The sequence below is a fragment of the Arachis stenosperma genome, chromosome 8 (assembly GCF_014773155.1).
Source record: "Arachis stenosperma cultivar V10309 chromosome 8, arast.V10309.gnm1.PFL2, whole genome shotgun sequence".
NCBI classification, from domain to species: Eukaryota; Viridiplantae; Streptophyta; class Magnoliopsida; order Fabales; family Fabaceae; genus Arachis; species Arachis stenosperma.
The window spans coordinates 17036691-17180869 of NC_080384.1; the positions used below are offsets into that span (position 1 = coordinate 17036691).

General features: G+C 33.0%; 11 protein-coding genes and 1 long non-coding RNA gene across 18 annotated transcripts; 4 read left to right on the plus strand and 8 right to left on the minus strand.

Moving 5' to 3' along the window:
• Positions 1 to 3534: 3534 nt before the first annotated feature.
• Positions 3535 to 6578, minus strand: LOC130943811 (cyclin-D4-2-like). Its single transcript, XM_057871837.1, has 6 exons — positions 5832 to 6578; positions 5314 to 5400; positions 5130 to 5228; positions 4817 to 5024; positions 4556 to 4680; positions 3535 to 4392 (listed from the first exon to the last, which is right to left on the minus strand). The coding sequence occupies exons 1-6, from the start codon at positions 6159 to 6161 to the stop codon at positions 4138 to 4140; spliced, it is 1104 nt and encodes a 367-aa protein (XP_057727820.1). The 5' UTR covers positions 6162 to 6578; the 3' UTR covers positions 3535 to 4137.
• A 17539-nt stretch (positions 6579 to 24117) lies between these two features.
• On the minus strand, positions 24118 to 24579 carry LOC130945481 (uncharacterized). Its single transcript, XM_057874190.1, has one exon. It carries the CDS (start codon positions 24577 to 24579, stop codon positions 24118 to 24120), a length of 462 nt encoding a protein of 153 aa, XP_057730173.1.
• Positions 24580 to 34004: 9425 nt separating this feature from the next.
• Positions 34005 to 34957, minus strand: LOC130945483 (protein MAIN-LIKE 1-like). Its single transcript, XM_057874193.1, has 3 exons — positions 34629 to 34957; positions 34440 to 34527; positions 34005 to 34361 (listed from the first exon to the last, which is right to left on the minus strand). Exons 1-3 carry the CDS (start codon positions 34955 to 34957, stop codon positions 34005 to 34007), a joined length of 774 nt encoding a protein of 257 aa, XP_057730176.1.
• A 24543-nt stretch (positions 34958 to 59500) lies between these two features.
• On the minus strand, positions 59501 to 61422 carry LOC130945484 (uncharacterized). The gene is made up of 4 exons (XM_057874194.1): positions 61297 to 61422; positions 60920 to 61041; positions 60355 to 60491; positions 59501 to 60246 (listed from the first exon to the last, which is right to left on the minus strand). Exons 1-4 carry the CDS (start codon positions 61420 to 61422, stop codon positions 59501 to 59503), a joined length of 1131 nt encoding a protein of 376 aa, XP_057730177.1.
• A 990-nt stretch (positions 61423 to 62412) lies between these two features.
• Positions 62413 to 62925, minus strand: LOC130945485 (uncharacterized). Its single transcript, XM_057874195.1, has 2 exons — positions 62556 to 62925; positions 62413 to 62435 (listed from the first exon to the last, which is right to left on the minus strand). The coding sequence occupies exons 1-2, from the start codon at positions 62923 to 62925 to the stop codon at positions 62413 to 62415; spliced, it is 393 nt and encodes a 130-aa protein (XP_057730178.1).
• Positions 62926 to 67332: 4407 nt separating this feature from the next.
• LOC130943618 (protein CutA, chloroplastic) lies at positions 67333 to 69910 on the plus strand. 2 transcript variants are annotated; one of them, XM_057871570.1, is made up of 6 exons: positions 67333 to 67560; positions 67659 to 67762; positions 67863 to 67937; positions 68471 to 68502; positions 68714 to 68808; positions 69505 to 69910. In XM_057871570.1, the coding sequence occupies exons 1-6, from the start codon at positions 67412 to 67414 to the stop codon at positions 69584 to 69586; spliced, it is 537 nt and encodes a 178-aa protein (XP_057727553.1). In that variant the 5' UTR covers positions 67333 to 67411; the 3' UTR covers positions 69587 to 69910. The 2 variants fall into 2 exon arrangements, with proteins under 2 accessions (XP_057727553.1, XP_057727554.1); XM_057871571.1 differs by having other exon boundaries at positions 67366 to 67560; positions 67875 to 67937.
• A 5535-nt stretch (positions 69911 to 75445) lies between these two features.
• LOC130944390 (14-3-3-like protein B) lies at positions 75446 to 79135 on the minus strand. Of its 2 annotated transcripts, XM_057872701.1 has the most exons (5): positions 78479 to 79135; positions 78168 to 78290; positions 76211 to 76327; positions 75995 to 76055; positions 75446 to 75693 (listed from the first exon to the last, which is right to left on the minus strand). In XM_057872701.1, the coding sequence occupies exons 1-4, from the start codon at positions 78974 to 78976 to the stop codon at positions 76035 to 76037; spliced, it is 759 nt and encodes a 252-aa protein (XP_057728684.1). In that variant the 5' UTR covers positions 78977 to 79135; the 3' UTR covers positions 75446 to 75693; positions 75995 to 76034. The 2 variants fall into 2 exon arrangements, with proteins under 2 accessions (XP_057728684.1, XP_057728683.1); XM_057872700.1 differs by lacking the exon at positions 75446 to 75693 and having other exon boundaries at positions 75785 to 76055.
• A 4634-nt stretch (positions 79136 to 83769) lies between these two features.
• LOC130944530 (uncharacterized) lies at positions 83770 to 86523 on the minus strand. Of its 3 annotated transcripts, XR_009072058.1 has the most exons (4): positions 85980 to 86523; positions 85778 to 85900; positions 85553 to 85698; positions 83770 to 84064 (listed from the first exon to the last, which is right to left on the minus strand). It is a non-coding gene; the product is annotated as an uncharacterized LOC130944530 (long non-coding RNA). The 3 variants fall into 3 exon arrangements; XR_009072057.1 differs by lacking the exon at positions 85553 to 85698 and having other exon boundaries at positions 85980 to 86498; XR_009072056.1 differs by lacking the exon at positions 83770 to 84064 and having other exon boundaries at positions 84071 to 85698; positions 85980 to 86499.
• Positions 86524 to 87292: 769 nt separating this feature from the next.
• Positions 87293 to 92721, plus strand: LOC130944529 (pentatricopeptide repeat-containing protein At5g18475). Of its 3 annotated transcripts, XM_057872880.1 has the most exons (6): positions 87293 to 87309; positions 88476 to 88549; positions 88703 to 88837; positions 89983 to 90061; positions 90608 to 90711; positions 90946 to 92721. In XM_057872880.1, exon 6 carries the CDS (start codon positions 91043 to 91045, stop codon positions 92594 to 92596), a length of 1554 nt encoding a protein of 517 aa, XP_057728863.1. In that variant the 5' UTR covers positions 87293 to 87309; positions 88476 to 88549; positions 88703 to 88837; positions 89983 to 90061; positions 90608 to 90711; positions 90946 to 91042; the 3' UTR covers positions 92597 to 92721. The 3 variants fall into 3 exon arrangements, with proteins under 3 accessions (XP_057728863.1, XP_057728862.1, XP_057728861.1); XM_057872879.1 differs by lacking the exon at positions 87293 to 87309 and having other exon boundaries at positions 88453 to 88549; XM_057872878.1 differs by lacking the exons at positions 87293 to 87309; positions 88476 to 88549 and having other exon boundaries at positions 88596 to 88837.
• Positions 92722 to 95422: 2701 nt separating this feature from the next.
• Positions 95423 to 101180, plus strand: LOC130944659 (glucose-6-phosphate isomerase 1, chloroplastic). The gene is made up of 14 exons (XM_057873085.1): positions 95423 to 96140; positions 96661 to 96783; positions 97767 to 97865; positions 97961 to 98044; positions 98594 to 98737; positions 98813 to 98878; positions 99290 to 99358; positions 99447 to 99554; positions 99783 to 99835; positions 99929 to 100067; positions 100175 to 100331; positions 100500 to 100578; positions 100734 to 100800; positions 100901 to 101180. Exons 1-14 carry the CDS (start codon positions 95574 to 95576, stop codon positions 101033 to 101035), a joined length of 1890 nt encoding a protein of 629 aa, XP_057729068.1. The 5' UTR covers positions 95423 to 95573; the 3' UTR covers positions 101036 to 101180.
• Positions 101181 to 109056: 7876 nt separating this feature from the next.
• Positions 109057 to 112360, minus strand: LOC130943469 (uncharacterized). The gene is made up of 6 exons (XM_057871360.1): positions 111956 to 112360; positions 111032 to 111122; positions 110751 to 110908; positions 110165 to 110192; positions 109856 to 109964; positions 109057 to 109420 (listed from the first exon to the last, which is right to left on the minus strand). Exons 1-6 carry the CDS (start codon positions 112163 to 112165, stop codon positions 109339 to 109341), a joined length of 678 nt encoding a protein of 225 aa, XP_057727343.1. The 5' UTR covers positions 112166 to 112360; the 3' UTR covers positions 109057 to 109338.
• Positions 112361 to 132487: 20127 nt separating this feature from the next.
• On the plus strand, positions 132488 to 133237 carry LOC130945486 (secreted RxLR effector protein 161-like). Its single transcript, XM_057874196.1, has one exon. The coding sequence runs from the start codon at positions 132488 to 132490 to the stop codon at positions 133235 to 133237; it is 750 nt and encodes a 249-aa protein (XP_057730179.1).
• Positions 133238 to 144179: the final 10942 nt, after the last annotated feature.

A 144179-nucleotide genomic window follows, 5' to 3' on the forward strand; every position in this document is an offset into this window, starting at 1 on the left:
TAAAATTTTAATTATAATATTTTATAAATGGTTGAAAATGGAACAAATCTTGGTGTATCCGACACAAAATCTAGAGCACAGACACGTTGGAAGGAGCAGAGGCAGAGAGATTAGTCATAAACAACACGCGAATGCACGAACCAACCTGCTTTAATCTATAATTATTAACACGCGCTGCTCCACGCACGTGACGAGCGTGAAAACTGCACACAAAAAGGAAAAGCTGTGATTCAGATGCTAATCGTAATGGAGAATCACCCTCGTCATAGATTATCACCCTCGTCTATATTTATTTTTCTAAAAAAAAACAATATTTACATATTTTTTATTATCTATACTTTTTTATATAATTTTAGTAGTATAAAACCAAGTTTTTATTTTTTATTTCTAATCGTAATGTATGAGTAGAGTAGGAGAGTAGTTTGGCAGTGATGGCACGCCAAAGGCATATCACCATCAATTCCGGAGATTCTCTGCTGCTCCTTTTCCACATCCATCATTTCCCTTTCTTTACTATATTTAGCATTTTTATAAACTTTACAAATTGGAAACCTTAATTATTTCAATGTATCTTGGTAAGTGTCTTTACCATAAGAATTTAGGCTTAATGCATTCATAGTATAAATTTTGGATAAACTGTCAAATTTGTCTCCAATTTTTGAATCTGCAGTTAAAAATATTTTTTATTTTTTATAGCAACAAAAATATTTTTAAAATATTATAAAAAATGATGAAAAATAATTATTTTTTTTATAAATGACAAATAAATTTTGTATTTAACAAGTTACTTATATATATATATATGATTTTAAATTTTACAGAAATATCTAAATAAATATTTAGAAAGTACATAAAAAAATCTACATAAAAAATCAATCTCTAGATTTTTTCATTTTTTTTGTCATAAACAAAAATAAATCGCAAAAAAAATTACCAAATTCTAGAGATAAAATATCTCATTTTTTAATCATTTTTGTAAAAATTTACATCAAAATTTAATTTTTAAAATAATTTTTGAGAATATATATTTGACATTGGACATTTTTGTCACCTTTTAATATATTTTGAAGACATTGTTGTCAATAAAAATAGAAAATATTTTACTCATTAAATTTTAGTATACTATTGCGCAACTAAATTCATCCTTTTGAAATATTTTGAAGGATTATATATATGGTACTAGTTTAAGAAAGGGTAGAGATTCGCTAACAAAAAACAAAAGAAAGGGTAGAGATTTGGCTAGTTATTTAGTAACTAATTGAGTTTTGGCAAAAGGTTAAAGTGTGGTTGAAGGAGTTAACAAGCCTTAATGGTAGTACAACTAACAACTATACAAAATTAAAAGTAGGTGTTCAATGTGGCGTCAAAGCACAAGGAAGTGCCAAAGGGAATCTTAAGAATCGAAGGTTGTGATGGAATAGGAAATATACAAAGATGGATAAGAAATGAAATGATATATTTGGTATGCGTTTTTATTAGAATTTATGGAGAAAAAATAAAAATAGAAAGTAAAAATAAAAAGATTTAAGATTTATTATTTTTTATTATTTTTCTTTTTCTTAACAAAAAATAAAAAGAATATTAAAATAAAAATACAAACCAAATATCTACTAAACAATAACATCTCATTATCCTTTTCTTTAGAATGCTTGGGTCACACAATTACTTTTTTGGGCCCAATCTTTGTTCAAACTACAAAGGGTTTTTTGCGAGTTTAAACTTAAAAATAAAAACATCTTTCTAGAATAAATAAATAAACGGGCCTGGACTGACAAAAACGGGCCTGGATAGTGGATTCCAATAAAAATAAGGAACCTGGATGCATGGTTTGTCCATTGACCATTGTAAGAAGCATATTATTTTGTGCTATAAATCTCTCACCCTTGTTCATGATGAAACTAATCATATCCCAAGCCCAAAGTTGGAGGATCTACTATGAAACCTAACGAGAAAAAAAAAAAAAAACAAAGGAACAGACTCATTTCTTGTTTCCATTTTCCTCCTAGTATGAGGGATTTATTTCCTATAATATGCTTGGTGGTTATTTTCAATAATTTCTTGCACATCCATGGAGTTTGATTTTCATTATATTATGATTTCATAAATAAAACCAACAAGAAGTTTAATCTAATTTCATTTATGAAACTTATTTGATCAGTTCATACCAACAAAAATTGGAAAAAAAATATAATAATAAATAAGTTTAAAACCTCAAAGATGGTCATTATTATAAAAAAAACATCGCATTAAAAAAACCTCAAAATGTTCTGAGGTTGATTTCATAGAATTATTCTCTTAAAGTTTCTTGATAAAAACTATTTAATTAATTAAATTTTAAAAGATTATTTGGTATTAGGTGATAATGAAAAATTTACTTTAGCATAAACAAAATTCATTTCATTTTTTATTTACCAATACAATAATATTTTAATGTGTGGGGGGTTTTCCAAATAGTAATGCAAGAGATACTCAAAAAGTTATTTTTAAAGAGGAAAAATGTAATACAAGAGAAAAACACAAAATCTTGAAATTATTGTGTGTGATAGTGTAGTTTTAATCAGTTCAGGGAATAATTGAATTCAATTATTAAAATTTGTGTGTAGTAGTAGATATTTCTCTATATGTGTCATGATCATTGGTGATTCTTGTTGTAATCATGATTAAAGTTTGTCCCTTCACATGACAAAAACAGTGTTCTCTTTTTGTGCATTTCTTTCTGGGCTTACCCTTTAATTGCATGTGTTATTTCATTTCAAACACACCAATCATCTTTGCCACACATCTAAGCAATGCTCTAATATTCACACACATTCATTTCATCCCATTACTAATAAAGTTTTCCTACTTTTTTTTTATATCTTGTCAATTACATCATTAAGAATAATAGTTTTCTTCTAAATAAATTAATACAAGACTAAAGTGACAAATAAACCCTTAAAAATGTATACTTCGAACAGATTATTCACTAAAGTTTTAATAAAGTCTTTTAAAATAACAAATGTAGATACACTACTTTCAAATTAATCCCGATTAAGGTAGAAAGTTTTAATTTGAACTACTTGACTACGAGACTGAGATCGAGAGATAGAGATTAAAATAAGTATTATATTATATTTGGTGTAAAATAAGAGACAGACACTAAAATAAGAATGAAACTCTAATTAATTTGCATAAAAAATAAAGTTGTAATTAATTAATTGAAATAAAAACATTTCTAAGTATAAAATGTTTTTAAAATTTCAATTTTCGTTCCAAAAAATTTTAATCTCCTATATCCCCACTTTTTGAAGGCACTAAAATACTAAATTTTAGGGACAAAGACCGAAATTTTAATACCAGTCTCTGAACCAACAAACATAATACTGAATCTCAATCTCTCAGTCTCCGACCCAATACCTCAAAACAAACACAACCTAAAGGTTTATCTCTCACTTTAATCTTTATACAAAGATAAACAGAAAAATATAGAAGAAATATAACAGAAGAGTATAAAATCCTTTTCATGAGAACAATGATAATACTTTTATTTTCCATGTAACTTAAAATGACACAATACTTATAACTTAACAAAATATGTCCCTCAAAAATATAACTTAGTGCTAGTAACTCAACCTCTTTTTTTGGTCTATTTTTCTCACTACATAAGTAGAACAATTTAACAAATGAAATTATGAAAACAACTAGGATTGTACTTACACAAAAAAATTTCTTTTTAAAAAAAAAACACACAATAATGATCATTGTTCCCCCACTCTCTTCCATCACTTCCTCTATTGTGTAGCTGTTAAGATATCTAAAAATTATTTTTAACAGCTCTTGATTACTTAAACCTTCTTCATTCATGCCAATTGCATGCAATGTGTGGATTCTATTCTCTATTCATTTTCATGTCCCCATCTTCCACTCATGACTTACCTTATACTTTCATTAACTATTCCTTATGCTCTTTTTTTTTCTTCTTTTCTGATTTTCCCTTTTGGTATTCTTGTGAGAGAGGGGGAACCTTCCACAAAATGAACATGGTGTCCTTTTCTTGGGGGTGAAAAAAAAAAGAAAAATAAATAAAAATAAAGAAGCATCCCATGGATGATGGTGAAACTTTTGATAAATAAATAAAATTCCCAAGTCCACAAGACTCTACAATAGTGCCTCTGATCCACAAGTTTTGTTTAGCTTCCTCCTTTTAGGATCTGGAGTTGTGTGTGAAGAACTTGCACATGAACCTGCATTTGAGTCATCACTTTTGTAGCTGAAGCACAATGCATCTAACACTCCTATTGGACTTTGAGGCACACCACAAGGGATTGTAGAAGAAGAAACATTTGGATCATTGACATTCACAATGTTTAATGCAAGTTCCTTGATCAATTCAAGACACTTGAGCACTCTCCCCTAAAAATCACACAAAAGTAAGAAGATCAATTAAACAACAACCATCACAAATTCATTGTATTCAAAGTTATCATCAAACAAAACTCTAAACTCTCGAGTTGGATAAATCAGAAATGGTGACTAACTTGGAAAAAGTTAAATCATCATTTATATGATCAATCACCTTATCTATGTATTGAATCAGAACAGAAGTAGTTTTCTCAGTGTCAACCGGTTCGGTTTCCCCGACAACTGATATTGCCACTGCCGCCGCAATCTCTGATGGCTTGAACTCCAAGAACTCAATCCCTGCATTCCACAATTACAAATCATTCATTCTCTAATTCGGACTCTTTTCATAATTATTAATCATTTCAAGAGAATGAACATAGAAGCAAAGAGAACTCATCATTTCATAATTATCCTAATAGATTACATTACTCACCTCTTGTGGTACTCAAGATAAGCTGGATGGATCGCAAGATCGACGATCTTAATGATGGACTCTCATTACCATCATTGATCTTGGAAAGGAAATAATCAATGAAGGAGAATGGAGTAATTGCATTCATTCTCCACCTCAATGTGCTTAGTACTAGAAGCTCCATTCTCTGTATGGTTTTAGCTTCGAATACAAACTTGGATTCACCAACCTGCATTAAAAGACAGTGATCAACATCATGCAAAAATTAGTGCATTGAACTTCAAAAGTTACCAAGCATGGTAAAGAAACAAAATTGAAATTTTTTCTATTCTACCTGCAAATCAAGGGTGAAAGGAACTTCAGTCTCATCAATTTTCGCTGCAATTGATAAACAGGCCACTGCCAGCAATTGCATTGTCCATGTTCTTCCCTTCTACAAGTGGAAACGCTGGATCAAAACCAGCACATTATAACAAAATGCAGATGAAACCTTTTTTTTATCAGATTCCTTGACTTACTGGTAATTCATACGATGAAAGGAATCGATCCAAGTAATTTATAGATAGATATTCACATAGAGGTCCAAAACCAAAATGTGCTCGAACCTATAAAACAAACATATGTGTTCATCCATTAGTCAATAACACGTCAGATAAGTCTAAAATGCTAATCATACCATTGATCTTATTTTGATTCCATCTAAATCCTTATTATAAAAACAAATAATGAAAATCTAGTCCAAATTTACTTAAGAAACTGTTTCAAACTCTTTCCTGATTGAACTCTCAACATCCGAATCCAAATCCTATTGCCAAAAACCGATTAACCCTGCTTAGAAGTTCTGGTTCAGATTTCATTTTTAGGCCATCAATGTAATCATGATTCAGAGTCAGAAAAAGCCAAACTACTCTCACAAGTAAACATCGAAGAAGAAAAGATCAGATGATTGGACTAGACTCTATTAAGAAAGAGCAAAAACAAAAGAAAAAGAAAACAACCAAAGTCTCTCTTTCTCTTTCTGTATTTGAACACACACCTTTTCAATCCAATGAATGGCCTCATTTCTGGCCCCAAAATCCAAATCCCCAGATTGTAACCTGTTCAAGTAAGCGGCACCACCATGCCAGTGTTCACACTCCTTTTCCACCATCACTGCCACACACTCATCACTCTGCAATGGATACCCATCTGCCTCATCACCATCAAAGTTGCAACCTTTTTTATTATTATAACACCTAGGACGCCATGAATCCTCATCAAACACTTCATCCATGGCACCACCACTACCCCCATAAGGATTATCATCGAAGAAGCTTGTGTCCTCTGCACAGAGCAGGCTTGAAACGCAATCAAAGCTTGGTGCCATTGCAGAAGCCTCAAATAAATAAATAAAGATATATCTTTTTGAACAAAAAATCCAACCCCAGAAATAAAAAGCGATAAAGAATGAAACTTTGTGATAATATAAGAGATGGGGTGTGTGTTGAGAAGTGAGTGAAAGAAAATAAGAAGAAAAAAGAAGAGTGTATAGTGAAGCCAACCAAGCAGTGCGTGTTTGTTGTCTTCTCTTCTCTTCTCTCTCTATCCGTGTCTGAAAGGTTTTTGGGGCTGAAAAGAGTGCCGCATGAGAGGCGCTTATGAAGAGAAACGAACACTCCTTTTAGGGTAAAAGGCAGAGAGAGAGAGAGAGAGAGAGAGAGAGAGAGAGAGAGAGAGATAGTGGGGTTAAGGGGGGGACACAGAAGAGAAGAGAAGAGAAGAGGGGCCCTGTGGAGTGAAGAGTTGTGAGTGTTTGTGAAAAAATGAAAATGAAAATGAAAATATTGAATGAAAGGCAATTACTACTCTTCGCAAATAAGGAAGGAGGAGAGTGAGAAGGCGTGTGTTTTGTTAATAATGAAACATTTTTATCGGAGAAACATTAGGAAAACATATATCAACGTCAACATTTTTTTTTCTTTAATTAAGGTGGAAATTTACGTAACTTAATTTTATGTGTAGTTGATAATTAAAATTAATTAAATAATTTAATTAATTTGATAGTAAAAACAAAATAATTTTTAAATTTTTTTTTATTTTTTTTATGTGTGATATTATTGGTTAATATTTTCTCTTTAAAATACTTTCAATTTATAGTTTTAGTTATGAAAAAAGATTTTTTTATGTTTACTTAATAGTAAAAATTTAGATGCAGTCAACTTTATGTAAAGTTGATAGTTAAAAACTGTTAGATAAAAATTTAGTCAAATCAATCAAATTATCTAACCGCTCTCAATTATCAACTTCACGTAAAGTCGATTACACCTGAATTTCTACCTTAATTAAAATTATTGTAATAAGGGCAAACGCTAAGAAGAAAAACAAAAATTAGGATACCACGTAATTATTGAATGACATGATGGTTTTTTTTTTTAAGGAGCGTTTTAAACATATTTAAAAAATAAATATTTATTTTGTATTTTTATTAATATTTTTAAAATATTTATTAATAATTTTTTTAATTTTAATTTTTTATTAAATATAAATATAAAATTATTTTACTTCGATAATATATGAAAATTGTTCGTACTTAATGATTAATGAAAATTTTATTTATTTGCTTCTTAATTTGAAGTCAAATCCTTTCGAGTGATTTTGAATTTTAATTATATATAGCAATAATGTAAATAAAAATAGTTACTATTTATAATTATTATTTTAAAATTTAATCAATTTTTCTTTCTTGAGTAGTAACAGCTTCTACAAATTTTCCTTTTTTTTTTCCTGGAGGTTTTATTGATTATGGAAACACGGAGAGTTATATTCTCAAGGATTACTCTCAAATCATCATTTACCAAAAATCACGTCAAAAAAAGAATTACTGCAACGCAATTTCCAAATACACGGAGCGTTGCGACTGTTAGTTAATACTTAAAAGTTAATACAAATATTTTCACTCTCATTCATTAATTTTCTTTCTAATAATGCGCACTCAAATATTTCTATTTCTAAAACTTTTAGTAGCACACTGTATAATAGAGTTGTAGATTCGTTGAATTAAATATTTTTATTGGTAACTAATTTTGGTTGGTCGGTCAATTAAATAAATGTTGGTAACATACCTTTAAATAAAATTTAAATTTGTAACAGATTAATCATTAATCTGTTAAATTAAAAAATACTATGAACAAAAAAAAATTATTAATAATGTGTATTTTGTATAAATAAAGATAAATAGGTTGTTAACATTTTAATAAGACTATTTCTTCATCTAATAAATGAATATCTAATATCTTTAAAAAAATATATAAACTATAAAAATATATTATATATTATATATAATTAACAATAAAGAGTAGGCATGTAGATAGGTCTTTAAAAAATTTTGTATTAATCCTTTTTATTTCTAAAAAAATTTTATTATGTTGAGGTTTTGAAATTTTACAAAATTAAAACATATAAGTTTTTTCAATTTTCCGTCCCACTTTTAGACACTTGTCCAAATAAAAATAATAAATTTGACTAAAATAATGACTTATATATTTTATTTTTATAAAATTTATAATTTCAATATAATAAATATTTTTTAGAGACAAAAACGTCTAACACAACAAAATTTAAAGACCTATTTAAATATATATATATTTAAAAATAACATATTTTAAAAAGTTAATTAAGTGATAATAATTTATAACTGAAATATAATTTTACAATAAAGTTATGGGATTAAGCAATTTTACCGACCATTTCTTTAAACGTGGTTGTTGTCGCCTTCTTTTTCAAAAATGTCGTCATCTTCAACAATTTTTTTTCTTCTTTTTGAAATTTTATTTATTTAAGTAAAAATAATAGATTAAAATATAGATTTATATAAATAAAATTAAAAAATCTCATAATATGAGAGAGATAGAGAGCATGGGTAAAAATGAGAAAGGACTGAAGGAGATTGTTGTGTAAAAGGTTAAAACTTAAAAGGAAGGAAGAGGGAAGAGGATGTGTTGTCCCGTATGGACACGTGTGCATAGCTGACATCAGCGGATACTGAAGGCCACGTCACACTCACTCTCCACTCTCCAAATGCAAATGCCTCTCACATTTCCCTCCACCCTTCCCCGCCAAATCATTAACAATTTTCCAAACGTTATTTCTCCTAATAATATATTAAAATTAATATCTAGATTAAATTTATTTATGCAAATATTAGTTTATGATTTATTTTTATACACAAATAATGATATAATGAGTAAAAATATAAAATTCCGTAACCAATTAAATCACAAAAATATATTCTTTTTATTTTTCTTTCAAACCATAGTATTTATTTGGACGATATTATTTTGATAAAAAAATATTTTTTTAATAAATTTTTTTAGCATATTTAATAAATTTCTAGAAGTAAAAATAAAAATACTAGAAAAATAAAAAACATCTTTTTTAAAAAGTTATAATTCATATTCTTTTTTTAAAAGATCTTTTTTTTCTTAAAAAAAATATTTTTCATGTAATAAATAAACAAAAATATTTTTGTATCGTTATACCCAAATATAATTAATTGATAAAAAAATTTTTTTACATAAAATATCCAAATATAAAATTATTTTTACTTTTTTATAAAATCTTTTTAAAAAAAGATAACTCAAAAAAATATTTTTTTAAAAACTCTCTCAAACAAACTCATATTATCAAATGTAATTAGTAATTACTCAACATAGAATTTGTTAATGAGACTAAAAAAAATTGCATTTAGCCATATTATTTGACAAAAAAAATTAAAAAGATACATTTTTGGAATTACTATTCTTTGTGCCTTTGAAAAAAACTTTTGTCTCTTATGGTTATTATTCCATTATTCCATGCAATTCAGAAAAAGAGATGTACTTTTTTTCCCGCTTTCTCATCACTTTTAGGCGCGTTTTCCTTTTTATTACCCCTAAGTACAAAATTGTTATTAGCCATTGACCACTACCTTCACCTTCAGTAGGACCAAATCTTCTTCCTAATTAGTATTTTTATATTTTATTTAATAATAAATTAAAATAAATTTTAAAAAATTTATTTATTTTTTTATAAAAAAATATAATAATAAAAAATATATTTATAAAAATTTAATAAAAAAATAAATTATACTTTTTGTTAGTATTTTTATATTTTTTTATAAAAAAATATAAAATATACTAATTTAATATTTCTAAATACAATACTTTTGTTTATATTTTATCTATTAAATATAATTTTATATTTTTGTATTTTTTTTTTAATGTTCTATATTTGTGAACAAACAGAGTAGTATTTAACTCACAAATACAAAATTAGTGAGTGACATTTTGTAATAATTATTGGTCACATTCTGAAGTAAACTAATTAACCCCTTTAGCTTAGTGCTTTTAATTACAACATCACTAATTATACAACTTATTAGAGATGATGAATTTTCCATTTCAAGCAGTGTCATTGCAATTATCAAAACTTCAATGAATGGTTTCTTACTAACACATATTGTGTATGTTTCTTTCCTTTCTAACAATAGTAATGCCTTTTTTTTTTCATCTTCTTTCATACACTTTTAATTTTGCAACTTTTTTAACTTCTCTATGGAGATCGAGAAGTGATGATGGCTTGTATTTTGAAAGAATAATACTGTATTTTTTTTAATTTTTTGGACAGAATAATACTATGTGTTAATGAGTACAACTGTGCATATGATATGCTAGATACAGTGAGATTAGAGAGCTCTCAAAATTGTAATAATTGGAAAAATAATAATATAAATAATAAAATTTACAATTTTTCTTACATATAATAATCATATTTGTTTACAGTATTTTTTAGACTAGTAAATCATTAACCAATAAATTACTACATACAAAATATAAAATTTAAATTTTTGGCACTTACTTAAATAAACAAGTGACTTAACTATTTCACAATTCAACTTGGTTTTATATTTTGTCATATTAATAATAGAAATAGACATAATATTTTTACATTACCAAAAAAAATACCACAATGTTATTAGCAAGCATAATATTGGAGATTCACCATAAAATATAACTTTCACATCCAATATGCATATATCTCATCTAATCATGAATAGTATATAAAATATAAATTACTTTAGTGTTTTACATACTAATGCAGGTTTAAATCATATGCAGTGGTATCGGTGTAAAAGAGTTTCATACAAATAATTAATTATGTATTATTAATTAATAAAAATAATTAATTTTTAAATTCATTACTTCAAAAACGGTTTAAATGAATAAATTTATTGGTATAAAAAAATTAACACACATAATCAATTATATATAGTCAAATCAGCAAATTTTTTTCAAATTTAGTACTTAAAAAGTAATTTAAACACATAAATCTAATTAAATAATCATAAAAAATATTTTATACTATTAATGTGTTAAAATTAACCAATTAAATAAATAATGTAATTTATTTTTTATTTTTTACGATATTTTTAATGAGTTATTGCATGTATAATACAAGATTTAAAATTCTGATACTTATTTAAGCAAACTAATAAACTAACTATTAGATCAATTCAAGTTGATTAATGCAACTCATTTTTGGCCGTTGAGATGAAATAGATTTTGTAGAGAAAGTTAGAGCAATAATCCAACGTGTTTTTGGTTTTGTTTGTATAATTAAGACTCTGAGATGCGCCTCGACTAGGCAATGCTATATATTTAGTTATAAAATTTTGATGCAATGCTCTTTGAATCTTTCGTTGTGGTTTGTGGCCATAAAAATATTATATTTTTCTCTTTCGTTGCTGGCAAAGCAATATTTTCCGTTGGGTTTTTCTACGACAAACTTCCACAAAGAAAGATTTGAAGAACAATATATAAATAAATGTCACACTATTTATATGAAAAAGGTGAATTATTATTATTATTATACTCTTGTCAACTTGTTATTTTTGAATACTCATGAATCAAAGCATTTAATGAGGTTACTAAAAAATTACATTGTGTTATAAACCATTAAATTAAACTTAATCAAAGAAAATTACCTTGGGCTAAACAATTAAAATGTTAAACTAAGCAAAGCACGTGACAAAAAAGTTAAACTTAAGTAAGCCTAATCTAAATTTAAATTTTAGAATCTTAACAAAACAATGACATTTTTGTACAAATACATGATTAGCGTTGTGAGAATATCACGCCTTAATTCCTTCAAATCACATTTTAAGTTTTGTTTTATAGTCAAAATAAACCTTTATTCAAAAACTGAGGGGAAAAAACTATCGTAATTTAATGTTTATGAATCGAATAAATTACCATTTATACTCATAAAAGATATAGACGCTGACAAATGACCCATATAAGAATAAAACGATAATTATAACTACGGAAGATAGTCTTCGTGTGCCAAAAGTACTCGGATGTTAGTTATATAATTGGTTTGTTAAGGTACATTTGGCACATATAAATCATCTTCTGTAGTTACAATTGTCGTTTTACTCTTATATGAATACATTTATCAGTGTCGGTATCTTTTATAAGTACAAATGGTAATTTATTATTTATGAATCATGGTGTAAACTATTACATTGTATGTATTGTTGCTAAGTTAATACATTTTCAACAATAAAGTGTAAATTTATATCGTATATTATCATAATCATAATCAATAATCATAATTACATGCATTTTTTAAGCTTTTAAAAATAAATAATAAAAATAATTTAGTGATTAATTAACAGGTATATACAATAATTTTGTGTAGCAAAATTGACTCTTAAAAAATTCTGGTGATTTGGATTCATGCATCATCACCAATAATAATGAATGGTCAATGAAAAATTCAAAAACGCAACAAGCTTTGAAGAAAAAACATCGACCAATAGTTACTTGAGATCCCTTTGGTCCAATGCAATTAAGCATTGTAATTTTACTTAACATAAGATCCCATAGCTTAATTTTGTAGCCGTTTGACCACATATCATCATTTTGCATGACCAATTATTAACCAAAATCAAACGTAATTTTTAATTTTTTGAGTTTTGGACCACATAAAAGATGTAGCATGGCATAGCAAACGTAGTTAATAATAAGTGATGAAATCTTTGATTCCTACTTAGGATGCCTGTTTTTCTTGGATTCAATAAGAGACGTGCCATATAACATGTGTTTCTAAAAAGAGACTTTAGGGAACAAAAACATACACAAATTTCGAACCCTTTTACTACTAATATTTGAAATTCAACTTTTTTGTTTTAAATTTATAATTCTTCAATTCCATCTTATGCAGAACACAACACACTTATCGCATATGCTTCATGTCAGGTTTTGTAGCAAATATCAAAGTCTTGTATTGAATTCCACACACACAAACACTATTATAATATGATTGGTAATTTTTATTTTGAACCAATAAGATTGTGACACGTGGGAATTAATTAGGGTGAGGACCCTCTCCCTAAGACTTTTATGGTCCAAAAGAGAGTCTTCTTCAATCTTCAGTGTTTGAGATCCGAGCTTCACAGAGTGTCATTCTCACCCACCCTTATTATTTTAACTCGTCATTTCAGTTTTAGTACTTTTCTTTCTTTAATTTCTCTTAGTTTTCCGTTATCTACATCCCCAAAGTCCAGTCAAATGTTACTTTCTACCATATCACATATACTAATAGTTATTAATTCTATGGTTTTAAATTGCAAAATTGGATTAGTGTATAATGATTTTAAAATGGAATGAAAGCCATGAGAAGGAGAGAGAGTAATCAGATTTGGAGGAGAAGAAATTTTATTTTGTTCAATATCAAAGAAGATTATGGTAGGGGCAATGATCTATATTAAAATATCGACCAATCAGAAATTGATACGTCATAGAAGATAAGTTATATATTATTTTAAAGAATGTTGAATAAAATTTACTAAAAAAAAAATAAAAAAAAATAAAGATAAAATTTTATTTTGTTTTGATAAAAAAATGAGATAAGAGAAAATTATAATAAAAAAATTACATTAATGTCTTTATGTCTTTTATTTTTTTTAATTGATCAAATAGTGAATTAATAATTTTATATTTATTTACACATTTTTCTTTTATTTTCATCTCATCTGTGAAAAAAAATATTTTGATAAATTCTACACTATTTTTTTTCCTTCACTTTATTTTATAATAAAAGACTCACATTTTCATCTATTTTCTTTCTTCACGTTTTCTATCTTTTTTTTTATATTCTCTTAATCCAAAGAAAATGTTAGTTTTTATCTTTCTTCCTATTCTAAGTCATTTCTTTGATTTCACTATATATCTTAAAAATATTATCATTTATGTATATATTTCTATCATCTTATCTGTTTTTTATTTTTTATTATTTTTTTGGTCATTTCTTTGACTCGACAATATTAAAAATATAATCATTCATATGTATATTTTTATCTATTTAAATTTTTACATAAGTGATTTTATGATATTGTGTTAAAATTTTTATAATTTAAAAATTTAAAATTCGATTTTTATTGACTAAAAAATTTTTTAAAAAATTATTAAAAATATAATTATTTATCTTCTCACATTACATTAAATTAAAAAAAAGTATTTTTACGACAAACGATAAAGAATTACTAAAAAAATTTGACGCTCATATAAAAAGAATACAGGACAAATATCATATATGATTTATGAGTTTGTGTGATTAATGAAATTAGGATAAGAGTGATTAGTAGTTTAATTTTAAAATATTCATATCTATAAAAATATTTTTGTGTTCGTCTAAATAAAATAAGATAAGATAAAATTCATTGAAAATCAAATTATGAGTCAAAGATAATATTAGAGTGCGTTAATTATTGGGCTTACAATGAATGCATATAACGATTATTAAACTATATTTGAAAATTCCTTTTTGATATTATTTTTGGCCCCAACAATTCTATTATATTTTCGATTTATATCAATGAATAATAACAATCTATTTTATATCTTCATCTATTATATTTGATATTCCAATATTCTCCTACCTCAAATTTAAGACACAACATAACCTTCTGCAATATTTCATAAGTCCTTATTACTATTCAATAGTATAAATAAGAGTCACACAATATTTTATTTTTACAAAGCTGCGCTATAGTATATTAGTATTTGTTAAAATTTTGAGTGAAAATATATCATCTAACCTAGTTTATAATTCAGTTAATCAGGTCCATTAATTTAATTAAATCTTTACGACATTTTGGACCCTGTTATTCCATTGATGAGTTACTACATTCTATTTTATACAAATTTTTGTACTAGAGATATAATTATTTACGTGTTTTTTCTATTAATTTAAATTTAAAAAAAATAATTTTATGACATAATATCAAAATTTTTTTGATCTAAAAATCTAAAGTTTGAATTTTATATATCGTAAAAGAAAAAATTTTATCATAAGACAAATAATAAAAAACAGAAAGAAAACTCTATACAAATAAATTCACACAAAACCTAAAAAAAAAATTATTACGCTTGCATGAGTAAACGTGTTAAAAATATAATCATTCGTATATATACCTCCTCCAATTAGCTTAAATTTTTAGAATAAATTATTCATGATATTTGTAAATTCCCATCTCACCCCACATATTAATACTTGGCACATAGCTAGAGATGCTTTTTAGTTATATATGGTCTGTCAAATAAAATTGTTGTACATTTTATTTTGGTTTTGCCTATTATTACAAAGAAATGTAATATGTGATCACGTTTCAGCCTCACATGGCTATGAATGAAGAACTCACACAAATGAAACAGAAGACGTTGCATCTAATCTAATAACTTTGGTTAGGTGTATTATACGCATATGTGACATTGGATCCAATGTTTATAATGTCCCAAAATGAATCATAGATTTAAACTAATAAAGACAACAGAAGCTTCCTAACGTTACCCCATCATGCTAACTTTTAAAAGAACAAAAAAAAAAAAATTAAACATTACAAATATTTATTCATATTCTTAATTTTTTTTTTGAAATAAAAAACTTAATACATACAATAAGGTTGAACAGTTAAAAAGTATAAAGTTATTAGATAATAAAACAGAAAATTAAACTGTAGTTATTTTTAATATTGTCATTAACAATTAAAAAGATCAAAATCAACTCACTCTATGTAATTTTTAATATAATCAAGTTGTTGATAATTCTCGCAACACCTATTTCTTGATTCCTATCATCCCTTTTTAGCTAAGTATTTTAGATAATAACACAAAATTCATGAGCAAACAATGGTCTGATAAACTTTTTTATCCACCTTTAAGCTGTGTCTCAAAAATTTTTTAACCCATTTTACACTAATCAACATTCGATCAATACGACAGCACAATTAACCCTTGAATCAAGTAAACTTACAGTCATTCATATTTTTAGTTGTTACTGAATAAATTTAGTTTCTAGGTTATTCTCATTTATTATTTAACATACGGCTAAATCATACTAATAATTTTGATTTGAATTGTGTCCTTAGCAATGTAATTATTGCACCGATGACTTTTATTACAGGAAGTGGTAGCTAGCTAGGTAAATAATTAAAGACAAGTATTGTTTTATACGTTAGTATTATTGATCCCACGTAAATTTAATTCCCACTCAGATCGATCACATTCATTTTGGTACTCCTTATCTTATAAAATATTTGTTACATGCCAAATTGCAGGGTGATATCGTAGTTAACTTACTAATTCGTTTAAATAAATGTTAGAAATTGTATATAGTAATTTATTAATTAATAATAAATTTTTAAATAAAATTCTGATTTACAACGGATTAATTTTTGAATTATTAAATTAAAAGATACTGTAAAAAACCAAAATATTTGGTACAAAAGAGACTTGAGCACATATAAAATAATTGTGGGATATGAAGATAATAAACATGTCAACTTGGTCATGAGAGATAGATAGATTGAGTTCTTCTCCTTTTTTATAATAAATGATTTCCAGCCACTCAAGCAAGTCCTTGAGATTCAGCATTCCATTAATAAACTACTTGCACCAAGTCCCCTAATTATTCTAATTAATGTGCTCAAGGTTTATATTATATGGATACAAATAGTTATTAGGTTATTTTTTTAGTAGAAGAAACACAAAAAATATCAATATTACTTTTAAAATCATTATCCAAAACAAAGAAAAACATGCATATTAATAAACAATAATATGCTAGGAAAATGATAAAAATTAGTCAATAATTAATTAGTAACAAATTATACATGCTAAAATTGCACATCTAAAACCCATATTAGTTTATTATTGTTGGTTAGTTTTTATTGTTTCTCCAAAGTTATCAATCAATAAAAATAATAAATGAATATTGGTAAGAATAAAAGTAACATGAAGAGATAAAATTAGCCTTACATACATACATTGTAAATTTGAATTTATTCAATAGTTACAATTAAATTAAAAATTTTATTGAAAAAAGTAATTAATATCATCTTGATATTACAAGTGAAAGTTTATATATTTTCAAACATAAATTTTTTTTACAGAAATATTTTGAAATAAAAAATTATTTAATAACAATATAAACAGGTTTAATATTATTATCCAATAAAATGTTTGTTTTGAATAATTTTAAAATAACTTATTTTTGTGTGTTTTTTTAAAAATTAAAAGTGAAAAGTTATATATTTTCAAACATCAACTTTTTTATAGATATTTTAAAATAAAAAGTATTTAATAACAATATAATTAAATAAGTTTTATATTATTATTCAATTTAATGTTTGTTTTTTATAATTTTAAAATAACTTATTTTAGTGTGTATTTTTAAAATTAAAAGCGAAAAGTTATATATTTTCAACCATCAACTATTTTTACAGATATTTTCAAAATAAAAAGTATTTAATAACAATATAAATAAGTTTTATATTATTATCCAATAAAATGTTTGTTTTGTAACCTTTTATTAAACCACTCTTCCACTTCAATCCAACAAAATATATAAATTTAATTATAATTTTAGTCTTTATTATTATCTTATCTTTATCTTATATTTATTTATCTTTATTTATTTTTATCTTTCTTAAATTAATACTTTATATATATTTAGTTTTATCTTTATAGTTTACAATTTCAATTAATCAATAATCAATAAAATTTCTTCATTTTTTTCTTTCTTTATTCTTTCATAATTTTATTATCTTTACATACTCTTTATGTACACTTTCTATTTTATTACATTTTAAAATAACTTATTTTTGTATGTATTTATTTAAAATTATCTCACCATTGTAAAATAAAATTTGACTCCCACATTAAGTATAACTCCCCAATTCGTATCATATATATACTAACAAGAATACAAGATAAAATAAAAATAAAGTATTATTTTTGTTCAAATATTTAGATCAAGTCTCAAAATTATTCTTAAAATTTTAAGTATTTTATTAAATTTTTAACATTTTAAAATTATTATAATATTATTTTATCGTTAATTCTATTAATAATTCTGTAACGAGATATTATAATTTACTGTAAAAAAACTAATATTATATTAGAAAAAAATAAAATAAAATAAAATAAAATAACTATGGCATACGAGGGAGCGAAATGTAGTTAAGATTTTGTATTCTCAGTGTTATTTTTCTTTTATTTATTTAATTTTTTATTTTTCACTAACGTTAATATAAGATCAGTCTATTATAGTAAGTTATAACTTCATGTGCGCATCTTCGTTAGAATTGTTAACAGTATTGACGGTGAAATAACATTGCCACAATTTTAAAATCTTCTAAATTTAAATAGGCGGTTTAAAATATTAAAAACAACTTTAAAATTTAATCTAAATATTAAAAATAAAAATAATACTTTATTCATAGAATAATAATAAAATATACATGCATACATAAATATCCTTATTGTAAAGATAAATAATATAACTAGCTTGTTAGATATATAATATTGAATAAAATTTTACCTCCCTCACAATCTCATGAAATTCTTTTTTGTCCCTTTAAAAAAAGTATAATTTCAGCGTAATTTTTATCTATTACTTCTGTCAGATATTTTGACCCTTATATGAAACTCTCCGACAATAAGAGACGGCAACGTTTTTACGTGTCACGTAATGTTCTTACGTATTAGTGCAGTTTATTTAGGATAGTTTATTCCTACACGGTCAACAAAATATTTGTAATTTGTTGTTATGAAAAAGGATTAAAATCACTCACTCTCATTGTTCTCTTTGTTACTAAAAGAATTTGAAACTCCAACAAGAAAGAATGGACTACACAGAGCAATCGTCATCTTCAAATCGACGTTCATGGAGGACTATCAAGAGATTAATGCGTTGTGGAGAAGTTAAGGTGGACATCATCGAAACGAAGAAAAAAAAGTTTAAACACCCACATTGCAATTGTAAACGTTATACAATTCTGTTCGAATCTGGAACTAGATTAAATCCTAGTAGGTTATTTTTGAACTGCTATTATTTCAAGGTAAGTAACCATTCATTTTGAATCTAATAATTGGTACTTGTGTTATATTAGAATTTTTTTTTTGTTATTTGTAGATTTCACAACAGCATTGTAAATATTTCAAATGACTTGATGAAATGATTGCAGAAATTATTAATTTCAAACTGGAGGATATTGATACAGGAGGGCAAGAATTTGAGATGCAAAATAAATTGTTATAGATAAATGAGAGACTGACAAAATTAGAGCTGTTACTACATAATAGAGTGTAGACCAAAACAAGAGTTTCATTATTAGAATTTTAGAGTGTGTTAGAATTCTTAATATTTTTTATTGCTGCTGTGAAGTTTGTGTTGTATTAATTGTATGAGTTATATGACTTAATTTAAAATTGTTGTAATTTTGGTGAAAATTTATTGATCAAATGATAATATTATGTAATTTTAATTGAATTATGTATGAAGTCATTAAATATTGTTTCAACTTACTTAATAGACTAATATTTTAAATTGTAACATTAATAGATATCAATATAATTCAAAAGTACAATACATCATTAGCCATTAATTTTTTGTAATTTTAGTGCATTGTCACAAAATCTAAACACACCAAAATAACCATCTATAGTTTTATGTCATAATATCTAATAAACATGACCATAAATAGATATGATAATAAAAGTCATAATTTACACTCTAAAATAAACACAAATAACTATATCATTTTAGTAATAACAAATAACAACTTAAATTAAGTAAGTCCTAGTCTTCATTTCTTTTTTTTCTTTTGAAAAAAATTCTCTTTGTATTAAACTCTACAATTCAAAATATCAAGATAGATCTAATTACATATTTCTAAGGGTGTCTCTTCCAGCCACATTACATTTGGCTTGGTAAGAGCTACTCTTGCTAAGTAATGGGCTGCTAAGTTCCTCTGTCTTTTTACATGTAAAATTTTATAATACCTGAATCTATTCAAAAAGATTTTGCAATTGGAAATTATCACTCTAAAGGAATCTCCACATGGGTATTCAGATTTAAGGGTCTTCACCGTTTCTATATTGTCTCCTTCCAACTCAATATCCAAAAAACAGCATTGGGTTGCAAATTCCAGACCCAGATAATAAGCCATAGCCTCAGCTTCTCTAACTGAAAGAGATGAGGCAATCTCTAACATGGCAGCTGCTGCAACTACCCCTTCACTATCTCTAATGACTACACCAACTCCTCCTCTTCCTCCATTATTAGTAGCTGCATCAACATTTAATTTAAAGGTGTTTGGTGGAGGAGCACTCCAAAAGTCATTACTTTGGCTACCCGGTGGAGGTTCCTGAGACAACACAGATCTTTCTGCCATGAAATTTGCTTCGGTGAAATTTTTTTGGGCTCTCTCCAACAATACTTCTGGTGGAGATTGATCATTTTCGAACACCAATTTATTTCTCCCATGCCAGAGGCTATGGAGGCTGCACAAGAAAAGCCCTTTTTCTTCTCCCCCAATTTTCTTCAAGGTTACGTCAATCCAGTCCAATAGAGGAGTTTGTTCCGCTGATTCTGTTCTCAAAGTGAAGGGAGAGATAAACCAAAACCTCCTTCTCCAGTTGCAATCCTTGAAAATGTGAGATTCAGTTTCTTCTTTTGCAAAACATCTAGGACAAATTGAAATGCATCTGACTCCTCTTTTCTGTAAATTTGATTTTGTAGGTAGTGATCTATGCATGAGCCTCCACATGAAGTTCAAAGTTCTGGGTGGTATTCTCATCTTCCAAAGGTGCTTCCATCGCTGCTTCTCTTTGAGGGTTGGTATGCTACTGTGCCCTTGTTTTTGGCTGTGCTTCCTTATCAGGTGATAAGCTTTCTTCACTTCATATTCCCCAATTCTGTTAAATTTCCAGTAAAAATTATCTTCTTGTTCTTGGACATGTAATGGTAGTGCTAGGATTTGATCTGCTTCAAAAGGTAGAAAGTTGTTTGTGATTAATTCTTGGTTCCAAGTTCTATTTTCCTGGTTGATAAGGTGGTCCACTGTGGCTTCCTGATCAAAACTTGCTCTGGGACTCCAAATTTTGTGCCCGTTTTGATTAGGAAGCCATGGATCTCCCCAAATTCTGGTGCTCCTCCCTGTTCCTATCCTCCAAAGTCCGCCTAATTTCAGCACCCATTTTGTGCCCCATATGCTCCTCCAAGTATAACTGGGATTGTGTCCTTTGTTTGCATGAAGAAAATTTTTTCTTGCAAAGTATTTGGCTTTTAGTATTTTTGCTGTCAGTGAATCAGGTCTCTTCATTAATCTCCATCCTTGCTTGGCTAGCATGGCCTGGTTAAATGCTTCAAAACTTCTAAAGCCCAATACTCCTTCTTCTTTTGCATTGCTAAGCTTGTTCCAACTTACCAAATGTATTTTTCTTTCCCCCTCCTTGCTGTCCCAGTAAAAATTGCTAATCATTCTCTCCAAATGGTTGCAAAGACTCTTAGGTAATTGGAAGCATCCTATGATGTAAGAAGGGAGAGATTGAACAAATGACTTGATGAGAATTTCTTTTCCCACTTTTGATAGAGTTTTCTCTTTCCAACCTTTTAGCTTCTTCCAGGTTTTCTCTTGAACAAACTCAAAAACCTGTTTCTTGGATCTACCGACCATAGTTGGTATTCCCAAGTATTTTGAGTGACTTTCCACTGCCTTTACATTCAGCCAATCTTTGATAAGCATCTGTCTGGTAGGAGGTACATTTCGGCTAAAGGAAATCTCCGACTTGTCCAAGTTAATTCTCTGTCCCGAAGCTAATTGGTAGTGTTTTAGAATCTCTATCAGTATTTGAATGCTCTGATCTGTTGTTCTCAAAAAAAGGATACTATCATCCGCGAAAAGGAGATGGTAATTTCTGGTGCCTGTCTTGCAATCTTGATCCCCTGTATAGCTTTCCTATCTTGTGCTTTTCTTAGAAGACTGGAGAAAACTTCAGCGCACAAGATAAAAAGATAAGGAGATAACGGGTTTCTCTGCCTGATTCCTCTTTCGGGATTAAACTCTTTTGATGAACAGCCATTTATCAAAATAGAGAAAGATACTGTACTTATGCATACCCAAATTAGATCAATCCATCTTTGTGGGAAGCCCATAGATCTGAGCACTTCAATGAGAAAGGACCACTCAATCCGGTCATAAGCCTTCTCCATATCTAACTTCACTCCCATGTATCCTTTGTTGCCATCCTTCTTTTTTTTCATGAAATGAAAGATCTTAAATACTGCTAGACCATTATCTGTTATAAGTCTTCCTGGTGTAAAAGCACTTTGGAATTCTCCTATAATGTCTGGCAGGATCAGTTTTAGCCTATTTGCAATTGTCTTTGTCACAAGCTTGAAAATAACGTTGCAAAGAGATATTGGCCTGTAATTTTTTGTGTGGCTCGGATTTTTGATCTTAGGGATGAGGCAGATAAAGGTTTTGTTCACCTTTGAGGGATCTCCTCCATTATTAAGAACGTTGAGTGTCCACTTTGTCACATCTTCTCCCACTGTATTCCACATCTTTTGGTAGAAAAGAGCCGGTAATCCATCAGGCCCTGGTGCCTTTGTTGGGTGCATTTGACTCAAGGCTATCTTGACTTCTTCTTTGGTAAAATCGCTTTAAATTATATCTAGTCTCTCTTGTGTTATCCTTCCCCTAACAACCTCAACTGCTTCTTCAATTCTCTCTGTATTTTCAGCAGCAAACAACCTTTTAAAATAGGTTGTCATCACCTCTTCAATTTTTTCTTCTTCTTCGTAGATTACTCCTGCATCATCTGAAATTTTCTGTACTCTATTTCTTCTCTTCCTTTGAGATGCTTTTTAATGGAAGAACCTTGTATTCCTATCTCCTGCCTTTAGCTAATTTGCCCTTGATCTTTGTGACCACCAGATTTCTTCTTGCTTTAGGAGCTCATTCAATTCTTCTTGGATTTTCTTTGATTGTATCATTGCTGCCTGTGTTTGATCTCCAGCTTGCACTTCTTGTAGCTTTTTCTGCTTCTCTTTTATGGCCTTTGGGATCTGACCAAAGTTCTTTTTGCCCCACTCCTCTAAAGATTTACTGCAATTTTCTAGTTTTCCTTGTAGATTAGGTGTTCCCGGTATCCATGTTCTCCTTACTACTTCTTCACATTCTTCATTTTCCAGCCATACTTGCTCAAATCTAAAAATATGTGTTCTCTTTGTCTTTCATTCTGATTCTCCCAGCATATCTACAAGTATCAGGTAGTGGTCTGATCTATATCTTTGAAGATGCTGGACCACCGCTCTTGGAAAAGCCTCCCTCCAATCTATGTTGGCAATAGCTCTATCAAGTCTATCTTGCACATTCTGATTTCCAGCCTGGTTATTGGACCAAGTAAAATTATGTCCTACAAATCCCAAGTCAAGAAGTTCATTTACCTCTAAGGCTTCTTTGAAACCTCTAATTTGTGTATATGTCACCGGTAGTCCTCCTTGTTTTTCTCTTTGTTCCAGCACTTGGTTGAAGTCTCCAAAGACCATCCATGGCATGTTGTTGGACTGGCCAAGAGAATTAAGCAATTCCCAAGATTTGTGCTTGTTGTTTGATTTTGGACATCCATAAAAGCCTGTGACTCTCCAAGGGTTGCTGGCTCCGTCTGTTTGAATTACCATATCTATATGATTTAAGGACATTGAAATTATCTCCACTATTGTATTTTCCCCCCACATAACTGCCAGCCCTCCTGATCTATTTCTTCCTTCTCCTTCACAATCTACCCCTATAATATTATCAAGCCCCCATTTTCTTCTTAATCTACTTACTTCATCTGCCTTCTTCCTTCTTTCCATTAGAAAAATAAGGTTGGGACCTTTTTGGCTTAAGAGCTTATTCAAAGCTCTAACTGTCCATGGGTTCCCAAGCCCACGGCAGTTCCAGCTTATTAGCCTCATTGATCTCGGCAGGGCTGTTTTGCAGCCTCTGCCGTTGGGGTGCTAGGTTGGTGCTTTTTTGGTTGAGTCTCCTCTTCTATAATCTCCATCGGTGCTCCTTCTCCAAGCTTCCTCTTCCCTTCTGGATTTATTTTCTCTTCCCTACTGTTGTGTTCTTGCACAACCTCTCGAGCCATTCTTTTCCACTTCTTCTGCTCTCCTTTCTCCTGTTTTTTTTCTAGTTTTTTTACATCTTTATTGTTGTCTCCTTCTGGAACTTCTTTCCTTGTATCTTCCTTTTGCACTTCTGTGCTTTGTATCTTTTGGATTGCAAGTTCTATTTCTATTTCTCTTATCTTCCATGATTCTTTCTCTTCTATTTGTTTCTGCTTTTCCTTCCTGATTTCTTTGTGGGCTTCCTCTCTGCTGGATTCGAGATCTTTCCCTTTCACCTTTTCTACACCTCTAGAATCTGACATTGTGAAGTTTGCCAGCTTGCTTAACAATTTTTCTTGGTTTCTTCTGAGTTTTCCTTCGTGTTGTGGATTGTCCTTTTCCCTCTCTTTCTCCTTACCTGTTTCTTCTTTTTTTTTTCACCTTCATTCCGAACGTATCAGCTCTTATCCAGTCACCCAACTCTTTCGACTGCCATTTTATACCTTCTTCTGACACCTCTTTCTTCTCACAGTTTCTTTCATCATGTCCTAGCATCCCACAGAAATAACAAAAGGTTGGGAGTTTCTCATACTTGAAATCCACCCAGGTTATGCCATCTTTTATGCTTCCAATATTGACTCCCTTTTTAATTGGTTTATTTATTTTCATTCGCACTTTTGCTTTGATGAACTGTCCTTGCCCATTTCCACTTTCAAAAATGCTACATTCTACTACTTTCCCTATAGTTGCTGCGAGTTTCTTTCCCAGTTTTACTGTTTTGTAGTGTTCTGGCAATTTTCAAATCTGCACATTTACCTTTATCTCTGAGAAGTCCATTTCTTCTGGAATGATGTTCCTTTCCCATTTCTCCAGCAGAAGCCACGAGTTTCTGAAGGTCTATGGGGTTTCTTTTAGTGCTCTCTTCATATCTCCCTCCTTTTTAAAAAAGAACTGGTACAGTTTACTCTGGATCTCTTTCATCTGAAAGCCTTCTGGTTTTCTCCATATATTATACATGGCACTTTGTACCCAGCTAGGGTTGATAGATTTTTCAGTGATTAATTTTCCCACAATGCTATATTTGCATTTTTGGACTCCCTCTTCAATGTCTCCCTCATCATAGACAACTAGTGCTTCCTCTTCTTCTTCAATGGTCTCTTGCTGAGTTGGATCTTTTTCATTGATTGCTGATGTTGATGCTTCCATTTTCAGATTTACCCAAATACTGAAGATCTTGGGTTTCCTACACTTGGCGACTGGCTTCGATTTGTTTGCAAACGGAGTTGTACACGATTTTACGGATGCTGTTCACTACGCTCCCCTTCCCTGTTTGGTTTTGCCCTAGCAGAGCAGGAGAGAGAGGATATAATCGTGGGTGATTATCCTAGTCTTCATTTCTTTTTTGGAGGATTGAAAGCAAATGGTGCACTAGAGTTAGTTGGTGCCTTTAAATCCGAGGATTCATTAAGACCTAGAGTTGAGATAAATTGAAAAAGTATTGCTGTTGTACTAGAGTTTGTGGCTGCCAATATCTCTGTAAAAATTTTATTGTTGTTACTTGATTTAGGAGGTATTGATATGAATATTTTTGCGGTCACAACTGGTTTAGCAACGAAATTGACACTATAAAAATTCACATTGAGCAAGCATGGCCTTACAATGGGCTGTGCTCTCTATAGTCTTGCTATTGATGTGATCCTTGGTGGTATGTCGTTATAAGTTGTGGAATTGGGTTGAGGATTAATATTAACCTCTTGAACCTGGCAAATAAGTCAAATTAATGACGAATTTAAATTCTTAAATTCACAAACACTATTATTGATATGTTATATTCCAATACCTCAACTAGTGGTGTAAATTGAAAAAGTGAATTTTTATCCTTTTTTTGTGGTGGTTTTATAATTTCTTTTTTTAGTTGTTTTTTCTTCTACTTCTTAACTTTAGTCTATATGCACAACCAAACTTAAAACTTAGGCACAATATGTTTGTAGAGTTTTAAATGCAGAATTATATACAAATAACACTTACAAATAGGATCAATTGCTTCATTCTCCAATGGTGTACCATTTGTCACATCTAAATTTATTCTATTTGGCCTTGAAGCATTACTTGCTGGAGGCACATTCTAATGTTACAAATTAAACAAAGACAATTAAATCTTAATCAATTTTTTTAAACATCTAAATCTATAAAGATTTTGATAAGGGATTCTTATATTCCTGTCAATTTTATACAAAGACACTTAAAACTACTAACATTACATAATACCTGTTGCAAAGTTTACTGGACTGGTTGCTGTTATCCTGATAGATTATCAATAGCCTCAATAATTCTTTGCTTCATTCTCTTTTGTTGCCAATTGGAATTTCTTGGAGCTCATTTGCATGTTTTGAAATAGTGACATTTTTTTCTATACTTACTACATGTAACCTAAAATGACCACTTCACTTTTGTGTCATTGTTCTCAACTAACTGACTTTCATATATTTTGTCCACTTTTTTTTAGTACTGGACGTCCAGAAAGTCTCTTGATCAATGGTGCTTGTGGCTTATAGTCAGCTAATGATGTCTCTTATCAGTATTATTTACTATTCACAGCTTGATAATGATCTTATAAGTCTTTTGAATGGCACCCATGGTAAGTCACTGATGAACAAAGTCTTTTGGTTTAAGATTTACTTGAGAAATCCAAAAATAGTAATTACAGCATGCTTCCATGGCAAACCTAAGAAATCATAGTATATGCATAAAAAAAATCAACAATTTAGCAAAATACAATTTCAATCAATGCATAATGAATTTTAATTACAAAATCTTAATTTCATACTTATTAGTTGTCATGCATTACAAGTGCAAGTTTCTCCCTAAGGTTTACACCAACTTTGTGATTCCTCATTTAAACCTCAAATATAACTCTATCATCATCACCTATCTATTTAGCATTTTATTTGTTACTTTTTAGTTTAATAATCTCATTTAGCCTTTGTTGTTGAACTAGAGCCAATTTTTTAGTATAGTTCATCAACTTCTTCTTATGGAAAGCCATCTTTCTCATAAGATAACATCTTAGATTTTCACACATGGTCAAAAACTATTTCCATGTATCTGTGCACACAGTGCTCACTACGACAAATGCGATCACAAAAAAATAATTATTTACATCTTGATTAACTGCAGATAAAAACTGACCACCAAAATATCCCTTGAGGAAGCAACCATCTAGATCAATAAGGGGGCGACAGCCATCTTTAAACCCACGATTGCATGCATCTACAGGGATATATAGAGCTTATCAAATAGTGGTGGTGCTTCGGGCTGTGAGATTAAGGCCAACAAAGTTGTTGAACCTGGGTTGCTTAGAATGATTTTATTTAAATAGTCTGGGACCTTGCCATCTTGCTATCTTTCATTTCCTGTTATTTCTTCTCTTGCTGCCTTTAATGCTCTGGTTATTATATTTCCATTGATATGCACATTATAATCTTGCTTCAAGTGCTCAATTGATTTTTTAGAAATTAGTATTGGGTGTGTTACCATCTTCTTCACCAATTTGCTAGTTACCTAAGTTTTAGTGGTCATGTTACTTGTCAAGTTTCTTCTACATGCATGCTCCTTTTAATAAGTCTTCACTTGGAAGCAAAGTTCATGGCTATTCCATGAGATAAAAATCAGTCAAGGATAGCCATCTTCAGCACACTTAGCCCTAATTCTCAAACAATTGCCCTACCTCAAACTCAACATCTCCATAATCAATTTCATCATCATACTCTGAATACCTTGGTATTTTCTCATAATCAGATGAAATAGGAGAGTTAAAAGATTCAGACTCATACACATAAGACTTGTCGATATCACTATCCACCTCCTCAACAATTGGTTCTGAGTTGGGTTTATCTCTATTAGCATTTTTGGCCTCTATTATTGACATTTGGGCCTCTTATATCATTATTTGGGTTTGCTGTTGTTGTAGACCCAACATTCTGTCCATTCATAACATCTGGTTGAGCTAAAATAAATTTTTTAGTCCTGTGCACATATATTTTTGCTACCTTGTTCTTCTGAGTCCTAAGAGAGTCACCCACAACTTCTTTTGTCTTAATATTCTTTTTTTATGGAGTGATATTTCTCTTTTTTGCAGTAGCATTTTTTGGGGTCAAATCTTTCTTCTTTGTTGTTAATTTCTTTTTTTTTGGAGTCAAAATCTCACAATTACTATTACTTTTATTAAATTTAAACACAGGTGGAGGAAGCTTGTAAGCTTCATCTTCTGCACTCTCATAACCATCCCCCATTAGATGAGTCAGTATCTCTTCCCACATCAGTAGCAGCCTCCAACAACTCAGGATTATTTACATCATGATCACAATAGATATGCAGCTCATCAGTCTCCATATTAGCCAGTTTATTATCACACATCTCATTAATCTCTATCCCCTTTGAGAATGTGAAACCTAGATTCAATATCCCCTACAATGGGTCTAGCCAGTATATCTCCTTGTAAGTCTGGTAGCCCAAGCCCTTAAGCATTTTCACTAAGCCTTTGAAATTCACAAAGTCTATATCCAACTTAGAAAACTTATGAACCTTACCATCCATATAGTTGAGCACACCATCCTCATCTCTTTCAAACCATCCTCCATGGCGAAACACTGGCACAATTTTATAAGCCATACGTAGCAAACGTAATAGTAAATTAAACTAAACTCTAAAAAAAAACAATTTTTTAATTAACGCATAATACCTCACTTAACATTAATTTAAAATTGCTAACGTATTTTCATTACTTCATTTCTTTACTAAACTTTAAAACAGAAAATATTTGTAGCTCTAACAACCAAACAAGTCACTAACTCCAAATTGCATGCAATGAAGTTATAAAGGAGAACCACCAACAGGATCACACTCACAAGACCATAACCAAACATAAAAAATGCTAGAAAACAAAGTAAAGAACCTACTTTGTGTTCCTTGTACAACCCGTCACCACAATGTCACAATGACGTCAGTTTTTTACTGTCATTGCATTGTCACGTCGTCGTTTGCCCTTCGTCACGGTATCTCTTGCTGGATAATTTTTGGTTCAAAAAATAGTTTTGCTTTAGAATTTTCTATAATTGTTAACGTGAAGAAGGGAGAAGAATGGAAGAGTCTTCCTATATATAATGTTGTTGGTGTGAAACACAACGTTTTGGACTCTTCATAATGTTGGCGTTTTGCTTAATGTACAAGGGGTCAATTTATCCCAACAAATTATCAGATAATACGTAAGAACGTTCTGTTACATATAGAAATGTTACGTGACACGTAAGATTGTCTCTGTCTCCTATTAATGGAAACTTTAAATGAAGGGCCAGAATATCTGACGAAAGTGATGGATAGAGGTCGCAATGAGATTATGCTTTTATTAAAGGGTGAAAAAGAGTTTCATGATATTATCAGGAACTAAAATGAAGTTTTACTCTATAGTATTTTATGACATGAAATTTTGTTTGAATTTTTAAATTATTAAATAAAATTATATAAATAATATTATGTAAGAAGTTTTTATATTTAAAACGTGAATTATACATATATTTATTTTTGTCTTAAACTGAAATTATATTTATATTTTTTTAAATTTTAACAATATAATAGAAAAATTTTAACGGCTTTTTATTAAAATAAATAAGGTAAAAACTTTAATTCCCTAATTACGTATGGATGAAAATAATTCCAAGAGTACGCAATCCCAATTCATGCACGTCACCCACAAAATGGGTTTGCATGCCAATTCAGGGGAGCCGCCCATGAAATGGGCTAGGGTTCCAATACATGGACAGCAGGCACAAAATGGTACCTCAGGTACAACGTCCGCAAATTGGTGCAACTCCAAGCTGTTACACACGAAATGGCATGCCATGGCCAACTCTATTGGGCCAGACGCGAAAAGGAACCACATCAGCTGTACTCCACACAAAATGGAGTCCGAAATTCACTATATAAAGGAGTGGGGCATGCAGTTTGCAAGCATGGATTAAAATTTTTATTTTATGACGGAAAATTTCTACTCCGACGACTCTCACTTTTCTCTATGTCTTTCTCTTCTATGTAAAATTCTGTAGTGGGTATTTTGTAGTGTCCATGGCCACTGAAAATGTGTACGTTGTTGTATATCCGAATGGAAAAATTTCTCTCACATCTGAAGGTGTTACATTTGTTTGTGATGATCCACTGTGGATAATGATTCCTCCGCAGACGCCGTTCGAAGAGCAGAAGAATGTGATCCTAATGAATACCGGTCTGGTTGGAAAGAAGGAGATCACAAAGTTGACTTACAGAATGCAAGTTGCGGTTGCCAACTCGTTTACATATCAAAAAATGCAGATTAAGTCTGACCAACAAGTTTCGATGATGTTTTCTTATCATCGGAGCATTGAAAGTATATACTCGTTGGAACTATGTGTTTGTCTCCAACATGTTGATAGAAGCTCCTCTAGTTCCAATAATGTGGTGCAACATGGAAATGTTGGTGCCGCTAATTTGATGCCATTCTAGGAGATTTTTAGACCTCGGAGTCCCACATTCAACGCCTTTGTGACGCACGGACAAGCAGTAGGAAATTGTTCTCGATGTCCTCCCCCGTCTAACCGAGTTGCATCCCCAGAAGGTAATGTCGATTGGTTGGCAGACACGTTCGACGAAGTTGAGATCGAAGACGATAGTGGTGAAGAAGCAGAAGTGGTTCCTGAAACCCAACCCGTTCACCGTGAGAGGGATCTTCCGAGTCGTGTTGAATCAGGTGGTGGATCAAGCGGTACTCCAGGCCCCTTTCTGTCTTTAAATCTCGGTGCAATGGGTTCGACCACCGCTGAAGACACACCTAGCAACTATGCTTTGTCCGGTTAGATGGAGCTGGAGGCCGGTCTAAAATTTCTTAATAGAGAAACTGCTATGCTTGCCGTAAAGAACTACAGTATTCGTAGAAGTGCGGAATACAAGGTTGTAGAGTCGGATTAGGCTAGGTATGTAAGTCGATGCAAGCAGTTTGGGGACCAATGCCGTTAGTCGATTCGAGTTGCAAAGATCATGCTCAACCTGATAGCGACGTCATCTGCCACCATATATATCCCATGGTACAAGCAGATGCTACTATTTGCATAAAGGTGCTGCAAGGTTCAGTCGAATCAGCATATAGGTACAAGGTTTCTTACAAGAAGGTGTGGCATGCAAAGCAGAAGGCAATTGCGAAAATTTATGGTGATTGGGATGAGTCATATGACCAGCTGCGGAGATATTTCAACGCACTACAAACTTTCATTCTAGGTAACCATGTCAATTGAAAGTTTTGTCAATTTATGACTTGCAGTCCAACCAGCATGATTCTAATTAACTGTAGTCGTGTCAGGTACAATCGTTGATCTCCAAACACGTCCGAACTATGTCGGCAACACCTTGGACCATCATAGTGTTGTTTTTCATCATATTTTTTGGTCTTTTCCGTCCTGTGTTGAAGCCTTCAGAAACTGCAAGCCACTTGTCTCAGTGGACGGAACACACTTGTATGAAAAGTACGCAGGGACCTTGTTGATGGGCATAGCGCAGGACGGGAATAACAACATCCTGCCAATTGCTTTTGTAATTGTCGAAAGAGAGAACACTGATTCGTGGTTCTTTTTCTTATCGAATCTAAGGAGATATGTAGCCACTCAACCTGGGATACTGCTTATCTCTGACCGGCATGCAGCAATAAAGGCCGCTTTAGAGCGGGCTGGTTGTGGATGGGAACACAATAAGTTATGTGTGAGACATATTGCCTCTAATTTTGCAACAAGTTTCAAGAGCAAGGAAGCCAAAAAGCACCTAGTTAACGCGGCGTATTCAAAGACACAAGAGCAGGCAAGTACTACCTTGATTTAATTAGCAACGAGGATCCAATTAAATCTCTGCAAATGATAGCATGGATTCGAGGGTTAGAGCCGCCGAAGTGGTTACAACATCTTAATGAAGGCCGTCGATACGGTCACACGACAACCAATCTGTCAGAGTGTATCAACTCAGTTCTCAAGGGAACCCGAAACCTCCTGGTTTGTGCTATTGTGAAGTCTACCTACCATCGACTGAATGCATTGCTTGTCAAGAAGGGTAGAGAGGTATAGTCGCAGATCGCGTGTAGTCATGTTTTCTCATAATTTCTGCAAAAAGCTATATTGGCAAATAGAGATGGAATCTCGCAGATGCTTGTCACGTCTTATGATGGAGCGGTCTATCTTTACAGTAGACGAGATAGCAGCCATCAGGTATCAGTTGCGGTTCAGGGTTCACCGAGAACATGGCAGATGTGACTGTGGATACTTTCAGGTGTTGCATTATCCATGTGCTCATGCGTTGGCTGCATATGCACATGCATTGGTCTCGTTATGTCGCGGCTGTTTCTCGGGTTGAGAGCATGTTTCGGGTTTACCAGATGGAATTTTCTCCAATGTCGGACGAGTTGTGGCCACCGTACGAGGGTGAACGCGTCGTTCCAAACCCCCATCTCTGCCGAACAATGGAAGGACGTCCGTTGTCGACCAGGATCAGGAATGAGATGGACGAGATAGAGCCAGGACCTGGAAAGCGTTGCGGACTTTGTAGGCAACCGGGTCATACACGACGAAACTGCCCGCATGTGTTTTCTACTTATTATTGCATGTTTCCTATACTTAGTATTGCATGTTTCGAGTTATGTCTTTTCAATTAAGTCACGTTGTATGTTTTATGATAGTAATTAAGCATGCTTATTGTTGTGGTTGAATTTACATAAGTTTACAATAGTGATTTAATGAAGCATGTTTTCAATATTAATTAGGACGAGACTTGAATAAGTAACCTTTATTACCGAAATGTGGGTACAACAAACTTCAACAAGTTAATAAAACAGTGAGGACCTCAAACATACCGCACTTAAGTTACATGCAACATCACTTGGAATAAAAAGTACATGACCCTAAATACTACCTAGACTCCAGTAATGGTGGTCATAACCCAATCTCCCACCTGTACCGCATGAAGGTGCTCTAATGTCACGCCGAGGGCGACCTGTGTGGTCATCCTTCACAGAAGGATCAGCCCCTACGAAAGAAAGACGTCGCCCCTGCATGAAGGAGATATCGTAAGCTGGACGTAGAGATGACACTGCGGTGTCGGTGATAGATGCGGATCTCCTCCTTGCAATTAGGGGTTGTGGGTCGGTCTTTAAACATGAAAGGGCTAGACCAAGCTCCGTGGGTGTATGCGGTGACGGCCGCTGAGGGATGAAATGGTCCAAGCCATCAAAAAAGGAAGAAAAGTTTGTCCATCCAAATCTATCCATGGAATCAATCAGATCCTGTGTACCACCGCCTTGAGAGGATCCACCAACCTCGTAGCTACTCTGATGTGGCATGAATTGCTGCATCGAACTTGGCTGAGGTTGGTCCCCGGCCATGTAAGGTTGAGGGTAGTAGAAATCTTCGTGGAGAGGAACTTGGTGTTGTGGATCATGTGGTCCGACCTCTGTTTCATCTTGTGGCCGATCCTGTTTGGGAAACTCTCCCTCTTCGAACCCCATCCCAAAAACTCCTTGATGTATTCCTCGACGCGCTCATCGGCGCCTATGGTCTTATGGAACATCAGGTAACCTTACCACCGGTGCTCTTCCATACTCTGTCGGTACACCAGGAGGAATGTCATCGGTTCGCGGATCATGCAATGCTTCCGGGGCGGAGAGAAACCTCCGGGTCCTGTCACATTACCATCTATAGTAATCCTGACCGGGACGCAAGGTGTTGGCCCGATTAATGTGCAGGCGATATGCCTCAGTTTGACGGCTAACCCATATCTTAAACCAAGTTAACAGGCGGATGGGCCACCACCCATCATCATTTCGGGCTGACTGTCGATGGAATGTGTTCATATTCAGCGAAAGGCTTGGTGGTCCTTGTCTTCCCCCAAATTGACGCAATACCCTGTTGATATTGAGAATCTCAATCCACCGGAATAATATTAGAGGTACAACCGGGTGGTAGAAGTCTCCATGAGAATGGCCGAGAAATTCAGCGAAAACTCTTGACAGAATATGAGGATCCATGTGCGGCATCCAATTAAACTGCAAAAAGCAGAATATAACGTAAACACATACTTAAGGCATCTCCATAGCTGATTATCAAAAGACCATAAACCGTACCTCGTCCACCTGCAAATTGTCCAACCTTAGACGATTTCTAAGAAGGCCTTGCTCAGCATAGTCATTGTGTCCCTTCTTTCCTGCCCACCTGATGCAACCCCAAAACGTGTAAATAAACTGTATAGTAAACAACGAACGAAATGTATAATGTAACGAAATTTAGTAGGATATGCCAAAAAGTTGCCACACCTTGTAGCTAACGGAAAGGTATGCGGCGTCGTAACATCTGGTGCCCAGAACGATAGCTTGTAATAAATCCATGACATTAACAACGTATGGCAGCCAGCCATACCTTCGACGGTGTAATCTGTTGTCAAGCACATGGCTCGATATAGCCAACAAAGACATGTGCTCCCCCAACTATAAGTGCTGATGGCATCAAAATCGGCAAGCAAAGGTAGGTAGAGAACATGGACTGTGTTGTTGGCCTTGTTCGGTAGCAACACGCCGCCCAACAAATATAAAATGTAATAACGGGCATACTGGATCATGACATCATCCATTGCATCAAGCGACATCTGTTGAAAATGACTTTTGATCTACTTCAGCCGTATGTTATACTTAGTTGTCCCTACATGTCCAGTTGGTACATCACCAAGTAGCTCTTCGCACCATTGCCATATATCTCTCTGGTGAAACTTGTTCTATGACCTTAGAGTTCCACTAACAGGCTCGCCATCAATGGGTAACCCTAACTGCATAGCCATATCCTCTAGTGTTATGGTACACTCACCCAACGGGAGATGAAACGTGTGCGGCTCGGATCGCCATCGTTCAACAAATGCACTTATCAGCGGATTGTCATACTCAAAACGCTTTATTAAGGATGCATAATAGAATCCTGCTCGTCGTAAATATGGTTCAAGTCTCTGCTGCCTGAGATCCATGCTTGGATCCACCAGATCCGACATGAAAACATCAACAAGTGTGCCATGCGGCGTCAGAACACGTGCGGGCTGCAACATCGAAACCGGAATACCACACTTAAGTTTACACTACCAAATGTTAAATAATGATAGAGACTAATAACAATATTAACCACACATGACACTTACCTTATGAATCAAATGCGCGGCAATATGCACTTCGTCTAACCGATTAAGATTTTCTTCCACGTTCATACCACTACCATCCCTATGTTACACATTTATATTCAAGCCACAAAACAAAAATCTTAGCAAAAATTTAGTTTTTTCTCCGACTCTCTTCCACGGTTTACATTAACAAACCCTCTCTTCCAATATTATCCACTGCATGAAGCACTTGGTCCCCTACCCCCTTTAAATAAACACATCAATTCATCAACCCCAATCTTGCCACCACAAGCACCCAATGCATGCATGTACGGGGACTGACGCTCTGGAAGTTGCAGCCATGCATTTCGTGGCTGCCGCCATTGTGGTGGGCATTTCGTGGACGCCGCAACTGAGGTCGTCCATTTCGCGTGTGCCGGGCCCGCCTTGGCTCATTTCGTGGCCGCCTCTACTGGAATGACCATTTCACTGCCGTTGCCAAGGAGATGATCCAATTCGTTGCTGCTATGGGGGAGTTGGACTTTCAATCAGATTTATCAGTCCATCTTCATCCAGTTCGTGGGCAGCTCTCTTGTATTGGCATGCAAATCCATTTCGTGAGTGACGTGCATGAATTAAAAATGTGTACTCTTAAAATTATTTTCATCCATGTGTAATTAGGAAATTAAAGTTTTTTACTTATTTATTTTAATAAAAAAGCCAAATTTTCACAATAGAAAATATAAAATCCAACTATTTATATATTTTTATTTAATTAGATGATATGTTTTAGTTCGTCAAATATTAATTGGTCACAAATTTAAATTTTATTTAAGAATTTGTAATTTTATATTGGCTAGTAAATTATTATATATAAAACAAATTTTAAATATCAACTCATTAAAACAAACGAATGAAGTCGACAATAATGAATGAATTATAATAGTCCAATGGGTGGCAGCTTAACGAATCACAAAAGGCCACAACATCTGCCGTATCTTCTCTGAGTGTCTCCACGACACAACAACTAATTCTTGATTCTTCATTAATTAAATATGCCACTCGCAATTTAATGTGTAATTAAAGAAAAAATTAAACATTAATTAGTATACCGATTCTACTATACAGCTTTTGTTTTTTTCCACACTTTAGAAGGTAGATTGCCACTTCCCACGTGCACTGAGATTGGGTCCATTACAGATTAAATGATTGTTTACCCTCACTCTCCCCTGCGCCTTCACATTCTTTCCAACACACTCCACTTTTTCTTCTATCGTCAGCCCTAATCAAACATTATTTATTTAAGAATAAATACTTCATCCGATTCACAATTATTTTAGAAAGACAATAAAATTCTAAAAAAAATCTAATCTAGCTCTTAATTTTCTTTTGAAATTAATTAATTTTTGTGTAAAAAAAATAATATTAATTTTTTTTACACAAAAATCGATTAGTCTTATAAAAATAAAATTTAAGAATTAGGTTGAATTTTTTTTGTAAAAAAATTTCGTTATTTTTCAAAATAATTTTCAAGGTCGTTTTGGATTTTTTTTCTTTATTCAATCCTAAAATTTATTACATACTTTCTTGTTCATTTATACTTTAAAACCAATTTAGATTAGCTTAATAATCAGCTCATTCATCTATTTAATTAAATATTAGAATTTTAAATTCTGTCTTATATATTTTTTAAATAAAATTTAAATTCACAATAAATTAATTCTTAATTAATCAAATTAAAAAATATCGTAAACAACCAAAATTTATACTTTAAGGATAATCTATGTTAAGAATGACATTTAATTAAGAGGTAAAAAAATTATTGTGCTTAAGTTTAGAATTTAATCTAAACTGAAGAAGAAGATCGTTATCGACAACAAAAAATGTTTCTATAATTGTCAGAAATTAATCACTATATATTTATATATAATTATATTTATTATTTCATATATTTTTAATAAATAATTAATTATAAAATAATACTTTTTTTACAACTGAGTAATTAAGTTTTTTCATAAATATTAAAAATTAGTTAATACTATATTTTTATATTTTAATTATAAATACAAATCTAATTTAATTATATTGTTTATAAATTTTAATTATAAATATTATCATTTTCTATTCTAAAAAATAGGGCAATTCACCTAAATAAATTGTTTCACTTTTAAAATTATGCAAATACATTGTTTCTAAAATGAAGATGCAAACGCGAATTATGTTGAGTTGTGGCAGCATGGAAACTGCTGTTACCTACCGCGGTTTCTGCATGATTATGATTGGTCATAAATCTGATAGGAGCGGTTTATGTGCATTGGAACACGTGTGTAAACCGCTAGAGAGAGCAGCGGTTTAGGTTGAGTATGAAAACAAATAGTTTTACTAATCTTTATCTAAAAAATAATTACAAAACAAATAATTAATGGTATATACTATTTAAATAATATCATAAATAAAAAAATTTAATTTATCATTTCACAATATAATTTAAAAAATATAAATATACATGCAATAAATTTTTTATTTGTATTTATTATTAAAAGTGAGACTAAATTACAAATAAAAAAATACAATACTCAGTATTAAATTATATAAATCAAGACTATTTTTTTTTATTCTCATCTCTCTTAAAATTTATAAATAATAAAATAATTTATTTTTAGCCAAAAGTTCACTAAATCATATATTTTTCTCTTTAAAAATTATTTCATTCTCTTTATTTGTATCAACCATACAAAGAAGATTTTGGAGAATTCGGAACATAGGTTGTATTCTTTGCTGCTGATTTGTATTTAAGGTTCTAGCTAAATGATTTTTTTTATTTGTGCAATTTTATTGTCTTATGCCAAAAAAATAAAAGCTATTTGTATTTTATAGTTAATTGATTGGATAAATAATAGTGATAGCATCGTAATTTTGATGAATAAAATAAAAAATATAAGTTGTATTAAGATACTAAACCTAAGTTGGTTAAGATACTAAACCCAGTTTAAATAAACAGCTTAATTAACCTCATTTTAAAAAAATATTTTAAATAATAAATACTTATATTAAAAATAACTTATAAGAAAAAAGTAATAAAAACTTTTTATATTTAGTTTTTTTAGTTCTAAAAATACTTAATCTAAGAAAAGAGTAATAAAAAAATTTTTATTATAAAAGAAGTTATTTTTTTAAACTTTTTTATAAATATTAAAATAATTTTAAAAAAAATTATAATTTAATTTTAAAAATTATATTAAATATTAATATTATATTTTTTTACAAATTAAAAATTAAAAAAATAACTTGTGAACCTATTCAAAGGAACCCTAAATTTATAACAAGTTTAAACTAAAAAAAGAAAGAAAGAAAGATAGAAATATAATGGAGATTAGAAGGGAATAGTGAGTTGGCAAAAGTCGCTTGTCTTGGCTTAAGCAATGTCTTTATCGAAATCCATAACAAAATCCAAACAACCAAAGCCAATTGGGTAATGGGGACATTGGGGCCAATGTATGCTTGGGAAAATGGGATAATGAACATTGTGTTTGGTTCAAACTTTAGCAACCAAATTTTAATTCCTCCTCCTTCTTATTATTAATCCCAAAAACTTTCATTTTTTCCATTAGTCAAATCAAATAAAGTGAAATTGAGTAGCCCAAAAATTAACTCCAGGTAAGAAATGTTTTCATTTATAAATATTCTAAAGCTTATATTCTTAGGAGATGTGCTATTTATAATAATTATTGATAATTTTACTTTTTAATTAAGTTTTAAGTTTTTATTTTATTAAACAAAATAATTCTTATGTCAAATTTTAATAAAAGTTTAGACAATTTAATTTCTATTGTTATTTAATAAAGACATAATATAATTCATAAAAATTTTTAAATTTTTTTAAATTAGTTCTTTTGTATAGACGAATAATATAATGTAGAGATATATTTGTTTAACAGAATAAAAATTTAAAAATTAATTTAATAATTAAAAGTTATTGAAAACTAAAATGTCTGACTAAAAATTTGTTGGAAACTGATTTAATTTTGGATATTACTCTCAACATGTTAAACAAAATATATAATCATGCGAGATTGTATGCCAAAAAATAAATAAATAAACAAGAATGCTGTATATTCCCAATTTTACCACATTATCTTTATATATACTCATAATAAAATAAATTTTGGTACTTTTATTTATAAAAATATATCAAAAAGTAACATATTAAACTCATATTAAAAAAAAAAATCCAATTGAAGATTGGCAGCCCTTAACTTGTGCGCACGCTGTTTGCCTTCTGGCTGAATGTGACAACGGATCTCTATGTGTCTTGTCTTGAATCATTTTTATTTTTCTTAAAAAACTATTTACAACCTTTAATCTAAATATCTAATTATGTATTTATTTTTTATGAAAAGAAAAGGTATGTACAGCCTTTAATCTAACTAGAGCATAGTGTTACCAGTTAATGTTGCCAAGGGGAAAACATATATATATGTATATGTGGCTAGTAATGTTGTTTTATGCATGTTACTTTGGGGTGTTTGGGTTTTTCCCATTTGGAGTTACTTCAACCCACTGCTTCTATTGGACCTCCTTCCAATAACCAATTGGTGGCTAAATCATATTTATAATGAAATTATGCCTTCAGATTTCGAACTTTGTCTTTTACATGTAGTAATTTATTGGTTAATAACAAATTTTTAGATAAATTTTTGATTTATAACACTATTAAAATAGGCTAAATTTATCATACCAATCCGTTTACCCATTTAAATGGACAGATTTTGCCTTTAAAATTAAACCTATTTAAATTTCGGGCTAAACGGGCTGAGTCCGATTAACTCGAAAAAAATGACGGATTAAACGGGTGGCCCGTTTATTTTTTAAATTTAAAAAAAAAATAGTACTTTCAGTCGATATTTCTCTCGATCCGATCCGATCTAAAAATTCGACCCATCAACTAAAAAAATATTATTTTTAAAGTTTTTTTTACCTAAAAATGGTATTTTTTAAAAAATTAAATTAAATGATAAACGGGCTGGCCCATTTAACTTATCGAGCTGACCATAAACGGTCCGAGTTAGAAAATTCTGACCCGTGAATAAAACGAGCTTAAACGGGCAAGCCCATTTAATCCACGGGTTTTACGGGCCGAGCCTAAATGGATTGGGCTAGCCCGTTTGACAACCCTGTCAATCTACGACAAATTAGTCATTATCTTATCGAGTTAAAAGAGACAAACTTTTAAATAGAGGTTCGATCCGTGACAAATTAGTCATTAGTCTACCGAACTGAAAAATACCATAAAAAACCATCCAAAAAAAAGAAATTATGCCAAGTTAGTTTGTACCATGAATTAAATACTCTAATTTTACAATATAGTTCTTTCATGTAACAAGCTGGATTTTGGTTTGATTTCATCTTAATATGATAACAATCTAACTTAATTATTTTTCCGTTAGTCGAAATTTTATATATTTATTTTCAACTTAATATAAAAAATCACATACTAGACCCACATTTTTAATTAATTCCACCAAAAATACATTTGAAAATGAAATAAAATATCCAAAATCAGTGATAAAAGAAATGTGTAATATCTGTTGGAATTAAAGTCAAAATATTGATAAATATGAATATAGGAGAAGTTGAGTAAAAAATAATTATTTTAAGAAAAACAAAAATTAATTGAAGTTGATTATAAAAAACTTGGCTTTCTAAACTTTAAATACATATTATCCAGAAGTTTTTTTTTTCAATTTAGTAGTTTGTATATTAAAAAAAAACATACTTTTTAAAATTTTTAGCAAAATGCTTTTAGAGTATTTGTTATTTTTTTTTTAAATAATACAGCGAGTCATATTAGAAATTTAGAATTTTTATTTTAAAATGAAAAAAGAACTTGTATATCAACGATGATTCAAATTAATTTTAAACTCTCAATACAATATGTGTAATTATCATAATAATATTTTCAAATTAATTTTAAAGTAATTTTAAATGAAAAAAAAAAACCCTACACGGATGCTAAGCTTTCTCTCTGTCCACAAAAGGGTAGAAGATAAAATGAATAATATGGATTTTATAACACATATATAAGCACATCCACTGATAACAAATTTCTCATTTTCTATAAAATTAAATTCTACACCACGTGATATATATTTAGTTCTTTCTTTCTTTCTTTTGGATTTTATTTTATTTTTGATGATACATTTAGCTTGTCATTAACAACTACCACAAAAGATTAATAAATCTATGATGAGATCGATCTGTTTGTAAAGTACTAATTAATAGAGTTTTGGTTTCATGCAAAGACCCTTAAATCGAATCTTCATCAATGTGGATGGAACATTTTTCTTCAACCATAATTAATAATTAATTAAATTTAATCAGCTGGTCTCAACGGCATTGACGAGTAGAGAAATTAAAGCCATTAATAAAAAATGGCAACGGATTTGATGCAAGTGTTACTATATATGCATATATATTTTTTTGTACAGACTGAAATTAATTAAAGCTATGTATTGAATTAATTAATTAATTAAATGATATTAATTTGGGGTTGGGTTGAAGTACAGAGTCTAATGGGTATGCATAAAACAAGAGTGAATAATATTCCATTGTCAGCTCAAACAAAATGATTAATATAAATGAAAGTGACATTAACAAAAAGCCAAAAATACATTGAGCTTGTTATAAATTGTGGACAAAATTAAGTTCTTAATTTGCACTTATGCAACCAGTTATAACTTAGAGTCAAAAGTGAATAAAGTCAATATTAAGTTTGGCAAAGTTTAAGCTCCATTTGAGAATATTATGATGTATTAGTTACCAACTTACCATTTAATCTCTCTAAAAGGGAAGCTAATGCATGTTACGTTTCTATAAGGAAATATAAGTATATTGAATATTACTATATAATCCAAATCTGAAAAATTAGTGGTGTTTAGTAACTGGGGAAGAGTAGGGGTTTGCAGTGTAATTTGAATTAGTTTTGAGTAAAAAATTTATATGATCTGAATATTAATTTTATTTATAGTGTCATTTGGAGTGGATATTTTTTTTAAAAAATTAAATTCAATCCGATATAATTTTAAGCGATTTGGATTGGATTGAATTTGAGGTTTTGTAAATAAAAAAAAATATACATAATAAGTCTCAATTTAAATTTTAAATAATTAATAATAATATAATAAGTCTTAATAGTATCTTAAAAAATAATAATAGTATAATAATAAAAATAAAATTATAGATTAGTTAAAATAAATAAATAAATCTAATTTTAAATATAAAATATTTATTAAAAAATAATATATGAATAATATAAAAATATATAGCAAATTAAACATATTTACAATTTTCTAGAAAAGAGAAAGAAGTTATTACAAGGGTGTTAATAAAATTTTTTATCAATGCATTTGGTTTTGAAAATATGATAAAAACATACACTGGGAATAGAACATAAAAAATATTGACACAAAAGTTAATATTTTTGTATTTTGTTTTGTGGTGAATTGAATATAAGATAAAACACATAATAAAAAGTTTATTTTTACCTTATTTTTGTCTTCACCCAAAATTTAGAATAAAAAATAAAAAAATAAAAAATATAACTACAAAAATTTGATAGTGATAATAAAAAAAATAAATTATGTCTCTAGTTAATGTCTCTATGTCATTCCTATAAAAAAGAATATAAAATATATTAAGCTTGTCTTTGTTTACAAGCATAGGACACTGAAATAGTAACACAGAAACACAAAAATTCTGTTTGGCAGATAAGACATGGATAAAGATATTGTGTACAAAAATACCAAATTATTGTATTTTGTATCCATATTCACAGGAAAAAGACAAAGACATTAATAAAAGATACAACTTATTTTTTATTTTTTTATTATTCTTATTAATTTTTTATAATTATATTTTTTATTATTATATTTTTTCCTCAAATTTAAAAAAAAAAGAGAATAAAATTAATAAATTTAACTTTCATAAATTGTTCTAATTTATTACTAAACAAAATACAAAAACATTAATTTTATGTCTTTATTCTATGTGTTTTATTTTTAATATCTTGTTTTATCTTATTCGCAGAACTAAACACAGCCTAATTTTTAAGACGTTTCTCCGTCAATATCTCACCAGCTAAATACAATTTTATATTTTTTTATTTATATTTCAGTATTCTATCTTTATAAATAAAAACATAACGTATATAATAGTTTTGATTTGGATGGTTTGTGCGAATTAGATTAATTAGTTTAACTAAATCTTTCTTTTGACAAATTTAAAGATAAACTCAAATCGACAAACAAACCATCCTGAATTTGGAGGGAGAGAGTATTAGGATATAGAGCTACCAGTTTCTTAAAATAACAAGAAATAATTAAAAATAACTGCTTGTAATTATAAATATTTGTATAATTGTATGAGCTAAACACACAAAAAAAACTTTCCCAATTTAATCTTATTGAAGCTTGTTTTCCAATTCTCTTTTCTTCTCTTTACAGTCATATAATCAGAATTGGCAATTGGCAATTTATATTCTCAATTCTCTTGCCAAACAAATTTTCAGATTGAATGCAAATGTTGCAAGGCCCTTTGGACCTTTGAATCCTATGTCCTGTTATGAACCTTATGTTTTTTATCACAAGTTACTATACTCGCCCGCAATAGGCCCAGACTTATATCAATATATTTTTGAAAAAAATTAAAATAAAAATATATTACTAAGTAAGTACTTAATAACACAAACTAAAAGATTTTTTAAAATGGTTTGTTATAAATTATAGGAAAAAATATCATAAAAATAACATAAATCCCGTTAATCCATCTAGAAATTGCAAAATTTCTTGGAACGTGAGAATTTTCATGAAGACCTTCAAATAAGACTCGAAAATAGAAATTTTTTTTGCAAAGATAAAAATGAGGGATTAAATTCTTCGAAATAAGTGCAAAGACTCGAATAAAAGTCTTTGTTTCGTCTCCATTAATTTTTGAATTATTAAATTTATTTAAATAATTTTAATAATTTATTTCTAATATAAATTTTTAAGTCATTTCATTATATATATATATATATATATATATATATATATATTGAAAAACTTAACCTTAATTTAAAATATGTCTTTTTTTTTCTCCAAAATACTAACACTATGTCATTTCATATTTTCAGTCTCTTCTCTCCATAAATATAATGCGTTATTTTATATTTTTGAACTTGTAATCTTAGACAATACTCTATTTATATATTGTGATAATATTTTATAATTTTTTTATTAGAATTTTTATATAAATTATTAATATAGAGAGACGGAAGATAGAGTTTCCATAGAGAATGAGGTTCTCGCAGAGAATGGAGCCTATGGAAAATAAGAATGAAAGACAATATTAGCCCACGACAGAAATCGAAAATGGAAATGAAAAATAAATCTGGCGACGGGACGAAAAGCGGGAGGCATCCCCCACCCATATGCCAACCCGATCCGCATCAGGTAGGGTAGGGTGCGAGTAAAATTTTCATGTAGGTCAGATAGGATGCGGGTTAAGTCTCAACCCTACCCGATCAATCGACACTCTATATATGTATATACTTATATAAAAATATGTTTCAAATGAATGTTAAATAAAAAAATTCTCACTAAATACAAAAAATGGTTAGCTACTAAAAAATGATTATTAATTGATAATTTAATATATTTTTTATATACAAATTAATTCTATTTTAAATTATCATCAAGTTATATAATAATATTACATTTTTTATAACCCACACAGATTAAAAACGAATAGAGTTAAAACTAAAATATTTTTAACCTGTAAATAAAGTAGGATGAATTTATATAAAAATCTCTACTTACAAATAAAATTAAAATTGAATCCACAATTTACTCTACCGTACTTATTATCACCTTTACCTGCTATGTCCGAGTGCCATCCCTAAATCTATCTAACTAGTGTGAAGATCCGTCCATACTAAAGTTTTGTTAACCTTATGAAAAATGAAATTATTCAATATACCTAACATATTTTGAACAAAACTCTCATATCTAATATTAATATTATACTTAAAAAAAATGACCATACTAATTTAATTGTTAATACAAGAGAAGAAAAAATATAGTCAAATATTTCATATTCATTTACAACAACTATTCATACTATATAGCAAAAAATTACATAGATTAAGTAACAAGTTCACATACTATACATATTTTAAATTTTAGAACATAAAAAACTTAGGTTCTAAAACGTAATACATATCCAAAAATAACATAGAAAGTTTCAAATCACCTAAATAATTACTTGCCCATAAATAAGAAAACAAAATATGTCCAAAGACAGTTCAACATATAGTTCAAAATATGTATCACACAGAGTAATACATAGAATATCTTTTTTTTATAAGGTCTAAGATCGTTCAATCAACAACTCTATCTAGCGGTTAGGTAGGGAGTTGAGCTTCAAGATAATCTTGTCCCCTTTTTTTAAATTGTATACTCTACAACATTCTTTTCATTCAACTCCAAACTTCCATTCTCCATCTCTTCCTCCACTTTTCAGTAAGTGAAAAAAGAATACATTCTTGCCTACGTTAGAAGTTGGACCAGTGATCTTCCAAATCAAACCATCTCCAGAGAGTTTAAGATATGCAGTAAATTTTCAGGACAAATACTGCAATGAATGATCCATAATTAGGGTAAAGAGAGTATTTTCATATATAATGAATAACAGATATAGAATGAATATTTAATAATTTTGTAAAAAAAAAAGAAAAAGAAATAACTATTTTGAGATCAACTTGCCAGTCTAAATTGACTCAAATCCGAATTTGTGATGGTCTTCTCATAATAAGCATCTGGAGTGTATCTAATTCAAGATATTTTAAACTTGTTAGTCACCACATTAAAAGATATCGATCTATACCATGATATTAAAACGCAAAACATAAGAAAAAAAAGTTACATTTAGCATTACCTGTTGTCAGAAAATTCGCTTGTTTCATTATTTTATTCGCTGACCTCCATTGATGAATTGCTTGCACTACACAAATCTATGAAATTATGAGGATCATCCCCTTCCAGTGTCTCATCTTCATCATCATTTTCATTACTGTCTGATGAGAACTCATCATCAGATGGTTCAGTCCTAGACAGAACTATCACATCAGGTGATGAGGGCTCACCATTCCTGGCATACTTTAAGTGGAACACTCTGTATATGTTATCAAGGGTTTTTGGGTCCATTAGGTCAGTCACATGAGTCAGGATCAAGATGACTATGGATAGGCTGGTTCATGTGATTCTACAGTGAAATAAAAAAGATTCTGAAACTGACATATCTAAATTGCATACATGCCCCTCTATTGATAAAACAAAAAGATCTAATTAATTTGTTCAAATGAGGTGTCAGTTATAAGTAGCTGATCATTGTTTCTTTTCAACTCTAGCACCAAGCAATTATCGAGCTCATCAATGACATAGAACGTTGACCCTAATTCTTCTCCATGAGTTGAAACAAAACTTAGGGAAAGAGCTCTCTCACCCTATATTCGATTTTATTCCTAAAGTTAATTTATGTCTAACAAAGCATAGTAAAAATACATCACATAATATTACATAATCATTTAGCAAAGAGAATTTTTAAACAAGAGTCATGTAAGTTCAGTATCCATTTATGTTTTTCCGTATGAATAAATGCTGGATTTTTAAAGTCACTATCATTATATGTATGATTAGTAAACATTGTATTTGTTTATTTTGAATGTACATTGTTAATTTATCAAAATTAATCTTTATAAGCATCTCGCAAGTCTATTAGAGTTGTTGTAGTCTACACAGATTTCAGATTAAAAAGATCAAGTACACAGAGTTAGCTAATCAAAGTTATCTAACACGAAAAAGAAAGTAGCAAGAGAAGGAAAGTGGAAAAGACCACTAACTGAATATACACTAAAAACAAGGCATTCGAAGTTAAAAATTTAACCCACCTCTTTAATGGGTTAACATGCATGATATAATACTGCATTAATATATTTGGTTACCTGCTCATTAAAAAGGCAAAATCTAAAAATTCGTTTTTTTTCGTTGTGCCAATATTCTTGAGTTGCTACAAACCTCCTGTTAGCACATAATGGTAGTATCATTACAGGTTAAGACTGAGACTTTTAAGCAACGAAACAAGTAACTAAGTATACCAAAAAAAAATTAACATATTAATGAACATTATAAACTGTTACCAAAAGCTTCATCCCTCACTAACTAATGATTTTTAACAACACCAAATATGGCGAATATGAGTAAAAAGGACCACCACTTTTTAATTGGTTACTTTTGAAATCCAAACAGACATGAAGCTACCAACAGAATTAAATATCACAGGCAATGCAACTTATTACCCTATCCTGTCTATAATAATGCTGGATTTCTCAAATTTAAAGTCCAAAAAAAATACTTTACAAAATTACTATACAACATATTTTAGAGATTATGGAAACTTATGAAATGTGGCTTAGATATAAATGAAAAGGTAATAAAATTGAATTAGAACATGAAAAATATCTGAGAAAGAATTAAAAAAAATTACAGATGGCATAATATGAAAATTCAACTGACATTAAAATCTTCACAATTTAATGTAAAATACATTGAATAAAAAGATAGATCATACTTGAATGAAATCTAAAATGCAGCAAAGAAAACAAACCTAAATATCAAGTTAACAAATATAATTACAAAGATTGATGGTGTCGAGAAACGTATTTTAAAAACTAAAGGAAAATATTAACCATAATAACATAATCCAAACATTGAACAAATCAAGTTAAGCCTATGTTCCAGGAGGTGTTCTAATGCTGATTTTATGAGAACAAAATTTTTGTCTAAACTATTTTTCATATATGAATAGTTGTAACGTAAAAGTTGCTTTCAAAGGATGGAGAAAGAAAAATTCAGTGATCTTGTTCTTGAACCAATTATTCCTTCTGTTTTTCAACTCATTTATGGCCGTTGTTTTTTTTTTCTAAAAAAAGGAACATATGAAACATAAAACCAAAACAAATTTCTGATGAGAAAACCAAATTGAATATGAAGCAAAGCTAAAATTGATGAAAGTGACAGATTTTCTACTAATGTTCAGCACCATACTTGTTTGGCTGTTTGGATCTTCTCTATCTGCATGCATCGCCATTCACCCTTATGAGATAGTTAGAATTCATATAAAGATTGGAGAACAAATCGAAGATTTTGTCTCTTACTGAAAAACAGAACATTATAATAATCTAAATCATAATAGAAGATTTCAACGGATTAAAGAAAAACAAGTAATCAAATTTAATCTAGAAACAAAAATAAATAATTAGGATTTTAGAAAAACAAAATTTGGAATAAGAACAACAAGCATTGAAGAAGACTGGCCAGGGATTGGAAGAGAAATGCACGGACCACTGTCAAAGAGGGAAAGCACAAGAGAAAAGCTCCGAATCGGGAGGTCAGGATCCGCAGTGACGAAGAGATGGTAAAGGGGTTGAAAGAGGAAGATGATTGAAGTAAATTAAAAAAGAGTGAAATTAAAAATTACTTACTAAATTAACTAAATATATTTTATAAATAGTAAAATAATAAATAATAAACATAAAAATTTTAGATATTTTATATCTCCCCTTTGATAAAAAAAACTAATTTGTAAATAAACAAAACCAAATTATTCAAAGATAAATTTATCACATATATAAAATAGTTTGATATAATAATAATAATAATAATAATAATAATAATAATAATAATGAACGTGAAACATAATCTCAAAAGTTTTTTTTATCACGATTTTAAAAGAAGAAATGCAAGAACAAAAATATTGTTATTTATTTTAGTAAATTTAATTTCTACTAATTCTAATTATAATCTTCAAAAGTTTCAGAAATCTAACCACTACTACTAACAATTATTTAAACAAGCAATCATGAATTATGAATTTATTAATAAGAATATGCATAATAAACAATATGAAAAAAAATAAAATATATAAAAATTAAATTAATAATAAAATATAAGAAGATGAATTCTATGATACCTATATATTTTTGTTGTCAAGAATAGCGAGTGACAAGTGTCTAGAGAGAGAAGAGTTGAGGACAATATTTTATAATGTTCAAGTAAGTTTCAGTGTATTTTGTCCCCTGAAACACGTAAAGAGATTTATTGATTAAATATGACAAATGTGATTATGATGATGGGCTTCAGTTTAAATGATTTTTTTTGTAAAATACTATTCATTTTGGGTTATATTATATTCACAAAATGATTATATTTTTGTTTTGCATTAAAATGCATACTAAGTATTCATATGCTTAGACTCATTTTAACTAAATTCATATACGAAACATAAGCAAAATGAAAACGTTCCCATTTAATTTTATAGAAAAAAAAACAAAAAATTCATCAATTATTAATTAAGGACGAATGTAAGTTGGTTTATCGATTATGTTGTAGGGGATATTACTGCTGATTAAAAAACAAAACAAAAATAATGAGTTATTACCTAATCAATTTTTCCTCCTCTTGATAAATGTATATTTTCTGTAAATTTTTTTTTATTTTTTTATTAATCAATACAAAAATAGTTGCTATGTAAGTTGCTTAGTTAGGTGATTTAGAGTTAAATGACAATATTAATAAATTATTTGGTCTTTACCTTTAAAATAAGATAATGTTTATGTCATTCTAAAAATCTCTAATTAAAATTTTAAACAAAAGCTAACATACAAATATTGAGTTTTTGGATTAAAGATTGACATTTAAGATTTAGGAATAGGTCCATGATTTAAAATGGTTTATGTTTTAAATTTTATGAATGTTTCGTTTACCATTAGAATTTAAAAATAAAGGTTAAAAATTTAGGGTTTAAAGTTTATGGTTTACAATTTAGGATTTAAATTTAGAGTTTAAGATTTATGGATTAGGATTTAGAATGTACAATTTAGGATTTAGAATATGCAGTGATTTAGCGTTGAATATTTATAAATGAGTGTTTATGGTTTAGGCGATATACATTTAATATTTAAAGTATTAATTTAAATAAACATTTTGAAATAATTATTGAAATATAGTAGAAATACGATTAGAATAATAATTACTTAGTAATAAAAATTTTAATTAGTAATATATACTTTAAAAAATATATTAATTTATTTATATATAAATAATTAAATATATTTATATATGAATATATAATTATATATACATATTAAAATAAGTAGTTATTAATAAATGTTTGGGAGTTAACTTTATTTTTTTATGTATAAATAAAAGAAATTAATTCATAAAAAAGGGAGTGTACATTCTATGTGAGTTTAGAGGGATTACTTTAATGAGTACATATAACTTTTTTGTAAGTTTAGCAACTCACAAAAATACAATTTAAAATTTAGTGGAAAAAAAGGACTATACATTACTCCTTAATTGATAGTTGATGAATTTTTTGTATTTTTTTTTATAAAATTAAATGGGAGCGTTTTCATTTTGTTTATGTTTCATATATGAATTTAACTAAAATAGGTTTAAAGTATATAAATATTTAGTACGTATTTTAATGCAAAACAAAAATATAACTATTTTATAAATATGACATGACCCATAATTGATCGAATTTTACAAAAACCATTTGAACTGAGGCCCATCATCATAATCACATTTGTCATACTTAATCAATAATTCCTTCACGTGTTTTATGGGACAAAGCACACTGAAATTTACGTGAATATGATAAGACATTGTCCTCAACTCTTCTCTCTCTAGACACTTATCACTCACTATTCTTGACAACAAAAATATATAGGTATAGAAAGAATCTTCCTTCTACATCATAGAATTCACCATATAAAAAACCAAAATGAATACACAAAAAATATAAATATGATAACAATGATAAAAAAAATCCTTTTTATATTTTAAAATAATTGATAAAATAATGGGACTTATTATTTATATAAATTGTTGCGGCCGGGCCCAGGGTTCCCACGGGTCAACCCGGCCCAAGCTCCACCCGACCCGGTTACGCGCCCTTCAACCAACCTGGACACGTGTCCTGTACGGCTCACACACGGCTACAGGACAGCGTCCTTGAGAATATGGGCCTGTCCCCATGAGGGGCCCACTACTGACATGTATATAAAGGGAAGATTGGCTCTTCCCCCGAGGTACGTCACCTTTTCCATATCATTTTCCCCCGCCTGCACACTAGCTGACTAGAGCGTCGGAGTGTCTTTGCAGGTGGCGCCCCCTATTTGCCTTCACAACGGAAGCTCGGCTACGTGGCAAATCCGGGTTTAGCATAACCGCGAGCGAGGCGTCCTCACCCCATCCCGTAACCACCCGACCTGTCCGGTAACCGACACCGAACATAAATAAATTAAATATATTAATTACCGATTTTCGTAATTTATAGCGTTTTTACGAAAATGTGTAACATGTCACATTTCATTTACACAGTAAACGAAATAAGGTTGTAAATGGGCAGTCCTATGACGTGTGCACATGTGTTCTGCAATGCCTCTATTTCATTTATAGTGTAAACAAAATACGTGTACTTTCAATTCGTTTATTCTGTAACAGAAATGTGCTCAATGACACCTATTTAAGGGGTTTCGTTCACAGTTGAAGAAGAAGTCAAAATTTACTCTTTATCTTACCTTTTTTTTACCCATTTTATCCTTGTTTGACCAAATCGACAACTCAGTTGAACATTATGACGGACTATGCGGACATTAACAGGCTGAACGCCACGTGGCATGTCGCCGGGGTAGAGGTCTTTGAGGTTGGTGTTGCTGTTTATTTTATTATATATTTTTATAGTACTTGAGACAAGTTGCCATGTTAGTCCTATACGTAGTTGATTGTAAAAGTAGTGCCTAAATAGATTCTAGTTATAGCAATATGTAGTTGTAAGTAGGTCGAACGTGTTTGTAGGATGTTAGAAGAACTTTGAGTTATGGATTCGATTGGTGTACGCTACTTTATTGCATGGTATTATGTATGTTAAAATCAAAAACCTTTTACCAATGTAATTTATGTCACCGAAATTTAAACTAAGTACTCGAACACATTTAATCAAGGTTCTGAAAACCGGACCGGTCATCAAACCGCTATAGTTACTGGTTCACTGGTTCACTGGTCCAACTGGTCTAACCAGTGGTTCAACCAAAAAAACCGTTTTAGAATAAAAATTATAAATAAATTATAAATAAACATCCTAAAATATTTTCCAAATTTAAAATGCTACACAAAAAATCAACAACCCAATTCATATGATCTTATCAAAATACAAACTCAAAAGTTAAATAGTAAAAAGAAATATCTAAATATTAAATTTTGACTTTGAGGGTTAACATGATCACTTAACCGTTAACACCTCAGATTCTAATTTAGAAATGTCAGGAGACAAAGGATTATCAATTTCAAAAGAATGTTGAGCTAGTTCAGTTAGAAAATGTTGATCATTCTGTGGTATTATGCTAAATGAACATGAACCTGAACCTTGCAAGATACCTTCTCGGTTTAATCTTAGGCAATGTTGCGTTCATCTGTTGTAAGAGAGCTCTCTTAGCAAGAGATTCTTCTTGGAGAAGAAGCCATAAATGGAACCTAGTGTTGTTTCCAAGTTGAGGTATCAACATAACAAGTAGTCATTGAATAAGAAAGCATAACATATCACCAACTACCTATGCACTTTGACTCTCCTTCCACTATTATCATCATCATTCATTAGTTTATTTATATATGGCATTGGCAGGTAGCTACCCTACTCATTCAGCAACAACCAGCATTTGATTTGATTTTCATTTTGAGCATTCAGCAACAACCATTACAAAACAGCAGCATAACAACAACAATGCGATAACAAAACAGCAGAAGCTTAACAAGTCATTAATCACAAATTCCAAATTCAAAACACTGATCAGTGATCATGATCACAGTGCCATAACAAAACAGTAGCATAACAACAACAACAGCAGCTTAACAAGTCACTAATAAGAAATTCCAAATTCAAAACACCGATCAATGATCGCAGAATCACAGTGCCATAACAAAACAGCAGCATAACAACGACAGCAGCAGCACAACAAGGGGAAAAGAACAATGAAAGTCACAAAAAAAATTAGCAATCCTAAATTGTTAATTTAACCTTGGTCTTATGGAATCATAAAAAGGAATACATTACATTGTTCTTTCTTCTAAAATTCAAGCAAAAACACTATCAGAGCCCATATCTAAATTCTACCTGCAACGTTCAACAATATTGCAACAAACAAATTAGGAGCCAACAGCAACTAGTAAACCAGTAAAATACTATCAGAGCCATCGAGCAATTAGAAAACACTAAAACAGAGTAACAGAATAAGTATTACTGTATTAAGTGTTCTAGTTGATACAAATGATATAACAGAGTAAGTTTATTTTAATATACATGATTTAAGTATTTAAAAGAGTAAGTGAGTAACAGAGCAATTAGAAGTCAGTACCATACATACAAATTTACAAATTTGTAAAATTTCCACCATTAGCAACCAGCAAATACAAGACAGTACCAAACTTCAAAGTTCAAACCAAGACTGAAGATCGAAGAAGAAGAATTGAAGAACCAAACTTCAAGCGAAGACCCAAGAAGAATTGAAGAAATATGGAACAAAAATTGAAGAAGAAGTTCAGAGAAAATGAAGACGAGGAGCACTCACCTGGGTTCGAGAAGCCAGCGAAGACGAAGAGGACGTGCCGAGTTACTGGGTTCCGGACACGGGGAGAGGAAGAAGCGGCTGTGCTGAGTACCTGTGGACGGTGGCGGTGCTGACGACCACAGAACGGCGGCGGCGCTGACGACCACATAACGGTGGCGACGATGGAGGGCTAGGGTTCGGGGTTCCTTTGCTTCAGAGGGCTAGGGTTTGGCGATAATGGAGTGAGATGATGAATGGGGAAGGGGGGTTGGTTCACGTGTCTGTTTGGTTTTCTTTTTTTTTCTTACAAATTTAAAAACGACGTCATTTTAGGAGAAACGGCCGGTTACTGATCCGGTCCAACCGGCCAGTTCTCGGCCGGTTCGACGATTTTCTAGCGGTTTTCTCCCAAACAGTTATAGGAAGAGGGCCGAACCGCTTGCATTGCCGGTTTCCAATTGAACCGGTTCGAATGGCCGGTCCGGTCCGGTTTTTAAAACCTTGCATTTAATTATGTTATGTCCCATTTCATAAATGTAATTATTTTTTCATTAAATAAGATACTATATATGCAAGAATATATTAAATTTTTATATATTAACTTTAAAGTAACATGGCCGAGAGGCCCGCATGGAATGTGAAAACATTTATCATACCTATGAGTTAGGTATCATTTTGTTTTATGGATTTATAGGGTTGTACATAACATTTGATCATGAATGTCTTTTGTTTTTTTTTTCTTTGTGTTTGTTTACCAGTTAGCACGACTACTTCTGCCCCGGAGAGTTAGCCACAGAGTCCCATCACCTGATGCCATTCTCCCATACCTGAGGGAGACTGGTTTTGGAGACGCCGTCCCACTAAGAGACTTCTTGTTCGACAACGCGATGATCACAGCATTAAGGGAGGCTGGCGACCGGAGACTCACACATTTCACATGCCATGGGGTGAGTGTACGATCACACTGCAGAACGTCGTGTACCACCTCGGATTGCGCGCAGATGGTGATCCTGTTGGTGGTTACTTTCGTGACTTCTAGGCCCACTACCACACTGGAGCTTGGGAGTTGGTCGAGCATTTACTCGGAGCCAGGCCACCTGTAGTTGTCCAGCAAGGAGCACAAAAGAGAGAGGCTTTCTCGCTGAAGGTGACATGGCTGCGCGATCGGCTACGACAGATGCCGCCAGATACATCTGATCCGGACACCTCGCGACAGTATGCGAGGTTCTACATCATGCTGATGATCGGGGGCTACTTACTGAGTAATAAATCGAACAACACTGTTCATCTCAGGTGGATGCCGTTTCTAGATGATTTTGAGAGGTGTCGCAGGTTGTCATGTGGTTCTGCGGTGCTAGCGTGGACGTACCATTCCTTTTGCCATACAACCCACTGCCGGACCACGGACATCGCGGGGTGTACTCCTCTGTTGGTGTCTTGGATCTATCAGAGGATCCCTTGATGGTGTCCACCTGATTGAGCAGTCTACATGTTCCCGATGGCTGCGAGGTACATATAACGTTACTTTAGCTACGTTTGTAACCTGTTTTTGCGCTTCAATTACATTGTCAACTAATGAGATACTGGTTGTACTTGGTGTTGGCCACAGATTGATCAGACTTGAGCAGCAGACTAGGGATCACCACCAGCAGAGACTCCTGCGATGGCGCCGGGATTTGGATAGGGTCATTTTTGATGAGGTATGTGAGTTACAGATTTAGTATGTTAACATTTTTCTCTGCGACTGAAATTATTTACACTAATGTCGGTACTAAAATGTAGTTTATATGTATAATTTGCAGTTTGTATGGACCCTGTCCAATGATCCCGTGTTCCAGGGTATGTGTCCGCAGTGGCTGAGAGAGGAGGCAGAGTGCGGGACTTGAATGTCCGTTGTCCCCCTCATCTGCTCAACATCGTGGAGTTTTATCAGGCTGACAGGGTCAAGCGCCAGTTCAACGGCGAACATTAGCCGCACATGATCGTCGCAGCACAACCAAAATAGACAAAATCGGAATACTCTGTTCCTCATCGGAGCTAGCATCCTATACCGTATCCTCCCAATCTCTTTACTCAATATTAGACTCTTCAGCTCCGACAACGAAGCAACTCGTTATGTGTGCAACAGCACTAGATTCTCACACTCAAACACGACTACGTTATCCCCGTTCCTCATTAGGCAATTGGGATACACACACACAACCAAATATACACTACTAGTAGACATTATGAATGGTTTGAAAAAGGTTTAGGCGGAGGAGGTGAACTTGTTGTGAAGAATACAATGGGTTGTATATCCTTTTATAGTTGCTTCAAGTTTGTCCTACTGTATTTCATTTACACAGTAAATGAATTATTGTTCCATGTATTACATTTACAGAGTAAACGAATTGAAATTACGCGTATTTCATTTTCACTGTAAACGAAATACACACGTGTCGTGTCGGCTACCGTATGTAAACGAAATACGTGTAATTTCAATTCGTTTACTTTGTAAATAAAATCTGACATGTTACGCATTTTCGTAAAAACGCTACAAATTAAGAAAATCGGTAATTAATATATTTAATTTATTTATATAAATAAAAAATCCTAAAATAATGTAAATAATAATTATATTTTTTAAGTTAAGAAAGAGATTACAAAACTTGAAAGAATAAAGTCATACCTGATAATATGAAATTGGCATTAATAGTTGGAGTATGTTACAAAATAATTGATCTTTGTAAAGAAGAAAAAAAAGTTTAAATGTAAAATTAAAATCATGGGAAGATTAAAAAAATTAAACTTGTGGATTAACAAATCCCACATACCAATATATTCGAACTCAAAATGAAGAGTAACATTAGAAATAGGAAAAACATCAAACAATAAAAAGAACTTAGCTTTTTGTTATTATCTTTTGAACTTCTCTCATGTTATTATGTTACATTTTAGCATGTTACCTTAAATTTAGCTTGCTAATCAAGATGATTACCAAAATTGGCTCCTATCCACATCCCACAACTTGGTAACAAAAAGCATAAAAAAAAAAGAACTTAATAAGAATGAGATGTTGTACTCAACTAAGTATTAGACATGCCTTGTTTTGGAAATAAAATGTTTCTTTCTTTTGGTTTAAATTGGGAGCTAAGGTTTCATTAAATGATACATGCATGTCAAAATATATGATGATATCTTATATTGGTTCGCAATAAGATTCAGCACCATGTCAAGCCAACAGAAATACTACTTTTAGGAAGAAAATAATCAGAAGCATATTTGAACTTAGAACATTCACATAAACTTATTAACTCAATATTTTCAGAACCCAAACCTTCACTTAATCAAATTAACGAAACAAAAGCTACCAAAAGTGAAAAGAAAAGCAAAAGAAAAAAAGTAAACAAAAGATTGTGTTGGGAGTGCAACGATTAGGGCAAAAGCTAAACTTGTTCTTCGGTTTCCAGACTATTTACCTCATCATCACGTCCCTTGTTAGTTGAACGCAGTATATAGTCTTGATCTGTCAAGAGCCCAAGGAAAAAGGACTATCTGCTGAGAAACTGCCAGAAATTTGTTTGTTGGACGAATTGGAGGCACCGGGAGCCACTGTAGATGACGACAGCTTCATATGTTGTAGGATGATATTGAGTTTAACCCTGGAAAAGTTGGGTGGTGGGGTTTCTTGGTTGAGTGAGGTGAGACGTCAGAGAGAGATGACGTAGGGTCACTAGATTAGCTTTTGTGACTTTTTTTGTTTTTTTTTTTTTTTTTTTTTTTTTGCGTGGGGGGAGAGGAGGGAGAAGTGGGTGACCTTTGGTTTTTTATATTTTGTTGGTGATTGCTTTTCACGACGCTAAAGATGGAGAAAAATTAATAGAAGATAATCTATTAAAATAAAACAAAATTTTATCACTCAACTATATCTACCACTACAGTTAACTTCAGTCCAATAGGTTTGAATATTGGAAGAGAACACGAGACAGAGAAAACACATCACACTGTACTCGATACTGGAAAAACCAAATTTCTTAAAAAATATATATATAACATACATAATACATAATTTATAATCAGCAAGCACCCCAACAAAAAATTATTTCACACTAACACCAAGAGTACAAAGGTAGGAGAGAACCATTGATTTACAAAAACAAGTAACAATCACGATGATTAAATCAGAAACCAAACAATTCAAAGTTAAAGGATGAATCTAGAAAAAAGTTACAATTAACACAAAAAAATAAAACTGGAGAAGGAATCAAGGAAGGGATTGAAAAGAAGGAGAATGGAACGATAGCCCACATATACCTCTTGAACGGCGCCGACAACGTGTTCTATCCAAGACAGAGAAATCGAGATGGAGAATGAGGTATGATGGAGACAGAGAGAGAAGCACGTTGGGGAGAAGGAACATACGCGATGAATAGAACAGGACCCTCATGGTGGGATCGAATAGAATCGCGGAGGTACCCATAGCTTTTGTGCATGTGGCCAACGCCGAGGAGAGAAGCGGAAGGCTCAGCTGAAGCTCAAACTGAGGTGGCGACATATTGCGCAGGATGGAGATTAGGTTAGGGATGGAGGAGATGGTGGTGAGCTACTAACGTGGTTTACCGATCCCTAATCAAGTGAAACTGATGAGTTTTATAAAAAAAATTAGAATTAAAACTTGGAAATTGTATCTTATATGGGTTTGACACAAACTCAAATTATCTCACTTTAATTATGTTTATGGTTGAATTGAGATTATTATATTAAAAAAAAATACTGCCACCAAGTGTTTTTAGACTGATAATAGAAAAAATGATCAATACCTTTAGATATTTAATTTTTTTAATTTACACGAATTCAATGTATTCAAATAAACAATTTGAATTGATTTTTTTAACAAACAAAAATTTTGTTTGTCTGTTTAAAGAGATACGTTTTAAGTAAAAAAGGAAAAGAATAAAATCTATTGAGATCTAGATAAATTCACAAAAACTAAATTTGAAATATTAACAATATATTTTCTTTATGTTTTTTTTGGAAAAAACAATGTTAGATTTAGAAAAGTAAATAATAAAGTTTTTTAATAAAATTAAAATTTTCCAAAAAGACATATTCAGGTAGCTTTTTGATATTGGATAAAATAACTGTTTAAAAAATGGCTTTTTCAACGGAAAAAACCAATCCAACAAAGATATGAAAATATGAACCATCAATTCTATCAACTAAAGAAGATGTCTCTCTCTAAAAAAACGTAGACCAAAACAAAATTATAAATTACACAAATACGATTGAAAAATATAACAAAAATTTACATTACATCTTATCAAAAACTTCCTTAAATACAACGTTTTCAGTCTTGGTAGGATCAATTAATCTTTCATCACAAAGTAAAATCTTAAGACCATTTTTATTCTTAACTCGGGAAAAAGAGCTACATAAAGTTGACTGTGACAAAACACAGAACGACGCAAGAACAAACCGACTATTGATAATGTCTGACCCTGGCTTTTATTAATTGTCATCGCAAACGACAAAGAAACTGGAAATTGTCTGCGTTGGAATTTAAATGGTATAACCATATCACTGGGAATCAAATTCATTCTGGTGATAAAAACTTTATCCCCAACATTGCTACCAGAAACAACATCTACACCGATCATATTTGTCCCTATATCTCGCATAACAAGTCGAGTTCCATTACACAAACCACCAGCTAGATCAATATTCCTCAACAAAATAATAGGCATGCCTATTTTCAACTTCAAAGAATGATTAGGTAGACCAGAACACCTAATTTGATTCAAGAATTCAACGTTTATCCAATCAATATCAACATCAGAATATGCATCACTACCACATATCGAATCAGCACTGAGATAATTTTTCTCCTCACCGGGCAACAAGTCAACTATATAATTGTTTATCTCTTCAACATTCTCGACAGTCAGAGCCAGTATTGCCTTATTCTGTAAAAAACTTGGATAAAAAAAATTCTGAACCAAATTTGGATATATTGTATTTATAATATCTTTAACTGGATTTTCCAAAACACGAATGATTATATCAGAAAGAATATCAACAAGAAGTTTATCATTGACCACAGTTCCACATTGACCTTCACCGATTTGAAGTATCTAATCTGAAAACGACCTTAACTCCTGAGCAGTTGATTGTTCCAATCCACTTGCTAACCTCATATTTTTTGTTAATCGCAAAACTTTACAATATTTCCAGAGAACAGAAGAATTTATGGAAGCCATCACAATCTTAGCACGAGAACCCTTTGGAATAACTCGCAAGACCTGCCTGAAATCACCACCAAGAACGACCACCTTCCCACCAAAAGGTAAATCTTTATTCCTATCAGAGACCAAAACCATTATATGACGTAACGTCCTATCGAGCGCTTCAAATGCTAATTTGTTAGTCATTGGTGCCTCATCCCAAATATCAAATCAGCCAATCGGACTACCTCAGCTTTCAGACTATCCTTCTTAATCCAAAAACCAGTATCTTCAGTTAGATCAATAGGAATATTGAATATAGATGCGCCGTCTTACCACCAGGTAATAACAGAGAAGCAATACAACTAGAAGCAACATTTATAACAATCTTTTTCTCAGATCGCAATCTAGCTGACAAAACTCTGTATAAATTTTTTTTTCCAATGCCACTAAACCCGTACACAAAAAAGAATCCATGCCTCTTATTCGAAACACAATCAATAATTTTATCGTAGACCACCCTCTGTTTTTCATTTAACTTTGAGATATTTGTATCGTGCTCACGAGTCAAAGAAAATAGTATCATATTGCAACTCACACAACAGCATCAAATTGCTAAATTGAGAAACTAAAGAGGTATTAGGAACCAACATGCCAGCATAATTTCTCAATGATTTCCCATTATTCTGCAGTAATTTCTCAATCTCCAACAAACAAAATGTTTGCAACTCTTCCTGACTCATGGTTAGATCTACGTTTAACGATAATTAATAAATATTAGCACCATAATATCATTTCTGTCCTGTGTGTGTGCGTGTGTGCCTGCTTGTCATATAATAAATTCATCATGAACAAAAATCTTATCGGGATATTGCAGCTCATGTTTTCTGCGATAAAGAATATTATCAGACAAATAAGTCAAAGTTTGTTCCCAAACTGACAAAGGTCTTTCCATAACCAGATAGCAGCAATATCACAAAAAGCCTCCTTAGCTGTGCAGCTGATGCTAACTCTGTGACTTCCTTAATAGGAGAAACAAACTTGTTATGATCTATCAAGAATCCCATGGCGGAACATACCTCTTGAAATGTATGATAAGTAACACCATTCACGGTTCTTATACTTCGAAAACTAGTTCAACCTCTCTATACATTCAACAGCATCCGCATATAGAAAAGTTCACCAGATAAGGGATGAGCGAAACTCAATTTTCCAATTGACAATCCTCTCTGTCTTGGCTTCCACTCCCTACTATTCGAACAATAGACAAATTTGCCTAGATATTCAACATATGTTAATGCCCGCCCCTTCGGGAACCGCCTATTGGCTATTATCCAACCCGTAAACATTGTCACCAAATCTTTGTTATGCAAATAAACATGAGTAATGATATTAGTATCATCGAATACAACATGTTGCTGGTTCGGCAAATAAAAAGTCAACATCTGTACTGATGTCCATCTATGATGAATATCATAAGCAAAACTTCTCCATACAGATTCAGACGGTGATAAATAACGATAATCGTAATACTGTTTGATCTCATCAACTACCTGAGAAGATTGACCAACCTGATATGTTTCTCCAACAGATACAGTTACCCGATCTGGACCTTTATTGACATACTTAAAAAGATACTTAATGACATTTGACTTGTTGCAAAATTCAAGATTTATGTGAGATTGATATTTCATTAACAACAGTGGATTATAGGGCACAACAAATCTATTGTCAATATCAACATCGTTGATCTTCACTGTAACACCCATATTACGACGTCTATATATTGGATAGCCATCTTCATCAAACCTCGTTTGGTCAACAAATCTTTTCGGATAAAATTTTGAGCACTTACTATCTTTCATGCAAGGAGAACTCGGTCTAAGTCGACCACAGGGATCATGGATCATGTACTAGGTGATGACATTATAAATAGCTAAAAATTTCTGGGGATTCGGTAGCTCAACACAAATCAATTCATCAACAATTTCAACACTTTGTAAGTTGCTTTCCCCGTTAAGCCAAAGTAACATCTGTGCATGTGGTAGACCTCTTTTTTAGAACTCAACAGTATACATACCTAAAAAATACAAAAACATCCTAAAGAAGCCAGACAAATACATGTCTGAAGACAACACATAAAAATTGAAATGCTAAGCGAGAAATAACATACATGCATTAAGTGGACCAAAAAACAGACCTTCCTTAAGATCACTTAGGAGGCATTTCAACTTAACATAAAAGACACGACAAGAGATATCAGGATGATCAGCAATAGGAATTCGCTCTCGCTCTGTGAATCGCTGAAATTCAGGCCAATTTGGGTTACACGTAATAGTGAGGAATAAATATAGATACCCAAAATGTTTATAAATTGCCATGACATCCTGACAACGGTTAAACATATAACATCTACCACCAGTGAAGGAAGAAGGCAAAATGACTCGTGTCCCAATTGAAGAAGCTTTGCCATCACCACGATGCATAGCCTCCTCTATTCCTTGAAGGACTTCTCCTGTAATTGTACTTTGCTTCTTTCTAACCTCATACAACCTTTGGGACTCAATCATGGTAAAACAATCAACAACAAATTGTTAACATAATCACCTAAACTTGTGAATAATTCCATCTTCGTGCTCCCTAATTTGCAGACGAAAATAGATGAATTTCCTGAGAGAAACCCTTGTTCTCCTTCCAAGAACATATCTATGATGTTCATCTCGATAAGGAATATTCAGCTGGTAACCATCCTCACCATATGGAAACAACAACGGATACTGTAAGGGCCAATACAGAGCATGAGTTTCATAGATACATTGCAATTGACTAGCAGTAGATCAAACAATAATGTCATGACCATGATCTGACGAATCAAAATCTCCAACAATCAAAGCAGCAACTTCATCACAAGAGGGAGCATTGTAAGTTCTTCGATCAACTGTCCTTTGGGAATATAATTTCAAAGAGAAAATCTCAGATGGATGACATTGATAGAATTCTCTAACTCTTCGAAATGATTATGCTATAACATTATGAGTATCGATCATTTGTAACAACTCAATTATCAATTCTTTATCTATCTTAGATGTTTGCCTAAAACAAATATACATTAAGCACAAATATATTTAAGAATCACACAGAATACAATTATCATATATTTTAATACATCATTATTTTAAAAATTATTAATAACACATTATAAGGAGAGTAAAACATAGTATAACTATACAATGACAACTATAAACCTGTTTTTCAATACAAATAACACTAAAACATCAGAAAAATATAATAAAAAAAAGCTTAACAACAAAATTTCAAATACACATACCCAAATATTGTCTGTCTATGCATTATCTCATGCTGAGTGTCATATATATATAATTTCACAAATTTAGGCTTCTGACCAGCATTTGGGAGCAAACTTCCTATCCGATGATAATTTTGACCAGCTATTATAAATTGTGGTGCACTACTCCCATCATTCATTGAATCCAATACCTTACCACCAAGAGACGTGAAGGCCAACATACTATTATAAGATCGAATATTTTTTTTGGAAGTACAAACTCTTTATCATGTCCGTTAATCAAATTATATAACAGATTTGGAGGCTTTCGGAGATAAGGCAATTGAATTTTTTCTTTTAAGCAACAAACAGTAAAAATAGGATGATTAACTGTAGAGTCTCTTTCAACACATTCTAATAACCAGAAACACGTCTCACATATTGAACATTCATAGTTAGGATCACCAACATCAAGACAACCTGGTAAAGATAAAGGGGAAAAAATATGCATAACAATAAAAAAAATTTCATCTCAATTATATGACATGAAATATATTCGACATAAAATGAATAAACCATTAGTATACAGATATAATATATATAAATACTTTACTCCTTTAAATTTTGTCAAAAAAATATATGACAAAATAGTACTTCTATTTTACTTTGACCGAATAATACCTCATGACAGAAGCACAACGAAATCTTTTAACACTAACTAAATAAGAATTCTATTTTACTATTCTTGAATAATAGATGATTTAAGAAAGAGAACGTACCTTATATTTCACTTTGCAAGAACAGAGGATGATCAATAACAGAACCAATTTGACTGAATCAATTTATCGAAGGATCATATATTTTTTATTGGTCTAAATCATCTATTTTGATTTAAAATAACATAAATTTATGTTAATAAATATTTGACAACCAAAAATTAAAAAAACTTAATGATCAAATAAGAAATCAATTAATTATTTAATAATCAACATGTAAATTGAACATTAAAAATATAATAAACTATGAAAACCAATGTGAATTAAACATTGATTTATTAACTAACTAAATATAAATAAAGGTTAATGTACATTCAAGAACAGTTCGATATTTTTTAATGTTAGAATAGATTTTATTTCATTATTTTAATCACTTATAGTAATTGTCTAAGTTCGAATTAAATAATCTAAATGACTATTAGAATTATTTTCTATTTTTTTAGATTTTAATGACTCTATTGGTCCATAGAATTCCGTAAAATTTTTAATCAAATGCCTATATATATATTTTTTATTTTAATTGAGTCCTTGCATCATTTTTTTTAATTGGTTCCCAAGACTTTGTTTTTCTTTTAATTGAATCCGTGCACCAATTTTTTTTGTTGTAAACAACTTCCGATACAATTAAGCGAATCACTATCAATATGGGTCTAATTGAAAAAAAATGGGTTGAGCGACAGAATTAAAAGAAAAAAAATTATATGGACCTAATAGAAAATTTTAGAAAATTATAAAGACCGACAGAATAATTAAAATTTTTTTTAATATACAAATATTGATTAGGACATGAAATTAAAAAAGTTTCAACAAATACTCTTCGTGTATTATTTAACTAGAAAAGTTAATTAATTAACTAATTACCTGAATCCAATTGCATAACCAAAAAACTTTTCATATTATTCAGGATAAAAATAAACGTTAATTAAACAGTTTAATAATCTTTAGTATTTATGTATATTTGAAATAACTATATAAATTAAACTCATTTAGTGATATAAATGATTCTCTAAACAAATTTATCATTAGATTAATTATTTCAAACACATACAGCAACTGATCATACTTACGCTAGCTAATTTAATTACTTTCAGTAATTATTCGCTTTGAATCAATTATTAACTATTTTAATCACTTTCAGCAGTCATGCATCAACAATTTTCGCTGTATCTATTGCACTCATTTGCTATCTTTGTTTTTTTGCCATCTGTCCCATTGCTTTAGAGATTTAAAACTCTTCTCATATTTGTACTACAAACAGATATTTCTGAAAATTAATTTGGTGTATAATACGGTGCCTAAATATATTTGCCTAACTTACTAAAAAAAATAAAAATTAATATTTAAATCTTATCATAAAAAATAAGTTCGATAATTTCGATACTAAAATTATAGATACCACAGAATTTACCAACTAATTTATACAATTGGCTTTATTTCTCAAGAATCTTTGCTTCTAACCGTAAAATATTAGTCTCCTTTTTTCTTTTCTTTCATTCCTCTTCTCCAGACCCCATTAAAATACAAGAGCTGCTCCTAACATCTATCTTCATGTATTGATTTATTTTCCAAAAAAAAAGATCACACACATATATTTTGGTTTAGCACATATATTTGCCTCTTTAAATTCATACTGGATACCAAAATTAAACAAACCTAGATTAACGGTATCAAATTGTTTGGACTAACTTCTAGTTGCATGAAAAATAAATCAATAAGTTTGCAAAGCTTAATTGTGACAACAGAATCAAATTCGACCAACTTATCCAGTTCAGTTTGCAAGACTAAGTCCGAATTCATGAGAATACTCCAAAGTTCTCGAATATAAATTTATGATATAATTATAAACACGATCTTAAATGATTTTATTATGCACAATTTTTCTATCACTTGCTACATATTTCTCTAAATTCAGTTTTAACGAAGACAAAATTAGTGGATTTTAACAAATCTATTTTTAGCTGTTTCAAATTTAAAATCCAACTATTTTTCTTCTAACTTTTTTGAGAATCTATTGAGTTGATTAAGCAACTTTTATAGCTTAAAATTATCGATCATATTAGATGTATATCAAAATTTGTTATTAAAATTAATTATTAATATCAAATATTATGTTAAAATATAAATATATATTAAAAATAAATTAAATAATATATATTTATATATAAATATATTAATAATTAATTTTTAATTTTTAATATATAAATAATAATTTTATTAGGTAGACAATAATTTTTGTAAATAATGTGAATAGATACTAAAATTAAATCAATAAAATAAAAAAATACTCCACTTTTAAATTATCTCTTAAATTTTAATAATAAGATAATTATCACTGAACATTCAATTATTGTTAACTGTGTATCAATAAATCGTATAAAAAAAATAATCATCTAACTAAAAATAAAAATATAATAATCTATATATCTATTAAATTGAATATCCAACATATTTATTGTCCAATATTTTTATTATCTACCTATACTTTTTTCTACCAATAATATTCGTGATAAATAAAAAATCAACCAACTCTATATAAGCCAAGAATCAGCCAACTGGTAAACCAGAGGCACCGGTAACTTTAACCGGATGTTGCTACTGATAGACACACGCATGTTTTTTTTCTTGTAAATTGGATGGTTTTGGATATGATTTCTATGTTTCATTACGCATTAATAAAACATAATTAATTATATAGAACCAACTAATGAATGATCAAAGCATCTATTCCGTGATTCTCTCCTAATACTAGCATATCTTTCTTCATATTTTGAAGGTGGTTAATAATAATTTAACAAACAAATTAAATTATAAATTAATAAAACTAATTATAATTAATTATATTGTTCCATTCTTGGCCGATTATTAGTTAGTTCCAGATATTTTCCCATAAAAAAATATAGCTTGCAGATTATGATTGTTAAATGAGCGCATGAAGAAAGGTTGACGTAGATGCGCACCACCATATAAAAATCACCTCTTCCCTCACCACGCAAGATGGGTTCCACACTCCTCTCTGCTGCGCCTTCTGGAACATTCTCCTCCACAATACGACGTCCTTTGCCACTCGTAGGTGCGTTTTGCATGCTCAGCTTGGGCATCACCAACCTCTACACTCCCTTGTCTTCCTCTGCCTTCAAAACGGGGTGCGTTCATTCTCTCTCTCACTCTTCCTTCTCTTCCGGTAATTGCAACACTCCGTTTCTCTTCCTCATTTTACCGAATTGCCCCTCTCTGTTTCCAGATCGAAATTCAGTGGCGCCACTCGCTCTATCAGAATGGAAGCAAGCAACAACAACACTGTTCCAAGCATCGTTGTTTACGTCACTGTTCCCAACAGAGAAGCAGGTCCTCAATTACTTCTTCATTTCCTTTTTGCAATAATATTTGGGGATTTTCGATTGTGAACCCTAATTACACCATTTACTGTAATAATAATCTTGTTTAGTTGATTGGCCAGGGAAGAAGTTGGCTGAGAGCATTGTCAAAGAAAAGCTTGCAGCTTGTGTCAACAGAGTACCCGGTATCAACATGCTTATGATTAGTATTTACTATGCTTATTGCTAAAGCAATGAAATGTGGTTTGATTTCATTAATTGAAACTGGTTCCTTAAGTTGAATTATTGATCTAACTTGTTCCTCTTGATAGATTTACCTTGATGTATGTGACTGAGACTTGATGAATTATTGAATTCTGCTACTGTTTTTCTTTTTTCTTTGTCCTTTTATCATCTTTCTTCACTTCTAGCTTATAATGCGTTTTCATATATGGTGTGTGGGATGTGCCTTCGAATACCTGAATTAGAATCATATATCTTCTAGAGATAAGGTCAGGTGATAGCCTTTATACGTCTTGGGAAACTCTCCCCTGTTGAACTAGCTTTTACAGTTGAGTTATGCCTGATCGATCCTAATAACGTGTTATGGTTCTGATCCAGTGCATGTTTTTGTTGTATAATATGATCTAGAGTTTAATTAGTTCTCTAACCAAGTTGATTGTATATGCTGATTACCATGTTTGTCTTTTGAACACCATGTTTTGGATGTCTTGTGCAGGTATCGAATCAGTGTACCAGTGGAAGGGAGAGGTATAGACTGGAATTTCTTAGTTGATCGAATTCTCTTTTTTAAACTGCAACATTAACAGAACTTTTTGTTTAAACCCATTTTCTTCCTGATATTAGTTCTTATTATTCTCCGGTATGCATTATTTAGGTTCTTGTGGATATGTTTTAGGAAAGTTTATTTTGAAGTATTTTTGTTCATTGACTTTGCCTTGTTTGTCTTGGAAATTTACAGATCCAAACTGATGCGGAGGAACTTCTTATAATCAAGACTAGGCAATCCCTTCTGCAAGCACTTACAGAGCATGTCAAAGCAAATCATGAATATGAGTAAGGCTGAACATCTAGTAAAATCAATATTGCTAGAAGTTCAAATTTCGGTTAGCATAGTTTGAGTTGCATTCACTAATTGATACTAAAAGAAAGCTTGAAAAAGGACATACTTAAAAACCAGACTCTCTTTGGTTAACAATATCTGTTGCTCACATTTTAATGTAACATCGACTAAGTATTTTTCTGTGATTACAATATAAATTATTTATTCAATGAAGAGCTTTTTGGTAAACAACTGTCATGAATTCTTTATTTTAACGTACTTAATTACCATGCAAATACTGAATATTTACTTATATTGTGCGAAACGGACGGATTATATTTGTGACTAGACTACAGAAAATTGGTACTAAAATTGAAATGAATTGAGCTGGAACTGTTGGAAAACGAAATTGTAAATAAGTATAGAGAACCAACTTTTAATTAGCCAAACATTAGTTATTTTTTTCTTTATTTTAAGTTGTTTTTTAACCCTTACCTTTTGGAGAGTTTAGGGTTATGATTTAAAATAGGAATTAGCATTCAGACTTTAGGGTTTAAGGTTTAGAATTTAGGGTTTAAGGTTTAGAATTTAGGAAAAAAGGGTTAATTTCAAAAAAGTATACTGATGTTAGCTGAAAAATAGTTGGTTACCTAATTTAACTCCGAAATTGTGCACTCTGCTGCTTTTTACCTCTTCCTTTTATTTTGCAGTGTGCCAGAAGTAATATCCTTACCCATCACAGGGGGGAACCTCAAGTATTTAGAATGGATCAAGGAGAGCACAAGGGAGTGACTATCAAGTTTATAGCCAGTTGATGTTACGAGTTGAAGAGTTCATCTGTCTGTGTAGTTAAATAAAGCTGCCAAGCCAACTAGGCAATGAAGGGTTAGCATTGTTAATGTAGAGGATGAGGATCAGTATTGTATTAAACAGTTAATGCTATTGGGTGTAACAAACAGGTTAAATATTATTGAGATTTTGACTTGTGAGTAGTAATCTTGTGTCTTTATGCACATTAAATTGTTTATTGTGCTTTTTGTTTTTAGGCTGATTGACGATTATTTTTGCTATCTATCTTTCTATATACTCATACTTCCTTTTTGGTTTTTTTGGATATAGATGAATGCTACTTATTAATTACCAAACAAATTAGTACAATAACAAGAGACGTGTTGATAGGATCCATTCCCCAATCGACACACCATGTCATTCCTCAGGCATGTTTTGCTTAACTATGAGCAATAATTAAATTATATTTCCCCGTTGCTTAGGCTGAGTTTGAAGAAAATATTTCAGGGCAAATTTTGGAGATGTTGATAAACTCAACTTTTTTGGAGAGAGAGAGAGATAGGAGTGCGGCCATTAACTCTGCTTCGTGGGCCTATAACTTCTTCAATTCGTTGATACAAGAGCGATGATGATGTTGGATTTTTTTGGAATTGATATTGTGGTTTTTATTTTTGATAATATTATTTCTTTATTCTAGAAATCTATGTAAATATAATGTAAAAAAACAACTCACGTGTGAAAGGATATTATCAAAAGTAAAAATAGTATTATTTTTCCTTTTTTAAACAAACATATAACCAAATGGTGTAAAATATAAATATATAATGATTTATGTTTGTATACTCTTTGTTAATACATAAATTATTTTAGATATGGAAAAGAAAGTGGTGTTTTTGTTAAATATTGGTGTTTGGAGTGTTTTATAGAAATGTGGATGTTCAAAAAATACTAACACAAGACGCACCATGCATGTTACTTTTTGCAGAATTTTGAGGCAACTTTATCAAAGATTCTCAGTAGAGATTCACCACGTGTCATCTCTCGATGCAATACGCACCTTGCGTGTTACTTTAGTAGGGATTCTTCGTTGAGTTTCGAGGCAACTTTATCAAAGATTTTCAACAGAGATTCGCCACGTGATAGCTTCAGGACAACACGCACCTTACGTGTTAACTTTTTTAGATATTCATAGCACGTTCCAGAAGTGCTTTGATCACTGTCCCCAAGCACAAGAATGCCACGTGGCAGCACCCGAACAACACGCACCCTGCATGTTGACCGCTTTTGGTCAGTGTCTCCATGCAGGAGACAAGGCTAGCTCCGGAAAGTGGCTTCATTAATGGCAATGGGTGTGCCAAAATGGCTAAAAAGTTTTAATATGGAAAAAACATGAGTTTTTGCTGAAAATGGAGCTTTTTGGTGTACACACAGGTGAGTGGACGTTACAGATATAGCAGGGCCAACACGTAGGTAACGTGTTGACTCAACACACATGTTGCGTGATGGACACGTGTCCTGATCAAAAGCAACAAGCACCCTGCGTATTGTACATATGTTAATCATCCAAGCAACACGCACCCTGCGTGTTGTACACGTGTTAAATGCGGGTTAGATGGCATTCTAACATGTAACTTGCAAGGTGATCTGCCTGTAAAAACCGAATCTCGTTATTATTTTACTTCATTGCGAGAGAGGTGTTTTAATGCATTGTTGGTGTGATAGAGGGCACTGCAAATATAGTGGTTTATCACAACGGTGACATTATACGAAATACATATGATGGGGGAGCTTTTCGTGTGAGAATACATTTTCGTTTGTGATTCCATGCACTATAACGTTCGTGAAACTATAGTACGATCTTTGTCAGAGCATAGAGAGTGATATTTTAAAGTGGGTGAGCAATATTCTCTACAGAAATTCAGTTGTCGTATTTGACGGCCTAATACAGTTTGAGATTATGCCGATCACTGACGAAACAAGTATTCAGCAAATGTTTTATATGCACTAACAAACTCAGGTACAACATCTAAGGATTGAGTTGTATGCTGAGTTTGAATATATAGCTGTGGATGATACTCAACATGACCCAGAGTGCAAGATGACAGAGTTGAAGCACACGAAGAAATGAACAATGATAGCGAAGAGGAGTTCGAAGCTACGTATGAAACTGGTAACGAGGACGAGGATGGCGATGGGGGAGGTGAGGCATCGACGGATTTGATCATAATCCCCCAATGTATCTACATGTGGTGAGAATGGGGGAAGTCTACGTACTGGAATCCGTTATGGCTCTGTTGGCTGTGATGGCTCTACTGGCTGTAATGCGAGCTGTGGTGCTGGTTATGATGCAAGTTGTGGTGCTGCCTATGATGGTTGTACTGGCTATGCTGTAATGGCTGAAATAGCTGTGGGCGATGATAAGAAAATTACTGAAACACTGCATAATGCTGTCCTGGCTGCTGGGGTGGCTGCTGAGGTGGTTGCTTAGGAATGACATAAGACACACTCAGGTATAAACCCAGGTACCAACTCTGGTAACCAGCTAATGGGCTAAAGTTGGCGATTGGTTGCATATGGCTCTCTCGCAATCGACTGTTACATTTGTATTACCAGTTGGTGAGGTTACAATGACACTCAAGGACGTGCTACACATATTTGGCCTACCGATTGATGGAGGGGTTGTGACCGATTGGAGCGATAGTAGTCAAGACTTCTTGGTTATTCAAAGCCTGACGATTTTCGGTAACGAACCCGTTGTGAGTAGTTCCTTTAAAAGCTACATAAAGCTGGCATGAGTTCGTCATTTCAGAGACATACAACCTGTAGACACTTGGGAGTCTGTTCAATAATACGTTAGGTGTCACATATTCTATCTGCTGGGTATCACCCTCTTTGCGGATAAGTCAACGAAGTGTCTACCATTGATCCAAAATTTTGAGCAGATCGGCACTTACAATTGGGGAACAGCAACAATCGCACATCTTTATAGGTCACTGTGTCGTGCATCACGATGTGATTGCAAGGAGATGGATGACCCGCTTGGTTTGTTTGTTTGGGTGGGAGCGAAGGCCATGGCTTGCACCCATTCTAAGTCAGCAGCTTGCATATGCTAAAATACCGGCTGCACACACGTAACGGTACATAACTTATTAGAATTTAATTATTATTTTATTTATGTTTTACTGGCAATACATAATTTAAACTTTGTTCTAATGTGTGTTGTAGGTGGAGTCATCATCCACGAACCAAAATGTGGATGTCGAGAAGTGCGGCATCTATTAGGCAAGGAATAGATTACATAAATGAGGTCAGTATGGGTATTAATTTACAAGAATAATTTACGGTATTAATAATCTAATGGCCCATGTAATATTTTTCAGTTTGTCTGGTGGCCGTACATCGGCATCATCATACCTGCCGATCCAGATGCACACCTTAATGTGTGTGATAGGGTAGGGCCATTGCTGTCATTCGAGTATGTCGAATGACCTCCTGCGGACCGAGTGGTTCGCTAGTATGGGTGCACAATTCCCCCCTCTGCCTACACAAGTCATTCCAGTTGATCAGCATTGCTTCATTCTTCGGGGTGTACAATGCCATGACTGGAGCAGGATACATGACGAATGGATACAATAATGGGGTAATCGCCGTAATAGTCAAGTGTGAGAGAGACATCTGCAACCAATCTCTGACTTTAGCCCGTCAACCGATTACCAGAGTTGGTACCTAGGTTTATTCGGGATGCACCTGAAGTTGTCGAATGTCATTTCTCAGCAACCATCTCAGCAGCCACCCCAGTAGACAACACTGAATTATGCAGTGTTTTAGTCATTTTCTTATCATCATCACCTACATCTATCTCGGCCATCATAGCACATCTTGTGCAGTCAGCACCATAGCTAGCAGAGCCATGCATCATGGATTCCAGTATGCAGACTTTCCCCCATTCTCACCACATGTAGATACATAAGGGGATGATGATCAAATCCGTCGATGCCTAACCTCCCCTATTGCCGTCCTCGTCCTCGTCACCGGCTTCGTATGTAGCTTCGAATTCCTCATTGCTATTATTGTTCATTTCCTCGTACGCTGTAGCTCTGTCATCTTCCACATCTGGGTCATGTTGAATTTCATCTGCGGGTATATGTTCAAACTCAACATACAACTTAATTCTTGGGTGTTGCACCTGATTTTCCTTGTGAATATGAAACATCTACTGAAACTTGTTTCGTCAACGATCGATATAATTTCAAACTGTATTAGGCCGCCAAATACGACAACTGGACTCTTGTAGAGAATACTGCTCACTCTTTTTAAAATATCACTTTCTATGCTCTAATAGAGACCGTACTGTAGTTTCGCAAACGTTATAGTGCATGGAACCACAAACGAAAATGTATTCTCACATGCAAAACTCATTCATTCGTATGTATTTCGTATAATCTCACCGTTGTGGTAAACCACTATATTTATAGTGCCCTCCATCACACAACAATGCACTAAAACACCTCTCTTGCAATGAAATAAAATGGCAACGAATTTCGATTTTTATAGGCAACAACTCACTTCGTAGGTTACGTGTTAGAATGTCATCCAACCAACATTTGACGCGTGTGCAACACTGATGGTGCGTGTGGCTTCTAATCAGGACGTGTCCATCACGCTGCATGCTTGCTAAGTCAGCACAATACTTGCATGTTGGCCATGCTATATCTGCAACTCCACCCACCTTTATATACACTAAAAAACCATTTCCAACAAAAACTCATTTTTTTTTCATATTAAAATTTTTTAGCCTTGTTAATACATATATGTAAAACTATATAATATAAATACAAATCATGCTATTTTATATGTATACAGTGGCAGAACTTGAAACAAAATTTTAGGGGGACCAGATAGAAAATAATTAAGATACTTTTGATGTGAACCCCATTTAAGATAAGTTCGTCTAACCTCATCTCTCTGATTTGGGTGATATTGCCAAATTTGAAGCTGTTTTCCAGGGTCTCGTTCCAAAGAATTAAGATCAAACTCATCAGATGCAACTCCTTAAATTTTTGAAAGTTATATCTCACATTCTTCATGATTCATTAAAGTAGAAGAACTATCTACAGATATTAATATTGTAAATGTTATATGTTCTCCTTCTTGAATATTAACATTCCTCTTAAAAAATGCATCAATTCTTTGATTTTTTTTATGATTATTTTATATAAAAATTTGAATATATATCCTATAAAATATGTAAAAAAGAAGTTAAAAAGATAAATATTAAAATTTATAGTATTTATTAGATTTTTTTATTAATTTATAGAAATACAATAATATCAATATTTATTGAATATTTTAATATTTTTTTATCATATAAAAAATTAAATTAAATAAACAATAAAATATAAAATAATATTAAATTACATAAATAAAAATACCTAATTTTTTATATTTGAACTCAAGATAAAATGAGTATTGCTTATTGAATAGAGAACTGTGAAATGCGAATACACTCAGTTCATTCCAAATCCAACATGTTTTGAATGTTTAAAACTAAAAACTATTGTGCAATAAAAATAAGAGATGAAGATTGAACTTTGATATTTTAAGTCATAGTAAAATATTTGAATCAACTAAACTATCTTTTATTTTTTAAAGAAGTATTACTAATTTTTTTAATAAAAGTTCGGGGGACCATGGTCCCCTTGTCTCAACTAAGCTCCGCCCCTGTATGGATATATGTACTTCCAGAATCTAACAATATGTCAAAACTTGGTGTCATATTAATTGATAGCGAAAAATTATTGGCTTTTAGACTTTGGGATTTTTTAGAAGATTTCAGCTATTTTGTCGTTGGCTACAATAATATAATATAAACAAATTAGATATTTTTATACTTAAGTAGCAAGTGGTCCATCAGTCAGCATCATGCACATCAGAGGAAAAATATTCGCCATCATAAATTCATAATAGTTATGAATATAATGATACTACTTCCCTCGAGAATTTAATGGGACAGCCACACTTCCCTTGTTCACTGTGGAGGACCACATGCCTTGAATAACGGCTCCCCCATCATTTTCCAATGAGGTAGTCCTCAAACTCCAAGCACTTGACTGTAAAAAACAATGTTGGTCATAAGATATATGACCTTGTCCTTGTGTATTGTGGATCCTTGGATGTAATAATTAATTTTGAAGAGACAAATTATATGATCAATTGCCATGATTGCATCAAATATAATTCAATTGGATCTGATATTATACAGTATCATTTCCAAATCACTTGACAAAAGAAAGGGAAGAAGAGAAAAAGGCTGGTTTGCTGTTCTTATAAGATTATATCACATATTACCAATCATTTATAATCTAAAGGGGGATTCTGAATCAGCACAGAGAAATGACATTCAAAGCCCACCTCCTTCAGAGGAAGAATAGGAATCCACCCTTCAGGGATATTAGGGCTCATCTAGCTGGTCCTGCAAGAAGTTACACATATAGTTCAGAACTAAGATTTTGATGAATGGACACACATGTGCAAAAGTTAGGATAAGGTGATTATTCAAAATGATGATTTTGACAGATGAATATATTCTGTGATACGGGGTGGGGGAGGCTCTGCAGTCACACTTACCTGGACGTCAGAAGTCCAAAGGGTAAGGTTGTCTCTTAAAAGCTGCATTATAAGCGTGCTGTCTTTGTAGGATTCTTCTCCCAAGGTATCCAGCTCAGCAATTGCTTCCTCAAAAGCCTATGAAATACAATGAAAATCAATATGGTTCATGAATTTTAGAATCAATAAGACTTTGTTCCGTTGCAGTTGCAGTACTGAGTAGAACAAAAGACAAGCATAGGGGACTCATAACCAGATTCTATACAACTGCCGGGCCAAGCCAAGCCAGCCCATCTAATTCACGCCAAAGGCGGGCCGGGGGCAACCACATCTCTTTTTTGTTTTATTTTTTCTTTTTCAAATATAAAAGCCAAAGAAATAACCTAAATTACCAACCAAAAGTTTCCTATTCGAGCAGGCAGCCACAAACTCATCCTCTCTAAACTCTCTATTCTACTCTCGCTAGACTCTCGGTCCTAGCTAGTACCACTACTAGCCAGCACCACCTAGCTGTCTTAGTCTTCAGCTCCTCTCCAGCGACTATTCCCTCCCAAAACTTTCGCAGAAGCTCAGCTCTTCTACAGTGGCAAACCCCTTTCAAGCAGTCACTGCTTCGGCGAGCAGCGCCACCAGCCTCTGCTTCACCTGCTTCAAAATGGCGTGACTCCTCTAGCTAGCAGCCTCAGTTGTTGCTGGCGCAAATCCCTCCCCAGCCCTTTGCTTCAGCTCCCCTTTTTGCATCAAAGCCCTCCAGCAGTCTCTATTTCTTATGAATTTTATTTTTCATCTTAATTAAGCTAGTAACTGTTTTTTTTTCTGCAAAATTTTCCAAAGCAATTGAAAAGGAAAAATGGAAATTTCATCTTCTTTTGGCAGGTGAGTTGGTACTTTCAAACCATTTAGCCTGGCAGGCTTTGGCAAGCCAGACATGCCTTCTTGCCACCCCTAAATACAATAATTATAGATGAGCATTAACATTATTAATCTATTTCATGACCAAAAGAACATTCCTCACAACCTAAAGCGAAAGTGTTTTTTCAACTCTCTACTGTGTCCAAAAGTTTAGAAGGAGGAAAATGCTCTGTAGTATAAAGCTAGACAAGTATGATCTCTAAACAGTTATCACTAAAACAATTTTACTTTACACCACCCACTATTGGTGATAGCAATTTGTTAAAGATTTGTACAAAAAACTGTTTCTAACTCTGTATTAGTCAGCCATGCATGAAGAGCTATTCAGCAATCTTGAAATAACAGTAAGAATGCAGACAAAGTAGCATAACTCTCACCGCACATGAACAAGAAGGTTTCAACTCTTCTGCCTTGATGTGGGCAAAAGAGGTCCGTAATAAGTAATAACTGCCTAATGCAGTTGTAACAGCCACCTCAGGATGCAAATCGCAGTTACAAGCACTGAATACTAGTGCTATGTAATTCATTGTTCATGGAGCTCGACCAGTATCATAGACAAGAAATATAGACAATACTGCCAACCTTTTCATTATTTCCCATCAGCACGGATTAACCGTTTTACAAATGTGAATCTCCAATAAATTTATCACGTTAAGAGAAAACAGATTGCTAAAGCAAACTGAAACAAGAAAAATTCACAAAAAAGTTTCCAGATTCCACCCAAGTCAAAAAGAACCAATGCCTGTTGGTCAAAATCCAATCAAGTCAATGATTCATTCTAAGCGATAAGAACAGAACACTCACTTGAGTAAAGCATTGTGGAATAGAATGTATCCTAAGAAGTAAGAACAGGATAACTGCTTTGACCAAACAAGAAAAAGGTCACAGATACATAAGTTGCAATCTGTTGACCTGAATCTGAATCTGAATCTTTCAAGTTTCAAGCCCACAAACACAGATATATCATGTAGAATCCAAGTAATCAAATAGATAACATCAACATATATTCACTCCACAATACATCAAACAACCAAAAAATCAGATTAAATATTTTTCAAATCCATACCTGTTTAGCCATGCCGCATGCTTTATCAGACTGGTTGAGGATTTCATAGTAGAAAACAGAGTAGTTGAGAGCCAGACCCAATCTTATAGGATGAGTAGGTGGAAGATCCGCATAAGCAATGTCCTTTATTTTTAAAATAATAAACAAAAACATCAATTCAATTCAATCCCCAATCCAAACAAACCCTAACTTAAATCCTCCCTGCCTCCATCCAATAATGATAATAATAATGATTAATCAGTACATCAAAATGATGACGAGACACATTCACCAATTTGCTGACTCCGATAGTTAGTAACTAGCTAACAAACCTGAGCGGCCTTGTAAGAGAGCATGGTGTCCTCAGCGGCGGCTTTGCGTTCATCGGCGGTCTTGAACTCGGCGAGGTAACGGTGGTAATCACCTTTCATCTTGAGGTAGAAGACCTTGGACTCGCCGGCGGAGGCGGAGGGGATGAGATTGGAGTCGAGAAGCGAGAGGATGCTGGCGCAGACGTTGGAAAGCTCAGTCTCCACCTTGGATCTGTAGTCTCTGACGAGAGGCACGTGGTCGTCATTCTTGCGACCTTCCTCCTTCTGCTCGATTGAGGAAACGATGCGCCACGCGGCACGCAGGGAGCCGATGACGTTCTTGTATGCGACGGAGAGGAGGTTGCGCTCTTCGACGGAGAGCTCGGCGGCGGGGGTGGAAGAGAGGACTAGCTTCTGCATGAACTGGACCATCTCTTCGTAGCGTTCTGCTTGCTCAGCTAGCTTGGCTAGGTACACGTATTGTTCCCTGGTTAGATTCTCCGGCACCGTGGACGCCATTTCTTTTCTTCTTCCTCCCTCTCTGTCTCTCTCTTAATCAATCTGAGATTGTTTCTTTCTTTCTTTCCTTTCTGATGTTCTGTGTGTGGAGAGAGAGAGAGAGAGAGAGAGAGAGTGAGTGAGTGTGAGTGTTGTGTGTGTGAGCTGATTGTGTGTGAAGTGCTTTTTTTCTTTTTATGTGGATTTAGAAAAGTGATGCGTAGGATTGAGCTGGCTTAGCGACCGTTCATGAGTTCGAGAGATAGCGTTATACACAATTTTTTATTTACTAATTTTTGGTTCATCTTCTCACTTCTCACTCCTCTTCGAGTCATCTTCCGGTTGACTTACTAATGTCCTAGTTGTGTGAAGGCTCATTTTTTAAATGCTAGAAATTCGAGTATAGTTAATTTTATGTAAAGTTAATAGTTAAGAATTGTTAAATAATTTAATAGATTTAATTAAATTATTATTTAACGGCTCTTAAATATTAATTTTACATAAAGTTAATTGTATTTAAATTTTATATATGTGTTATGCTTTGATATAAATATGGGATGTATTATATTGTAATGTGATAGCTGTTTTTTCTTTTTAAATTAAAAATTAAGATATTATAGGACTTAATTTTTTATGGCATAAAATAGATACAAATAGTATGATTTGATTTATTTTGGCAAAAAATTTTCGAATTTTGAGATATTTAAATTGATAGGCTCAATTTGGACTTTTAAATTTTTTTATTTCAAAAAAAATCAAATCAGTAAATTCGATTTGTGATTTTAAAAAATAAAAAATGTATATTTACAAATTAGACCGTCCAATTTGTATATATATGCTTCTTTTTCGTCCCTCACCTCTTCATACTCTCGTTCTTTGTTTCTAGAAATTACAGTGAGTAAAAAAAATAAAAATTAGATGATAAAATTATGTTAAAAATACATTATTATATTCAAATTTTGTTACAAACATATTGAAGAACTAAAATGTATGATTTTTGAGAAGATATATTCTCAATGTCAAAGAAAATGTATATTTTGTACAGATATCCTATATCAGTATTTGGTGGATTCATTCAATTTTAAACGAAGTACATAACCAATAAAAGCGAGTATGCAAGAGATGTTTTCAATGTATATTGAAACTCGCTCGCAAATATCGTTCATCAAGTTGTATATTAAATTCGAACACATTAAAGCTGACGAAAAATATCGAATGAGAATATTACAATAGTGATAATGGGGAGGAATTTGAAAGCAACTACAAGATTATCAATCTAGATTTGGAGGTCATGTATGCGCTAGAATTTCTTAAATATATGAATGCAGGTATAAAATTAAAATATTTGTTTGTATAATAGATTAATATTATAAATTTAGTTAAATTTAAAGTAATTATTTGACTAGTATGAAAAGGAATAAAATGTTGTCATTATTTATATTATAGATTGATTAATGTGATGTGGAGAATATAATTTATTAATTAATATTTATCTAATTATTTATTTAGTTAAATATAGGATAATTATCTTATTAGATTTAGGCAATTTTATAATTAAATTGTGGATAATTATTTTATTAGAAATATATATACGATTATATTTATATTAATTTATTAAATATTTATTTATAATGTATAATTTATAGATTAATTTTAATTTTAATTTTATTTATTTAATATTTATTTATTAAATATTTATTTTGTGGCATTGTTATAGCAGAACCTCTTGTTGTGGCGGACGATGAATTCGTCGTGGGAATAGAATTGAGTTTCAGGAAGAATGTCATTATGACAATAAATGATTATATCATTTGTAGAGGTATAAACTATCGAGTATATGAGTCAGAACTAATGACATGGTATGCCAAATATATACAGTACGACATAAATTGTGATTGACTTATCAAAGTTAGCATAATCTGCAAGAAGTACTATTGGAAGATAAGGAGATACAACTGTACAATGATAGTCACACTTGTATTAGATCCATTATTTTCTATGACCATTCGAAACTGGATTCTAATACAATTGTAGAAGCAATAAAGCCGTTGGTAGAGACTGACTCTTCTATAAAGATAAAATCAATCTTTGCAAAAGTGCAATCGAAGTTCAATTACACCATAAATTATCGCAAATCATGATTAGTAAAGCAAAAATTAATGAAAAAATTTTCGGAGGTTGAAAAACTTCGTACGATCTACCTTCCTTTGTGCAACCACAAACTAGTGCAAACATCCGGCCTCTAAGGCATCTAACTTCTCATAGTGACTCACTTAAAGATTATTTATCGAAAGACCAAGAATTACAGCCACTTCTTTCAATGTCACAACATACTCACCAATCGAAAGGTGAAATGTGTCCGGGTGTCATCTCTTGATTAAAACTTTTATCATTGTTGACTGACATTAGATTACTCCAATACGAAAAAAAAATAATAATAACCAATTTTTTATAAATGCTCATCTACAATAGAATTGTACGAATTCGACAGCAATAAGTGGTTATACGTCAACATCTGTAAATTTTACAAAACGTAACCAAATAATACATCAAATAAAATTATTCATAAACACTGAATAATTAAAATATCTATTAATTAATTTATATTTAATTATTTTATCACAATTTATAGCCTTAAAAATAGAATTATTTATTATCATTAACATAATTTAATTATAGTTAACAAACTATCATTAATTATCTAAAAAATAAAATAAAACTATAATTAAGTATAATTTTAATAACACTAATATTATTATTAAAAGTAAAGAAAGTATAATCGAGGACGAAATTTAGTTTAGATAATGGGGTCATGGCCCCAAAATTTTTATAAAAGAATGAGTGGTATTAATATAAAAGAATAAATGTAATTCTATTAGTTTAAGTGTCACATTTTTACATTAAATTTTTTGAATTAACTCTCATTTTTTACATTTATTCAATCATTTTTAATTTTAAACATTAACATTTTAGATTTGGATTTCAATAAACTTTCATAAATTAAAAATTTATTCATACAAATTAAAATCTCATTCTCATTCTCATTTATTATTCTCATTATCAACAAAATTTTATAATTTTAATATTGAAATTAGTTGTAATAAAATTAATTTCTTTTATTTATATAATTATTTATTTTACAATAACATCTTGGATTTGGAATTGATTGCACTTTTACAAATTAAAAGTTGACTTATTTATACAAATTAAAACTGATTCTCATGATCAATTAGGTTTTACGATTTTAATGTTAGAATTAGTTGTAGTAAAATTAATTTATTTATCTATATAGTTATTTATTTTACAATTTTAATTCTAAAAATTTTAAAATATTTTATAATATTTATCTATATAATTATTTATTTATTGCCGTATTAATAATAAACTTAAAAATAATTATGTTTATAATTTTTATTTTAATATAACTATTATTATATAATTTTTATGTTAAAATTTTTTGTCCCCATAAAATTTCTTCAAGATCCGCCACTTTGTATAACCCAATACTTTTATTCTATTCACATCTCTTCACACGTATATACAAGGCTAATAGTATTACAATAATAATTAATAATTTAAAATAATTAATTATATATTCAAAATTTTCAAAATATGTAATTTTCATTAATACTAATATTATTATAATAATAACTAACACTAATTCATTAATACTAATAACAATTAATTTATTAAATTAACACTAATTAATACTAAATTTAGTGTTAATAAATTAATTAATAATAATAATTTTATTTTTTAAAATTAGAAATGAGACTGGAATTTACGACCTCAAGGTGAGTGTGAAAAGATTATGTCATTTGAGTTATAGATCGTTAGCACGTATATCTAATTAGTTAATATTATATCAAAAAATTTAAAAACTTAATTATAATAAGTGACTTAATTATATAATTATAATAATAATTAATTAATTAAATCTAAAAATATCTCATTTTCATAACACATAACTAATATAATTATAATAACAATTAATTTATTAATTATTCAAAATATACTAAATTTATTTTAGAAAAATCCCATAATTATATTTAGTTTTTAGCAATAATGAATAAAATTTAAATATATCTAAATAATATTCTAATAATAATAATTATTAAATACACTAAATATATATTTTCTAATGTCTAAACATATGTCAATAACATTAACTAAATTCAGAAATACATAACATAAACATAACATCTCTAAATGCCATATATTAACTATCATTTAATCGCTATAAATAATAATAACTTATAACATTATCACTATTAATTTTTATTAAATCGTATTAAAAATAATTACTTACATAATCAGAAAGATCGAAATAATTAACAATGTAAATAGGATGATTAACATATTTTATTTTAGATTTTCTAAGGGTAACATTCTACCACACAGAGCTTTACGTTTAAGCTATAAAATAGAGGTAGTGTGGTATTATGACATCTAAAAATAAAATATATACATAATAATATTGAAAAGGATACAGTATACGAGGAGTCTTGAAAAAACGGATAAAGCAAAATCGCAAAATAAAAAGCGCAACACTCAAAATTAAGGATTTCTTACGTGCAAAGAAAAATAAAGCTTACAAGCACAAATAAACAAAAAACAGAACTAGAAGGTTAAGAATACAAGATAACAAGCCTCCGACCTCTAAAAATAAAATATATACATAATAATATTGAAAATGATACAGTATACGAGGAGCCTTGAAAAAGCGGATAAAGTAAAATCGCAAAATAAAAAGCGCAACACTCAGAATTAAGGATTTCTTGCGTGCGAAGAAAACTAAAGCTTACAAGCACAAATAAACAAAAAACAGGATTAGAAGGTCAAGAATATAAGATAATAAGCCTCCGACTCAGCCTGCGAAGCTAAGGCTGGCCGGAGAATATTTACATACAAAATATACAACTTTTAACCAAAAGATACATGTTTAAAAACCCTAGTTCTCTATCAAGTATCTAGGAGGTACCAAAATAAAGTAAGTTGTCGGAGAGTTAAATACAAAAGATTATATACAAATATACACCAAAATAATAACCCAGAAACCACTCCGCTGCAGAGCTCCAGAAGCCTACCGAGGTGCCTCTCGACCTGCATCTGAAAAATAACAATATTATTTGGAATGAGAACCGGAGGTTCTCAACATGGTAAAGATACCACACACATAAGATATAAGGTTCTGGTTATGCCAGAGGCAATGCTAAAACACCGACGCTCAAATTATAAAACTTAAAGAAGTAAGTGGAAACTATAAGTCAAGGTGGTTTTCTAGGGATTCCTAACTTTACCAAATCTTAAGCATAATTAAATCCTTAACTTCTCTGGCTTTTTTCCATTCCTCCAACTCCGGTGGATTTACATATACAAACAAGCATACAATGGCAAACACAGATAGAATATAAGTAATGCAGATAACAAGTACAACAATTAACGTATTAAATCATTTAGGCAATCCCAATTAATATACAAGCAAGCAATTCAAACAATATGCACATGATGTATGCCTGTCCTATGACTAATGAGCTCATCTGTCGGTTATACAGCCAATTTGACATGTCTTGTTAGCTAACCATTGGACAGTCCCTTTATACGCTCATCCCCAAGCTAAAAAATAAACCATGGGACGGAACCCAAGCTGACATTGGAGAGACAATACCCCAAACTTAATCATATCCATGGGAAGAATCCCAAGCTGACATGGGGGAGACAATACCCCAAACTCAATAATACTCCATGTGAAGAATCTCAAACTGACATGAGGGAGACAACACTCCAAACTCAATCATATCCATATATGCATGCCCATGGGGGAACCTGAGAAGTTAAAGTGCCCAGTCACAGTGGCGGAGCCACGTTATGAGCAAGGGGGGCAATGCCCCCCCCCCCCCAAACTAATAAAATGTATGTATAAGTTTTTAATTTTTTAGTTTAATCCCTTTTTAATTTTTAATTTTTCTTTCTTCTTAACTTATATTTTTCATGTTAGCCCCTTCTAAAATAATTTCTAGCTCCGCCCCTGCCCAGTCACATCTTACGTACAGGGGGTCAATGAATGTCTCAATAATAATTCAATCATATCTCATAAATATCATTTTCATTCTCAACAATAGTTCATAGCTCATCTCATCATTCTCAATTAATTAACATCATCAATTGTCTCACACATCATTCTCAATATTACTTTACTCTCTTAATTGCCTCATATACCACTTTCATCATCTTTATCAATCAGACACTATCTTCTCTAACTACATATTACCTTTTAAAAATCTTTCTTCATCTCCAAGTTACTACAATTTCCTAACTTTATCCTATTACTAGGCTTACTAACAAGATCTAGCGCCAAGGAATGAAAATTGATACAAAATCAAATCATTTTTAACGAACCAAACTCATTTCCAAAACTTTAAAGAATTAATTTAACAAAACCAAATAATAATCCAATCAAACAATAGTCATATTCATTCAAAACATCCAGACAATACATAAGACCTACATAATCACCAGAAATTATATTTATCACATCTATATCCATTTATAACAACTCCAAAATATAAAATAAGCTTTTTAAAAAAACACCCCTACGTCGAAAAGTCGAATCCATAAGCTAAACGTGTCATAAAAACCCTTTCTGTCAGCCCGAAATCAACTGCAGCTCCAACCACACGTCTGCTCACTTCCGCAATGGCAGAAACGACTTTAATATAAAAGGCAATCTCGATAACTCAATCCTAAAACATAAATATCACGGAAGCCTTAATAACGCATAACGAAAAACTAACGGCGGAATTCGAAATAAAGTACACTTACGGTAATAGCAGAACAGAGCAGTCGCAATCTCAAGCTGACCCGGCGGCAGCTTCGACAGCGGCTAGAATCTCCGGTGGTTCAACAACAACCTTAATTTGACATGCAATTCCTTGGAACTCAACCCTACGGTACCAAAATCTTAGAAACTCTAACAGGCTATAACAGAATATTGATTTCAAGGGCTTGAACATGAAATGCTTACCGAGGAGACAGGGATTCCACCGGCGGTTACCGACAACAGCGGCTGTGGCGGCGGTGCCGGCAGCAGACGACAGAACGCACAGCAGTGACTGCGAACCCAGCACGGCTTCCTCCCCCTCATCACGTTCTGGTCCTCCTCCTCCGACGTGCACGGTGACGGCAACGACCTCCATCTACGTCAGCGGCGGTGACTAGTGCAACGGCGGTGGTTGGACACAGCTCCTCCAGCTCGCGTCTCCGGTAGCAGCAACTCCCCCTCCTCTCGTGGTTCTCTCCTTCAACTCCGATCTTTCCCCGCGACGGTGACAACGGTGATTCGGGATGAGGGCAACGGCAGCGGCGACAACAAGATGCGAGGCAGCCCCCCCCCCCTCTCTCTCTCTCTCTCTCTCTCTCTCTCTCTCTGATTCGACGGCGACGGTGGCTCCCAGCCCCGCCGGCACCGTCCCCTTCCCTTCCCCCTCTTCTTCTCGACTCTCCCTTCCTCCTGTGCCCCCTTCTTCTTTTTTTTTTTTTCCTTTTTTTGTTTCTTTCTTCTGTAGGTTAGGTTAGGAAAACAAAATGAATGGCGGCTAGGGTTAGTTTAGGGGGGTTAGGGTTAATTTGGTTAAAGTTAGGGTTTGGATATTGTTTGGGAATATTTGGCTTTAGTAATTTTAATCAAATTAGGATATGTTTTATTAATTTCAAATCTAATTTAATAATTAAAATTACTTAAAAAATATTATTCAATTATCAATTTGTTAATTAGCATTTAATTAGTATTCCAATTTAAAATTAAAAAATAATATGACTAATTTTCTTTATTTATAAAAATTAAAATATTAAATTTCAAAATCTCAATTATTCAACTAAATCATTTAAAATTCTTATTCTTTTACAACTGTTAAGTTATATAATTTAAATATAAAAAATTATTCAATAATTATAAGATTAAGTAAAATTTTTAATTTAATTATTAAAATTTGATTTAAATATTTTTAATAAATAATTTCTAAAAATAAAATTTTTAATAAATAAATAAATTGAAATTAACTCATAATAATATTTTTCTAAAATTCTGGGTTTTATATTGTCTCTCTTTTTTTTATTGGCAAAGCTTCGCAAAAAGAGAAGTTAATGGAGGGAGAGAGGGATAATAAAACTGGCGAGAAAATGGAAGGCAGCTCGGTGGAGGGGTGCACATGGCCTGCCCCGACCTTGAATACTTTAGGGGCTATTTGGCGTGATTTCATCGAGTCTATGGGTCTCAAAAGTAGGCCCGGTCATTATTTCGGATCGGGTATGGGTCAAGGCGAACCCGACTTTACTCGACCCGTGTGCATCGTAAGGTAACTAAAAAAGATATATATATTTTTTAAACTTATTTCAATATTATGTTATATTAATTATAAACTTATTGTTTTATTTTTAATCACACTTGTTGAATTAGAAAATAAATCAAAGAATCATCAAATTATAATTTATGAACAAATTCAAGTTCAAGTATGAATATCAACTTTTCGGTAACAAGTTTCTTCTTTATAAATAAGTGCATTATAAATAAGTTTCTTTATAAATTTAAAACTTAAAAGACCCGGTTTTTATCCGATTTAGAGCTGGTATAGTTGTGGCCCGAAAATGTTTAAGTTTTATCGGATTTAAGGTCGGGTTAGGGTCTAAAACATATACCTAATGTATATGTAAGACCGGGTCTGGGTCCGGGCAAACCCGATTTCACCCGACCCATGAACACTCCTAACTCAGTAGGTTATTTACGTGACAAGTGGTATTAATACACAAATCAGACCGTTCAATTTGTGTACCTCGGTTGGACCATTCGTTTTCTTCTCCTGACAATAGGAACCGTCTGAGTTGTGTTTAGTCTGTTTCACAACGACATTAAACATGCAACACTCTAATAACATTGCATTATACTACTCTCTTATCCATTTCAAAATTAAAAAGATGTTGTGTAAAAGTTTTGATTTTTTTTACTAAAAATAAAGAGACTCGAACCTGCAACTTTAAATATGAAAGCTTTGTTATTCATTAAAGTTTTTAGTATTTAGATTTATTTAAAATAGAAAAAAATATTCCAATGCAATAAAATACATCTGTATAAATTTAAAAACAAAAGATTTAAATTTATTTCTATTTTTATTTTTATCTTTACTCATTAAAAAATTTATGTTTTTTTATAATTTATAAATACTGTTTGACTTTTATATGAATAAAATGTTTATTTCTTCTGTACAAAAATTTTTCTTTTTTGTAAAATTTATTTTGTACAAATATAAATAGGAATATAATTTTTTCATTCAATTTTTTTAATTGTTTTATAAATTTTAAAATAAAATAAACTATTAATATTAATTAATTTATCCGAAAAAAATTTACTTTATACTTATAAAAAATAAAATTTTATAAATAAAATTATCTAAACTATAAAAAATTATCTAAAATTTTCAAATTATCCATTCTTAACCTAATCCAATCCCAAATTTCACACCAGCAGCAGCAGCCATCAACTCCACCCCTCAATCTCACTATCACCACTGGTCCATTGCAATCCCACCGCATCTATCATAGGTCTCTCTCTCTCTTTCTCTCGTTTGCTTTAGGTTCCGCAGCACCAAAAAGATGTTTTTTTTTTTTTTTTTTTTTAAGATGGTGGTTGTGAACCCCACACTTCGTGTTTCATCATCATTTCAAGCTTCTTATCTGAAGAGCCTGCGATTGTAGGTCGATCTGCTGCCATATCTGTTGTGCGTCGAAACCATTGATGAGGATGAAGGTTTGCTATGAGACGCGGTAGGGCTTTTTTCCTCCGATTGCATCGTCTCATTCATCTATCTCTGCTCCGAAGCTGCTCCGTTGGTTAGTTTTTTTTTTCAGTTATTAATTATTGTTTTTTTATGCTTAGTTTATTCAGTTTTAATTTAGGTTTAGATAAATTGTTTATGTTAAGTTGATGCTAATTTGATAAATTGATGATTAGATTTACATATTAGATAACAGGTTCTGTGACTGTGACTGTGAATCTATTTAGATTATTGGGTTAGATGATTAGTTATACTGATTCTTTTATGAAACATTTATGCTAATATGATCATATTGTTTGATTTGTATCCCTTTTTCTTGATGCTTATTTCCAACTCATGGGCCTCAATTGTTTGTTGAAAACTTTTGGAATTTACTGCAAGTTTATGCTGAGCCTGTTGTGAATTCATGTTATTGTTAAATCACGCATATGCTGATTGATGTTTTAATCAAATCACACGCACACTCAGCATCTTGTTTAATTTGCTCAAATGTTGCGAGATTGAAAATGGTTGGAAAGAAGCTGGGATTTTTTCAACAAGAATCCTTTTTCATGGAGTTTGAGTTCGTTGTATTGCTTAAAACAGAAAAGAAGAAGGGATTTTCTAACAAGCTGGGATATTGTTGTGGCTTACTGCTTATTACTACTTTTGTTTTCACTTTTAATTTGAGGTCACGATTGTTTCATCTCTGTTTTAAGTTCCTCAATCTGTATTGTATTGATTGATTAGGAAACCTGTTAATTGTTATAATTAGGAGTAACGATATTTATTAATTAATTTGCTTTCTTGTAACTTCTAGGTCCATTTATGAACTAGTTATTGACACTTTTTTCTATATATATGATCGCTGGCTAATTTCTATATACTTATTTAGCTTAAAACCAGCAAAGCTTGTCCCTGTTTGTGAGTTGTGACAAAAGCAGGGTTAAGATTTTGTATGCAATGCAAATCTTATTATATAACCTTAAGACTTAAAAGGTTATACTTTGTATTGGTGCCTTAATGATTGATTACATTGATGCCTTAATGTTGAGATGTTTCTTTTTTGTATTTTCTTATGATCACCTGAATTTTCAGTCCAAAATAATGTGCTGTTTGTGTTATACCTTGTCATCACTAAGCTTTACTCTATAGACACTTTGGTAAGATTTATATGACATTAACAATGTGATTGTGACATATATGATGGTTTTGTTGCAGCAATGGTGATGTGCGTATAAACTGGACCCTTGTTACTGCCAAAGGAACCACACTGAAAAGTGGAAGAGATAGATTAAAGGTAACTTAGCATCACTTGAATGACTTTAGATACTTAGTTCATTGTTTTTGCTAGGTAGTACTAATTTTTTTCAATACATTATTGAATATTGTGATACGATTGTTCTGCATTTAATTACTATTTCTATTTACTGTGTTGAATCTTTATTCTGTTTTGTTTATTTATTTTTGTATTGTTGTAAGTTGAAGAACCAGTACCAGTAGTTATATTTATGTGCAGTGTGCAAGATAGATGCTAGTAGAGTACAACAATTCCCCATTCCCAATCAGTGAGAGCAATCGAAACCTAGGCGCCAAATTCGATATGTTGAAATGTCTTTATTGTCTGAAATTGCAAGTCCCCGTAGCCTCTGCAAAACTTAATTGGTTCATTCTATGTCTTATAGATACAGCAGCAATATGCCTGTTTTTTTAAATTTTACCTTAAGAAGTCATTTGTCGTTGAAAACAAACCATATCTATCTATTCTTTTTGGGGTTGTGAATAATTTGGAATTGTAATGGGTTAACCTTGTCAATTGCACATTCATTGTGTGCTCCTTGTGCAGTTCATGATCCTGGAAATGTGGAGTTGAAGGGTGATGAACACTTTGAACATGGAAGTACAGTTCAAGGTTCACAATCCACAGTGATTGGTTCCCTTGAAAGTCAGGTAACGATTCAATAAACTTTTACCTTTTCCCTGTTTTTTCTCTTACTTTGCAGTAGCTTCATTTCATATTCATCATCTTTGTAAAGATATCTAAAAATGTTTTACCATAGCTCATGTCTTTTCCTGGATCTTATACGTGTCTCTCTTTGCAATAACGTGAAGTTTGTTCCCTTTTAATTTTTCCTCATTTCCTTTTTATCTGCTGTATTTGAAATCCTTCGTATGTTTACGCAGATGCTACTCTCATTTGTTTTTTAATTCCTTGAAGATAAATCATCAATGAATGATGTCCTTTGAGATGATAGGGATGTGCCTATAATCGTCATATTTCATGAGAACCTCAGGAACTTTCGGTAGCAAGCACAGCCGTGTCCCATCAGTATCATCATCATCTGTATCTTCTTCACTGCCATGGATATCTCCCCTTAAATTAGCAAAACCTCTAGAACCTAAACTAGACCCTCCTCCTGAAACCAGTGGCACTCCCCCCGAATCTCGGAAGAAACACAAATATATATCTCATGAATCTGCCATCAACTTGATCAAACGAGAAAAAGACCCACAACATGCCTTGAAAATATTTAATATGGTATCAGAACAAAAGGGATTTAATCACAACAGTGCTACATATGGAATAATACTCGAAAAGCTTGCTCAGTCAAAGAAGTTCCAGGCTGTTGACCGGGTTCTGCATCAAATGACCTATGAAACTTGCAAGTTTCATGAGGGTATATTCATTAACCTCATGAAGCATCTTTCAAAATCCTCCTTACATGAAAAAGTGCTTCAGATATTTTTCTCCATTCAGCCAATCGTTCGGGAAAAGCCCTCGCCCAAAGCCATTAGCACTTGCCTCAATCTCCTGGTTGATTCGAATCAGGTTGATTTGGCACGGCAATTGCTCTTGCATGCCAAGAGGAGTCTTACACATAGGCCCAATGTCTGCATATTTAACATCTTAGTGAAGTACCACTGCAAAAATGGGGATCTTGACTCTGCATTTGAAGTTGTAGAAGAAATGAAGAACTCCAAGTCATCCTATCCCAATTTAATTACATACTCAACCCTAATGGATGGCCTATGCCAAAATGAAAGGCTTAAAGAAGCTTTTGAGCTTTTTGAGGAAATGGTCTCAAAGGATCAGATTGTACCTGATCCCTTGACTTATAATGTTTTGATCAACGGATTTTGCCGTGGAGGTAAACCTGATCGTGCTAGAAATATAATCGAATTCATGAAAAGCAACGGATGCCATCCTAACATTTATAATTACTCAGCCCTGGTGAATGGATTATGTAAAGTAGGGAAACTGCAAGAGGCAAAAGGGGTTTTGGATGAGATGAAGAGCTCAGGCTTGAAACCGGATGCAGTTAGCTACACTGCCTTGATTAATTTCTGTTGTAGGAACAAGCGAATTGACGAGGCTCTAGAGTTGCTTGAAGAAATGAAGGAAAATTCATGCCGGGCTGATACTGTTACATTCAACGTAATACTTGGAGGCCTGTGCAGAGAAGAAAGATACAAGGAGGCTTTGGATATGCTCGAGAGACTTCCGCTCGAGGGCATCTATATGAACAAAGGTAGTTACAGGATTGTGCTGAATTGTTTAACCCAAAGAGGTGAGTTGAAGAAGGCAAAGGAATTATTAGATCTAATGCTTAGTAGGGGGTTTGTACCCCATTATGCTACCTCAAATGAATTATTGGTTCAACTTTGTAAGGCTGGGATGGTTAATGATGCTGCTATGGCACTCTTTGCCTTAGTGGAGATGGGATTCCAGCCAGGATCTGATTCCTGGGGGCATTTGATTGACCAAATTTGCAAAGACAGAAAACTGTTGTATGTTTTTGAGCTGCTTGATGAGCTTGTGATATCAAATTCATGATACTTATAATTTAGCTACCTTATAATTAAGGTAATGCATTGTGTTTCAGAAATAATTCCTGCTTAGAAATATGTGTAAATGTATTTTTCTGTAGCAAATGTGTGTCCATTTTAAACATGGGTTAGGATTGAGTAAAATGAGTAGAACTATATTTAGCTTTTGCTTTTAAAATATACTGTGTCAAGGATAATATTTAGCAAATGTGTGTCCATTTTAAACATAGTGTTTAGAATGGTAAATCGAATTAAGCTTTTGCTTTTAAAATATACTGTGTTGAATTTGCTTCATCGATATTTAGGCTTTTATTTCCCAAGTCCTAACGTAATTAAAATATACTGAGTCAAGGATAATATTTCTTATTTTTTATCGTTAAGTAGTTAAAATGTAATTGGCTAATTACGTAAGACTAACGTAGCATATCATCACTATCAGGGTTTTATTATTATTATTACCAACGTCATCAATATTAAGCGTTTTCCCTAATGTATTAGGGTAAAGTTGGTACTTTGCCCAATAAAATTTGAGAAAGAATGGCCCAGACTTATGTCATGTTAGGCCTAATTGAGCTGGCCCAGCTTTGTGAATATACGACAAAACACTGTTTTAAATATTTTGGCAAATTAATTGAAATTTAAATCTTTTAAAAGTATTGAATTTTATTTTAAAGGATAAAATATAATCTCTCATAATTTATTTTATAATTAAAATAAAAAAATAAAAAAATCAAAAGTAAAAAATTATATTTTATTTTTTAAAATAAAAATTAAAAAATTAAAAATTCAAATTCAATTAATTGATGTAAAGTTAAAGCACCAAAAACAATAATTTTCGATTTTTAATATAATGAAATACGAAGATGCGCTGTCAATTAATAAATTTAATTCATCTACCAAACAAAAAAGTATAATTAGTCTAATATAAAGCAAAGCTTTTATTTAAGTATTTTATATTTCATATTCATGTTTGAATTGATTATCATGTTATATTATTCTCTTCGTACATAAAAATTAAAAAATATTATACATATACAAAAAGCAGTCAACTTTTGTTTCAGTTTTTTATATTTCATATTCATGTTATATTATTATTCTCTTAGTACATAAAATTATTTTTTAAAAAACATTATTTGTATTTCTCATTCACAATGCACCCATCCCAACATTAGCAACCTGGCATATTCCTTTGTAACACTATTGTTTTATTTGTCCATAACATGAAAACGTTATCCTTTCTTAATTTAATTGAGTAAGGGTACATACTCTCTCTCTCTAGTAAAAACTAAAAACAATTCTTTTATCTCCTAATATTTTTATAATTAACTTTTAAAGAAATAGATTGACAGGGCCAAGAAATGAAAACTAGCTATCTCCCTCGAATATATATACCCGATGTGACACAAGTTTAGCTGGGTTCAACACACCACAAACAAATACACTCACATTTTCTTTGCTTTCAAAACTATATTTATAGAACATATAAATAACACCAACAAATTTGGTCCCAAAATAAAATCTATTGCACTCTTGTCTTGTTCCCCGGTGAACTCGTCACCTCTGGATCTGATGCCGCTAATTTGGAAAATGACAAGGTCAAGTGGCAATCTCGTAATTTTGCAACATATCTGGACCCATTTTGGTGAGGCAACAGATACAGGCTATTCCACCAACCAATCAGCGCTTGACCCCGCCGAATATCGCCGCCACCAACAACCACAATCATCTATCCCCATCTAATATAAATCTTATACTTAAAGGGCTTTTTTTCCTCTTTTCTTTTTTCCTGACACAATTGATACACAATTATTTATCTATCTAAAATCATATATTATATAAATATAAATCTTATATACATTTAAAAAATTATGTTGATTTACTTGAATACCATAAATCAACACTAATTTAATAGAGATATTTTTTTTTGTTGTCCACAGTATTCCCTAATTCGATAGGTCAATGACTAATTAATCGCGAATTAAAACTCTATTTAAGGGGTCTGTCGCTGGCTAATGGGTTACTGCAGGCACAAGACGTGATTCGAACTCAGACACTTGCTTAAGCGGACGAGTGAGCTAATTACTCGACCAACCTAAATTGATTAATTTAATAGGGATAATATTCATACTCTATCCCAATAAATAAAAGATAAAAGGCCTAACAGAAAAGATAGTCTTCTTTATGTGATTTCTTTAAAGAGGTAGAACATTAGTAAAAAGGATAAAGCTTTACCTACACAAAACAGGTAATTATTCATGAAAATTTCGACTGAAATCTTTATCTTTTTTGATAAGATAAGTTCTAATAAACTTCTAAAATAAAGGAAACAATTATCTATCAGAAAAGATATAACTACTCTAACAAAGGTGATTATCGACTCTACTATAAATATACTGACCCGTACCACCTCCTACCTCCTCATGAAAAACTCGAACACGCGACACTTAGACATTAAGAGTTCGGACACTGCCATATTAAAAAATTTGGACCTTACATTTAGACTCAAATCAACTTTTTAGGTAACCCTATAATAAATATGTTAATAAATTAATGTTTTTAGTGAAAAAAATTTAATTAATGTTAACATAAATATAAAGTAAATAAAAAAAGTTCGTGAATTAACATTGCTCTAAAAAAATGTTTAATGAAGTAAAAAGACGAAAGATTTAATCATTATTAATATATTTTATATTTTATTTTATTAATATTCCGATGTTGGAGTAGTCTCATCTGGCTTCTGCTGGTAACTTTGAGCAAGAGGACAAAAACAGCCCTGCCTCCGACCGTCTCATAGCAAGTACAGGTAACAAAGCAAACCAAACCAAACCGAACTAAAAAAAAATGCAAATTACAAAAGCCTCCATTCGCAAAGAAAAGTTAATTAAATAACTTAAGTAGTCACCACTTGCTTAGTGTTTCGTCAGGAAAAAAATATCAAATGCCCAAACAAAACTATACCTCGTGAAATCACGAATCATACTTCAATGGCTTCCATCTCCGGCATTTGTTCATCTTCCTATGCTCTCAAGCTCCGAAATCGGAATCATTCTCCGGCGTTGACCAACCCGTTCCGGAACGGACCGGAGCTGGCCGCGTTCCCGAGCAGACCAAAACTCGGTTCGGATCGGGCCCTAAGCCTCGTGTCAGTGGCTCGGGAGGTGTCTCCGGTCACCAACGACGGCGCGGATGCCGCGGTACCGGCGGCGAAGGGGTTCAAGAAGAAGACAGCGTTGGAGAAGGATCCGAGGGAGCTATGGAAGAGGTACGTGGAGTGGCTGTACCAACACAAGGAGGTTGGAATGTACTTGGATGTGAGTCGGGTCGGGTTTACCGACGAGTACGTGGCGGAGATGGAGCCGCGGTTCCAGGCTGCGTTCAAGGCCATGGAGGAGCTCGAGAAAGGTGCGATTGCGAACCCCGATGAGGGACGCATGGTTGGTCATTACTGGCTTAGGGATTCTAACCGCGCACCTACCACGTTCTTGAAATCTCAGATTGATAACACTCTTGTTGCTATTTGCAATTTCGCCGATGATGTCCTCACTGGTAAGGTTAGTAACTTCATCTCTCTCTCTCTCTCTCTCTGGATGTGTTAATCGCACTTATTAATCGGACTTAAAAGGGATTTAGATGTGAATCGTTTAAATGTAGATATGCTTTGCAAAAACAATTAACATAATTGGTTATAATCTGTCTCATATCTCACAATTGATATGTAAATACCTCTTTGAGCCTTTAGGCCCTTTTTGGAATTTCTGATACATGTATAGAGATGGTGTCAATTTTTCAGTTCCAGAGACAACAGTAAACTCCTGAAATTTATAGGGACAGAAAATACTTTTGTATTTCGGTCTTATTAATAAAATCTTAAGAGGCGTGTGTTATTGTCTTGAACCTAACTACACTTATTCTGCAAGAAAAACAATGTAAATATGCTTTATGATAGTATGCTATTGTGTAGTTTGATTGTAGATGGCTTCACCAAGAGAATGATTAATTATTGTTGTTGTTGATGATGTTCGTGTCTCTAATTTCTTATAATGATTTGTATATGGGAATGTGGTTTGGCAGATTAAGCCTCCCTCGTCGCCGGAGGGTCGGTTTACTCAGATACTGTCTGTTGGAATTGGGGGTTCAGCTCTTGGCCCACAGTTTGTTGCGGAGGCATTGGCTCCTGATAATCCTTTGCTCAAGGTATATTCGCAATCCATAATCTTCGTTAACTATGTTTGGCCCTTCTTTTATTAAAATGAAACTGAAACAGCAAGGAGTTATTTTGCGGTGTCTGCTGATTCACTAGTTAAATGCTGGTTTCTTAACTTGCTGTTAAGCTTCCATGCTGTGCTATAAGGCTATGTTTGTTTCTGTGGACATGACAAAACATGACAATAGAAAAGAGGCACTAAAAATTATTCCGTGTATTGTGTTTGGATATAATGTACAAGACACTAATGTAATGTCCTGTATTATGTTTGGATAGACATGTACAAGACTAAAATATTATGCGAAATGAGTAAAATAGTCATGTGATTCCAAATTTTATGCCTCAAGTATAAACTAATTTAATAGAGAATGAGACTACGTGGAAGACAGGGGATTACAAGAATTAGTCTATGAACCAACAAGATAAAAGTGGTATTGAAGTAACAAAATTAAGAATAAACAAAGTAACGTAAAAGAGTGAATTAAGTTTCCATTGAATAAACCTGCAACATGTCACAGAGAAAAGAATGAACAATAAGAAGGAAGGAATTATCAAGTCAAATAAGAAATTCTACAAGAAGAAGAGAACGACGGTGCATAGAAGAAGCTCAGAATAGGGAAAATAAGAAGGGGTAACAGTGGAATAACAAAAAATATCTATGGACAAAAAAGGAAAAAAATTTTCATAAAAAAATCCATGCCCACCTTCCCAAATCCCGTGTTCATCATTGTCCTTCATAAAAGAGTGGACACAAAAATAAAGAAAACTGTTCCGGAGAGAATGTGTCCAGTGTCTATGTCTCTGCTTTCGAACACTTTAAATATTCACTGTCCATGTTTTTGTGTCTTGTCTCCAAAAACAAAAGCAACCGAAGTTCCTACATTTATATGTTCATGCTATTGAAAGTTGCTGTTGTATGCAAAATATGTTAGCAACCTGAGATATTTAGTAATGGATTTTGGACTTTTGACAGATAAGGTTTGTGGACAACACAGATCCCGCTGGAATTGATCATCAAATTGCACAACTTGGTCCTGAGCTAGCTTCAACACTTGTAATAGTCATTTCAAAGGTTTGTATGGAGATTATACTTCTAAAAAATTGATTTTGATGTTATTGGTGTATAAGGATTTCTGACTTGAAAGTTGAAAATGTCACTATCTTCAGAGTGGAGGTACCCCTGAGACTCGAAATGGTTTATTAGAAGTACAGAAGGCCTTTCGTGAAGCAGGCTTGGATTTTCCGAAACAGGTTTAATCTCAGGTTTCAACTTTTTATTTCCTCATATTGTTACCAAGGAATTTGTGCCAAAATGGAAGTTTAGGTGGTGTGATGGAGATAATATTGAATATGAGACTTGTTAGGGTGAACAAGCTACTTGTCGAGATTGATTTACATTCACCCGTCTGAAGACAATCAAAATCCAGTTTTGCTCAATGCTACCTTTTCAAATTCTCATAGATTTGCTTAGCATGCGCAGAAATAATTAAACTAATTGAATTATCTTCTTTTTCTTTTCCCCCCCCTTTTGCAGTTTAAATGGAGTATTGGTAATTGAAATACTTGAATTGCTAAAAATACCTTCTAAATTAATATTTTCAGATAAATTGTCACTTTGTATGCTTATATATGATATTAAAGTGACATTTATTGGAATGTTGATTTTATTGCTTTTGTGTTTTCCATTTTTTTAACTGTTGTGAATTTCTAAATGTTATTCGTCCCTGCATCACTTACATTTGCTGCCACTGTCGGTTCATGGACATTTGTGATCATTTGCTAACGCATGTTTTGTTGCAGGGTGTTGCTATAACACAAGAAAACTCTTTGTTAGATAACACTGCCAGAATTGAGGGCTGGTTAGCTAGATTTCCTATGTTTGATTGGGTGGGAGGTAGAACGTCAGAGATGTCTGCTGTAGGCCTGCTTCCAGCGGCCCTTCAGGTACGTGAGGGTTAATGTAAATTTAATTAGTTTGTTTTTGATATTTTATATTCACCTATAATGCTTCTGGTTCAGGGCATTGACATTAGAGAAATGCTTGCTGGTGCAGCATTGATGGATGAGGCAACTAGAACTACTGTGGTATGTATCAGTTTTAAAAATCATCTTTTAAATTTACTTTCAGAGTTGTGCTCATGGAGTCGAACGAAATTCATGTATGATAATGCAAGATGCAATAAATATTACTCAATAACTTGTCATCCATCGCTGGGCTGCTGGTGCTTCATGCTGCAAATACATTACACATGACATATGGTGATAAATGGAAATAATTATCCAGACATACTGCTTTTATATGCCGAAGACCAATTTTTCAGAAATTCCTTACATTCTTAATAGTGACATTATTAAAGAGTGGAAATAGTTGTATAGTAACATTTCATTTTGAAGTTCAAATGCTGCTTTACCATCTCGTCTGCTTGAACTTGCTTCTCCTCAATCGTAAAGCAAAATATCAAAAGGGTCTCTGTTTTGACATATAACTTTGTGCAGTTAAGGAGTAATCCTGCAGCGCTGCTGGCTCTATGTTGGTATTGGGCTACAGATGGAGTAGGATCCAAGGTGCGAGACTTGTATAATTTATCCATGGTATTTACTTCCATTTTATTGCTCTATTGCTCATTATTCCCTTTTTCCTCATACTCCATAGGATATGGTCATCCTTCCGTATAAGGATAGCCTGTTATTGTTTAGTAGATACTTGCAGCAGCTAGTCATGGAATCTCTAGGCAAGGAGTTTGACTTGGATGGGAATCGGGTATGTAAATTGTCTCATTCTTTTGTTCAGCAAATCTGAATAACAATTTTTTTTTGCATTTCCTCCTGTGAAAATAATTAGAAGGTACCCGAAAGTCCTCCACAATAATTTTGAATAGTTTTTCTTGTACCTGGAACTTGCCTAATTGATGATTTCTAAAAAGGAACCCAAGTTTTCCTAGGATGATGAATATTGAAATGATCTAATTCCGATTTCTGGATTCCATAGGTCAATCAGGGAATTAGTGTCTATGGAAATAAAGGAAGTACCGATCAGCATGCGTGAGTGTTCATGCTAATCTTTTCAATTTTTGTGTTTGCTTTATGTAGTACATGGATTTGACTAATATCTTGTTAACTTCTGCCTCCTCACAGGTATATTCAACAACTGAGGGAGGGTGTACACAATTTCTTTGTGACATTCATTGAGGTGCTCCGCGATAGACCTCCGGGTCACGATTGGGAACTTGAACCTGGTGTCACATGTGGTGACTACCTGTTTGGTATGCTACAGGTCTGACCTGCCAACCGAACATATTTTCTTATAGATCGTAGTTTGATTATAAAATTATTTGTTCTGGATCATTCTTTTCTCGGTTCTAAGATTAAAAATTTCTACAGGGAACAAGGTCAGCTCTATATGCTAACGAGCGAGAGTCAATCACAGTCACTGTACAAGAAGTGACCCCAAAATCAGTTGGCGCTCTTATTGCACTATATGAGCGTGCAGTAGGGATATATGCCTCCCTTGTCAACATAAATGCTTATCATCAACCTGGTAAACTGTCATTTTGCTTGTCTTATGATTTTGTTGATCTCATAAATATTCCTCTTAACCTTGTCAGCAATTCATACTGCAGTGGATATCCAACTCGGACTCCGTTAATTTATTCATTCTAAAATCTAAATTCTAATTTCTAATTTCTGAAATATGATAATCACTTAGGTGTCGAAGCCGGAAAGAAAGCGGCAGGCGAAGTATTGGCTCTTCAGAAGCGGGTTTTGGCCGTGTTAAATGAGGCAAGGTATGATTATGAGCTCAAAACAACACTACCCTTCCTGGGATCTTTCCAACAATATCCAATGATGTGCTAGCATTAGCATCCTTCTTGTTGTTGCTGTTGTTCTTGTTTTCAGTTAGTTCTATCCCTAAATTCTGTTTATCTATTACTGTTTTCAGCTGCAAACAGCCTATTGAGCCATTAACGCTTGATGAAGTAGCCGATCGTTGCCATGCGCCAGAAGATGTAGATATCTTGCCCAACACTCTTACTTTTCTCAATGATGTTTATTAACCAATTTATTAAGAATAATTGTTTACTAATATATTTTACCTTGGATGTTCAGATTGAAATGATTTACAAGATTATTGCTCACATGGCTGCCAATGACAGAGCACTTATCGCTGAAGGCAGCTGTGGTTCACCACGGAGTTTCAAGGTTTTTCTGGGAGAGTGTAACGTTGATGAATTGTATGCTTGAGTTAGACTAAGGAAATTCACCTGCAATAATTATTGATTTCGGTTGAATCTCCTCCATTAATGAAAATGGAGATTGTTGTTTAGACAAATTACTGCAAGTTTTAGCTTTGGTAAATAAAATTGAATAAACTGAATTAATGCTCAAAGTTCTGTTTTTCTTTGACAGACGCTTTTCGTATTCAATTTAAAGTGTTTAATTTTGGTAAATGCAATCAATACACTGGGAGATAATTAAATAATCCGAAAGTGGATAATTTGGTGATTTAATGATGATGCCAAGTTGAGAAATGTTATATAGTAATAAATAAAGGGACCTAATTGATGAGAGAAAGACATCTGTTTTATTCGTAGCATTTGAATTTTCTAAAGTTTGAATTTTATTTTAGAGAGTAAAATGTGATCTCTCACTATTTATTTCATAGGTGGGACCAAGAATAAATATGAAAGAGAAATTATTCAAGAATAGCAGATCATACTTTACTTTCTAAAATAAAATTCAAACTTTAGAGGATTCAAATTAAGGAGAGATACATGCTTGCCACACTTGTTTGATGTCATGGGATTTAATAACACAAAAATTGCTTATCAATGTTATATGCTACTGATTCATAAGAAAAAATACACTAGTTTTAAGGGTGTAATTCTGTTGAAAAGTACTAATAGTTTAGAATGCCATATAAACAAAAGTCTTATGATTATTGAAAAATAAAATTTTATATTTCTAGTGTCTCGAATACATAAATTGAATATTTACTTAAATTAGTCTCGAAAGAATTCCAAATAAGATGCCAATAAATTTTAATAGCTTTGTCTAACCACCATTGACATCCGTCAAATTGACTCCCTGTCTACTTGATCTGTCAAACTCTAACGACATTGTTCTACACAGCACGTTAATCAATTGACTCAGACGTTATCTAACACGTGGGATTGAGGACAAATTGGTCCCTATTTTGCAAAATGTAAAAATATAGTCATTTTCTAGGAACTAAGTTGACTGATAATATAATTCGAACAAATTGCTTCCTATCTTGCAAAATGTAAAATTGTAGCCATTTTCTAGGGACTAATCTGACTGATAATATAATTTGATGGAGACTAATATATCTGTATATTCATTTTCTACTATATTCTATCTTGTTCTACATGATTGATGAGTGTGATAGTGTCTTGTTCTTGGATATAGTAGGGACTGCTGTTTGCACTCCTGGAGTTTGTTAGGTGATAATGGGACTAGTAGCAATGTGTCAAGCGGGGTGAGAAATCGACTTGAAAAAAAAGGGTCAAAATCCTATATGTCATTGTGAAGCTTACACTATAGTTGTAGAGTCTAACACGGAGAAAAATTCAAAGAGATCTTTCTTTAGTTGTCCTAATTTCAAGGTGAGTGAATTTAGGATTTCATTATAATATGGGTCTCTACGTAATGTGGCTCTAATAAGGATTTCGTCTTTGCAGGAAAAGCTTTCACATTACGACTTCTTTGTATGATTTGATAGAATTTTTTATTATCAAGTTGCTACTAGTGAGCTAAATACTGTAATTAAAGATAGAATCAAGAAGTTAGGAGAACTGGCTGATGCACTAGAGAAGAAAAATGATGCTGTAATTATGAAGAGAGGCTAATCCAGGGTTGTATAAGCGTGATTTTTTCCCTAGGATTTGTGATTTGTCTTGTCTCTAAGATGTAAGTTGCTTAACAAAAGATTTAAGTGGCTTTTAGGTATTTAGAAGGTGCATTGACATGATGTTATTGTTGTCAGAATGAATGTTGTAGGGGATACTCTACTATATAGATTGAGGTTGTATAGAGAGAGAGTTAAATTCCTTTTATAGTTATTTTTTATTATTTTATTAATGTTCAACATGTGGGTCCTAGTATTTTCAATCTCTCTTTCATTACATAAAAAAAAAAGATCTGTAAACTTACATCTTTATCTTATAATTCACCATGTTGTAAATGTTGATCCTAATATGCAAAACATTGAGTTTGTTAAATGTCATTAAGAGTGTTCAACCTCTGAAAAAAGTAAGAACAATATCAAAAGCAGACATCAGAGTAAATTACAAATAAATAATAACTTCTATGTTAAAACCAACTTCAATGTTTGGTATTAAAATCATAGTAGCTACCTGCCAACAATAGGCAATCAAAATAAGTGTTTGGTATTACATCATAAACAGTGATTACACACAACATGAATTTTAAAAACTAAAAGCCATAAAAAAAATAAAAACAGCAACAAATTTTTAGAGGGCAGGCAGCAGTCCTAGTTGTATCCAAAAACAAGACACAATATACTCATCAATCACATAACACAAGACAGAATATAACAGAAAATGAACATAGTCAAACATATTGGTCCCCAACGAATTATATTATCAGTCAGATTAATCTCTAAAAAGCGACTATATTTTTGTGTTTTGTAAGACAAAGACCAATTTGTCCTTGATCAATCCCAGGTGTCAGTTAACATCTAATTCAGCTGGTTAATGTACCACGTGGAACATTATTGTTAGAGTTTGACAGGTCGAGTTGACAAGAGGACTAATTTGACGGACACTAAAGGTTGTTAGGGACTCACAGCTATTAAAAATTGTTAAAGACTAATACGTCTGGTATAAAAAAATTTTATGATCAATTTGGATAAATACTCTAAAAAATTTAAAGGGATATTCATTATTATCTTTTTAAGATCAACTAGGAAACCAATTTTTTAGCTAATATTAACTTTTTTAAAATAATTTTTTTACCTTGAATTCTAAATCTTAACTAAGTTCTAAATTATGAACACTAAATTTTAATCCTAAATATTAAATTCTCCAAAAAAAATAAGAGTTAAAAGAATACTAATAATGAAAAAAGTTTAATGTTAACTACTTTAACATTAATTCTGTATACTTATTCTACTTGTTTAATAAGTAATCTTAATATTTTTTTTTCAAAGATAAGAGTACTTCATTAATTAATAACAAAGTACTGATGTCCAACAATAGACCAACCAAACAAAGAAAAAGGATGTCTCCCCAAATAAATCACTACAGCGAAAAGAAATAATAAACTTAAGAAGAAGAAAATTTCTTGAATCAAAAGGAAGAAAAACTTGATGGAACATGCAATATTTGGAGCTCGACCAGCAACTTGGTAGAGGCGAAAATCACTTCTAATGGGATATTCTTATTTTCTCGAAAACCCAGGAGTTACATTCTTTCCAGCTATAGCAGAGAAGGATCGCCAAGAGAACAAAATCATTTTCGTAGTTTGGGTTCAATTTGAGCTTTTCAACCATTGCTTGTCACCACTGATGAAAGCAAGTTGGAGGCACAACTGGGAGGAACCCATTCAAGTGAGAACGCACCCAAATTTCCTTGGAAAAGTTATAGTGTATTAAGCAGTGAAGTATTATCTTTGGATTTTCATGGCAGGAAGGGCAAGTGCCTCTGGTTGATGGAAATCTCTAGTGGAGCAATTGAAGGACTAGGAGTCGTTCGTGGAGAGCTTTCCACAGAAAAAAACCATAAAAAAATATTTATCTTGTGGAGAATTGAGAGTTTCCAAAGGCAATTCCACATTTTTTTCTGTTGCAACAATGGAGACACAATTCAATTAGCTCATGCATAAAGTCGTAGGCTACTTGATATCCAGAAGCAACATCATAACATTGTGATTTATTATTTATCCATTGCAATTTATCAGCACCATCACTAATTGTATTGGATAAAATTATGTTATTGATATCCTGGGAAAAATGTTCTAACACCTGAGATGGATTTCATTGTTTATGTTCATTGAGCAGATCCTTCAACAAAAACAACCGATGTTGAGCAGCTTGGAACGGTGAAATTGGAGGAACTGTGAATAGATAGGGAGGTGAAAGCTAAGGATCCTCAAAAATTTTAATCTCAGTGCCTATGCCAACACTCCAGGATAATCCATTTTCAACAACTGTTCGACCTTCCAATAAGTTGCGCTAGCCCCAAGAAGTTAAGCTCCCAACTTCATCTTCTAGAGCATTCGTGTATCTGAAATATTTGACTTTAAAAATCCTTGCTAGAAGGCAATTGGGTTGTGTTGCCAGTCTTTAAAATTTCTTGCCCAATAGAGCCAAATTTTGAGCACTGAGATCTTTAATCCCCAAACTTCCTTCCTTCTTAGGTCGGGCCATAGTACTCCAACCAATCCAAGCCATTCTTCTCTCTGACCCTCATTTTGTCCCCACTAGAATTGGGACAAAATACTATGAATGTTAGACAATAAGCCATTAGGGGGTTTAAAACAAGAGAGAGTATAAATTGGAACAGCTTCTCCTACTGTCTTAAGTCGTCTTCCTCCTGTAGATAAAAGACTTTTTTTCAGCCATTTACTTTCTTACGCACCTCTTTTGTTTCTCCAAATGTAGCTTTTTTAGATTTAGAAACAGTTGAAGATAAGCCAAAATATTTATCTTGCACGCCAATATGATCAATCATTAGAGATGCTGCCAATTGTAACCGAACTGACTCGAGGGTATTATTACTGAAAAGCACAACCGATTTATTTAAATTTACCTGTTGTCCACTAAAGCTCTCGTAAGAATCCAACAACTCCATAATTCTTTAACAAGATTCGGAGGAGGCCTTGCAAAAAAGAATTGAGTCATTTGCCAATGCTAAATGGTTCACCCTAGGACATCTCTTTGTTACTTGAATGCCCTGAATTAGTTTGTTTTGTTCTGCCTTGTGTAGTAAGAAGGATAGACCTTTTGCACAAAAAAATAGGCATGGGAATAAAAGGTTACCCTGACGAATGCCTCTACGTGGTTTAAAAAAATCATAGGGTTATCCTTCCAAAACAATAGAATAAGAAACAGTAGTAACCAATTCTCGAATCCAACCAATAAAAGCATCGTCAAATCCCAACTTATTTAGAATAAACCAAAAAAATATCATTCTATTCTGTCATAAGTCTTATTCATGTCTAATTTCACAGTCATTTCAGTTTCACAACCTTGCCTTTTAGTCTTGAGGTGGTGCATATATTCGTGAGCTATAAGAATATTGTCTGAGATCATCCTTTCCTTAATAAATGTACTCTGGTTAAGACTCACTAGCTTATTTATTATAACTTGAAGTCTATGAACAAAAACTTTAGATATAATTTTGTAAATGACAGAAGATAAACTAATGGGTCTCACTTGAGTCATATAAGAGGCATCTGGAATCTTTGGAATCAAATGTATATGTGTGTGGTTGAAACTTTTTAGTATTCTTCCACCTGTATTGAAACTACGTACTGCCTGAAATACATCCCCGCAAACCAAATCCCAAAAATTCTGAAAGAATTTTGCAGTCATGTCGTTATCTCCTGGAGCACTTTAAAGATGTACACTAAAAGTAGCCCTTTTCACTTCCTCAAAAGAGACCAACCTTCATACCCGATAGTTCATAGAAGTTGTAACCTTAGGTTCGAAGTTCGTAAAAAACAAATATGGATCAGTTTGGCAAGTTGAGGTGAAAATTCCTCTGAAGTAGTTTTCAGCCACTACTGCAATATCCGCATTCGAAGTAGCTACCTCGCCTTCAGGACTCACAAGCCTCTAAATTTTATTACCCCTCATTCTATTTTTAAACTTCTGATGAAAGAATTTTGTGTTTGATCCCCCTCTTTGAGTTATTTGACTCTGGATTTGGCTTTCTAGTACATTTCTTCATTGTGATAAGCTACCCCAAGTTTTCTCTTCAATTCGGTTAGTTCGTTGTCACCAAAAATTCCAGGTGATCTCAGTTCCTCTATGCGATTAGTAAGTTGCTCAATTGCCTTTCTTGAGTTTTGGTTGCTTGATTGCTATGTTTAATCTTCTGTGACAGAATAAGCATAGCTGGTCCTTCTATTCTCTCCTCCAAACATCACAAACAATCCTCCTAACCTCTGGCATGGAATTTAAATATTCTTTTAGATCTTTCAAAACTCGGTTTGGAATCCATAAGAAGAGGCGCATGATCTGAACCCGATTCTGATTATCTAAGAGTCATTGAAGAGGGATAAAGATTCATCCAATCAACACCAGCAAAAATCCGATCTAATCTTTCTTGGATAATATCGGCCCCTCTGTTTATTGGACCATCTAAACGGCCTCCCCCAACATGCCTAAATCCAAGAGAGAAGTATCATTAATGAAATCCTGAAAATTAGTGATAGAAGATTGAGATTTATCATTATCACCCTGTTTTACAGCTTGGCAAAGAATGGCATTGAAGTCACTCGCAACTACAACTTTAGAACTGAATTGCTGAATTATAGTTTGTAAATGCGTGAATTGAGAATAGCGAATCTGCTTATTTGTGCTCAAACAAACTCCTATTAGCCTCCATCTCTCTGCCAAAATTAGATCCCCTATTCTAGCCACAATGTAAACCAGTCATATTGCAAAATTTGGATCTTGACGTCTTCTTTCCATGCCAATACCATGCTACCAACCATACCATCCAGCTCCACCAAGAACCAGTTTTTAAAACCCGCAGACTGCATTTTAGTTTCCACCTAGCAAGCTTGGTTTTTTGTCTCACGAAAAAAAAAACAAGCTCGAGGGAGTGGAAACGTATCATCTCTTTAAGATTATGGACTGTCAGGGGTCTCGTCAAATTCCGACAGTTCCATATCAGTAGCTTCATGTCTCCTTGGGTATCATTTGACGGCTGTTATCCTCCACCTCAGAGTCAGCAACATGTTTGTCATCCGGGCAGAATCATCATTCTCCTTGTTTGTCATCTTTTTTTGCCTCCCACATAATTCTTGATTGAAGAACTTTCCTGTCGCGCTAAATGTTTCATGTTTGGAGCTCTGATCTATTTTATAGTGAATAGGAACAGTATTTTTTTCAGGACAATCTCCTTTAATAGCAGTCTAAACTCGTCCAAAAGAGTTAGAATACAAGCTTTTGAAGGAGCTGATCAATTTTGGCAGCATCACCCTTGTTACCTCCTATGTTGGAATTTGTTTTGCTCCTTGTATTTGCTCTGGAATTGCTCTCATCTCCCATACTTATTCGAAAAACCCTCCAAAAGCCAAGAAGGTGTGGGTTTCTTTTTTGGTTGAAAGACATTCTCAATGTGCTGACCTGAATTTGGAGAAATTCACATCTTCTTTTCCTTCAATCCTCTTTCCTACTTGATATGCCTTTACCCAATCTCCAATTTTGTTCTGCTGTATCTAATTATTTGCTGAATCCACAATCCAAATTGGGCATGTCTTAGCTTCTTGTCCCAACCTAGCGCAATAAGTGCAACAATTGCCTAATCGTGTATACTGCAGCCCTACTTCAATTAGTTTCTTATCCGGGCTAGCAACTTTAACACTATCTTGGATCCCCTTCTCTCCATCAACAAAAATTTTTGCTTTGAGAATCCTTGTTTCCTTGTCCCAAACCTCAAAAAATCCCATGTCGTAAATTCTCCCCAACCGTTCACCAATTTTCCTCCCTACTTCCAAAGTTTTGAATCTCTCGCAAACCCCAGAATTATGTCCAAACTAAAAATTCTATGATAACCACTCCCTCCAATTCCTCTTAATCACTCCACCTTTTAACGTGCAAGACATAGTTCCTAAATAATCGCAGGAAGCCTTTCTCAATTCTCATCAATTCAGCTTCCAATCACACAAAACCCAGCCAGATTTTTCCATATGGCCTTTAGTCCGTTCTCCATGGTGCCTATTGAAAAGGATCTGTCCACAAACACTCTCCCTCTTAAGCTATTAGCACAAGACTGCACTCCCTCAAATATATCCTCTTCTCCAAGATAGATAACCTCCTCATCACGCTCTTCTGGTGGTTATTCAAACACATGATCCTCACGTCTCCCATCCATGCTAAATTGCCGGCGTCTACTAGTCACAATGCATGGATTAGAGATACTCAGATCTTAAAATGAAAGTGAAAGAAAACCCTAGTGGGTACTAGAACCCTAGCAGACCACAAATATCTTAATGTACTTTTTAGCTAATTCATTTCATATATAATGCATTTATTTAAAAGTAGGTGTATAAAACTCATGTAATCTCTCATACTTTATTCAACGGTTAAAGCCAAATAACAAATTTTGAATTATGCTCCAGGACACAAGTTTTGAATAAGATTTTGGATTACACTAGAAAACATTAGACCAGTTATATTTACATCAAGCCACACTAAGATCAATTGATCTTTGGTGCAAAGAAATTGAATTCGTATATAAAACTAGAACAGATTGTGGAAGGCTAAGCTGAATCAATTGCATTCAACTACCTAAGTTGGCAACCACAACTTTGCTCCAAGCTACATTGCCAAATCAGAGAAGCTTTGATATGACCTGGCATGAAGTCCAGAATGCTTTAGTTGCAGCCCTTACAATAACAGGGTTTTGGTATATCCTGCCGACAATGTCAAGTGCCAAATGAAACTATTAGCTCAACAGTGACGATTGAACTAATTCAAAATGATTTTCTGTTGTGAAAAGGCTCCACTATTATAAAGGAGCTATTATTATGTTACTAAACTATGTGTGTGCTTGGTTAGACGTTAAAAATGGGGTGGAATTCTTCTGGAATTAGTAAAATTAACCATGTATCTCATCCACAAAAAATGTCCACCTAATTTTAAACCTCCGATCAAACATATTGTAAATGAAAAATGCAAGTGACAAGACGATAAAACTAGACATTTAATATCCATAACTGAAGATTACTAGAGGAATGCTAACAAGGCAGAAACCAACTTCATAAGTAAAATGTGACATAATGCACGTTTCGGAGCAGATGAATAAAACAATTAGGTTCTGCAATTTTAAGTCATGTGAAACCACTTACCCAATAGCCGTAGCTCCCCATGATGCAACATTATAAATAACTTTGCTCCCATCCCAAGCCTTTTGAAGCTTACCTTTTTTCTTTTTCACTGAAAAAGTCTTGCTGAGGGCTAATAAAAGAAATATAAAAAAGTCAGCAATTCATTCCCATTTTTCAGCTAACTGACAATAATATTGCCTCAGTTAGAGCATAGCCATGAACATTCATCTGAAATACAGAGGAAGATGATGAAGAGAAATAATTGTTTTCACTAAAATATATGGAAGCACAATGAAGGTAAGCCATTAGGAACGAAGCAATTAAATTCACCTTCTTGGAGTTGAAGAGGTGTCAAATCCTACAAAGAGCAAAGGAATCAATCAGAGAGATCAGAGACAACAGTAAATTTGACGACATGTTTCTTATTATCGATCATAGCTAAAATTAATAAAGCAACATTTTCCATTGCTTGATAACAAGCAATTCTTGAGCAACAGAAGAATGAGACAGCTTCAGTGAAGCATACTATGGGAAAAGCCATAATAGTAGTTTGGATTGGCTTTTGAAAAAAAAATACTTATTTTTTTCATTTTTTTAAAAAGATATTCTTTTTAATAGACAAAAGCTATTTTACATTTGGATAAACTTTTTAAAAAGAATTTTCAAGTATTAAAAATGCCTTTTGCTTCTGTTTTTTTAAAAAGCAAGGTATTAGCTTTTAGAGAAACAAAATAATTTGCTTTTTTTAATAAAAGTATTTTTTTTAAAAGATGTATCCAAATCGGTTTAAAATTGAATAAAAGTACTTTAATTTTGTACTTTTTTTACTCAAAAAAGTCAATCCAAACCAACACTACATCTTATGGCACATACTATAAAGCCAATCCAATGACAAGAAAATATGTGAATTACATACCTTGGTCTGCTTCAGGGATAACAAATATGCAGCCATGAAGCAAGCGATGCCTTCCACAATATCTTCTTGTTTGACAAGAACATAATCTTCTTGGTCGGAGTCAACATCTTTATCTTCCCAGAGATCATTATCACTGACCATATCCCAAGAATTACCTTCTGCCATAAACCATAAACAATCAATTTCTGTTATCAGTATTCAAGGTTTCAAACAACAAAAGGAGCAACTTTTATTACTCAAATCATCAAAATGCAGAAATCATTTTGTGATGAGTAACATACCAGCTGTGTCACGTGAAAAAGATGCCTGGGCACACTCTAACTTTTCAAGGAAGCCAGGGCATTCAACTCTAGATTTGATCAGATCACATAACTGCATTGGGACACAAAAGCTGCTGTGTTAGGAATCTCATTAACATTAAGGACTGTGTTCAGAATCGGTCATTTTAAACATTCATAGTTCCATTGCATCACACACGAACCACCATCAAACAAACAAAAATGACATCATCAAATATAAGAATTTACGTTTCATGTGCATTCCCATCATATCTATTCTTCCAGCAAGGCTCAAGACTAGAGTAATACTACTGTCTCTAACTCTCTATATGTATATGTATGTTAGCTCATTCACACTGAATCAAATATGACAATGCTCAAAGATGCGCTTGTCTAATAAATGAGCTCAAATTTCTAGCTCATGCTCTGCTCGTTAGCTCCCGAGCTCAGTTTACTGATCTACCAAGGAATCAAGCTATATAATTAGCTCACGAGCTGACTTTACTTACTTCTAGACCTAGTCTCTTAAGGTCTAACCATATACTCATATGCACCAAGAGTACAAGAACATGTTCTCTTTCAATTCCAAATGTCATATATCTAATAAATATAATTCATTGGCCTTTAATTTGCTGCTTGAACTTTCAGAAACTTCGCTTAGGTATAATAATTAGAGCTCTAGATCCTGCTATCGACGTTCAATTATGACTACCAATCAACATTCACTTTATCAAGTAAGCTTGTTTTTCTGACTATTAATCAAAGATTAAAAAAAAAGTTTAAACTGATAAGGAAGTTAGTTCATGAAACCTAATTACATATCCTATCCTATCACAACAAGAAGTCAAGAACTCCCTCCCAACACCATCACAAACCCTAAACAACAACAGCAAAAAACAGAAAAAAAAAAATAAAAAACGAAAGTACCTCATCGGTTTCAAGATCAGGTGGTGGTGATGGTGGTGGGGTAGGATGAGCCCCAGAACTGTGTTCATGGAAGATGGTATCAGTAGAATTATCGTGGATAGTTGATTCAAGTGCTCTCTGACAATGGTGAAGAACGGCTTCAAGGGTCTTCCTTTTCACACGAAGCGATTCCCTCTCTGATTCCAAATCCACCATGGATCTTTGATCCATTACCTTACCCCAAACACCCACCACTCTGAAATTTGAGAAACTCCCACAGATTGCAGCAGATTAATTGAAGAAGACGAAGAAGAAGAAAGTTCCCTCGTCCATAGGGTTAGGGTTAGGGTTTTTTTTTTTTTTTCGCTGAGATTGTGTGTGTTAGAAGGTGGCGGTGGCAGCTCAAACTGCGATTAAATAAAACCAAGACTAATAAACTTTCAAAATAAGAATACAAATGATAAATTATTCACTTAGAAACTGTAAAATGACAAAATTGTCTTCCACTGAACAAAACTTTTTGTTGCATGGTAAACTCAGATTACCAGAATACCAGATGGCTAATTAGAAAGGTGAAAATTGAAGTGCACTATTGATGTGATATGTGAAATTGATATTTAAAAATTATTAATTATAATTTAATTATAAATTATTTAATAAATTTTAATTATTAAATTTAAATAAAAAAATTATGAATAAAATATATTTTTTGTTTTTGAAATTTGATAAAAGTTTTAAAAATATTTTTAAATTTTATTTTGTTTTAATTTTGTTTTAAAAATTTTTAATTTGTATTAAATATACTCTTGATGGTTAATTTTTTAAAAAATTTAAGATCAATTCAACAACAATTTCATAAGAACGACTCTCAACATAAGCAAATCAAACATAATTTTCATGTATTATTATTAGATTGTTCTTAAATTTTTTGAAAATTTAGCCGTCAAGGTATATTTGATGCAAATGGAAAACTTTTGAGACAAAATTGAAACAAAATAAAACTTAAAGATATTTTAAAAACTTTTGCCAAATTTTAGAGACAAAAAATATACTTTACCCAAAAATTATATATGATTTTTTACTAATTAGTAATTATTTTTCTATTAATTTATGAAATAATGAAATATATTCAAGTTAAAGTTATTTAAGTATTTTACTTTATTATTCTACAGGTTTAATTATTTTAAAAAAGTTTAAATTTTTTTTATTAGAATTGTCATAAGATATTATTCATTAGTAATTTATTAAAATTTAAATATGCTGTGTATATATAAAAAGCCAACTACTAAATTAATAAAAATATATATTAAAATATAAAATATATATTAAAAATAATTAAATAATATATATTATATATAAATATATTATAATTAATTTTAGATGTGTTTAGTTTGTGTTTTTAGTTTTAAATTTTTGTTTTTAATATTTTTATTTTATAAAATTCGTAAAAAAAAGGAAAAAATAGTAAAACCAATAAAATTTTATTTTTTTATTTTATATCATGTTTTTTATTTTTTTTCATAAAATCTCAAAACACATAAAAAATTAAAAAAAAGCGCATACTAACACAATGTGTAATGTGTGCTCGGAACTTTTTGTTAAAAATTATATGTAAGTCGACTTAATATAGAAGTTTTTCGAATAAATTTGATAAAAAATTCATGTGAAGTTTTATTAGACGAGATGAGATGAGACAAGATGATTCCCTTAACCTTAATCACAATCTTCCCAATACTATTATATGTTATATGCTAATTAAGTCATTAATTAGATTATAGATACGCTTGCTTTGGTTTTGGTCTAGGTCTAATTTGGTTTGTTTCTCATGGACATCGCTTTCGTGCACTGGAATTGTTACCTCTGCATACACGAAATGTGCATCTTTGCGTTACAAAACTATAAAAAGTTAAAAACGATATAATCCTTTTTTTAATTTCTTTTAAGTCTTTCACTCTCTCACGTTTGAATTGCAACTCCTTCCACTTGGACGGTGTATTTTCATGCAAAGTGCAAACTCGTCCTCATTTCTATTATCCATGCATTTTCAATTAGTTCTTTTACACAAACACCCCAAAACTCAAATATAATATTGTTCATAAGATTTTTCCTTTCGAATTTAAGAGTTATTTGAATAAAATTATAAAATAAATTGAAGATACGATATTGTCACTATTTTTCTATTCTAAATTCTCGTTATTTCGAATTCGTTATCCTCAATAATAGAGGTATACCTGTAAAAGCTCTGATATTCAAATTAGCATGGGTCGTAGGAGGAATTTAGATAGAGATATACCTGAGTATACGTATTTACTAGCTACTCTCATCATAAAATACTTGATGCTTTACTGTGATCTCTCTTCATATAATGTCTTTTGGCCTATATATAGTCAATGTTATAACATTTTTCTTTAATAGTAGAATGATTGTTATAATGTAACAATTAACTTCATAAAAATTAAGAGTAATGCTACTTGTACACTAAAATTAGCTACTAAAATCAGCCACCAATATAAAATACATGTTGAAATACAAATATACATTTAAAATAAATTAAACTACACATGTATTTATACACAAATACATTGATAGCTAATTTTAATAGTTAATTTTGGTGTACAAATAGTATGTGATCCCAAAAATTCAGAATTTGTCTGTTATTATTTTATAACTATGGTTTAATCATTTCAGAAATAAAATGATTTATTAAAATTTTTAATTCATTTTTAATTATTTTTAAGTAAATTTCTTTAAAAATAGAAAAAAAGAGAAAGCAAAAACCTAAGAAAAAAAATCCTAATCTGGGGGAGCCAAGGAAGAGATACCCTCCATCACAAAAAAAACCCTAGCTTCTATCGAGGTTTTCTTCCTCAGGTCGTCACATCGCGTTTGTCTCACTGCTGTCGCCGAAGTTGAACTAATCCTCTTCATCCACTGCCATAGCATCAGCATTGTGAATGTCGTCTTTGCCGTCATGTGGCATCTCCTGTGTTCCATGGCCGTCGGTGCTTCCAGTTCCTTTGCATGGAACTTCGTATGTCGGTATGTGTTCGCAGTCGTTGTGATCTATAGTGTTGTCGCTGTTTTCGTTGCTGTCGCACTGCGTCTGGTTGCAAAGCTTTTCCTTCAATTGCTTGATGAATTTTTTTCATTTACGTGCAATCTATTTAAATGAGTTTTTTTCTAATATAAAATAATTGTTTGTACAATTGAATGATGAAATGTTCCAATTTAGATTAGTTGATTTATGATTTTTTTTTTCAATAAACAATTGTTCAAAGATTATTCCTTTATTTCTAGTTTTCTACCACAAATTTTTATATTATTTTTTAAAATAATAATATGCTCTAAAATAATTTATAAAACTTGAGCAAAATAAATCATATCTTTACATGTCTAAGTGGTTTCAAGAAGCTTAATTAGAATTTTTAATATTTTTTTAATAGAGAATGAATTTATGTCTTCCTATTTATAAACTTTGATCTCTACATGTCAAGTAGTGTTTTTTGTGATAAATTTACAAAAAAAAATTATTCGATTTTTTACTTCATAACTTTTAAGTTGTTACTATTTACTAAACCTCCAAATCCTTGACCATTTAATTGGTCTAAAAATTATAAGCCTTTAAAGCATATAATAATATTATCACAAATTAAAATTTATAAACATGTTTATCATTGCAAATATTTATATTTCACTGAAAATATAAAAATATTTACAAATTTTAATATGTGTCATATCATTCTACGCTTCAAAAGCTTATAATTACTAGACCAATTAAATTATCAATGATTTGAAGGTTTAGTAACCACTTAAAAGTTGTGAGACAAGGAATAAAAAAAAAAAAGCTTTACCACAAGAAACATTACTTTACATTCAGAAATCAAAGTTTACAAAATTGGAAGACGGGAAATTCATTCTCTATTAAAGAAAAAAATATTAAAAATCCTAATTAAACTTTTTCGAAGACAAATCACATTCATACTTAAACATGTGAAGTTATGATTTATTTTATTTAAATTTTTATAAAATATTTTAGAGCATATTATTATTTTAAAAAATAATATAAAAACTTATGGTAGAAATAAAGGAATAATCTTTGAAGAATTGTTTATTGAAAAAAGGCTTATGAGTCAACTAATCTAAATTGAAAAATTCCATCATTTAATTGTCCAAAAAATTACTTTAAATCGAAAAAAAAAATTATTTAGATAAATTACACTTAAATGAAAAAATTAATCAAGCAATTGTTTTAAGAGAAATAATTTCTTTATTTTAAACTCTACATTTTCTGGATTGAGTTACTATTTCATACATACTAAATTTAATAATTATTGATTTTGACAACTTGAATTTATTTTGATATGTTTTCATCGGAATCTCAAAAACTCGGATGCTTAAGCCTACAAGCTACGAGTTGCGGGTACCCACTACGGAAAGTCCATGAAACTGAAAAATACAAAATTCAATAAAAAATTAGTTTGACATTCAAGAAATAAAAGCGTCGACTCTTGATTCTAGAATCACAACATGAAAATTTTGATTAAAAAAAATATAACTCCCAAACTCATAAATCGAGATGGTAACCTATGATTGATCGAAGTTATGGTCAGAGTTTGGACTTATAAGAAAAGTAAGCAAAATAAAAAGTTCCACCTTAAAAGATGAAACACTTGGGTTGATATCTGAAACTCGAAAAATCTTTTTCAAAAGAAAAACATACCGAGTTTGGGGTCTATTCTGAAATATTTCTATAAGCCTAATACTAAGAATCGATTTCAAGAATATAAGAAGTTCTAAGAAACCGGTTTGATGATTAAGTATTCTCTCGGGTTCCAAAGAATATGTTACAAAGAGGATGCTATGTCCTCATAACTCATTCTAATACCTAATAACTCAATTTTATGAGATTAATTATTATATTGTAACTATCATTCTACTATTAAAAGAGAGTGTTATAACATTGACTATATATAAGCCTAAGAGCAAATATAAAGGGAGACCACAATAAGACATCAAGCATCTTATGATGAGAGTAGCTCATAAAAAGAACAATCCATATAAGAGAAGCTCATAACATCATAACATCATAATATATGCGCTATTCCAAATACATGCACTCATGTATGATCTCTATCTTAGTTCCTTTTGCAACCCATGCGAACTTGAGCGTCGGAGTTCTTGTAAGAACACCCTCCCCCATTGGGAATGATGACCTTGAGACATTAGAAACTTGAAATAGAAGGATGACGACAATATCGTATCTCCAACCTACTCTCTACAATTTGGATTAATCTTTGAATAATCTTTTGAACACCATCAGAACCACAATACCAAAGTTCGCCATTTCATTGTCTTGGGCCCGGTAGATTATGTCCATACAATGCAGGAGATGCGTCACAAGATGCAGGAATTAGAGCATAAACGTGTTGAACGTTTGCAATCGCGATTCCAATTTCAAAGTCATACGACAAGAGGACAGCAGAACAGCCGAGAAAGAAGAACACCGGAGAGATCCTGAGATCATCAACATGAGGATGATCGCCAACGATCTCATTCGCCACGAAGGAATAGGAGAGAGTCTCCCTGATGTGAAGAGTACATCGGGATCATGAGAGACAAGGAAGATCTAATTCCTAGTCTTCCAGTCTAAAATAAAGCGAATTCCGCAAAGAAGTCCAAGTCCTAGAAGGCATATGGATTCTCAGGAACACGTGATCGTGGGCCAGATTCCATTCGCTTTACATGTTCTTCAGGTCAGGCTGCCCAAATACTTTGGCAAGCTGATAGATATTAAATATGAAGGTAAGTCGGACCCTCAAGATCACATTGACGCCTTTGAGACATGATGAACTTAATGGGTGTAAGAGATGCTATAAGGTGTAAAGCATTTTTTGTTACACTATATGGGCCAACAATGGCATCGTTTAATACTTTACCTTCTGGTTCTATCTTCGTGTTCCACGATATCAAGACGACCTATCAAATTTCTTGCTCACTTCACTACAAGGAAAACTCAAGCCAAGATCCTATTTCACTACTTGGTGTAGAACAGAGAGTTGAAAAAAAAAACATCCAAAATTACCTGGATCGCTTCAATAAGGCACTCTTGGAGGTTAACACACAAACTCCTAAGGTCGTGCGTCTTTGTCTCATAGCTGGATTGCTCGAAAGAGATTTCAGAAGACATCTCACTTCCAAATATGTCAAATCCATGGAAGAAATCCATCAAATTACTTTGGAATGCATGAGGGACGAGGACATTTCGAGAGTAGTTTCGACCAAACAGAAGAACCCAACCCCCTTGCCTAATAAGGTTGGGAGCTTGGGACGAAATTCTCCGAAGTCGTTAGTTCCACGTGTGGGAAAGTTCTCCACATATACACCTTTAGTTGCATCGTTGGCAGAAGTCTATGAACAAATTCCCATAAAGGTATATTGCCAAAAGTAAGGAAAATTTAGCCTAGAACTTCGCTAAATAAGTCCCGATACTGTGATTATCATAAATTTTGTGGTCATCAGACAGATGAATATATATATTTGAAAGACATTTTGGAGCCGCCTCGACGGCACAACGATGATGAAGATTGGGAAGCCAAGGGAAGCTCGCCCCTACTTGAAAATGGTCATTCAGAATTAAGGCAAATTTGGGTAAGGGGCCTATAAGTTGAAAAACTTAGATGGATTCGAAGTTTCAAGAACGTGAAATGCCATTCACTTAAAGAAATATTTCTCTTAGTAATTATTCTTTACAATTGTTAGTGTTATAATAAAAGGCACTCTTTTTCTATTTATTTAGTCTTTTAATGAGGCCTTATTTTAAATATTTTGATACAATCTGTTTGATAAAATGATTATCAATTATTACATGTTTCATAATTTGTTTGTATTGACAAAGTTGAAAAGTCGATGTAACAAAAAAGCTCACACACTAATAGAGTACTTCATAATATATACCAATGGCATTCCGAGCAGCATACTCATTAGCCAGAATGGTTCGAATACTTAAAGGTTAATTATTCCAGAGTTCTAGAAACATTTGGATACTCTCAGACTCAAAAGTATTGACACCTTGAAGTTGGATTTTAGGGGACGAGATGTTAAAGTTCTAATATAAGTTAAACTTTTTTTTCATATTCCATAGTCATGAACAAAAGTGTTGTTCCCTTTACTCTTTCAACCTTGGAGAATCTCTCTTTGAAATCATGATAGGATTCTTCGAAAAGGTTAAAGATTCTCCTATTTGGGTTACCTCGGAAGGAGATCAACCCGCGACCTTGCGAGCTAAAGGGCATGGTTAGGTAAAAAAATAAATAAAAGAAGACCCTATAAGAGGCATCTAGTCCAAGGAAAGAACACAATAGCTCGAAACTTCGAATAATGTCCCAAGTGTTTGGATGAAATTGTGATAGGGCACATCTTGTATACCTAAGAATATCTTGTTGAAAGGGTGTAAAGGGAAGACAGACTCCAAAACGAGTAAACGATGTCTTGTAGTTTGGAGCCTGCATAGTTGTTAAAGTGGCAGAGACTATCTTTCTGACTCGGGGCAGAAAAGACGTATAAGTTTTCAACGTTGGAATTAAAGATAACCCCGACTTCTCGTAACGCATCTAGCTCATCTTGGGTGATGGTGGAGACAATAAATTTCACTTCTTCCAAAACTTAGGAATAAGGATCCACTTGTTGAGTTGGGTTAGGATGTGGAGCAGGTCTAGATGATGACGTACTGACTCTCTCGTAGGTAGCAATTATCTTCTTCTTCGACATCTCATATACCTACAGGAACATCACCACTACGTTACGAAAGAGAAGTTTCATAAAACACTAAGGGGACCAAGAGAAAATCCAGAAAAATCTCTACAATTTTTCGTAAGTTTTACTAATGTTCAAAATAATGGGATAGTTAAATAGTGGTATCCCTACTAAAACGTAAACATGCATAATTTGATAGACAAAATTATAAAACCCCATATCGATAATCATATAAAACCATCAAAAAAAGGTAGTGAACCATCCATCTATCTAGATGGATGGAATTTGAATAGCAAGTATGATTTGAAAGGTGGAAGAGGAAAATTAAGTCTCCATACCTGAATAAAGGGTACTGTTGCAGATGTATAAAAGGAATAGCAAGCATACCCTTTTGGAAAGACCCTGGAGTACTATAGGAGTAGAGGAACTTGAAAATTTTCTTCCTAAGGGTCTGTAGGTCTTTTTGAAAGAGAGAGAATATTTTCTTTTAAAGAAAGTGTTAGAAATGAAAGTAAAGTTAAAGTGGAGTTTTTATTAATAAAGATTAAATGCAACATTGATTTATGGAGAGAGAAAACTGACAGTTTGAAAACCAAGGGAGGTTACAACTTACAACCGCTCAAATGAACGGAAAGGTTTCTTAAGTATTTTTTGGCGTTTAAAACCCAAATAGGCTTGGTCCATTAAACTCGGGTTCACGACAATATCGTAAGTCAAGAAATCCAAGTTGGGGCACTATTCTGAACAAGAATAGTATATTAAGAATTCGGTTAAATGAAATCGATATGTTATCAACTTAACACAAGGGTAACATATATTAGAATAATGAATGGAGTCATAACTCGAAAATCTGATAAGTCGTGATATCGAAACATATACTCAAGGATGTAAATGCCTAACGGTTACTTAGTGACAGTATAATACAAGGAGAGGGGAACCTCGAGGTAAGCTACATTCTTCTCACTACAATTATCTTAAAAGCACTACTGACTTAAGTATCAGAGTGCCTTTGCAGGTTGTCCTCTCGGTCTGGTGTTAACATAGCTCAAATCAGGGTCTCAAAATTTCATAAGCTCGTGACCAATCAAAAGTACGAACAATTGTCAATGTTGTAACATTCTCCTTTAATAGTAGAATTATGGTTACAATGTAACAATTAACCTCATAAAATTGAGTTATTAGGCATTTGAATGAGTTATGAGGAGTTAGTATCTTATTTGTAACATATTCTTTGGAATCTGAAGAATACCTAAACTTGGTTCGGTAAAATATTTCAAAGAGGTGTTTGTGCATTTCGTCACATGCTTGCATTTGGTAAATCTAAAAACTCATGTGCCTGTACTTGCAGCTTTTAAAAGTTAGCAGTGCTTTTGAAACTACCTCAAAGGGAACTTTTCAAAGTTAGATCGTGTTTATCAAAATTAAAAAGACTAATATAACCTCGTAAAATTAATTAATATATAAATTTAATTCTTACATTAATGTCTATATAGTATTTTTAAATTCTAAAAGTTATCTTACCAAACGCACTTTTTGTTGTTTGTGCTTATTAAAATGGGACTCGATTAAATGCTCCTTACAACTCTTGGAGCATCGAAACTCCACAAACAAAATAGTAAAAAAAGGGGGGTTAAGTACAATTTTAGTCTCTAAGGTAGGGGTTGAAAATTTTTTTCGTCCCTAACTTTTTTTGCTTACAAAATCGTCCCTAAAGTTTAACTTGATTTTAAAATCGTCCTTTGAACCAAAATACCCTTTCTTTTTTTCCCAAAATCCTCATTTTCTATCCTTCCTTTTTTTTCTCCATCATAGAAGCTTTCTTCATCACAGAAGCAGAACCAGAAGTAACCAGAAGTAGATAAACAAGACAAGAAGCAGAAACAAAAGCAATACACATAAATAATGGAAGCAGATAAACAAGGCAACCAGAAGATAAATAAGGCAATACATATTGAGAACCAAAAGAAACAGAAGGCAACAAAGCAGAGTCTTGCCTTCCTCTCCAACAAAAGAAACAGAAGCAAAAGCAACTATAAGCATCAACAACAACAATGGAATAAAAAAGAGTAAACACAAGCAACCATAATCATCATCAACAACAACAATAATGGAATAAATAGAAGCAAAACACCTTCCTCTAAATCTAAAAAATTAAAGAAAAAAGGAATAAAAAATTGAAACAGCACTGCAAGGACCTCGAAGGAGAGCAGGTGATATGCAAATCGCGAGGGAAAAGGCTGCGGCGGTGGTAGGGGAGGAGGGGCTGCGGTGGTGAACTGCGAATCGCGAGGGGAGGAGAGCTGCGGTAGTGGTGGCGGATCGCATGGAAATGGCTACGGCAGTAGTGACGACGCCACGAATTGCAATGAGAACGGCGATACGGTGGTGGTAGGCTGCAAATCGCGATGAGGAGGGCGCTGTGGTGGTTGGCGGCGCTGCGAATCGCGACGTGAACGGCTTTGCAGTGGTCGACGACTCTGCGAATCACAAGGAAGGCACTGCGGCGGTGCAAATCGCGAGGGATGACGACACTCTCGACGGATGGTGGCGGATTCCCTTCCTCCTCTTCTTCCCTGAACACCTCACCCCTCCCCCTCTTTTTCCCTGAAATCCCCTTCCTCCTTAACACGTTTTCCCTTCCCCATTTCTCCCTTAACGTGTTTTTTTTTATAGATTTTTTTTTTATTTTGGAGTAATTTGGTAATAAAAATAAAAAATTTGGTAAAAAAGAATAATTTTAAAACTAAGTTAAACTTTAGGGACGATTTTATAAACAAAAAAATATTGGGGACGAAAAAAATTTTCAAACCCTATCTTAGAGACCAAAATCGTACTTAACAAAAAAAAGTTGTATTTTATGTATTTTTATCATTATTATTTTCATTTATTTTTGTGTTGGACTAGTATCCTAAAAACAAACGAATTTGGACTAAGGTAGTAAGGCTTTTCCATGTTTTGTGCAATAAAAAAATTTGGGCCATTATCAAATCAGATTACATTACTTTATTTTAAATTAATATTAAATTATCATAAAATTATAAAAAAATAGTTAAAAAATAAAAATACAAAAATATTCTTTTAAAATTAATATTAAAAAGATTAAAATATCTTTTAAAAGTAACTGAAATTTTAATTTAATTTCAAAAAGAGTAAAATAAGTTTGTTATAAATTTTAAAAAGACAAAAGTATTCTTTTAAAATTAGAGTTATTCAATTATTTTAAAGATTAAAAATTTATATTGAATTTAAAAAGATAAAAGTATTTTTTTGAAGAGTAATGTTAAAATTTAAAAGTTTAAAATATCTATTTAGTATTAATAGTCTTTAAATGCTTTAAAAATTAAAAATTTGTCTAGATATTAAAAAAATAAAAATATACTATTTAAGATTAATTTTGAAAAGACTAAAATATCCTTTTAAGATGATTGTTGTTTAATTAAATTATAATATTCAAATTTGATTTTAAAAAGATGATGATACACTTTTAGGTAATTTTAAAAGGACAAAAATATTAGATGAATAATTAGTCAAATAACAAATGATATTATAATCAGTAACAAAATTTAATGTCTCGAGTAATTTTACTGGATTAAACCCTAAACTTAATAGCTCTTTAGATTAATGTCAAACTAACAAACTTTATCAAATTACTTGTAGATTGAAAAAAAAATTGTTAACTTCTTCAAACTATTTGATATCCCATAATATGCTAAATTAGTAAAGAGCACCTTAGATCAAAATTAATATGATGAATAGACAAAATAAAAAATGTTAACAATAATATATTAACAAAAAATATAATTATTTATGCAACTAAATTTATTTATTATAATTTATCAAGTTAATCAAAATATAATTTTAATTATTATCACTAATGTTATTATAGGTTTTCGAGGGTTACCTGAAACATTGGTTTGTGTCTGAATGTGAGGTCTAGATTTTTTGATAGAGTGGCTGTTACCATGATACAAAGAGTTTAGGAAAGAAAAGAAGAATTATTTAAAAAAGTATTATTTTTATTATTCATATTTTTCATCTGTGATTACAAGGTTCTTACCAATATATAGACAACGAGTACGCTAAGAGTACATTAAGAGTACGCTCGTTATGAAATAATATCTTAATAAATTACATTAATTTTTTTCTAATCCTCTTTGATATTTTCCTGATTTTGTTTCCTAATTATGATATTCTAATACTCCCCCTTAAGGTGAGTAGTGGGATCACCAATACTCAACTTGGTTAGAACTTTAGCAAGGGCTTGTCTTGAAACTGCTTTAGTAAGAATATCAGCCAATTGATCTTCTGATCTCACAAATGAAAGCTCAATAATGTTATTCTCAATTTTTTCTTTGATAAAGTGTCGATCCACCTCAATATGTTTTGTTCTATCATGTTGTACGGGATTCTCTGAAATGCTGATTGCGACTTTGTTGTCACATTTCAAATGACTTGGTAATTGTGGTGGAAATCCAATCTCAGTCATCAATTTTCTTATCCACAATACTTCAGTTATGCCTTTAACAATCCCTCAAAATTCTGCCCATACGCTTGAAAGAGCTACAACTTTCTACTTCCTACTTTCTCAAGTTACCAGGTTGCCTCCAACAAGTGTAAAGTAACGAGGTGTTAATCTTCTATCATTTGGGTTGCCCGCCCAATCTACGTCAGTGTATGCCTCAACCTTCAAATGGCCATTCCTTTTGAAAATGATTCCACTTCCTAGAGCTCTCTTCAAATATCGAACTATCCTCATGGCAGCTTCCATATGATCTTCTTGTGACTTATGTATAAATTGACTTACTATTCCCACAACATAAGCTATGTCAGGCTGAGTATGTTATAAGTAAATTAGTTTTTCAACCAGTCGTTGGTACCTTTCTGTTCTGACCTGTTGACACCGGAATATAGCTCGTTCTCCGGAAAAGGTCGGCAAACTCCTTATGATCGAAACACGAAACACGGCAGTTGGAACCGAGGTGGTGGGTACCTGCAAAGGTCCTCCGACGCTCAAGTCAATAAGAGAGTTTATGAGTATAAGCTTTTTATTTGGAAAAGATGGAATACCTGTTTGGCCTCTGCTCTCCGCCTTATATCTGGTTGGTCGTAGGTGACCGTTTTTAGGTAACGTCCGAGCATTAATCCATATATCCGACGTTATAAGAAGAACGTGAATGCTGATTTAATTATAATAGTCGGTTATAATAGTAAATGGTACGTTGCCGAGCTATAACTCGTAACCGACTTTTACCTGTTCATATCACAGCCCCCAAGCTTGGCCTGATCTGAGGAGAACAGGTTGAGCTTATTATTGATTAGCGAGTTATAGCTCGGTATACTCAGCCCCCAGGTCAACGTGGGCGTATCAGATTTCTACCTTGGCATATGAGAAGTTTTTTTTTTAAATAAATTCGTAGCACTTTGCTTTATTGGTTATTGTGTTAATTTAATATTTTGTCTGGTTCAACTTCCAACGTTAATCTTGGACCGTTGAAGTGACTTTAGTATGTGTGGATGGGATTTAATTTTGGAACTGAAAAGTTAATTAAATTGGTACTTGAGTTTCAAGCTTTCATAAACACTGCGTTTAAGTTTGAGGGCAGAAGCTTTTAAGTGAGAATGAGTAGAAGAGGTTAGTGCAGTTTCTTCATCTACTTCTTTTCTTGGTAATTTGTTTTGTCATATTTGTTAAAAATGAGTGAGAAGAAGAAAAATTTATTACCCTCAATCGAAAATGCTGAGAAATACGATTGGGTTGACAATGACGTTCATATACGTGCTTCATTATTTTCTGATATTGAGAGTGTGAAGCGGATAAATATGGGTAGGGTAATGAGGACTGGGTTTCATATAGAGCTGCTGCCATGCAGCCGGTCGGATCGTGTTTTCCATAGACAAGATGGTTTTGAATATTTTTATGTTTATAGTTGCATGATTGAGGAACTAAGAGTTAAACTTCCGTTTTCTGTTTTTGAGTGTAGTGTGATGAAACAATTGAATTGTGCTCCATTCCAAATCCACCCAAATGGGTGGGCTTTTATCAGATGTTTTGAAGCTTTGATGGATTTTCTTGAAATTAAACCAGATTTAGAGTTGTTATTTTCTCTCTTCCAAGCTAAAGGGGTATGGAAGGGTTTATGGATTAACTTAAACAGTACCCCTGGATTTTCTATTTTCAAACTTTATAAATCGTCGTTCAAGGATTTTAAAGAAATGTTTTTGAAAGTTAAATCAGTAAATGAAGAGTTTCCGTTTTACCTTGACGAAAATTTGGGGGAAAAATTTCCGCTTTACTGGTGTTGCCATCCGCAGCGTATCCTGGGTCCCGACCTTATCAATAGTCGGAATGAGTGTATAATCTCATTTTTGATTGAGATGGTTGACAAAGGGGGACTGATATCTGTGTCTGACCTGCTACCGTGGGAGGAAAATAAAGCCGTAGTATTAGAGTATTTTGGTGAGGGAATTTGGAGGTTACCTTTACTCAAAATTATTTTTAACTGTTTTGGTTTTACTGACTTCTTTCCTTATGAATGTTGCAGCTGGTAACTTCCCTGGAGTGACTGCTACTAGTTTGAGATCCCGATTCAAAAGCAAAAATTTTGAGGGATCTTCATCAAATGCCGAGAAGGCGGATGGTGGGGCTGAGGTTGACCAGCCCCCACCGAAAAAGAAGGGTATCATTTTCAAAAAAAGAAAGTCGGATGCAGTCGTTGAAAATGAGGGGCGAGTTGAAGAGGAAAAATTGCAACTTGATGACTTGCCGAATTTTATTTTAAGGCAAGAGAAATTACATTCGTTTGAGGAGGAGGAAGAGAATTCCTCGGTATGGAACAAGAAATTTCCCTTTAGTGTTGTTGCGGACGAAATTGTGCAGTCTGAGGTAGATAGAAATCGGGTGGAAGCGGTTGGGGATCTAGGCGTTGATCAATACCTACAGGTAGTGTGTTTTTTGAAATGCATGATGGTTCGTGTGTTTCTTTGTGCTGTTTCTTCTATCATGATGGTGGTTTTATGCTTTCAGGTCTTAGGATTTCGATTGGCCAGTATTGGCCGTAGTCAAGAGAAGAAACACAAGAAAGGATTATCTGAGGCTTCGAAGATTGCTAAGTTAAAGGAACAATTGGTGCTGAGTGATGCTAGTGCTAAGGATTTGAAGAAGAAGTTATCTGAGACTGAGACCGAACTTAAAGTTGAAAAGGAGTGTCATGAAAGAATTTCTGCATTATTGAAAGAAAAGGAAAATGATCTTTCGAGCATAAATGATCAACTTACTGAGTTATCTGCCAAGATGAAAAAATTTGAAGAAAATAAGCAAGGTGATATTTTAGATGCCTTTGCGGAAGGCTTCGAGCGAGCTGTTAATCAGGCGAAGTTCCTTGTTCCTGGCGGAGATTTCGGCGCCATGGATCCTGCTAAAGTAATTCAAGGTGGTAAACTCGTGGACGACGAGGAAGTTGTTGAGGAAGGAGATGATAACCTTGCCGACTAATTTGTTTAGGAGTTTATCTTTTGGAAAGTTTCTGTGTATTTTGCTGGATGTATTTCCATGTTTTGATTTGTAAAGTTCAGTATTTTGGTTATAAACTGGTAGATTAGGTTTTGTTGTTGCCTAATCAGTTTTTTGATGTGGCCGTTTTGAGGCTCGACGACTGTAATATTTGCGCATTCGTATGATAATGCGACTTACTGTTTTATTAGTTATTCCCTTTTATAGGAATATTACATTTGGAGAATGGCATAAAAAATATATAACAGAAAATTAATGTTATTAGAAATGATACCTGTACAGGTTTGTTTCAAGTGAACCAGCCTCATTAAAACCCCCTATGAGGAAAAAACCCTTTTTGGGAAAAATTCTCAAGGTGGGAAAAAGAGTACTGGTATACTGCCTATTGTAAATCATGTTGCTTGTATGCGAAGTTTGTATTCGTAGGTTTTGATGAATGACAAACCAACAAACGACATGAAAGACAAACCAACAAACAACTTGAATGGACAAGCATGTTGAAAGATCAACCAACATTCAACGTTGAGGAATGAAGAGTTGAAAGCAACACAACAACAACAAGAAACTCAAGTCCACAACATTTGAAGACAAGTATAGTGTCTTAGGACTTAGGTAACTTCTTGTTAAGAACCAATTGCTAAATCTCTCAACACACACTCACAAAATGTTTTGATGCACATCTTACAATTCGATGCTAGCCAAATGGTTTAAAACTTGTTTTCAAAGGTACAAAAGCATAGGAATTGACTCCAACAAGTTTGAGATCAATCCTAAGTATTTTGAAGTGATTTTAAGCCATTCTTTAAGGTTTGCATCGATGCACACTCATCTTGCATCGATGCAAAGCATGCGACGACTTGTTGCATCGATGCAAAGATGTTTGCATCGATGCAACCTAGCTGAAAATTCAAATTTCAGCTTCAAAGACACATTTGGATCGATGCAAAGTGTTATGCATCGATGCAAATGATTCAAAAACATAAAAAACGGCTAGTTTTGACAAAAAGGCTCCATCCCATTAACTCCCCAACGTTTCTAAGGTTTGGGGAGTCTATAAATAGATGGATTGAAGCCTTATTTCATATACTTGAGCATTTGCAAACTATCTTGTTCATATTCTTTCATTCTACACATTTTTTAAGGTGTTATAATACACAATTTGAGAGAGCAATATCAATTGGTTCAATAGTGCTAAACTTGTAATCATACACTCTTCTAGAGAGTACTCATTTCGTCTCAACAATTCTTTGAGAATTGTTTTCTTGTACACTTGTAAATTGGAGTGTGATCTCCAAGGTTGAGTCAAGAGTTATAAACACTATAGTCGGTGAGGATACCAAAGAGGTATACTAAGTACTCAAGGCAAATCTTAGAGAAGGTATCTCTAAGTGGAGTGGGTTAGTATACGAGTGGTGATCATATACCGTGAGGTGTTAGAAACTAAGGACTCGGATTGTAAAAGGTTTTGCGCGAGCACCTTGAAGCTTGGCAATAGTGGAACTTCTCAATAGCGATTGAGAAAGAAAGTGGACGTAGGACAAGGATTGTGCCGAACCACTCTAAATAGCGTTTGCATCTCTCCAAACTCATCTCTTCAATATTATTGTCTTTTACCTTTGAGCAAATAAATTGTGATCGAAAAGTAGCTTCGTAAGTACTTAAGGAATAGCTTAAGTCCGATTGGTGAAAAGCTTGATCAATTTATTTGAGTTGGTGTCTATTGGAAAGTAAAAGCTCCTTATAAATGCTTAGCAATTGAGTTAAGCTCTTGGAAAAATACTAGTACAATAACACTTTTGTATATTGTCTTTAACTTTCGCAAAAAGATTCATTGTTGTTGCAATACTCAATTCACCCCCCCTCTTGAGTAATTGTGCATAGGCTCTACAAGTGGCATCAGAGCTTAACCCTTTGAAAGACTTAACCGTTTAAGGGAAAAGATCATGGCAAGCACAAGCTTTAACAACAACAACACTAGTGAAGGTAACTCAACCGCTAGACCTCCTCTTTTTAGCGGAACAAATTACTCTTATTGGAAAAATAAGATGAGAATTTGGATCCGTTCTCAAGATGTGAGAATTTGGAAAGTGATTGAGAATGGAAATCACATTCCAACAAAGACAACAAGCGCTAAAGAAGGAGAAGTCTCCGTCTCAAAGCAAGTACCGAAAGGAGAAGATGAATATAGTGACGATGATTGGAAGAAAGTGGCAATGAATGATAAAGCCATCAACTTCATTCATTGTGCACTTAACGAGCATGATTATATGAAGATCTCTACATGTGAAACCGCTAAAGAGATTTGGGATAAACTCCAAATCACTTACGAAGGAACCGACCACGTTAAAGAATCAAAGGTATTTATGTTGGTTCATGAATGGGAAAATTTTAAAATGAAAGATGAAGAGAGCATTGAAGAAGCTCTTGAAAGACTCTCCAAGATCTTCAACAATCTAAGCATGCTTGGCACAAAATACAATGATAAACAAATTGTGACCAAGGTGCTTACAAGCCTTACACCAAAATGGAACTCCAAAGTGAACGCCATTGTGGAAGGAAGGCTCTATGATCAACTTACATTTGATCAACTACGAGGTAATCTTCTCACCTATGAAATGACTATGCTAAATAGACAAAAAGGTGAAGAAAGCAAGAAGAAAAGTCTCGCCCTTAAAACAACATCACTACAAGAAGAGAGTGATGATAATGAAGAAGAAGGAGATGAAGAATTTGCACTCTTATTAAAAGATTCAATAAGTTTACAATGAAGAAAAACTTCAAGAGCAAAACAAAGGTACCAAAATGCTATGAGTGTGGAGAAGTTGGACACATCAAACCCAATTGTCCAAAACTTCAAAAGGAGGACAAAAACAAGAAATTTAAGAAAAAGGAGAAAGCATACATATCATGGGAGAACGAGGATGAATCCGACTCCGATGACGACGAGGTTGCAAATCTTTGCTTAATGGCAAGCGAAGAAAAGGTTAGTGATGACAACTCCACTTCTTTTAATTTACAAGATGAATATGATGCCTTACTTGAGGTGTACACAAAACTTACCCAAGATTATTCTCTCCTAAAGAAAAAGAATATGGATCTTTTAAAACAAAATGAGATGTTGAAAAACGAGAATATCAATCTTGGAAAAGATAAGTGTAGCACAAGTAGTGATCCATACAAATCTTGTAAAATGCATGAAAATGAAATTACAAATCTTAAGAACACTTTAGCTAAGTTCAATGAATCTTCAAAGAACTTAGATAAAATGTTGAAAAACCAAAAGCATGTTCATAATAAGGAAGGTTTAGGTTTTGAAAAAGGAAAATTTAAAAATATTAAAACTCCTATTAGGCAACCGCAAGCCCAAAAGGCAAGCATGCCTAAAAGGAATGAAGCCTTTAAACATCCTCCTCAACATGCTTCATTTAGAAATTATAATCACAATGCATATAGATCAAAAGATGTTGCATTTAGGAAACAACCTAGGCAACCATTTAGAAACATGCATAGGATGCATAATCCAAATGTCATATGTCATTATTGTAATAAAGTAGGTCATATAGCACCCGTATGCTTTACTAGAATTAAACATATAAACTTTCGTAGTCAAGATACGAGATGGGCACCTTATGGGCATTATGCTCATACTAACCATCAAGGACCCAAATTCACTTGGGTACCTAAATCCCAATTTTAATTGTTTTGTAGGTACGTGTTGGAGCTAAGGATACAAATTGGTATGTTGATAGTGGATGCTCCAAACACATGACCGGCGATGAATCAAAGTTCACCGCAATAGAGCCTACAAATGGAGGAAACGTGATCTATGGAGACAACAACACCGGCAAAGTAATCGGCGTTGGAAAAGTTGGTAAAAATTCTTCTACCTCCATAGATAATGTTATACTTGTCAAAGGTCTCAAACATAATCTCATTAGTGTTAGCCAACTTTGTGACAAAGGAAACTTAGTCACCTTTGATTCAAAATGTTGTTTGATAAAAAGGCAAGACACTAATGAAATTGTGCTAATTGGGCACCGTGTTGACAATGTATACATGATTAATCTAAATGAAGTTTCCTCAAATGATGTGAAATGCCTTGTTAGTAAAAATGATGAAACTTGGTTATGGCATCGTAGAGTAGCTCATGCTAACATGGACCATCTTAGCAAGTTGGTCTCTAAAGAGTTAGTAATTGGCTTACCAAAGCTACGTTTTGAAAAAGACGTCCTTTGCGACGCATGTCAAAAGGAAAAACAAGTAAAGGCCTCTTTTAAATCCAAAAACATTGTTTCAACAACAAGGCCATTACAACTTTTGCACATGGATTTATTTGGTCCTTCTAGGACTATGAGCTTTGGTGGCAATTACTATGCTTTAGTTATTGTTGATGATTACTCTCGATTTACATGGACCTTGTTCCTAGCAAACAAGAGTGATGCATTTCGAGCATTCAAAAGATTAGCCAAAGTTATTCAAAATGAAAAGAATTTGCATATATCATCTATTAGAAGTGATCATGGTGGAGAATTTGAAAACAATCTTTTTGAAACTTTTTGTGAAGAAAATGGCATTGAGCATAATTTTTCCTCTCCTAGAACACCACAACAAAATGGTGTGGTTGAAAGGAAAAATCGTCATTTAGAAGAAATGGCGAGAACTATGCTCAATGAGGCTAATATTCCTAAGTACTTTTAGGCGGATGCGGTTAGTACCGCGTGTTATGTTATGAATAGGATTATCATTCGACCTATTCTTAAGAAAATACCGTACGAATTGTACAAAGGAAGAAAGCCAAATATTTCCCACCTTCACGTCTTTGGTTGTAAATGCTTTATTCTAAATAATGGAAAAGATAACTTAGGCAAATTTGATGCTAAGGCTGATGAAGGAATCTTCTTAGGCTACTCTTTAACTAGCAAAGCTTTTAGAGTATATAATAAACGCATCATGACTATGGAAGAAAGTATTCATGTCGCTTTTGATGAAACTAACTGTTGTTGTGCTAGAAAATATTTTGATGAAAATGTAGAAAACTTTGATTCACTAAATTTGAATGGTGAAGACAAAGAAAAAGATTTAAATGAAGCCTCTACAAGCTCAACAAAGGATAGTGTTCAAGTTGAAGAAATTGAACCATCACAAGCACAAATAAATGCACTTCCAAAGGATTGGCGTACTTCAAAGGATCATCCTCTAGACAACGTCATTGGTGATGTTTCGAAAGGGGAAAAGAAGGAACTTTCGTTAGCCAAACCAAATATTGCAAGGAACTGCTCAAAAGATTTGGAATGGACAATGCTAAGGCAATGGACACACCAATGAGCACTACTTGCTACCTTGACAAAGATGAACAAGGTAAAAGCATAGATGTAAAGAAGTATAGAGGCATGATAGGATCATTACTTTATCTAACGGCAAGTAGGCCAGATATCATGTTTAGTGTATGCATGTGTGCGAGATACCAAGCTAATCCTAAGGAATCTCACTTAAGTGCGGTGAAAAGGATTATGAAGTATCTCATAGGAACATTAAATGTTGGATTATGGTATCTGAAAGGATCCACTTGTGATTTGATTGGTTATTCCGATTCCGATTTTGCCGGTTGCAAATTGGATAGGAAAAGCACTAGCGGCACTTGTCACTTGCTAGGAAACTCTCTTGTTTCATGGCATAGTAAGAAACAAGTAAGTGTAGCCTTGTCTACCGCCGAAGCCGAGTATGTAGCCGCCGGTAGTTGTTGCGCCCAAATTTTATGGATGAAACAACAACTTGTGGACTATGGACTCATGCTTGATCACATTCCTATCAAATGTGATAATACTAGTGCAATAAATTTAACCAAGAATCCGGTTCAACATTCAAGAACCAAGCATATTGAGATTAGACATCACTTCATAAGAGACCATGTTGAAAAGGGTGATGTGGTTATTGAATTTGTCGAAACTAGTAAACAACTAGCGGACATCTTCACTAAACCTTTATGTAAAGAAAGTTTTTTAACATCCGAAATGAACTTGGTATCTTGGATTCTAATCTAATATGATTTGTTTGAATTCATTGTATTTATATTGCTATTTTTGTATCTCTTACTAACTTAAGCATTGGAGATATCCAATTAGCCATTGTTTTGTAGGTTTATGAGTTGATGAATGAGTGATTAATCTTGAGGTAGATTGAAGAATTTGAAGATTATAAACAATGGAGGATCAACAAATTGAAGTTTATAATGGTTTAAGTGAGTATATACATGATGGAACTCAAAGGATTGAAGAAAGAACCACCAAAGGATGAAAATTTGGTGATTTTGGGCAAAATGATGCATGTTGCATCGATGCAACCAAGCTTTGCATCGATGCAAAGCACACAACGTGCTATGTGCATCGATGCAAAGCCTATTGCATCGATGCAAACACGACCAAATTGCACAAAAACACGTGAATTTGGCATTTTTGAGCAACAAAACCCCACTTTTTCATCATCTTCAACCTCACAACTCATATCCCCACATTCAAACCTCCATAACCTCCAAAACAAGCTCACATATAGCTTCATACAACTCACAAAACTTAGATACCCACTACAAACAAATTACATATTTGAAGTCCCCACATTCTCCTCTACAAAACCCATAAAACAAAATCATCCACAATGCCTAGAATCAAGAGAACCATCAAGAAGTCAAAAGGCTCTTCAAGTGTGGTTCCACCTCCAAATGATCATCCTTTGGCAAGGTACTTTGCTTCTAATGAAGATCTTCAATTCTATGAGGCAAGGCTCACCGGAAGAAAGGAAATTCCTCCGAGATATTTGGATCCGACCCTTCTTGTCATTCATAAGTTTGATACTCTTAAGGCTATTCTAGTTCATCAAGGCCTCATGGATTTTGTTCAAATTAAGAGTAAATATTATCCGGATTTAGTTGCCATAGCCTATAGTACACTCATGATTGAGATTGATGAGGAAGATGAATCAAATTTCACATTATTCTTCAAGATAGGAAGAAAGGATTATAGGCTAGATGGTGATGAGTTAGCCACCATTTGGGAGTTGCCAAATCAAGGTGACTTGTTTCAAGGTGGTAAAACCCCAATTGATGAATGGGGTTATTCAAAGGACAATGCCATGCATTTGTTCAACCTTGTACAAGGAGCTCACTCCAAAATTAGTTGCAATTCAATGAGTGCGGAACATAGAACTTTGTTATATCTAGTCACCTATGTATTGCAACCTAGAATATCCGGGCATGCGAATGTAAATGATGAAGATTTGATTGTCATGTGGGCTATGATGAATGGGATTAAGATTAATTGGCCATACTTTATAGTACAACATATGATTAGGCTCAAGATGAAGGATAGGAATGGTGGATTAGGATTCCTTTGCCTATGGTCTAAAGTCTTTGATTATGTTGGTATTGATGTATCAAATGAGATTGCCAAGGAAGTACCACCTCAATCTTGTATCAACACTCATATTCTCAACAAAATGGGAAGAAGAAATGTTGATGAACAAGGTCCTCAAGAGCAAGCTCCTCCACAAGCACCTCAAGCTCAAGAACCACCCTCCTTGGTTGATGTAATGAGAGAATTACAATCCATCAACCAAAACATCCAAAGGATTGAAGTAGAGCATGGTAGGCAACTTGAAGCACTTAATCGTCGTGTGTCTCGTGTAGATCATCGCATGGGTCGCTTGGATCGTCGTATTGATGACTTATATGAGCATTTCGGCATCCACCTACCGTATGAAGAGGATAATGATGATGATGAAGACCAAGATTGATTGTCTCCTCTTCATCAAGTCACTTTTTATTGCTTTATGTTTATTTGATTATATGAATTGTTAAACTAACTCCTAGTAAGCTAAGGATTTCTATTATGGTTTAAATACTTTGATATTTCCTTCATAATTTTGTTTAATGATTAATGCTTGTATGCTTATTTGGTGAATAACTCAAAATAGGCTTGGTACCCCTATTTTAAGTTAATGTGCATGCCTTGATATATTTCACTTCTTTAGGGGGAATTATGCATGCTTGTTATATATAAAAAGAGGAAATCAAATTCTTTTTGAAAGGGAGAATATCTCATCCTTGAGATTAATAGAGAAATTGAACTTAAAAAAATTCATTGTTTTATGCATGCTTCTATGACACATTTCAAACTCCTTTCTTTTTGATAATGTCAAAAGGGGGAAGAAAAGTTTGAGGATATTTGAAGTTTTGAACTTTTGAAAAAGAAGAAGTTTGAGGATTTGAAAAGAAGAAATAAGTTTGCGAAACAATGATTTCAAAAAAGACTTCCGCTAAGCAAAAACTTTGATATCTAAATCGTTTTCTTTGATAAATGCCCTTTAAGGGAACAAATGCACATATTTAGGGGGAACTCCTGCAAAAATTTTTTGTGAAGTCTTCTCCAAAGCTTTCTATAAAACAAAGTGCATTATTGTTGCTTTCAAAATCATTTATAAATGCATATCCTCAAAATTGGTTTGTCATTATCAAAAAGGGGGAAATTGTAAATCATGTTGCTTGTATGCGAAGTTTGTATTCGTAGGTTTTGATGAATGACAAACCAACAAACGACATGAAAGACAAACCAACAAACAACTTGAATGGACAAGCATGTTGAAAGATCAACCAACATTCAACATTGAGGAATGAAGAGTTGAAAGCAACACAACAACAACAAGAAACTCAAGTCCACAACATTTGAAGACAAGTATAGTGTCTTAGGACTTAGGTAACTTCTTGTTAAGAACCAATTGCTAAATCTCTCAACACACACTCACAAAATGTTTTGATGCACATCTTACAATTCGATGCTAGCCAAATGGTTTAAAACTTGTTTTCAAAGGTACAAAAGCATAGGAATTGACTCCAACAAGTTTGAGATCAATCCTAAGTATTTTGAAGTGATTTTAAGCCATTCTTTAAGGTTTGCATCGATGCACACTCATCTTGCATCGATGCAAAGATGTTTGCATCGATGCAACCTAGCTGAAAATTCAAATTTCAGCTTCAAAGACACATTTGGATCGATGCAAAGTGTTATGCATCGATGCAAATGATTCAAAAACATAAAAAACGGCTAGTTTTGACAAAAAGGCTCCATCCCATTAACTCCCCAACGTTTCTAAGGTTTGGGGAGTCTATAAATAGATGGATTGAAGCCTTATTTCATATACTTGAGCATTTGCAAACTATCTTGTTCATATTCTTTCATTCTACACATTTTTTAAGGTGTTATAATACACAATTTGAGAGAGCAATATCAATTGGTTCAATAGTGCTAAACTTGTAATCATACACTCTTCTAGAGAGTACTCATTTCGTCTCAATAATTCTTTGAGAATTGTTTTCTTGTACACTTTGTAAATTGGAGTGTGATCTCCAAGGTTGAGTCAAGAGTTATAAACACTATAGTCGGTGAGGATACCAAAGAGGTATACTAAGTACTCAAGGCAAATCTTAGAGAAGGTATCTCTAAGTGGAGTGGGTTAGTATACGAGTGGTGATCATATACCGTGAGGTGTTAGAAACTAAGGACTCGGATTGTAAAAGGTTTTGCGCGAGCACCTTGAAGCTTGGCAATAGTGGAACTTCTCAATAGCGATTGAGAAAGAAAGTGGACGTAGGACAAGGATTGTGCCGAACCACTCTAAATAGCGTTTGCATCTCTCCAAACTCATCTCTTCAATATTATTGTCTTTTACCTTTGAGCAAATAAATTGTGATCGAAAAGTAGCTTCGTAAGTACTTAAGGAATAGCTTAAGTCCGATTGGTGAAAAGCTTGATCAATTTATTTGAGTTGGTGTCTATTGGAAAGTAAAAGCTCCTTATAAATGCTTAGCAATTGAGTTAAGCTCTTGGAAAAATACTAGTACAATAACACTTTTGTATATTGTCTTTAACTTTCGCAAAAAGATTCATTGTTGTTGCAATACTCAATTCACCCCCCTCTTGAGTAATTGTGCATAGGCTCTACACCTATTGTTAACTGTAATATTGCTTCAAAGAATTGATATTCCATGTGTTGGGAATTTGCGTGCCATCTAGCTATTCCAACTTATATGCTCCTCGGCCCAGTACCTCAGAAACTCGATACGGGCCGTCCCAAGCTGCGGCGAGCTTCCCATGAGAAGGAGGTCGGCGAGCTTGTTCAGTCTTCCGAAGTACTAGGTCTCCGCTGTTGAATGTTCTTGGAACTACTTTCCGAGCATATCGTCGGCCCACCTGTTGTTGCAGGGCTCTGTGCCGAATTGCTGCTGTTTCCCTAATTTCTTCAATTAGGTCAAGCTCTGCTTGCCGAGCTTTGTCATGATCTTCAGCTAATGTACGTATAGAGCCTTGGGACACCTCCATTGGAATCATTGCTTCGGATCCGTAGACCAACCTGAACGGAGTTTCCTTGGTCGTTGAGTGGATTGTTGTGTTGTATGCCCATAAAACTTCAGGGATAAGCTCGGCCCATAAGCCTTTTGCGTTGTCGAGCTTTTTCTTTAATGCTTGCAGGATGACCTTATTTGCTGCCTCTGCCAGGCCGTTGGATTGCGGGTGTTCCACAGAAGAGAAGTGTTGCTTTATCTTTAAATTCTGTAAAAATTCCTTGAAAGTGCTATCAGTAAACTGCCAACCATTATCAGTGACGATATGGCCTGGTATACCAAATCTACAAATTATATGTTTCCACACGAAACTTATCATTTGTGATGAGGTGATTTTTGCAAGCGGCTGAGCTTCAATCCATTTAGAAAAGTAATCTACTACAACTACCAAAAATTTTACCTGTCTCGGAGCAGTGGGGAAGGGGCCAAGTATATCTATTCCCCACCTATTGAACGGCCAACTTACCACTGAGTGATGGAGATGTTCGGCAGGCATGTTAATGATCGGTGAGTATTTCTGACAGTTGTCGCAAGTTCTGACTTTATGCCTACTGTCCTCCCATATTGTCGGCCAATAAAATCCTGCTCGGAGAGCTTTTTGTGCCAAGCTTCGAGCTCCACAGTGTATGCCGCAGATTCCTTCATGAGCTTCGGCTAAGAGAAGATCGACTTCTGCCCTATCTAAGCATTTCAACAATGGTCGAGAATAACCTCGCCTATACCGAGTGTTATTTATTAAGGTGAAAAAAGAAGCTTGTCTTCTGAATTTACCTTTGTTTTCAATTTCCTCCGGAACAGAGCCGTTACGGAGGTATTGAATGTAAGGTTGCTACCAACTGTCTTTACTCAAGGTGTTTAAAATTTTCGCCGATTCAATGCTCGGTTTGTCTAAGGTTGACTGTAAAAGTGTAGCAGTGTGTGCTTGCGTTGTTGCTAGTTTTGATAGAACATCTGCCCTATGGTTTTGTTCTTTAGGTATGTGGGCAATTTCTATTTTAGAAAACTTGTTTAATAAGGTCTGAACAATATTTAAATACTTCAAAAGAGTTGGATCTTTTGTTTGGAAACTTTGATTTGCTTGTTGTACGACTAGTAATGAATCACAGTAAACCTTTAAATCACGAATATCTAAATCAATGGCTAACCTGAGTCCAGCTATGAGGGCTTCGTATTCGGCTTGGTTATTGCTGGATTTAAATGAAAACCTGAGAGAGTGTTCGAGGATTATACCATCCGAGCTTTCTAGTAGCACTCCTGCTCCTGCCCCTTGAGGGTTTGAGGCTCCATCGACAAATAGTGTCCACAGCCGACTTCTTTCATCGGATGAAGTGTTGGTAAATTCCGCCACAAAATCAGCCAGGCATTGTGACTTAACGGATCCCCTTGGTTGGAATTGTATATCGAACTCAGAAAGTTCAATTGACCACTTAGTCAGTCGCCCTGCTAACTCAGGCTTAGAAAGTATTTGTCGTAGTGGATGTTCTGTTCGGACGATGACTGTATGACTTTGAAAATAAGGTCGGAGTCGTCTTGCCGAGAATATGAGTGCCAGGACGAGCTTTTCAAGTTTTGGATATCTAAGCTCCGCGTTTTGTAGTGTCTTGCTCACAAAATATATTGGCTGCTGGTCTTTGCTGTTTTCTATAACAAGAACCAAACTAATAGTCGTCTCGGTGATGGACAAGTACAGGTATAACGGGTCGCCGAGCTTTGGTTTCTTCCTGTTAACCTTTGCACATCCTTTGCTGTCTTTGGACTGCGCATATCAAGTATTGCTTGACACTTCTCTGGGTTTGCTTCGATTCCCCGACTTGTCAGAATAAATTCGAGGAACTTTTCCCCTTTTACCCCGAAGGCACACTTCTCCGGGTTTAGTCTCATGTTATACCGTCTGATTTGAGCAAATATTTCTTCAAGATCTTGAACGTGGGATTGGCCGATCTTGGTATTGGCGACCATGTCGTCGACGTATACCTCGATATTTCTGCCTATTTGTTGCTCGAAAATCCTGTTCATCAGTCTTTGGTATGTTGCTCCTGCATTCTTTAAACTGAAAGGCATAACATTATAGCAGTAATTTCCATATTCAGTTATGAAAGCTGTTTTTTCTTGGTCTGATGGATGCATAAGGATCTGATTATAACCCGAATATGCATCCATAAAACTTAAAGTGTCATACCCACAGGAGTTATCTACTAATGTGTCTATGCAAGGTAACGGATAAGCATCTTTTGGACATGGTTTATTTAAATCAGTAAAATCGACGCACATGCGCCATTTACCGTTATTCTTTTTTACCATAACGACGTTGGCCAACCATGTGGTGAATCTGATTTCGCGGATGAATTTTGCTTCAAGGAGCTTGTTGACTTCTGCCATGGAGGCTGATCGCTTCTCAGCGCTGAGGTTTCTCTTTTTTTGGGAGATTGGTCGGGCCGCCGGACTAACAGCTAACTTATGTGTGATTACTGACGGACTAATCCCCGGCATGTCTCCTGAAGTCCATGCGAAGAGGTCGGCGTTTGCACGTAAGAAATTAGTCACCTTTATCCTAGCCTCATCGTCCATTGATGTTCCGATGAATGTGAACTTTGATGGATCGTCGGTTAAGGCGACCTTTTGAAGATCTTCATTAGGCATGGGACGTTCCTGAAAGTCGGCCCTTGGGTCTAATTCTACCAAGACTGGTTGCTCGGATTGTATTGAGTTGATCCGAGTTTCGGTGTTTCTCTTGATAGGTTTCAGACTTATGTTGTAGCATTGCCGAGCTTCTTGGAGGTCGCCATGTATGGTTGCAACCCTATTATCTTGCACAGGGAACTTGACACAGAGGTGATATGTAGAAACAATAGCAGCAAATTTGTTTAAAAAAGGTCTCCCTAAGATAACATTATAAGGGCTGAAACAGTCTACGATGAGGTACTAAATGTCCTGTGTTCTGGATAATGGCTGTTCGCCTAGTGTAGTCTGCAACCATGCAGACCCCAGGACGGGGACTCGCTCTCCTGAGAATCCGACCAGGTCTCCTGAATATGGCTGCAAAATGTTAGTACTCAATTTCATTTTTTGAAATGTTGCAAAAAAAAGTACATCAGCACTACTCCCTGGATCAAGCAATGCCTTCCGAACAATAAGGTCTCCTAGTTGGATAGAGACGACTACAGGGTCGTTGTAGTTTGTGTGTCTGGAATTGAAGTCGGTAGGACGAAATGTCAGCTCGGGAATGTCTGGGATTGGTTCTGAGCTTTGGTCAACGTCTCCGACTATTAACATGGCTCGGTACGTTCGTTTTCTGGCTGAACTGGTACTTCCCCCACCGGCATAGCCTCCTGAAATACAATTGATTACTCCCTGTGGTTGAGCTGGGGCCTTATCCTTTTCTTTTGATGACTGGCCTGTTGAGGGTTGTTCTGAGTTGGATGCCATTCTTTTCTGCATATGACCTGCGATGAATTTATCGAGATGGCCTTGTCGAGCCAATCGTTCCAGGAGGTCCTTAGCGATTACACACTCATCAGTTGTGTGACCATGCTTCTGGTGAAAGGTGCAATACTTTGATTTGTCAATGATTTTGGGCTCAGGGTAATTTCCCGCCTTGCGGGGGGGTTTAATCAATTTTGAATTCAGAATTTCCTTAATGATATCATCCCTCTTGGTATTAAACTGGGTATATGATTCGTAACGGGAGACCGGTTTGAAACCCTTCTTGGTATCCCGAGCTCTTTCGTCGTCTTTAGGGGCGGACTTCTCTGACTTCCGTGCCTGGCGAAGCTCTTCGATATCTATCTGTCCCTTAGCTTTTTCGCGGAACTCAGCTAGAGTTTTTGGCTTAGCTACCGCGATAGTTTCCTGGAATTTTTCTAGACGAAGGCCACTTTTAATGGCATGAAGATGCACCTCAGGATGGAGGTCCGGAATACTCATGGCGACCTTAGTGAACCGAGTTATATAATCCTTTAGACTTTCCTGTGGACCCTGCTTGATGGTTGTTAGGTAGTCAGAGTCGTGGAGATATATCGCCGAGGCTGCAAAATGATCCTCAAACTGTTTGGCTAGCTCCTGAAAACGTGAGATGGAATCTGCAGGCAAAGAACAAAACCAGTCAAGTGCAGGACCATCTAAAAAAGAAGGAAAACATCGGCATAAAATAGGATCAGAAGCACCGTTGACAATCATGATTGATCGGAATTTTTTAACATGTTGTTTAGGGTCTCCCAACCCGTCATATGGGGTTAATGTGGTCGGCAGAGTGAACTGTCTGGGTAGCTGGAAGTTCATTATCTCGGGTGTGAACGGTCCTACAGAGTTGTCGGGGTTTTCTCCCTCATCTTCAGGTTGGGTCTCTTCATTCTGTTGCTCCTCGTCATTCCTAGACTGTGGTGTGTCAGAGACGTGAGTTGGCATCGACTGCCGTTCATCGTTCCCGTGTTGTTCGCGGTTATTATTATTATGCTCCAGACGAGCATGTTCCAGTTGCGCGATTTGATTTTGCATGCGCTGATTGTCCTCCGCCATCCGTTGGTTTGCTTGTTGAAGCTCGGCAGGAGCTCGGATGGGGTAGGGGGAGGAACATTGGTGGACGAAATTGTGATCCATGTTCTAACTATTTTGAGAGAAATCATTATTATGGCACTGGTTGAATTCACAACTCCGTTCAACTAACCAGCAAGTGTACTGGGTCGTCCAAGTAATAAACCTTACGTGAGTAAGGGTCGATCCCACAGAGATTGTTGGCATGAAGCAAGCTATGGTCACCTTGTAAATCTCAGTTAGGCAGATTAAAATTGGTTTATGGTTTCGAAAATTAATAATAAGAAGAAAATAGATAAAATAATAAAAGGGATAGAACACTTATGCAGATTCATTGGTAGGAATTTCAGATAAGCATATGGAGGTACTGTATGGCTCAAGGACGCCTGCTCTCCTACTGCTTCAACTCAATCCTTCTTACTCCTTCCATGGCAAGCTGTATGTAGGGCATCACCGTGTCAGTGGCTACATCCCATCCTCTCAGTGAAAATGGTCCTCTGCGGCTGTCACTCGCATGGCTAATCATCTGTCGGTTCTCAATCAGGTTGGAATAGAATCCATTGATTCTTTTGCGCTTGTCATCACGCCCAGCCTTCAGGAGTTTGAAGCTCGTCACAGTCATTCAATCCCAGAATCCTACTCGGAATACCATAGACAAGGTTTAGACTTTCCGGATCCTCATGAATGCCGCCATCTATCTAGCTTATACCACGAAGATTCTGTTGGGGAATCTAAGAGATACACATTCAAGCTCTGTTGCATGTAGAACGAGAGTGGTTGTCAATCACGTGCGTTCATAAGTGAGAATGATAATGAGGGTTATCTAATCATCACATTCATCATGTTCTTGGGTGCGAATGAATATCTTGGAATAAGAATAAGAGAGAATTGAATAAAAGAAAATAGAACTGCATTAATACTTGAGGTACAGCAGAGCTCCACACCCTTAATCTATGGTGTGCAGAAACTCCACTGTTGAAAATACATAAGTGAAAGGTTCAGGCATGGCCGAATGGCCAGCCCCCATGTGGTCACAAGACCGAATGATCAAAGAGACCAAATACACTAGTTAAATGTTCTATTTATAATAAACTAGCTCCTAGGGTTTACATGAGTAAGTAATTGATGCATAAATCCACTTCCAGGGCCCACTTGGTGTATGCTTGGGCTGAGCTTGATCAATCCACGAGCTGAGGCTTCTCTTGGAGTTGAACTCCGAGTTATGACGTGTTTTGGGCGTTCAACTCCGGATCATGACGTTTTTCTGGCGTTTAACTCCAGACAGCAGCATGAACTTGGCGTTCAACGCCAAGTTACGTCATCAATTTCCGAATAAAGTATGGACTATTATATATTGCTGGAAAGCCCTGGATGTCTACTTTCCAACGCCATTGAGAGCGCGCCATTTGGAGTTCTGTAGCTCCAAAAAATCCATTTCGAGTGCAGGGGGGTCAGAATCCAACAGCATCAGCAGTCCTTTTGTCAGCCTTTTTCAGAGTTTTGCTCAAATCCCTCAATTTCTGTCAGAATTTACCTGAAATCACAGAAAAATACACAAACTCATAGTAAAGTCCAGAAATGTGAATTTAACATAAAAACTAAGGAAAACATCCCTAAAAGTAGCTTGAACTTACTAAGAACTACCTAAAAACAATGCCAAAAAGCGTATAAATTATCCGCTCATCACAACACCAAACTTAAATTGTTGCTTGTCCCCAAGCAACTGAAAATCAAACAGGATAAAAAGAAGAGAATATACTATAAATTCAGAAATATCAATGAATATTAATTATAATTAAATGAGTGGGACTTGTAGCTTTTTGCCTCTGAATAGTTTTGGCATCTCACTTTTTCCTTTGAAGTTCAGAATGATTGGCTTCTCTAGGAACTTAGAATTTCGGATAGTGTTATTGACTTTCCTAGTTAAGCATGTTGATTCTTGAACACAGCTACTTATGAGTCTTGGCTGTGGCCCTAAGCACTTTGTTTTCCAGTATTACCACCGGATACATAAATGCCACAGACACATAACTGGGTGAACCTTTTCAGATTGTGACTTAGCT

What these genes read in the sequence shown, in the direction of transcription:
- LOC130943811 (XM_057871837.1), bottom strand. Translation starts at nt 6,161, where the DNA reads ATGGCACCAAGCTTTGATTGCGTTTCAAGCCTGCTCTGTGCAGAGGAC. An exon ending in TTTCATCGTATGAATTACCA is followed by an intron (nt 5,229 to 5,313) that starts GTAAGTCAAGGA and finishes TTCCACTTGTAG; the next exon opens with AAGGGAAGAACATGGACAAT. An exon ending in TGATTCAATACATAGATAAG is followed by an intron (nt 4,393 to 4,555) that starts GTGATTGATCAT and finishes TGTGATTTTTAG; the next exon opens with GGGAGAGTGCTCAAGTGTCT.
- LOC130945481 (XM_057874190.1), bottom strand. Translation starts at nt 24,579, where the DNA reads ATGTCAGATTCTAGAGGTGTAGAAAAGGTGAAAGGGAAAGATCTCGAA.
- LOC130945483 (XM_057874193.1), bottom strand. Translation starts at nt 34,957, where the DNA reads ATGTCGCTTGATGCAATGGATGATGTCATGATCCAGTATGCCCGTTAT. An exon ending in ACCTTTCCGTTAGCTACAAG is followed by an intron (nt 34,528 to 34,628) that starts GTGTGGCAACTT and finishes GGGTTGCATCAG; the next exon opens with GTGGGCAGGAAAGAAGGGAC. An exon ending in ACAATTTGCAGGTGGACGAG is followed by an intron (nt 34,362 to 34,439) that starts GTACGGTTTATG and finishes TGCTTTTTGCAG; the next exon opens with TTTAATTGGATGCCGCACAT.
- LOC130945484 (XM_057874194.1), bottom strand. Translation starts at nt 61,422, where the DNA reads ATGGGATTCTTGATAGATCATAACAAGTTTGTTTCTCCTATTAAGGAA. An exon ending in GATACTATTTTCTTTGACTC is followed by an intron (nt 60,492 to 60,919) that starts GTGAGCACGATA and finishes GGTCTCTGATAG; the next exon opens with GAATAAAGATTTACCTTTTG. An exon ending in TTCTGTTCTCTGGAAATATT is followed by an intron (nt 60,247 to 60,354) that starts GTAAAGTTTTGC and finishes AAATCGGTGAAG; the next exon opens with GTCAATGTGGAACTGTGGTC.
- LOC130945485 (XM_057874195.1), bottom strand. Translation starts at nt 62,925, where the DNA reads ATGATTGAGTCCCAAAGGTTGTATGAGGTTAGAAAGAAGCAAAGTACA. An exon ending in CCTAAGTGATCTTAAGGAAG is followed by an intron (nt 62,436 to 62,555) that starts GTCTGTTTTTTG and finishes TGTATTTTTTAG; the next exon opens with GTATGTATACTGTTGAGTTC.
- LOC130943618 (XM_057871570.1), top strand. Translation starts at nt 67,412, where the DNA reads ATGGGTTCCACACTCCTCTCTGCTGCGCCTTCTGGAACATTCTCCTCC. An exon ending in TGTTCCCAACAGAGAAGCAG is followed by an intron (nt 67,763 to 67,862) that starts GTCCTCAATTAC and finishes AATCTTGTTTAG; the next exon opens with TTGATTGGCCAGGGAAGAAG. An exon ending in TGTACCAGTGGAAGGGAGAG is followed by an intron (nt 68,503 to 68,713) that starts GTATAGACTGGA and finishes GGAAATTTACAG; the next exon opens with ATCCAAACTGATGCGGAGGA.
- LOC130944390 (XM_057872701.1), bottom strand. Translation starts at nt 78,976, where the DNA reads ATGGCGTCCACGGTGCCGGAGAATCTAACCAGGGAACAATACGTGTAC. An exon ending in CATGCGGCATGGCTAAACAG is followed by an intron (nt 76,328 to 78,167) that starts GTATGGATTTGA and finishes TGTATTTCATAG; the next exon opens with GCTTTTGAGGAAGCAATTGC. An exon ending in TTTGGACTTCTGACGTCCAG is followed by an intron (nt 76,056 to 76,210) that starts GTAAGTGTGACT and finishes AACTTCTTGCAG; the next exon opens with GACCAGCTAGATGAGCCCTA.
- LOC130944529 (XM_057872880.1), top strand. Translation starts at nt 91,043, where the DNA reads ATGAGAACCTCAGGAACTTTCGGTAGCAAGCACAGCCGTGTCCCATCA.
- LOC130944659 (XM_057873085.1), top strand. Translation starts at nt 95,574, where the DNA reads ATGGCTTCCATCTCCGGCATTTGTTCATCTTCCTATGCTCTCAAGCTC. An exon ending in CAGATGGAGTAGGATCCAAG is followed by an intron (nt 99,359 to 99,446) that starts GTGCGAGACTTG and finishes CATACTCCATAG; the next exon opens with GATATGGTCATCCTTCCGTA. An exon ending in GGAAGTACCGATCAGCATGC is followed by an intron (nt 99,836 to 99,928) that starts GTGAGTGTTCAT and finishes GCCTCCTCACAG; the next exon opens with GTATATTCAACAACTGAGGG.
- LOC130943469 (XM_057871360.1), bottom strand. Translation starts at nt 112,165, where the DNA reads ATGGATCAAAGATCCATGGTGGATTTGGAATCAGAGAGGGAATCGCTT. An exon ending in CTGATCTTGAAACCGATGAG is followed by an intron (nt 111,123 to 111,955) that starts GTACTTTCGTTT and finishes GTCCCAATGCAG; the next exon opens with TTATGTGATCTGATCAAATC. An exon ending in TTTTTCACGTGACACAGCTG is followed by an intron (nt 110,909 to 111,031) that starts GTATGTTACTCA and finishes GGTTTATGGCAG; the next exon opens with AAGGTAATTCTTGGGATATG.
- LOC130945486 (XM_057874196.1), top strand. Translation starts at nt 132,488, where the DNA reads ATGGACAATGCTAAGGCAATGGACACACCAATGAGCACTACTTGCTAC.